We start from the raw sequence: 144,179 nt of genomic DNA, 5'->3' as shown, positions 1-144,179 counted from the left end.
CTCAGCTCGCTCCTCAATGAATGTACACAAACAACAACAAAATTATCACGTTAAATTTGGTTCTGCGCTCAGTGCGGCTGAATTCCATGCCTCAGAAATGTTATCTCTCAGTGGCGAATGTGATTTGTAACTTTGATCCCTACCTGCACAGCTCATTTTCAGAAGCGACCTGGCCACAAATGATAGCTCAACGAAGTGGCTCATCATAACGTGGAAATTCGCAGCAGCCAAACACTCTAAACGCACGATTCTAAATGTGGAGGGGAAAAACCGAAGGACCCAGGGAAAAGTCCACGCGACCACGGAGAGAACACCGCAAACTCCAAATATACAGCAGGCGTTTGGATCGAACCCACGACATCCTGTGTACGAAGCGAGGGAGTTAACATCTCACCATCGTGGCACTTGAAGGGATGTGAGATGTATGTGGGACAATTATCCAACAATGCTCTGCACTGCTCTCTGCGAGAGGTCCCGAGAGAATAACTTCGACTCGTGACGTGAGACCGACACAGCGTAATCCGGAATTAATTGGTAAAGGGGGGGGGGGGGAAAGGGGAAAAAAAATAATGAAAAGATACAGTTATCACTCGACAGCCGAGCTGGTGTCTCTCCCCGTTGAATGAGAAGGAACAGATGGCAAATAGACGAATCCCAGTGTGGCATTCGCCTAACAGAATAAGATTAAAGCACAATTACATGATCACTTTGAAAAAGTAAAGGAACCGGACTCAACAGTATGCGATCAAACACACCGGCCAGGCTCAACACGTTCCCTCGCTTCCACGCATCTTTAATACACGATCATTGTTTCTTTGTTTACGATTGCTGCACGTTCGCCACCACCCGCCATGATCGATTCACCGCTGGATAAAAGCCTCCTCTCCAAAGCAGTGGCTGGCCCGCAAATTTCTCTGCGGTGGCCACATCACTTAAGAAACGAATCAGTGAAACGATGTCCCTTCACTGACCGCACGAAACAATCAATGTAATAATCTGCCCAGCAACCGGCGTACGCCTACGTGTTAAATTGAGTTGATTTAATCGCTCCACCTCCATTGCGGACGTCCTCTCCGGCAGGGTTGGCCTCCTCCTCTGGCTGCCGCTCCGGCACTATTCTTGGTCTCTCGGTCATCGGCTCCTTCTCTCGACGCGTTTTCACCGAAACCCACTTAGCGCTTTCTGAACAGTCAGTAAGACGTATATATGTACAGTAGAACCCCTCCTGCCAACCATCCCTGTTGACGACTACCGTAATCGTTTAACGACCGGCCTCCATTGAGCCCAATGTGTCGTGTATAGTAGTGGTGTACAGTAGTGTATAGTGTAGTGTAGAGTAGAACCCTTTTTAACGACCACCCCTGGTAATGATTCATTGTTTAACGACAGGCCTCCAGAGCCCAGTGTATAGTGTAGTGTAGTAGTGTAGTGTATAGTAGTGTAGTGTATAGTAGTGTAGTGCCTCCAGAGCCCAATGTGTTCGCTTACCGACCATTCCCCTGTTAACACTGGGCTGTTGTAGGTACAGTAAGTAGTACTTCATGCATTGATTAAATATCATTAAGTAAGTTTTTCGAGCGAAAATGGGTAACGTTTGATGCTATCCGAATGAATTAAGCCTTTAACATGTCTTTCCAATACTCGCTGAAGGACCAAATCCCTTAACGACCGGTTTCGTGGAACCAATTGCCATCGTTAAAGAGGGCTTCTACTACTGTTTGTGGAACTTCTTTCGCACCGTACGTAGCCAACCGAGCCAATCGAGGTCTCTGACCTGCGTGCGTCCTCTCATCCACGCATTTCTGTCAGTCTCTCCACGCAGTGCCAGGCGTCCACTTCTCCACGCTTCATGGCGCACGTTTGAGCGTTCGTACAAATGTCTCGTTAGCGTCCGTGTACGCGATGCGCGACGTTTACGCATCAGTGGCGATGGGAAAAATGGGCGAGATTCCGGGCGAGCTCGGCCCCAATGCCGAAGCTGATCTTTCGCGCGAGCGAAAGCAAGGCAGCTTGGTTATGCAACACAATTTACCCCGTCTTCATGCGAGCGGAATTTCCGCAGTTGCTATTAATACTGCAGTGCACACAGCGTCGCTATGCTGCATGTAGTCACGCACGGCACATCCCTCACCCGTCACACACAGACATACCACACCCGTCACAACCAATAACAACACTCAAAACAAAGATTTCCCCCCCATAGCCACAGCAGAATGTTAGGGCAAGTGCCGTTAGTGAAAGGGGCAGTACAACACAAGGCACAGGGGGTGGGTGGCCAACGCCACACCCGGCCGTCTTTGTCTTCCTAGTGGGCAATGTTTACACACCACACCGGGTAATACTTTGAGGCTGAGTCGACCTAGGGGAGGCCCAGGACCGGTTAAGATAATCGTCATCGATGTTGGCCGAGAGCGGGAATCGAACTCGGGTCGCCGAGTCCGTAGCGCAGTGCGCTAACCGCTACGTTGCCTCACATCACGTACAAAGCGCAAGAAATACACGGCACACATCACAACAAAAACAAAGATCCCCCGCATAGCCTTAACAGACTGTAGGGGCAAGTGCTGTTAGCGAGTAGCACCTATGAAGGCTGGAACGCTACACGAGGGGGTGGGTGGCCAGCACCACGCCCGACTGCCTTTGTCTCCCCAGTGGCGATGTTTACACACCGCACCAGGTACTCATTTGGGGCTGAGTCGACCTAGGGGAGGCCCAGGACCAGTTCAGATAATCGCCACCGGTGTTGGCCGTGAGCGGGAATCGAACCCGGGTCGCCGGGTTCATAGCGCGGCACGCTAACGTCTACACTACCGCTCCCCACAACACATCACAACACACCACATTGCACACCCATAACACACACACACAGAGCACACTGCAACGACCACGCGAGTCCACACCCATCCCCGCATACAAATCACCACCTGTAAACTCGCGCGCGCGCACACTTTTACCACAGTGGTGGCTAATAGGTGGTGATGGCGGTGGTGATGTGCAATATGCATTCCCTCGTTGTGCAACAAGTTTATGTGCGTGTACGGGAGCGACGCGGCGGGCACTTTTGCGATTGTGAAAGAGAAGCTCCATCACAAGAGGAGAATACACCTTGCAGGCTGCATACAAATAGCATCAACGACACGCCACAAACAGCACAAAACTGCAACTCCCATCATGCCTGGCATGCATGTCATGCGATCGCCGCATTGCACGTATAATGCTCTAAGCCTTATCCAGCTCTGGATCGGGCTGCTGTTTTTAAGCACGCCGAATGTGTGATCTTAAATATACTTTTCATAATTGTATTGTTTTGTACGAACGTTACGTTACATCAGACCAACACAAGGCAAATGGGGTAAGGAAATCTGTGCGAGTCAAAAAACGGTGATGCAAACTTAGCCAAACTAAAAAAAATTAGATCCATAAAGCTAAGAATCGCCCAAGATTGTACAAATGCACTGAATAGCAGGGGGTGGTGAACGGTTAAATGCCAAGATATTAATAATCTTGGGCTCCAACATAAAAGGCCTGGGGCTCGTAGAGACGAACCAATGGACTTCAAAAGTCAGCTGCAGGCAACACGCAGCATCGTGTGCGGTGGTGTGTGTAAAACACACACGCCCGATGGTGTGTGTAAAACACACACGCCCGATGGTAGAACGTGGATGGCATGGGCCCTGATGCAAGAAATTAAACGCGACCCCCCCCCCCCCCCTGTTAAATTCCGTCCCCTCCATCTTCGTAACCCATTGCCCGGGCCCCTCCCAGTGCCTGGGCTTGTGGGTCCCAGTGGAGTTACTCAGTCTGCCTGCACACCGATAGCTACGCCAATGACTGAACCCTTTGGTCGCCTGAAGTCTCACTCTATGAACATCTTGAATTAACACCAATCCCTTTGGTAGCCCTGAGTTTAGCTCCGAGCCACTTGAATCACTCAACCCTTGAGGAGCGTAGTCTGGCTCGATGAAACTCTTGAATTCACACAGAACCCTTTGGTAGCCGTAGTCTCTCTTCTTCCTGTTCTTCCTCCACGCGTTTGTCCCACTCACGAGGGCTCCGCTATCCTTGCCAACCGTCTCCATGCTGCCCTGTCCTGCGCCATCTCTCTTTCCGATCCTCGGCCCACCATGTCCGATCGCACCACATCGCTCCCCCCCCACTCCCATCTCTTCTTCTGCCTTCCTCTTCATAATTTTCCTTCCACTTGCACCACTTGCACCTTCTGACCCACATGTCCCTGTTGTCTCTCCACATGACTGAACCACACCAGAGCCTTTTCTCTCTCTCATCTTCTCTGTGCTTTCTATCACCTTGAGTCTTTCTCTCACTTCTTCATTTCTCACCCTGTCCTTCCTTATTAAACCCAACATCGACCACAACATCCTCATCTCTGTGACTGACGTAGCTTGGTCCTCGCTCTTTCTTGTGCCCCAGAACACGGCCCCATACAACAGCGCCGGCCTCACCACCGTCTTGGACACTAATCCCTTCAACCAAACTGGGACCTTCTTATCGTGCACCACACCAGTCATCTCTCGCCATTTCAGCCATCCAGCCCTTCTTCTTGTTCTCATCTCCTTCTAGTGATCCATCAGCACCACATCGTTGCACCCAGGTACTACAACTCGTCCGTCTTCATTAACAGGTCACTTCCAATTTGCAATCCTCCTTCTGCACTATTTCCACTGAAATTTGCCACCATGTACTCCATCTTTGTCCGTAGTCTCACTCTTTGACCCACATTAATTAACACCAAACCGTTTGGCAGCTGTAGTCCGTCCGGCCCTACAAGCCTCTTGATTTCACACGAAACCCTTTGGTAGCACCAGTCGGGCTCAACGACCTAGGACGACGATTCACAATGCACCTGGCGGCATTGCATGTTGTGGTGTCGAAGTCCGGCACAAGGAAAGAAATGGGGCCCCAGCCATCGCTCGAACGTCCTCCTCTTTAGGAACCTGGTACTTGGTCCCCCATATGGCCCACGGGACTCCGGTGCAGCTGCAATGCCAACACATTTGACAGCGATACCACTGCCCACACCACGACACGCATCACAATGGCGGGGGAGGGGGGGGAGCCAATTGATACAACAGTGCACGTGGCCGTAACAGATATTCCACTGCCCTCTGCCACCACCTGACACGGCCTAGCAGTCACACGTTCGCAGCTTATTGCACAGTTTCACGGTTCGAATCGAGCGGCCGCGCTGGTTAATACTGCGGCGGGTGGAACAACCGTGACGATACGCGCCGTCCGCCTTAACGGTGGACGATGAAGATCCCCCGACGTCATTCGCAAGCGTAGGCCATCGTGGTGCCGGTGTCAGGGTCCACGTTTGTCAGATTCGAAAATGACACTGCAAATTACACAACTGGGATTATACGCAAGGCAAACATCGCCCCCCCCACCCCCCATTTATGGAGACCTATACCACATTTTGCAAATTAGACTATCCCAGTCTCTTGAGTTATGAGACTAGGGTTCAACAAAAATAACCTTGCAACCTCAGTATTGCAAAAGCTGTAAAAGCATGTAGACTATCTGGATGCAAAAACCACGTAAAAGGTTGTTAAGAACAACAACAACTTACAGACACTTTCCAAATCCATGCCTGGACGCACGCCGTGTCGGTCACAGAAGTTCCTCAACCATACGTCACCCAGCCAGTGCAGTGCGGGTTGGTGAAGTGGGGGGGGGGGTGACCAGCACACATTTAGTTATCACTCGCCACTGTTAGCCGTGGCTAGGAATGTAACTCAGATACCTGGGTTCATAGCGGAGTTTCGCTAATCACTGCACCACCGCTCCGACTTAAGGCTAGGTAAAGGTACAGTTGCTGCCCTGACAATTCTTGTCCACGCAACTGCTGGAACAAGTGCCTCCACTAGAATGTGTTTGGCCTACTCTTCCACGCTGGTCAGACATCACGGAAGCGACTGGAGTACCCACACTTTACCCCACCACACGAGATCTGTCTGCCGATTGAATAACTGTGATTCGATCATCATCACGATTCATGGGCAAGATAGTCTGTGTAGGTTTCCACTGCACAATTTGTTGCCAGCACTGTGATTAACCCATGCATATAGCTAGCTGGGTGTAAAAAGGCAGGTGGAATGAAGACATTTGCTCCATTGTTTCCAATGGCGCGCCATAAGATGGTGGTGTAATGGTTCAGTAACATTACACCAGGGCAGCTTCTAAACCTTAGGTCAGCACATTAATTCACTTTCATTGAGCACGTAAAATAGGTGGCACCGCGAGTCAAGTGGGTTGGTCGGTACAACTTGGGGTGACAAATGCTATTAGTATCTACCACGAGAAGACTTCAACATGGGCAGAAAGATTGGTGTACTTACCATCTGTTTTTATAGACACACTCAATATTGATTTACACATTCTGCAGATGTTTCATATCACATTAGTTTGTTTTACCTTCCAAAACGATATCATACCTATAAAATACATTTTTGTCTGTTTCTTTCTCTGTCTGCGCACGCTTTACAACGCGTTTAACTGACGAACTGTTGGGTTTACGTTTCAACAAAGTACATACAACGCAATAAGCCCCCGGCGAAAACGCGCTATTCGTTTTTCCCCTCGGTCAAATGTAAACTAATAAAATCACACTTCATAACAATTTATTATTTTACCACGCTGATCGTGGCGCCATAGCACGCATCTGCGCATGCGCGGTTGCCCCGAGCCGAGCGGCGACGGGAGGATCTCCTTCCCGTAAAAAAGGTGAAAAAAACACCACACAGAAGCACAACACTGAGATACATCGTGAACAGCGTGATGTGTGTAGTTACTACTGTAGAGTCAGTAGTTACTACTACAGTCAATAGATACTACTGTGGAGTCGGTAGTTACTACTGTAGTGTCGGTCGTTACTACAGAAGAGTCGGTAGTTACTACTGTAGAGTCAGTAGATACTACTGTAGAGTCAGTAGTTACTACTGTAGAGTCAGTAGTTACTACTGTAGAGTCAGTAGTTACTACTGTAGAGTCAGTAGATACTACTGTAGAGTCAGTAGTTACTACTGTAGAGTCAGTAGTTACTACTGTAGAGTCAGTAGATACTACTGTAGAGTCAGTAGTTACTACTGTAGAGTCAGTAGATACTACTGTAGAGTCAGTAGTTACTACTGTAGAGTCAGTAGTTACTACTGTAGAGTCAGTAGATACTACTGTAGAGTCAGTAGTTACTACTGTAGAGTCAGTAGATACTACTGTAGAGTCAGTAGATACTACTGTAGAGTCAGTAGATACTACTGTAGAGTCAGTAGTTACTACTGTAGAGTCAGTAGATACTACTGTAGAGTCAGTAGTTACTACTGTAGAGTCAGTAGATACTACTGTAGAGTCAGTAGTTACTACTGTAGAGTCAGTAGATACTACTGTAGAGTCAGTAGTTACTACTGTAGAGTCAGTAGTTACTACTGTAGAGTCAGTAGATACTACTGTAGAGTCAGTAGTTACTACTGTAGAGTCAGTAGATACTACTGTAGAGTCAGTAGATACTACTGTAGAGTCAGTAGATACTACTGTAGAGTCAGTAGATACTACTGTAGTCAGTAGTTACTACTGTAGAGTCAGTAGTTACTACTGTAGAGTCAGTAGATACTACTGTAGAGTCAGTAGTTACTACTGTAGAGTCAGTAGTTACTACTGTAGAGTCAGTAGATACTACTGTAGAGTCAGTAGTTACTACTGTAGAGTCAGTAGATACTACTGTAGAGTCAGTAGTTACTACTGTAGAGTCAGTAGTTACTACTGTAGAGTCAGTAGTTACTACTGTAGAGTCAGTAGTTACTACTGTAGAGTCAGTAGATACTACTGTAGAGTCAGTAGTTACTACTGTAGAGTCAGTAGTTACTACTGTAGAGTCAGTAGATACTACTGTAGAGTCAGTAGTTACTACTGTAGAGTCAGTAGATACTACTGTAGAGTCAGTAGTTACTACTGTAGAGTCAGTAGTTACTACTGTAGAGTCAGTAGATACTACTGTAGAGTCAGTAGTTACTACTGTAGAGTCAGTAGATACTACTGTAGAGTCAGTAGATACTACTGTAGAGTCAGTAGATACTACTGTAGAGTCAGTAGTTACTACTGTAGAGTCAGTAGATACTACTGTAGAGTCAGTAGTTACTACTGTAGAGTCAGTAGATACTACTGTAGAGTCAGTAGTTACTACTGTAGAGTCAGTAGATACTACTGTAGAGTCAGTAGTTACTACTGTAGAGTCAGTAGTTACTACTGTAGAGTCAGTAGATACTACTGTAGAGTCAGTAGTTACTACTGTAGAGTCAGTAGATACTACTGTAGAGTCAGTAGATACTACTGTAGAGTCAGTAGATACTACTGTAGAGTCAGTAGATACTACTGTAGTCAGTAGTTACTACTGTAGAGTCAGTAGTTACTACTGTAGAGTCAGTAGATACTACTGTAGAGTCAGTAGTTACTACTGTAGAGTCGGTAGATACTACTGTAGAGTCGGTAGATACTACTGTAGAGTCAGTAGTTACTACTGTAGAGTCAGTAGATACTACTGTAGAGTCAGTAGTTACTACTGTAGAGTCAGTAGTTACTACTGTAGAGTCAGTAGATACTACTGTAGAGTCAGTAGTTACTACTGTAGAGTCAGTAGATACTACTGTAGAGTCAGTAGATACTACTGTAGAGTCAGTAGATACTACTGTAGAGTCAGTAGTTACTACTGTAGAGTCAGTAGATACTACTGTAGAGTCAGTAGATACTACTGTAGAGTCAGTAGTTACTACTGTAGAGTCAGTAGATACTACTGTAGAGTCAGTAGATACTACTATAGAGTCAGTAGATACTACTGTAGAGTCAGTAGTTACTACTGTAGAGTCAGTAGATACTACTGTAGAGTCAGTAGATACTACTGTAGAGTCAGTAAATACTACTGTAGAGTCAGTAGTTACTACTGTAGAGTCAGTAGATACTACTGTAGAGTCAGTAGATACTACTGTAGAGTCAGTAGTTACTACTGTAGAGTCAGTAGATACTACTGTAGAGTCAGTAGTTACTACTGTAGAGTCAGTAGATACTACTGTAGAGTCAGTAGATACTACTGTAGAGTCAGTAGTTACTACTGTAGAGTCAGTAGATACTACTGTAGAGTCAGTAGTTACTACTGTAGAGTCAGTAGATACTACTGTAGAGTCAGTAGATACTACTGTAGAGTCAGTAGTTACTACTGTAGAGTCAGTAGATACTACTGTAGAGTCAGTAGTTACTACTGTAGAGTCAGTAGATACTACTGTAGAGTCAGTAGTTACTACTGTAGAGTCAGTAGTTACTACTGTAGAGTCGGTAGATACTACTGTATAGTCAGTAGTTACTACTATAGAGTCAGTAGATACTACTGTAGTCAGTAGATACCAGAGGTGTGGACTCGAGTCATGTGACTTGGACTCGAGTCAGACTCGAGTCATGAATTTGATGACTTGCGACTCGACTTGGACTTGCATAACAATGACTTTGTCCCACCTATGAGATGTGGACTCGAGTCATGTGACTTGGACTCGAGTCAGACTCGAGTCATGAATTTGATGACTTGCGACTCGACTTGGACTTGCATAACAATGACTTTGTCCCACCTCTGGTAGATACTACTGTAGAGTCGGTAGATACTACTGTAGACTCAGTAGATACTACTGTAGAGTCAGTAGATACTACTGTAGAGTCGGTAGATACTACTGTAGTCAGTAGATACTACTGTAGAGTCAGTAGATACTACTGTAGTCAGTAGATACTACTGTAGAGTCAGTAGATACTACTGTAGAGTCAGTAGTTACTACTGTAGAGTCAGTAGATACTACTGTAGAGTCAGTAGATACTACTGTAGAGTCAGTAGTTACTACTGTAGAGTCAGTAGATACTACTGTAGAGTCAGTAGATACTACTATAGAGTCAGTAGATACTACTGTAGAGTCAGTAGTTACTACTGTAGAGTCAGTAGATACTACTGTAGAGTCAGTAGATACTACTGTAGAGTCAGTAAATACTACTGTAGAGTCAGTAGTTACTACTGTAGAGTCAGTAGATACTACTGTAGAGTCAGTAGATACTACTGTAGAGTCAGTAGTTACTACTGTAGAGTCAGTAGATACTACTGTAGAGTCAGTAGTTACTACTGTAGAGTCAGTAGATACTACTGTAGAGTCAGTAGATACTACTGTAGAGTCAGTAGTTACTACTGTAGAGTCAGTAGATACTACTGTAGAGTCAGTAGTTACTACTGTAGAGTCAGTAGATACTACTGTAGAGTCAGTAGTTACTACTGTAGAGTCAGTAGATACTACTGTAGAGTCAGTAGTTACTACTGTAGAGTCGGTAGATACTACTGTATAGTCAGTAGTTACTACTATAGAGTCAGTAGATACTACTGTAGTCAGTAGATACCAGAGGTGTGGACTCGAGTCATGTGACTTGGACTCGAGTCAGACTCGAGTCATGAATTTGATGACTTGCGACTCGACTTGGACTTGCATAACAATGACTTTGTCCCACCTATGAGATGTGGACTCGAGTCATGTGACTTGGACTCGAGTCAGACTCGAGTCATGAATTTGATGACTTGCGACTCGACTTGGACTTGCATAACAATGACTTTGTCCCACCTCTGGTAGATACTACTGTAGAGTCGGTAGATACTACTGTAGACTCAGTAGATACTACTGTAGAGTCAGTAGATACTACTGTAGAGTCGGTAGATACTACTGTAGTCAATAGATACTACTGTAGAGTCAGTAGATACTACTGTAGTCAGTAGATACTACTGTAGAGTCAGTAGATACTACTGTAGAGTCGGTAGATACTACTGTAGTCAGTAGATACTACTGTAGTCAGTAGATACTACTGTAGAGTCAGTAGATACTACTGTAGAGTCGGTAGATACTACTGTAGTCAGTAGATACTACTGTAGAGTCAGTAGATACTACTGTAGAGTCAGTAGATACTACTGTAGTCAGTAGATACTACTGTAGAGTCAGTAGATACTACTGTAGAGTCAGTAGATACTACTGTAGTCAGTAGATACTACTGTAGTCAGTAGATACTACTGTAGAGTCAGTAGATACTACTGTAGTCAGTAGATACTACTGTAGTCAGTAGATACTACTGTAGAGTCAGTAGATACTACTGTAGTCAGTAGATACTACTGTAGAGTCAGTAGATACTACTGTAGAGTCAGTAGATACTACTGTAGTCAGTAGATACTACTGTAGAGTCAGTAGATACTACTGTAGTCAGTAGATACTACTGTAGAGTCAGTAGATACTACTATAGAGTCAGTAGATACTACTGTAGAGTCAGTAGATACTACTGTAGAGTCAGTAGATACTACTGTAGTCAGTAGATACTACTATAGAGTCAGTAGATACTACTGTAGAGTCAGTAGTTACTACTGTATAGTCAGTAGATACTACTGTATAGTCAGTAGATACTACTGTATAGTCAGTAGTATCTACTGTAGTCAGTAGATACTACTGTAGTCAGTAGATACTACTGTAGTCAGTAGATACTACTATAGAGTCAGTAGATACTACTATAGAGTCAGTAGATACTACTGTAGAGTCAGTAGTTACTACTGTATAGTCAGTAGATACTACTGTAGAGTCGGTAGTTACTACTGTAGAGTCAGTAGATACTACTACAGTCAATAGATACTACTGTAGAGTCGGTAGATACTACTGTAGAGTCAGTAGTTACTACTGTATAGTCAGTAGATACTACTGTAGAGTCGGTAGTTACTACTATAGAGTCAGTAGATACTACTACAGTCAATAGATACTACTGTAGAGTCGGTAGATACTACTGTAGAGTCGGTAGTTACTACTATAGTCAGTAGTTACTACTATAGAGTCAGTAGATACTACTACAGTCAATAGATACTACTGTATAGTCAGTAGATACTACTATAGAGTCAATAGATACTACTGTAGAGTCGGTAGATACTACTGTAGACGGACAAATGGACTGACAAGCGGAATGCCGGGCTTTCACAATAGCTTAGTCTTTGTGTATGTATATGTTATGTTTTTAAGAGAAGACAAGTTTTGAATTATATGTTTCCCCCGGGCAAAGCCGGGAACTTGCTGCTAGTTTTCTACTATAAAACAAATTCACAGCACCTTTACATTCACAGAAAAAATTCTACGAAAAAGAACTACAACCCTGACCTTGCTATCACGTATATTTGTGATCTAGAAATAAGGAGCTTTAGGAAACACATTGTTAGCAGCTGCCACCCTTTGCAGTACAAATAAGCCATTTTTTGGCCAGTTGCTCAAAAAACATTTTTTTTTACGAACACCCACCGGCCTTGACAACAGCAGCGTGTCTGTGCGATCGAAACGTGATAATCTGGAAGAGGATGGGATTATACATTCTAAACGCAATCTAGAAACACGTGGTTCCACACCAACAGTTACTTAATGGGGGGAAAACTCCAGCCCTGCCCTTTAAAGATTCAACAGACACACAAAGCACAGGACACGTGTTCGAGTGCGATAAGGCACTGGTTTTAAACGAGTAACGTAAATGATTAAGCAAAGTAATCGTTAAGCGTCACTGCTGCGAAATGTCATAGTAAAAAAAAAGTTGTTTTTGACACATCCCATCAGCTGATGCACACACAGCCTTCTGCTGATAATCAGATGGACTTCCTACAGCTGGCCGCGCGGCGAGCGGTTTGTATAAACTTTCCATACATAATTTATGTGGAGACACAAATAAAGGTGGAGTTATTACTAAATAGATGTAAAGGAGTTGCAATATATATATATTTTTACAGTCCGTCATGGGGGTTCTTTGACCATACTTCACCACATTGGTCAATGCAGATTGGTGAAGTTGGGTGGGGGCCAGAACTCGTTTATATATAAACTACTATTAAAACTATAAAACTAATTTTATTTGACCAGGTAAGGCTCACCGAGCTGTATCGCTCGATTTCAGCGCAACGAATCGGCTTATCACGTAGCAATGTATTGCAGGGAAATACTCTAAAAGTACATTGATTCTAAATGAGGGGGGAAAAAACGGGGACCCGGAGAAAAATCCGCACGACCATGGGGAGGGAGAACATGCAAACTACAAACATACAGGGGTGTCAGGGTCGGGCTATATCACTCGCCACTGATGTTAGCCGTGACCAGGAACCACACTCGGGTAGCCAGGTTCATTTTGCTGTGAGTCAACGACTGCGTCACCACTCCAAGACTCGGCAGAAATGCAACTCACGACACGAAGAGGAGGCACGTATGAAAGTGAGAAGGGGGCACACAAATGTACCGCCGGCAAACAAGTGACCCACTCTTGTGAACCAACGTCACGGCCTCGTTAACAGCCACCTTATACAAGTTTCTTGATGTGGTTGTCCCACCTGATGACGGACGCTTGTGTTGCACCCGAAACGTCGTGATTTAATTTAATTTATTAATTGTTTTTTTACCCTTCTATCTGGCAACAAAACTGACACCTTTTTACAAGGTGTCATGTTTGCATAGACCGCAATACCTGCAGTCATAATAAAAAAACATAACTCTGATAATGTGCACTGTCAGAGTTATGTTTTTTGTTTGTATTATGACTGCAGGTATTGCGGTCTATGCAAACATGACTCCTTGTAAAAAGGTGTCAGTTTTGTTGCCAGATAGAAGGGTAAAAAACCAATTATCATATTTTTACAAGCAAATGAGGTTCCCATAGTGTAGTTAATTTATTGTTTTATATCTACGTGACTTTACCGAAAAAACCAAAGCATATGGATCCCTGCAGTCACGAAAACTTCACAGCCACCTTATAGCAGAGGGCATACATGCAGTTAATATGTCCATACCACACACACAGGTAAATGTGCAGCCCTGAAATGCATTTCTCATGCCACTACCACCATAGGAAGAGCCTCCACTAGTGGGAGCTCTGGAGAGCCCTTCAAGAGGGTATATTAGCCTCCTCTTCCACACCGACTAAAACGCCTTGGGGGATTACCCAAACTTCAATCCACCATATGCTGATCAATACTCTATCAATGCAGTTATACATCTCAATAATTACAATGATATAACAACTTTGCAGCGGGAATTATCCTGTGGCTATATGGACTCGACCTGGATGGAAGAAGTATGCTCTCAGTCAAGGAAATAGATTAAGACAGGACCCAAAGCCCCAGGACTCGACCCTAAACTGGTTTAACGTGAAACGTTCCAATGTTGTGTTGGCAGCTTGTCTTGAGAGCAATTAAACATACAGACCGAGCATTGGTTACCACCATCTCCAACATTGCATTATAGAGTTATACATGATATAATAAGTTTAACACGTAGGCTTTCGCGCCCAATATTATTCATAATAAAGATTTTTTGGGTTAGATCGCGTTATTTGTATAAATGTGTCGTAACCCTCCACCACCCAACACAGCCAAACAGTGTGTTGAAGAGTGAATCAACATAACTTAAAAAAATAATTTAGTACGACAGAACCATTCTGACAAATTGCCCGATGATGCTGGATGTAATTACCAGCGAAACGTCATACTCAAAATTTTAAATGATGTTGATTCACTTTTCAACACACAGGTGGGCTAAAGTAGTGAACTATTTGTCTTTGTAAACGTGACACATTTTTTTACTGTTTGGCCGTGTCGGTGTTTCAGACAAACAGACCTTATTCAGAGCATGCTAAGGAGATGGTAGGCACAAAAATATGTATAGTGTCACCTGGCATATCTGTGCATGCAAACAGCTCCTTTGTCAAGCTCCCGCTGGGCGAGAGTTTCCACACACAGGTCAGAGTTATTTTTACTCTTAGGTTTTTTCGGTAAAGTCACGTAGGTAAAAATTAATAAAGTAAAATAAATGAAAATAACTCAATTAAATCACGACGTTTCGGAGGCAACACAAGTCTCCGTCTTCAGGTGGGACCGTCACAGCCAAATTTACTGTATCAAGTGAAGTTATTTTTGACCATACTTCACCACACTGGTGACTGTAGGGAGCATAGACGTTGGAGCATAGTTGGGAGCGTGCGTTTCTCAACGAGGGTGAATTTGGAAGACACAACACTTGGTATTATAACTTTCCATCGACATTGTCAACGTGGTAGCTGCACATTTTAAGCGGGGGGAACTCTGTATGCGTGCGCACACGTAAGGCTCGCACGAACATAACGAGTTTGAACTGAATCCTATATACAGGTAGTCCCCGACTTACGATATTTCGATCTTACGATGGCGATAGCGATATGACAAAATTGTTAAATATTTTACATTTCGCGCGGCAGGCAAACGCAGCAGCGTACGAGGTACGATACTGTACGTTGCGACGCTGCCGGGATGTACTGAACGCATCTCCCCCCTTGTGTGGTGATGCCTCTCACTCTCACCAGCGGTCGACGGAGTTAAGTGGTCACGGTGTTAGCGCGTGTATTTTTTTCTGTGTTTTTGTGTTTCAGAATCTACGTGAGTACAGTACAATATGATACGTTACGATACGTCCAATGCATGTATGATACGTAGCTTTAGCGATTTCATTTTAGGGTTACCACGATACGATACGTTCAATGCATGTTAAAAGTTTTTATAGCAGATAGGATTGTTTCCTGAAAATACTTTCTATGAAATTGCAGTTCATATAGGTAGGCTAAGAATTTACCTTGTTTTTTTTACTTTACATTTTACTGTGCAATACAGTATTGTAATTAATAAATACATACAGTATATAGTTTATACAGTACGGTACTGTAAATTGTTCTGTTTTGCTAAATTATCACCATTCTTTAAGACTCCTGGGCAGGCGAGGCCATCTTCGACTTACGGTATTTTCGACTTACGATGGGGTCGTCGTAACGCATCTCCATCGTAAGTCGGGGATTACCTGTATTCGATTAAGGCATCGCTTTGCTGAAAGTCACGTGACATACTGCAGCATCGAGGCGGTGCTCAACTCGTGTCAAAAGCCCCTGATGCAGTGGTGGAAATTCCACATTCCTATGGCGGGGGGAGGGGGGTGTCCATAGGACAACCACTGTTGGCGTTACTCATTTTATCAGCCCTGGAGAGTTGATGAGCCAAGTCGACCAGAGTTTTAACTCGCAACCTTCTCATTGCGAGCAGCGCCCTCTCTCTCTCTCTCCCACTGAGCCACCTCGCTCAAGACATTCCCTGTGAAGCGTCACACTTTGGGTTAACCATCTCGTCGTAGCCCCGGCTCCCTTTTTAAACTGCGCAGTTTGCGCGGGGACACTGCCAATGATGATAAACATTACACAATCTCAGCCTTCTGTTGTCAATCCACTGCTCGATTCGACTACGATTGATGCTGGGCAGTACGGGTACGGAATGCTCGCGGGGGGGGGGGGGTGTGAATAGACGTTGTAGCATCGTACAGTACAACGGATTTGACTGCGTTGCCCCACAACAATTTCGGCGAGTCGCCCATCCAAGCACTGTCCACACTCAACCCTGCTTAGCGTCAGAGATGGCTCGAGATCGGACGCAATTCGGGGTGATTTGTCCAGTCAAAGCGAGGCAAATAAAAAAAAACTTAAACGGTTGGTGGATCACGACAAGACGGGAGACGCCGTTGGACGCATTACCCCCCCCCTCTCTCTCCCCCACTACGTGCGTAGTAGGGGCATTCTGTGGCATTCATTGCAGGAAGCACAGCAAGTAGATTTTTTAAAGACGGCAACACGATCATATGACGGGTGGTCAAACATCATAGTGGCCATCCATTTAGTACGTACGCATGGAGGGGGGATTAACCCAAATGCGTACGCGTGCGCATGGGATGGGGGGGGGTCTACTGACAATGTACGCATAGGAAACGGGGGGGGGGGGCGGGGCAGTGAAGCCTCCATAATAATTTGTCTACATTGTCCTTCAAATTAGTTTGATTGTCCGGCGATGGACTGTTTGCTTAAACACGTTAATATTATTAATCGTTTGTGCGTGGATTCAATATCGGCCGTTCTATAGGATTGGGGGTGGAGGTGTCAATCGTACGTACGAAGGTGGGGGGGGGGTATAAAAAGTCCGCGTGCGTACAGGGAGGGGGGGGGCTCAAGTTGACAGATTTGTTGCGTACCTACTAAATGGATGGCCCCGTAACGCAATCCTCCTCCTGCAATGGACACGCCCGACGCAGCAAACCGATTGCACGTTTATGGCATTCGCTTCGGCTGTCACTTCACTCTTGATGAGAGGGGTCGTGGACGCGTACCACGGGTTAAGAGAGCCCCCCCCTTCCTCTCCAGAAGGGCCTACTCTTCAACGTTGGCCACACGTCTTCGAAGCGATGAAAGTACCCACACGTTAACCCTCATCACACGCACCACCTGCCGACGATCTGCAGAGCGGTGTGTGTCCATTTGCATAGCCGGGTGGACAGATCCTGGGCGGGATGTGGGATTCACGAAATTGCACCATTTGCTTTAACTTGCGTAATGGGGAACCCGAATTGACGACTTTTTGATTTCAAGGCCAGTGCTGCACGAGCCGTTTGACAACATTGTTACATTCCACTGTTACTCTAGTTTCAGTACAGCACGTAGGTTTTCGCGACCAATGTCATCCACAAATCGAGTTTGTTTTGGGGGTTCTATCGCGTAAATGTGTCGTTGGACCCGCCACCACCCGCCACATTTAACTAGTACGGCTTGTCACGTAAACAAAACATGCTAATTAGTTACTGCTTCAGCACACCGGTGTGTTGGAAAGTAAACACGCAACATTTTCGCGTGTGATTTTTTTAACCACAAATCTCACTTTCTCCCGAAGGCGACGAGACCAGGATGATAGAGGCATGACACACAACACACACATCTCGTACCGGATTGTAAGGCGCACCAGCCCAACTTGTAACTTATTACAGAACTCAGACCGTATTGGTCACCCCGTGCCCTTATCAATCTCAACGTTCATCCTATATTTGAAGCTTTCGTGACTGCAAGGATTCATATTCTTAGGTTTTTTCGGTAAAGTCACGTGACTTTACCGAAAAAACCTAACAATATGTTCATCCTATACACAACACTATACACCTCTATACACTACACATTGCACTACACTATACACCACACTATACATTACTATACACCACACTATACATTACTATACACTGCTATACACTACACTATACATTACTATACACTGCTATACACTACACTATCCGTGCCCTACCTAATTACATACCAATTCGTACATTAGTGGTCACCCCGTGCCCTTATCAATCTCAAAGTTCATCCTATAGAGTCCCATCACAAGGCAGTAAACACAAATAAGACACATTTTTTTGCCCGTATTGAAACGGCTGTACGCCGTATGGACCTGAAAACTCAATTTCCCTATGAGTTGAGAACTATGGGTTTTAAAACGCTGGGGGAATAGTTCCTTTTACAATCCAGGATAGAATACGGGAAGTAGTAATGCAGTACACGTACGTGACAACGTGGTTTACGTGCATTTTTCACACAACGCATACAAAGTGGTTATACACAACACCGTTGTATACTCAAACTGAAACAACCCCAATAATGTTGTTGATAAGTAAACGTGTGGTAAACATTACCGTATAACTTACTACGACTCGTGCGCTATAAACCGCATATCCGTACGGTATAATCCAATCAGCGACAGCACACAACTACCGCAACTTAACATAAATCACCCCCCCCGCCAGCCTTTCGACTCGCAAAGGTTTGACACCGACGTGCAACAAATACATGTTTACATTTATCGCGATAAGAACGTTCGCCTAAACGTCGGCAACGAAGGGGTGTCAACGCCACAACACAACCAGGGGCCTACTAGAGGCCTCGCCTAGGGCACGCAAAGCCAACGGAGTTTAGCGCAGCACTCAAACTCGCCTTTCGCACTTCTCTTCCGTCAGCGTCGACCGCCTCAACTTTTTATCTCGCCTCCGAAGTGCTCCTCCTCGTCGTTTATTTTGGTTGTGGACGCTCAAAGTCACCGATAAAATCCCTCGGCACGTCAATCTCCTCACAACCAACGCCACTAACTCTGCGCCTCGGCCACCAACACCGAGAAGCGGCCGCCTCGCGCGTTACAAAACCCTCGCGCGGATAGACACGCCCCCCCGCACGCCTCGACCAATCGCGTCGCGTTGCGTGCGCCCCCCCGCCCCGCACCCCCCCGCCCCGCGCACGCCTCGACCAATCGCATCGCGTTGCGCGCGCTACCCCCCCCCGCCCCGCGCCCCCGAATGGGCAAGGAGCCCGCGCGCTGACGGCGGAGGCTGCGTACGCGGGCTACGAAATGTGACGCTGAAGTGGCGGTGACGTCATTGTGGGGGCGGCGTGGGGGGGAGCGGTGGGGGAGCGGTTAGCGCTGTTAAGGGCACCGGACCTGGCCACCCGAGTTCGATTCCAGCTCAGGGCTAACAACACCGGCGACGATTATCCGAACCGGTCCTGAGCCTCCCCTAGGTCGACTCCGTCTCAAATGAGTACCTGGTTGCGGTGTGTTAAAGTCTTCACTGGGGAGACAAAGGCGGCCGGGCGTGGTGCTGGTCACCCACCTCCTCGTGTGCCGTGCCGGCCTTTACAGATGCTCGCGAACAGCACTTGCCCCTACAGTCTGTGAAGGCTACACGGGGATCTTTGTCTTTGTGTGGGGGAGTGGGGAGCGGTAGTGGAGCGGTTAGCGCGCTGCGTAACGAACCTGGTGGCCCGAGTTTGATTCCCGCTCACGGCTAACACCGGCGACTATTATCTGGGCCTCCCCTAGGTCGACTCGGCCTCAAATGAGTACCCGGTGCGGAGTGGGAGGAGGAAGAGAGGGGGGGGGGTAACCGGCTCCGGTTTGAACAGCAGAGGTCTCACTCCGAATGAGTCGGGCGGTTTTAGCTTTTCACCGGCTGCGCTAATTTTTGAGCTATAAAACTTTTTCTTGTTGCCACCGCTGTCCGCTAGCTGATGCCACGACATTTGGTGCACGAGCACGCGTAGCAAAACAAACCGAACACGTCCCGTGGCCTTCACAGTCAAACAAAGAAGAGGATGTAATAACAGGCGACGTTTCGGGCAATGCTTCTTCTTCAAAGCACATGCGTAGAGTTGCCAGGGAGGTGGAGTGGACAGGAGTTGCGTTTGAAGGAGGGACATTAGCCGGAACGTTGCCGAATTGTATTTCAACATTTGTTTTAAGGCCACGCTTTAGCTACTCTTGACGCGTGTGTTGAGTTCTGAGTAGGGGGCCGTCCATAAATGACGTCACGCGATTTTGGACGATTTTTGACCCCCCCCCCCTTCGTCACACGGCGTCACAAAAAGTCAGACCCCCCCTCAAATATGACGTCACAAAGCTCTGTCCCCCCCCCCAAATAAAACATGATTGTCATTGTAGTGCGTATTTAATGTGGCGCTGCACTCTGATGTTGTAGGAGAAAACATTTTTTAAAAAGTATATTTAATTAAGTAGAACGTGTTGTCTATATTTATTTAAAGTTGCGCATTTTGATGTGACGTCACATTTCTCAAAGCCCCATCCAAACACAACGCAGGGTCAACTTCACTTAGCTTCTGAGCCCCGATGAGGTCGGCCGAATTCCAGGTGATCACCAAAATGCCCTGGAAAAAAAGATATAATAAAGGTTATTTAATATTTATGATATTTTTTATTTATTTAAATTTTTATATCTACGTGACTTTACCGAAAGAACCCTAATTAATGTGACTTGACCCTCTAGAGCTCCCTGCATTGGAGTCCGCTTCCGTCAGCGGTGGCGTGAGCGAGAAATTGCGGGGCTGCGCCTGGAACGTTGATTTTTTTAAAAATTTAATTTAGTAAAAAAAAATTTAAGTGAGCTTTCTGAGAGCGAGGTGGAAGCCAGTGTCCGTGTATGCTCACAAAGACGCCGCATCTCATCGGGCGGACTCAATGCTCGTTGTTTCGATTGGTGCCCTTTAAAATGCGCTTCCTTCTGACTCCACGTGACACCCGAATGTCAACCGTCAACTCAACTGAGTCCGGAGGCAGCCTTTAAATAAGTTCCCGTCGTTGTGTTAAAAACAAGGTGTCACATTTTCCACTTCAGTCGTGCACTCTGCAGGCTACGGTCTCACGCGTGAATTTATTTTTCTTTATTTTGACCCCAAACAAGATGTCCCCCCCCCCCTCCACCGTTTTTGAATCTCAAAAGTCAAATTTCATTCGCGTTTCCATCGCTCTCTCGCGCCAGAGCGCGTGACGTTGGCACTCACGACGCGGGTCTCCGAAGCCGCGTTTCCCCCTTGGCGCACGTGTCATTGATTCGTCATCATCGTCATCGTCAGCAGCATCGTCAGCAGCAGACACAATCAATCCACTGCTGGATGGAGGCCTCCCCGAGCCGTCGTCTCGCGATGCGACGATCCGTCTCGCAGCCGCACGTGAGCCAATGAATGTCGTCGCTCCGTCTCCCAGCGGCGGTCGTGGCACGAGCCACACGTCCCTTCATTGGGACGCCGCTCTGCCCATTATCATCGCCCATCGTCATCATCGTAATTTCAGTCCCGCACCTCCGATGAGCACGGTTGGCTACGTACACACGTACTTTTTTTTGTTCTATAATTCCCCCCCCCCCATAAAACACATTCCTGCGGAGGGAGCTGGTAGGAACGTTGGGTTGCTCGGTCAATGGCCAGGGTCAACGGCGGCGTGGTGTATTCCGCAAATATGGCCGACTGTGAGGGCGGGCACAAGCCGGCGTGAGTAGATTAAACGTTGAGATTTATAAGGGCACCACGGGGTGACCAGCCCCTCCCCACCCAGCCCCACCCCTCCCACCCCCCACCCAGCCCCACCCTCCCCACCCAGCCCCTCCCCACCCTCCCCTCTCCACCCAGCCCCACCCCACCCATTTTTGGATGCACGACGGACGGACACAATAATTCCCTGTGGGCTGGTGTAACCAGGTGGTTCCTACCAGTAGAACTAAAGTATATTTTCTGCAGGCGCTCGCTGAACGGCTACGTCGCACGATGATAACGGCGACGACGATGATGAACCAGTCGTCCGCTGCAGTTGTAACAAATGCGTAGCGGTGGCCGGGTGGCCGAGCGGTTTACAACGACTGGACTTTCATGGGAGCCTTTGCACCCAGCCGCGAATTGATCATTTTTATTCTTACGTCATATTCAAAATTTGTTACAGGCGCCTCTCTATAACAAAGTTTAAAAAAGCGGTAACAACAGCGGAGTGATTTAGACGGCAGGGGCGGTGCAAGGGCCGAGGAATGAGTGGCCGGAAAGAGAGGGCACCTCGTCGTCGGTGTCGCCGTTGTCATCGTCGTCATCATCGTCGTCGTCATCATCGTCTTCGTCGCCATCGTCATCGGCAGTCCCTCGGGGTTCGAGGATTGACGCCCGTCAGGTTTGCTGGTTGTCTCTTGAGGTGGCCGAGGAGTCCAATTCTGGGTCCGCAGATCTTTGGGCGTGGAGGTTGCCACGCGGTCCCAAGTGGAAGTGGCATCGGCTGTCAGTGCCGGGATCGGCTTCTCTTTTGCTTTTTGTGGTGTGTGTGTGTGTGGCGGCGATCCAAACTTCGAGATGTTGGGGTCTCGAAGTGGATCGCCCGCGGCCCGGTGGATACGGCTGAGTCACCCCAGGCGGTCGGCAGGCTGCTGCTGCTGCTGCTCCTCCCGGTCTCGAAGTCCGACGTTTCCGACGTTACCACGTCTCGGGGAGGACTTGTGGGTGTCCTTGAGCCACCGCGCGCCTTATACTGCTAGGAACCTCCTGGTTACACCAGCCCACAGGGGATTATTGTGTCCGTCGTGCAGGGAGGGGCTGGGTGGGGAGGGTGGGGCTGGGTGGGAAGGGGAGGGTGGGGAGGGGCTGGGTGGGGAGGGTGGGGCTGGGAGGGTGGGGCTGGGAGGGTGGGGCTGGGTGGGGAGGGTGGGGAGGGGCTGCGTGGAGAGGGGCTGGGTGGGGAGAGTGGGGAGGGGCTGGGTGGGGAGGGTGGGCTGGGTGGGGGGTGGGAGGAGTGGGGCTGGGTGGGGAGGGGCTGGTCACCCCGTGGTGCCCTTATAAAACTCAACGTTTAAGGAGGTCGCGACTCGCGCAGAGGGTTGCACGATGCGTCTGCGTCGCACGCGAGGGCAACGGTGACGCCAATTAATGATTCATCTCCGCGGCCTCCTTCTTTCACTTTTGCTTTCTGTCAACCTCCGTAGAGCGTGCGGGGGGGGGCGAGAACTCAACCCGACAGATGCATGCTGGGCACTCGGCAGCCGCTCACGTGGGGGGCGACTGAATATTACATGGAGGCAAATGCATCGCTGCGGGATTATTTATACGGGGAGGGAAAGGCGGTCAGGGTTATTATTACGCTTCACAATTTTTGTTCGTGAATATTTTTTCCAGAGGGTTCTGTAAAGTAAAGTTTTCGCAGTCGGTGGGCCAGGATGGTGGGGGGGGGGACGGGGTGGTTTGAGTCGATGATTGTTATCATGGAGATTTCAACCGAGTAGTTTGCGGTGTCGTTTTTCACATTTTGACAAATTTGGACCATGATGCCGGTACACACAGTGGCCTACCCTTGCGAATGACGTCACGGGATCTGTAACATCCACCGTGAAGCAGACGGCGGCGTGTCGTAGTGGTATTTCATGGTTAATACGCCCACCGTGGTATTAAACAGGGGTGGCAGCTGGATTCGAACGGTGAAAAAACAAAAAAATGTTTTTACCAGATAATGCAACCTGGCCAGAAATCGTAGCTCAACCAAGTGGCTTGCCACGTGGAAATGTACAGCAGCCAAATACTCTAAACGCGTGATGTTGATACTAAATGTGGAGGGGAAAACCGGAATACCCGTGCAAAAATCCACGCGGTCACGCAAACTCTCAACTATACAGGCATCGGGGTCGGGTTGAACCAATGATCTCCTGTAAACCGGGCGAGGTAGTTAACACATTTGCCACCGCGGCGAGCATGCTGCCGCTGGGGCCACGTCACCGTCCGTTCTTTATTTTGGTGATTTTTGAAAAGTTTTTCGGTTTGGCCATGTTTATAATCAACGTTTTTGGGTTTAGATCGCGTTATTTATAAATGTGTCGTAACCCTCCACCGCCCGACACGGCCAATCAGTAAAAAAGTGTCACGTTGACAAAAGACAAATAGTTCACTGCTTTAGCCCACCGGTGTGTTGAAGCGTGAAACCACAACATTTACAATTTGAGTAGTACGACGTTTCGCTGGTAATTGCATCCAGCATCATCGTGGTTTCACGCTTCAACACACCGGTGGGCTAAAGCAGTGAACTATTTGTCTTTTGTCAACGTGACACTTTTTTACTGATTGGCCGTGTCGGGTGGTGGAGGGTTACGACACATTTATAAATAACGCGATCTAAACCCAAAAACGTTGATTATGAATAATATTGGTCGCGAAAGCCTACGTGTTAAGTTGGCCATGTTTGTTTGTTGTAGTACAGAGTTAGACTGATGGCCTTAATCTAAGTTGTCTTGTGGTTGTTGTTCTTTGACTTGCATCCCACTGGGATTTTTGCACACAGTGTTGATGTACGGTGCTTTTTCTGCAATATTTTGCTGTCTTTTCTTGGATTTTCTGTTTGCACAGTCACTTTAAGATGTTTTCTTGTTCATGTTTTTGTTTTTTTGTTTGTTGCGGTTGCACCCGATTCAAGAGCCGAATGGCTCACAGGGCTATACCTAATAAATGAAACTTGAAACTTGAAATCGGTGCAAACTGGAGTTGACTTCGCGCAACGTTAGTACCCGCGGAGAGATGTAACAATGCAAGGATGGCAAAAAGCACGATTCAAGTTTTTATTTAATACATGATATGTTACTAAATGTAGAGTATGAAAAAATAATTGGCTCGGATTTTTTTTCTTCTGAAATATGAAGGCTTGTACAAAAAAGAAAAGCATCGTAAATAAATTAAAAATATATGTACATCCACTTATAAATACACGACCATCGTAGCGAGTGCTTATACGGGTGAGCCTCAAGACTCTTTGTTTACAGGAGGGCCCTGCTACACTGGGATGTTTCCAAACCGAGGTTGGACGCGTGTATGTGTCAGCTCTGTCCATCTGCAACACGGGGGATGGGTGGGGGGGTCACGATAAACGCTCTTCAACGACGCTCCGTTACGAACGAAACTTCGGTGCCAAGTTGAGTCGCCGTTTGGGGCTGGCTCTGGAGAAAAACCGGCCACGCTGTTCGGAGCACTATCTCACAGAGCCTGCAGACGCAACACACGCGCTGAGAGGACATTTGGCAAAACTATGCAAACTCGTTTTTGGCCGGACAGTGCCCCGTCAGCTTCCGTACTGATGATACTGAACACTTTGACGGAAAGCGGCACAGAATTGGTGCCCCGGGCATGATTTCTCTTCCTCGTTCCAGGAAACCGTAGTGCTAGTAAAAAAAAGACAACCGAGCGCATTCAAGGGGAAGAAAACTCAAATTCTGCCTCGCAGGTGGACTCTCAGTAGCCTACTTGCTGTACTGCCTTCTGCAAGCAACCACCTCTTTGTCATGCAGCTGAGCGTCCAAGAGACATAATGGGTCCATCTCTTTGCGGTCCACCAACTTAGGGCTGCCCAGAGGAGAGGGGGGGGAGGCGCAAATTTTCCCAGGGACATCACACAAATGAGGGCCTCACAACGGGGCCTGTGAATGGTGGAACAAGAGGGCCACCACGTGGCACCCTGTCTCAGGTCTCCAGAAACAAAGGGGCCACCACGTGGCATACTGTCCCAGGCCTTCAGGAACAAGATGGCCACCACGTGGCACCCTGTCCCAGGCCTACAGGAACAAGGGGGACACCACGTGGCATCCTGTCCCAGGCCTCCAGGAACAAGAGGGCCCCCCACGTGGCATCCTGTCCCAGGCCTTCAGGAACAAGATGGCCACCACGTGACACCCTGTCCCAGGCCTACAGGAACAAGAGGGCCACCACGTGGCACCCTGTCCCAGGCCTACAGGAACAAGAGGGCCACCACGTGGCACCCTGTCACAGGCCTCCAGGAACAAGGGGGACACCACGTGGGATCCTGTCCCAGGCCTCCAGGAACAAGAGGGGAACCACGTGGCATCCTGTCCTAGGGCCTTCAGAAACCTCTGGGCAGCCCTGTTACCCAACCTTCCCTGCGTGTCATGACCACCTATTTACTCGTGACCTTAAGCAGTAGAATTTACCATCAAGTTATGGTTATTCAGAAAGCCCGTATTCATGTTTTCACGTTGTAAGTCACATGCTCATCAACAACACAGTAACCCGAGTGGGCGAGTGGCTCAGGTCAAAGACGCCGAGCCTACATCGCCGAGAACCTAGGTTCGAATCCGGGTATTTGGCCACCCAAAGTCGACCAGTCAAAAGTGCTTTTCTGCTCAAATGAGTATTGGGGCAATACTCATCTCTTGTTTCCAGCCCTGAGCCAGTGGTGGAAATTCCACATTGCTATGGAATGGGGGGGGGGGCGAGTCTCTCTCTAGTAAAACCGCTGTTAACTTTCCCCGCAAAGTGGTTCTCACTTTATTGGGCTGAGTCAACCCCACCCAAACCAGGATTTGAACTCGCAACCTTCCTATTGCGATCTGCTTGGTTAAACCGGGGTCTACAGTGCAGCTAATTGATGGTCTCAGCCCAGTCACTGATGACTGACTATGCACGCATCATCACATTTGATTTTTAAGTAATTTGGCATCAGCAAAACAATTCAACAATCGAAACTTTCAGTTTGACTGCAATGCACTCAACTTATCTGCATGGCAGAGCACGCGGGAGTGAGTCCAGCGTCTCCGCTCATGGGAACTCAGGAATGGCTTTGTGATATCTGCTTCCACGGGCAGTTCGGCGAAGACGTGACACCGATAAGCACATGGGACGAAGACAAAAACAAACTTTTGTTGTTGTTAAGACAAATTAAGCCACGAGCGGCTTAATCTTAAGCGTATGCGAGGCTGCAATTCGATCCCACTGCCATGATCTTCGCACGTGTGCATGTTCACAGAGAATGTAAAAGGGTAAAGGTGCAGCCCTGCAATTTCTTGCCCACGCCACTGCTGGCGTTAGCGGCCGCCACAAGAAAAAGCCCTACAGGGCCCCTTCCCGAGTGTGATTTCGCCTACTTTACCCCACCACACGGAGACCTGGCAGAGGTCGCAAACGGGTTTTGATTCCTTACCCGTACCCGTACCCGGCCGCACCAGGGTCGCAAATGGGTACCCTACCCGTACCCGTACCCTACCCGAAATGAGTGACAAACGGTTACTCACCAGTGACTCACGGCCTACCCGTACCCAGGGTCGCAAACGGCTACCCGTACCCGTACCCGGCCGGGTACGGGTACGGGTAGCCGTACCCGTACCCGGCCGGGTACGGGTAGCCGGGTAGGGTACGGGTATCGGGTACCCGGTTGCGACCTCTGAGACCTGGCGATCGACTGGCTTGCGTTGAATCCATTCGCACCGCAGGGTCGGCAGAAGTGGCGGCGGTGGATTTGAGAAACGTGCCCCATTGCCGAGCCGGCGACTTGTGGATCGCAAGCCCAACGTGCACCAACCACCAGGCTACGGCCGCATTCCCAGTGCGTAAGCTTGTGCATATATATTTATACGTCCACGTAATTATATTCTTGGTTCTTTCACGTAGAAGGGAAATAATAAAATAATACAAATATAAAACAATATAAATTCTCACGACGTTTCGACTGCAACACAAGCAATCATCATCAGCTGATGATCATCATCACCTGTTTTTATATTTGTATTATTTTATTGTTTCCCTTCTACGTGACTTTACCGAAAGAACCAAGAATATGAATCCCTGCAGTCACGAAAGCTTTAAATCAAAAGTTCACGTAATTGTTTTTTTTTACGAGTTTCAGTGTTTCCATACGCAAGTGAACGTTGGACGGTGCTTAATTTCCATCCGAGGTCTTGAGCCAGCGATGTTAGGTCATTCCTCATTCCTATGGCGGGGACGAGTCTATCCACAGGACGACCGCGATACAATATACGCAGAACGTCTCCGTATATTTTCACGACGACGTGGGGAAAAAAGGCAGCACAGTTTGATGGCGGCACCGAAGAAAGCGAGAGATAAGAGTGGGGGTAGCACGGTTTTTCGGGGTAAAATTCACGTAAAAAAAGTGAGGGATGCATTGAACCCGCGGCTTCCATCTCGTCGCGTACACCCACCCCCACCCCCCTCATGTAAACATTCAAAACACGAAAGTACGGCACTCTCAGCGTGAACGGACACGTGACATCACGTCAAGGCGCTCATCTTAGTTTCACTTCCTCGGCAACTTTAACCTCTTCTTGGTTCTGTCGGTAAAGTCACGTAGAAGGGAAATAATAAAATATAAAACATAATAAAATAATTCTCACGACGTTTCGGCCAGAATTATTTGATTATGTTTGATTTTTATTATTTTATTATTTCCCTTCTACGTGACTTTACCGAAAGAACCGAGAAGATGAATCCCTGCAGTCACGAAAGCTTTAAATCGAAACTTTAACCTCACCGTCTTTTTTCCTCCCCCCCCCTCATATAAAACGAACGTCTCTCCTCCACGAGCTGCCTGAGGTTGCTGTTCTTGTTTTTTCTAGATTTGAAGCTTTCGTGACTGCAAGGATTCATACTCTTAGGTTTTTTCGGTAAAGTCACGTAGGTAAAAAATTAATTAAAATTAATAAAAGTAAAATAAAAATAAAATAAAAATCACGACGTTTCGGAACCGTCACAGCACGATTGCTGTATCAAGTCAGACTTGAAACAGCTATCGTGCTGTGACGGTTCCACCTGAAGACGGAAGCTTGTGTTGCCTCCGAAACGTCGTGATTTTTATTTAATTTTACTTTTATTAATTTTTATTTTGTACCTAAGTACTTGATACAGCAATCGTGCTGTGACGGTTCCACCTGAAGACGGAAGCTTGTGTTGCCTCCAAAACGTCGTGATTTTTATTTAATTTTACTTTTATTAATTTTTATTTTGTACCTAAGTACTTGATACAGCAATCGTGCTGTGACGGTTCCACCTGAAGACGGAAGCTTGTGTTGCCTCCGAAACGTCGTGATTTTTATTTAATTTTACTTTTATTAATTTTTATTTTGTACCTAAGTACTTGATACAGCAATCGTGCTGTGACGGTTCCACCTGAAGACGGAAGCTTGTGTTGCCTCCAAAACGTCGTGATTTTTATTTTATTTTACTTTTATTAATTTTTATTTTTTACCTACGTGACTTTACCGAAAACAACCCCCAAGAATACGAGTTCTTGTTCTTGTTGCTGGGGTTGCGCTGACGGTCTCGCCCCGTGCCGCCGGTAACTTCTTAACGATAGCGACGCCGGAGAAGCTCCCGGCAAGGCGGGGTGGCCGAAACGTCGGACGTCGCGCGGAACGACGCACGGCACGAACCCTGACCAGCGTGCACTGGCAAACGCCCGCACCGAGGCGAACGCGCCGGCTGCAGCGAACACGCCGGCTGTTCTTCTCCAGAGCGGTGTTTCGCAAACTTTGCTGGCCTGTGGACCGCTGAGCCGATGTGAACATTTCCACGGACCAACCAGTCCAGCCCCCCCTCCCACCACCCCTGGTAACAAAACGCATTCACTTCTCTCTAAATGCCAGAAATATATAAAATATTTCCAATTACTGGAACATTTTTTTTTTACGCAGCCGTAAGGTTTTTTTATTTTTGGGGGGGGGGGGGGGGGGCATTTAGATCTCAGAGTTGGGGTAGTTTACCTGACCCAAAATTTTAATGAAAAATATAAATGTCTGGAATAAAAGCTATAAACGCTGTCGTTATTGTCCAGGTCAACCTGAATGTGCATCACAGCCACGCGGGCCGCCCGGAGCATCGTCATGGACCGGCGGCCGTAGCGGGGACCTCACTGTGACAACTGCTGAGAACCGCCACTCTACAGCAGCGGTTCCCAATCTGTGGTCCGCAGACCCCTGGTGCCTCGCGAGGCTGCTACATGGAGGGGGGTAGGAGGTCTGCGTAAAAGAAAAATAATCACAAACCTCACCACTAAAATGTACAATTTCAAATAACTAGTCGTAGCATGTGGTAGTGGTGGTGGTGGTTCGCGAAATGTTTGGGGTCCGCACCCTCGAGGCTGCGGTGGGGTGTGCACGCCGCATCGGTCCGCACTGCGTCGCGCGATACTTTGTTGTGTTCTGTGCTTCGGCGCGGACTTTTTGTTCAAATCTATTCTGCAACAGACTTACAGGAACAAATGAATACTTTCGGTTTCCCACGACCAAGTGCAAAAGGGTCATTCCTCCAACAGCACTCAGCGTTTCCGCTCACACGGGGGGGGGGGGGGTAAAAGGGGCCCCGCGGTGAGCTTGCTGATTGTGGAATTAGGGCCGCCCCACGTGGCATCCTGCCCCGGGCCCCCAGGAACCTGTGGGGGGGGGGGGGCGGCCCTGGTCACGGTCCTGCGATGTTCCACGCTCCTGGCGTGGACGGTGCGCGCGTGTCAGACACTAAACGTCAAACATCAAAGGTCAGGGGTTTCAGGGCAGTGAATACAGAGGCCGAATGAGCTGTCAGAGAGCAGCAAGGGGCAGCAATTTTCAGCGGCCAGGCACGAATGCACGCACGCAGGCTCATGCACTCAGGCTCACGGCACGCAGGCTCACGGCGCTCATGCTCACGCACGCGCGCACGGGAGGGGTAGCGGAACTTGGCCCTGAAGCCCTCAATGCCGTGGGGACTTCTCACTGCGTTGGCTGTCACAGCACGACAGGCAAATCACTCGGCCGCTTCACTGCCACGTGGTCGTCGGGTTCATTCCGCCTTCCAGCTCCCACCATGGGGGAAGGGCCAGGCACCCTCCTCGCCACCGCTGCCGCCGCTGCCGCCACCGCCACCACCTCTCACGATCCCGTGGCGTTGCAATCCACCTAGCGCCTGCACACGGGCGGATTTCACCGCTCCGTCTCCGCGGTGGATGTGCTCTCGGGCGCGTGCGTGCGCCCTCCTTCGGCTGCCACTCCTGCCGTTGGTCTCCACCGCCGGCCGTCGTCTTCCCCGTCCAGCGGCGCGTCCTGCCCAAGCCGCGCCAACTTTTCTGAACAGTCGATGTTGCAGCGTTTTGCTGTGTTACGTTCTTCTAATTCGAGTGCTCCTTTTCCTGTCATCCCAGCCCGAGTCCACACGTGCATCCCTCCACGCTTCCCCGTGCACTCTCAAGCTTCACAGCAATCGCAGGAACAAGAAGAAGAATTTGCCATTCACCCAGGGAAGCCTCGCCGAGTCTCAAGACCCATTCAGAGGAGGGTCTGGCTCTTTGCTGATGCTGAGATAAAAATAAAGAAATTAATCGGTAGATATGTACAGCTTTCTTTTTTTGCTGCACGTGGGCAGAAACCAGAGTTCCCGGAAAAAAAAAACCCCACACACGCAACGAGGCGAACCACTCGAACTCCTGCGATTCGAAGAAGTTGACAACCTTCTTGCTGTACTGTCCCCCCCCAACTCCACCGCGCCCCCCCCCCCCCATCCCACCGTCACGTTGTCCCTGAGCCACCAGTGGAGTCAGCCGCACGTCCCACGACGCGTTCCATTTCCCAGACGGAACCTTCAGCCCTCGCTCGTCATAAGCGATGCCGGGAATTACATTTCTCGCTGGATGTCTTCCAGGTCGATGGTATACTGGATGCAGTGTGCCGGGTGTTGAAATATTTCACGGCTCGCTGGTAGAATGCAGAAGAGTAGCCCCAGCCATAGCACGAGTTATACTGGACGTGGCATGCTGGGTCGCTGAGACGGACAGGCCTGGTTGAGACGCCACGGAAAGTGCCTCTCATCAGCGTCGCGTGCTAGGATCCCGTTAATGCTCAACACTACGATCCAATCAGTGTCGCCCGCTGCTATCCAATCAGCGTCGCCCGTTACGATCCAATCAGTGTCGCCCGTTACGATCCAATCAGCGTCGCCCGCTACGATCCAATCAGCGTCGCCCGTTACAATCCAATCAGCGTCGCCTGCTACGATCCAATCAGCGTCGCCCGTTATGATCCAATCAGCGTCGCCCGCTGCTATCCAATCAGCGTCGCCCGCTACGATCCAATCAGCGTCGCCCGTTACGATCCAATCAGCGTCGCCCGTTACGATCCAATCAGCGTCGCCCGCTACGATCCAATCAGCGTCGCCCGCTGCTATCCAATCAGCGTCGCCCGCTACGATCCAATCAGCGTCGCCCGTTACGATCCAATCAGCGTCGCCCGTTACGATCCAATCAGCGTCGCCCGCTACGATCCAATCAGCATCGCCCGTTACGATCCAATCAGCGTCGCCCGTTACGATCCAATCAGCGTCGCCCGCTACGATCCAATCAGCGTCGCCCGCTACGATCCAATCAGCGTCGCCCGCTACGATCCAATCAGCGTCGCCCGTTACGATCCAATCAGCGTCGCCCGTTACGATCCAATCAGCGTCGCCCGCTACGATCCAATCAGCGTCGCCCGTTACGATCCAATCAGCGTCGCCCGTTACGATCCAATCAGCGTCGCCCGTTACGATCCAATCAGCGTCGCCCGCTACGATCCAATCAGCATCGCCCGCTACGATCCAATCAGCGTCGCCCGCTACGATCCAATCAGCGTCGCCCGCTACGATCCAATTAGCGTCGCCCGTTACGATCCAATCAGCGTCGCCCGCTATGATCCAATCAGTGTCGCCCGTTACGATCCAATCAGCGTCGCCCGTTACGATCCAATCAGCGTCGCCCGTTACGATCCAATCAGCGTCGCCTGCTACGATCCAATCAGCGTCGCCCGCTACGATCCAATCAGCGTCGCCCGCTACGATCCAATCAGCGTCGCCTGCTACGATCCAATCAGCGTCGCCCGTTACGATCCAATCAGCGTCGCCTGCTACGATCCAATCAGCGTCGCCCGCTACGATCCAATCAGCGTCGCCCGTTACGATCCAATCAGCGTCGCCCGTTATGATCCAATCAGCGTCGCCTGCTACGATCCAATCAGCGTCGCCCGCTACGATCCAATCAGCGTCGCCCGTTACGATCCAATCAGCGTCGCCCGTTACGATCCAATCAGCGTCGCCTGCTACGATCCAATCAGCGTCGCCCGTTACGATCCAATCAGCGTCGCCCGCTACGATCCAATCAGCGTCGCCCGCTACGATCCAATCAGCGTCGCCTGCTACGATCCAATCAGCGTCGCCCGCTACGATCCAATCAGCGTCGCCCGTTACGATCCAATCAGCGTTGCCCGTTATGATACAATCAGCGTCGCCCGCTACGATCCAATCAGCGTCGCCCGCTACGATCCAATCAGCGTCGCCTGCTACGATCCAATCAGCGTCGCCCGCTACGATCCAATCAGCGTCGCCCGTTACGATCCAATCAGCGTCGCCCGTTACGATCCAATCAGCGTCGCCCGTTACGATCCAATCAGCGTCGCCCGCTACGATCCAATCAGCGTCGCCCGTTATGATCCAATCAGCGTCGCCCGCTACGATCCAATCAGCGTCGCCCGTTACGATCCAATCAGCATCGCCCAGTGCGATCCAATCAGCGTCGCTCGACACAGCCATCGCGAATGGGCGCTCGCTACGATTCCACCCAACGTCCTCCGGCCCGTGACCTCATTGACCTCGCGTGTCCTTACGAACGGGCAGCAGAGTTGGGGGGGAAGGGTGGGAGGGGGACGACATCACAACGCCCACCCGCCCGCCCGCGTGGTGCCGCTACGACGCGGCACTGTCGGAGCCCGGGGACTGGAGGAACTCGCGCAGCTCCCGGTCGATCTCGTCGTCTTCCACCTCGTTGGCGCTCAGCTGCGACGGCGACCCTGCCGGGCAGACGCGGCAGTCGCACCGTTACGGGGTTTTTAAATTGTACGTATTGGCTTCTGATTTTATGACCGCGATGTTCGTCTGTTAGTCTTCCTCGCCAATTGCATTCAACATTGTCCCGATCGTGGCGATCGCGCCATGAAAACACGAGGAGAACAGCGCAATTGCGGGAAAAGTTGAAACGATTACGAGGCGCGGGAAACCACAGACAAGCGGGAAGGTGGCCAGAACCGGGGCTAACAATTGCCCAAGCTTTGCAGTCCTATATTATGTGGGTGGAAACCCGAGTACACGGAGGACACCCAGGTGCGTGAGGGAGTGGGGGGGTAACCGCCAATCCCCGCACAGGTGGAGTGCACTTTGGTTCTTTCGATAAAGTCACGTAGAAATAAAAAACAAATTAAATAATAGCACACGACGTTTCGATTGCAACACAAGCAATCGTCATCAGGTACAAATGAAAGAGAAAACAAACCTAGTCACATATAATGCGATACAACACGGAGATGATTGCTTGTGTTGCAATCGAAACGTCGTATGCTATTATTTTAAAAAAAAATATTCCTACGTCACTTTGCCGAAAGAACCCAAAGAGTAATTCCTGCAGTCACGAAAGCTCCCAATCAAGCTGGAGTGCAATCCGCTTGCTGTGCTGCCGTATCGCTGCAGGCCAGGAGGTGGCAACCACGAAGCTCCGTGGGTGGTGAGCCGCAGATTCGTGTGGTCCACCAACCCCCGCACTTTGGAGGCGAAGGTTGGCGATCCCTATCCACCCTTGGCTTATGGCCAGGGCACGGCACGTTGATCAATACGTTTATCTGTACGGGAATTTAGTGTTACAGCCTTCACACTCATACCCATCCACCCACCCACCCATACCATACCCACCCACTCACCCAAACATACTCACCCATACCCATAGCCACCCACCCACACCCATACTCACCCATACCCATAGCCACCCATACCCACCCACACCCACACCCATACCCACCCACACCCACCCACACCCATACCCACCCACTACCCATACCCACCGATCCACCCAAACTCAGAGGTCAGGGGTTTCAAGGCAGTGGAGCAGGCAGAATGAGCTGTCAGAGAGCAGCAAGGGGCAGCGATTCAGCGGCCAGGCACGAATGCTCACGCACTCAGGCTCACGCGCTCGGGCTCACGCGCTCGGGCTCACGCGCTCGGGCTCACGCGCTCGGGCTCACGCGCTCGGGCTCACGCGCTCGGGCTCACGCGCTCGGGCTCACGCGCTCGGGCTCACGCGCTCGGGCTCACGCGCTCGGGCTCACGCGCTCAGGCTCACGCACGGGAGGGGTAGCGGAACTTGGCCCTGAAGCCCTCAACGTCGTGAGGGCTTCCCCTTGCGTTGGCTGTCACAGCGCGACAGGCAAATCACTCGGCCGCTTCACTGCCACGTCGTCGTTGCAGTCACTGACTTCAATCCATACATGCCCAACCATACCCACCTACTCCCATATGCACCCACCTATACCCACCCACACCCACCCACCGAGCGAGGGAGTGAGAGGTGGCGGCGGCGGCGGCGGTGGTGGTGGTTGGGGCACGAGGCTCGGGGGTGGCACCTCCTCGGGGCACGGCCGGGCCCCGGTGCCGGCAGCCGACATGGCGACCATCATCATCGTCGTCGTCGTCGTCGTCTTGGGAGCCACGTCGCCCGCGGCCACCGCGGCGGGGGCGGCGGCGAGGCCCGCGGCCGGGCCGTCGCCTGGCGGGCGGGCGAGGGGAGGCCACCGCTAACCCGGTCAAATCGAGCGAGCGAAACGCTCGGTGAAATGATGAACGCGACGAATGAAGCGATCGACCGCTTCCGAGAGAAAACGATCGGTAAAGAAATAAAGGCAACAACCGGCGGAACAAGGAAGGAACGTTATGCGGCCGCGTTCCAACGTGCGTTTGCCGCTGAATGAGCGACAATGACGTCACGTTTGAAGCTGCACGACGGGATGGCATCACGCGTAACGATGTCACGGCCTCGGACGCGAAGGTGTTTTGGGTTTCCTTTTCGGGCGAGTCCCGAATAGCAACTGCCAACTTCACACCAAAATTGGGTTCACATCGGGTCGTATTTCCAAAAGATATCACGACTCCATGTTGCAGGCAGATATTAGGAATAAAACACTATGTTTAACGAGCACATATTTTAAGAATCGGATGGACAGAGAGATGGACAAAGATTCTGCATTCTCCAGACACTCTGGGTGGCTTCCCACAGTCATGAATTAAAAAATGTTTAGTTGGCAAAGGAGGGAATTTACACGAGAGGTGCACGCTTTGAAATTACACCAACAGACAGAAAGAGAGGAACACAATGGTTCGCAGGACGTACGCATCAAACTGACCGCTACGAGACAACATACGAGCCGTTAGAAAAGTAAGCGGACTTGGACTGGGACACGTGGCAAGGAGGGATGATTTGCCGGTGGTGAAGACTGGCGATAGAGTGGCAGCCAAAGAAGGGAGGATTTCTCGAGAGCGTGTCCGCCGTGGAGATGGAGCGATTAAATCAGCTCGTTCGCAGGTGCTGGACGGATTGAATATGATATCGTGCGACTGTGAGAGACGGCGACGGCTTGAACAGTCCTTCATCCAGCAGTGGATTGATCATGGCCGATGATAAATGTGGTGACAAGGCCTCACCGTGGTTGGCCCCAGGCACCTGCGCCTCCTGCAAGATGGCGGACGTTGGCCTGGCCTGTTGGCTCCCTTCAGCCTTCTCCTTGCCTGAAGAAAGAAGTGTCAAAATGCGCGGTGACATAGCGGGGCTCCAACGCACGCAATCGTGAACATAATCACGCGGCCCAGCAAACACACACACACACACACGTCTAACATACCAAAGATTTCCCATATAGCCTTAACAGACTTTTAGGGAAAGTGCTGTTTGCGAGCACATATGAAGCAAGGCTGCCCTGGCACACGAGGGGGTGGGTGGTCAGCGCCATGCCCGGCAGCCTTTATTGTCCCAGTGGCGATGTTTGTACACCACACCAGGTACTCATTTGAGGCTGAGTCGACCTAGGGGAGGCCCAGGACCTGTTTCAGATGATCGTCACTGGTGTTGGCCATGAATGGAAATCAAACTCGGGTGGCCGTGTTCCTAGTGCAGCACAATAATCGCTACACTACCGCTCCCCACTACAAAGACAAAGATCCCCCGTGTAGCCTTAACAGACTGGAGGGTAAAGTGCTGTTAGCGAGCACCTATGAAGGCCGGAACGGTACACGAGGGGGTGGGTGGCCAGCACCACGCCCGACCGCCTTTGTCTCCCCAATGGCGATGTTTACACACCGCACCAGGTACTCATTTGAGGCTGAGTCGACCTAGGAGAGGCCTAGGACCGGTTCAGATAATCGTCACTGGTGTTGGCCGTGAGCGGGAATTGAACCCGGGTCATCGGGTTCATAGCGCAGCGTGTTCATCGCTACACTACCGCTCCCCACTACACACACGCTCACACACACGGATGTGCTAAATGCTCACAAGAAGAAATTCGAAAATCCGCCAAATAGGACGTTCAAAGCGGAGATGGAGCAATGAAATCAGCCCGCGTTGCAGGCAGGTAGGTGGACCGTTACATGACACACGGTGGCGGCGATTTGTAGGAGGCCTTCTTCAGGCAGCAGTGGATAGATCATGGCTGACGATGAAGATGACGAAGATTGCGAGGAGGGCGGCCGCCCCTCCGCCGCGGTCGGAGCTGGAATGCGGAATTCAAATCTGGGTTGGACCCGACGGTGGCCACGTGGCGGTGAAGTGACCCAGTGATTTGTTTTTTTCGCTGTGATGGCCAATATCCTGAAACCTTCATCCGAAATCTCAACTATTTTATATTTTGCCAAGGCCCACTGAGCTATATCGCTCTTTCTCAGAAGCGACCTGGCCACGAATGATAGCTCAACGAAGTGGCTTTACCACTTGGAAATGTACAGCTTATCATCGCGTGGAAATGTATAGCAGCCAAATACTCGAAACGCACTTTTCGAAATGCGGAGGGAAAGGACGGAGGACTCAGAGAAAAATCCACGCGACCACGGGGAGAGAGACATGCAAACTCCAAATATACATTCTAGATTTGATTCTAGATTTTAAGCTTTCGTGACTGCAAGGATTCATACTCTAAGGTTAATATACAGCAGGCGTCAGGGTTGGGATCGAACCCACGACCTCCTGTATACCAGGCAAGGTAGTTAACATCTCACCACTGTGACATCTAGCCAGCAGTAGATTTATCATGGCTGATTATGAAACAAAATTGTTACGTTCTGCCACTCTGACACCTGCCGTGGATGCGATTCCACTATGTACGCGTGTTGAACTTCTTTCGCACCGTACATAGCCAGCGGTGCTAATCGGAAGCGTGACAGTGCGCGCAACGTCCTCTTACCAAACGGCTCAAGCAGCGAGAGTTCAAACGACGCAAAATCAATGGCGCTCGGCTGGCAGACTTTCCTGACGCCCGGGTCGGCCTTTATCTGCACGAAAGTAGTCAGAGCAAATAACCCGGGGTTAGTGCAGCGCCCCGCTCCTGTACCCAAGCCGGCAGGCCCACCATCCGATGAAAGGAAAAAAAGAGCAGCCCCGGGCAATTGCTCGCTCGTGCCACCGCTGACGGAAGGGGCCCTTGCCCACCACAGCGGAGCTCTACAGATTGTTTTCGGTGCTACTCTCCCACGGCGACGCGGTGCATTCTGCCAGCCAGCCGGTGGGCGTGGCCGCACTTGACCCCCACCACACGGGACCTGACTGTGGTGGTAGTGGCGGTGACCCCATTCGTGCTGCTGCTGCTGCTGGGTGGACAGAGTTCCGTTGCTGGGGGGATTTTAAGAAACGTTGCCCGTCCTACTTTGTTTCACCCAGCAGGCACCGGGAGATCGTGTCGAGCCGGGCGACACCTCCGGATCGCAGGTCCAGTAAGCCGACCGTTGCCCCAGGGCAGCTCCCCCGAGTCGATTAACAGGGAGCCTCAACTGACCCCGGGTTAGATTCCCGGCCATGGCTGGCATCAACATCTGAAGCAATCCCCTCCTGGTTTGACGGGGACTCAACTTAGTAGCTGGTGCGGTGTGTAAACATCACCACTGGGGAGACAAAGGCGGCCGGGTGTGGTGCCAGCCACCCAACCCCTCGTGTGCCGTGCTGGCCTTCATAGGTGCTGCTCGCTAACAGCACTTGCCCCAGCAGTCTGTGTGGGCCATACGGGGGGGGGGGGGGGAGGGGGGGTATGCGTGTTTTTGTCTTTGGTGGTGACAGCGGTGGCGTCTTACCTGCGTTTCTTCTGCCAGGGCAGCGACGATGACCTGTTCCACTTTCTCCTTCTGCTGCTGCTGCTTCTGTAACGGCAGCGTGGGAATCTGCGGGTGAAGGTGTCACTGGAGTAACCCAGCACGTGATTTTCTCTCGCTCTGGGAGGGAATGAAACCTGTGCTCATTCTAGATTTGAAGCTTTCGTGACTGCAAGGAATCATATTCTTAGGTTTTTTCGGTAAAGTCACGTAGGTAAAACATCAAAATTAATGAAAATAAAATAAAATAAAAACAAAAATCACGACGTTTCGGAGGCAACACAAGTCTCCGTCATCAGGTGGGACCGTCACAGCCGAATTAGCTGCATCAAGTGATGACGGAGACTTGTGTTGCCTCCGAAATGTCGTGATTTTTGTTTTTATTTTATTTTATTTTCATTAATTTTGATGTTTTACCTACGTGACTTTACCGAAAAAACCTAAGAATATGAAACCTGTGCTCGTTACAAATTCTAATTTTCCTGGTTCTTTCGGTAAAGTCACGTAGAATGGAAATAATAAAGTAATTCTCACGACGTTTCGGCCACAACGCAAGCAGCCATCCTCAGGTGAAGAACAAGTTTGTCGGGAAGACAGAAGATAAATCCCTGCAGTCACGAAAGCTTTAAATCGAAATCTAAAATTCGAATTTGTTCGGGAATTATTTACATGCCAATGCAGCTTGACGGCTCAGCGTTCTGTTGACTGCGCCAGCCAATGGGGCGTCATTTAATAGGTGTCTTTATTTGACTGTTTCAACTGTTAAAATAATTTTTGTTAGTTGTAAACATTCACATTTTAATATTTTCTCAAATTTCTTATCACGATCCCGCCATCCGCGTTATGTCATGGGCCGGGAAAAAAAATCCATCAGCTTTTGTTACAGAGCAGCAAAACCCACGGTGCCAGAGAACAGCCCGTGGAAGTGGACACTGCAGAGCTACCTCTGAAACCCCTTCAAGTGACCTCTCCACTCGGCGAAGGGCAGCACTTTCCCACCGAGGGTAACTTTCGTCGCGTGACAAAGAATCCGATTTTTTCTTTACTCACGGAGCAGAAATTTTGCCAAACTATGGGAAGAACTTCATTTAATTAAAGTGTTTGTTGTTGTTGCTGCGCAGTAATCGGCTGAGACCATCAACTCGTCGCACTTGAGATCCCATGCCTACATATTACATCACGGACGGGTGACTGAAGCCCGGATTCCAACTCCGGGCCTTAGCGGTGCTGACCTCTGACCTCACCCAAGTGACCCCTTTCACAGCTGTTTTGACAACCGCAGCCTGCAGCGGTGGTGAGGGGGAGGGTGACCGGTTCGGTTGTCAAACGTTGGCCGGACGTTGCAGCGTTAACCGAGCCGGGTGTCGGGAATTTCCCACGTGTGTGCCGCGATGACTTCCTGCTGTGAACATTTTTCAAATGGGCGCTACGTGAGCGTTTCATTCATATAAAGCACCGTTCTTCATCGCAAGGCCCTGGCGGCCCCTGGTGGCCTTTACTGCGGGCCTCTGATCTGCGGCCTCCGACGATACACAAAATATAAAACACCCCCCATCATTATCATCATCGTGTTGCCAAACCCCAGCGGTTTCAAATGTGTGGCGGCCTTCACACTTATGATGTCCTTATCGGCAAAAGTGACCCCCCCCCCCCCGCCTCTGAAAATGGGCGAAGAATACCGACCCAAACAGTGAGCGAACGTGAAACCACAGCCACGTATCGCTCCCTCCCTCTCTGCGGAGAAATCACCCAACCGAGTTTGTTCAGAAATGATCATTGCGGTGTAAAACTTTACTGCACGCGGTGCCTTTTGTTTTTAATTATCTCTTAACCAAAAAAAATTTGCATTCATTTTCGTTCCCATCGTAGCCGGCACTGGCGCTTAAGTCGTCAGCTGTGCGTGGCTGCCTTGACAGACGACAGACGACGCTAGGGGGGGGGGGGTGGCGGGCAGATGAGCGAGGAGGCATCGTCTGCTGTCAAAAAGAAGTTCAACAAATAATAACATATTTGTAAATATTTGTAAAAAAAAAAAAATCCAACAAATATTTACATATTTGTAAATATTTGTAAAAAAAAGAAGTTCAACAAATATTTACAAATATGTAAATATTTGTTGAACTTCTTTTGTAACAAATATTTACATATTTCTTGAACTTCTTTCGCACCGTGCGTAGCCAACTGTGCTAATCGGAGATGCAGGGTAAGAGACACCAAATCAAACACACAAAGCAGCTCTAAAGAAATCAGTTTTCTATCTAAAAACATGCCACATGTTTTAAATGGGACGCGCCACCATCATCATCATCAGCCATGCTCAATCCACTGCTGGATGAAGGCCTCCCCACGATTCTGCGATGTGGCAAGCCGTCCAGCGCCGGCTGAACTTAGCGAGCTGATTTCAATTGCTCCATCTCCTCCGCCGGACGGCCCCCCCCCCCTTCGGCCACATTCCATTCCCTTGGCTGCCACTTGACTTTTCGTCACGGTTTGAACTCTGTCCGTGTCAACCTGCGCAAGTTCTCTCACGCATGCGCTGCTCCCCCCACCCCCCCTGCCCCCGTCTGTCCGCCAACGTAACTCCAAACACGAGCGAGCATCGCGTGCCGTATCGAAACATTCCGAAGGGAACGCTTTGTCAAGGGGGCGGACAAATTGAGAGTGCCACCTTCTCAGTCAACATACCCACAGCTGACAATTAGGCGCGGTTTTACGTTCCGAAACAACTGAAGGGCACTTACGCGGTTAATTAGAACGTCCCCGACAGCGAGCGGATGACGAACGACGGCCAATGTGTGCCGTCGCCCCATTAGGTGATGAGGGTTGAACTAAACTGAGGTCATTCTTGCAATTACGTCTAATTCAGATTAACGGGGCGGTGGTGACGCGGGCCGAGTCGGGCGGTCACGGGGTTTGCCACGGTGGCTAGGAGATGTTAACTACCTCGCCTGGTACGCAGAAAGTCGTGGGTTCGATCCTGACCCTGACACCTGCTGCTGTATATTCGGAGTTTGCGTGTCTCTCTCTCATCATCATCACGGTGGCTAGATGTTAACTACCTCGCCTGGTATGCAGGAAGTCGTGGGTTCGATCCTGACCCTGACGCCTGCTGCTGTATATTCGGAGTTTGCGTGTCTCTCTCTCATCATCATCACGGTGGCTAGGAGATGTTAACTACCTTGCCTGGTACGCAGGAAGTCGTGGGTTCGATCCTGACCCTGACGCCTGCTGTAAATTTTGAGTTTGTGTGTCTCTCTCTCATCATCATCACGGTGGCTAGGAGATGTTAACTACCTTGCCTGGTACGCAGAAAGTCGTGGGTTCAATCCTGACCCTGACGCCTGCTGCTGTATCTTCGGAGTTTGCGTGTCTCTCTCTCCCCGTGGTCGTTGGATTTTTGCACGCGGGACCCTCCAGTTTTTCCCTCCACATTTAAAACCAACGTCACGCGTCTCGAGTATTTGGCTGCTATAAATTTCCACGTGATGACAAGCCACTTCGTTCAGCTATCATTTGTGACGGCCAGTTCGCTTCTGAAAAAAGAGCTATATTGCTCACTGGGCCTCACCTGGTAAAATAAAGACACCTGAGTTTACATTATGGGATCGCCTTTGCCAGCATCAAAATATAAGAATAGGTTTTCCCCTCTCTGGCAATGAAACAGTTGTGTGAAGATGTTAAAACACCAAACTGAAACCTTTTGCAAGGAATCATGTCATTACACACACAGCACACACACAGTACACACACACAGTACACACACACAGTACACACACACAGTACACACACAGCACACACACAGTACAAACAGTACACACACGGTACACACATTACACACACACAGCACACACACAGTACAAACAGTACACACACGGTACACACATTACACACACAGCACACACTAAGTACAAACAGTACACACACGGTACACACATTACACACACAGCACACATACAGTACAAACAGTACACACACGGTACACACATTACACACACAGCACACACACAGTACAAACAGTACACACACGGTACACACATTACACACAGCACACACACAGTACAAACAGTACACACACGGTACACACATTACACACACAGCACACATACAGTACAAACAGTACACACACGGTACACACATTACACACACAGCACACATACAGTACAAACAGTACACACACGGTACACACATTACACACACACAGCACACACACAGTACAAACAGTACACACACGGTACACACATTACACACACAGCACACACACAGTACAAACAGTACACACACGGTACACACATTACACACACAGCACACATACAGTACAAACAGTACACACACGGTACACACATTACACACACAGCACACACACAGTACAAACAGTACACACACGGTACACACATTACACACACAGCACACATACAGTACAAACAGTACACACACGGTACACACATTACACACACACAGCACACACACACAGTACACACAGTACACACACAGTACACAAACAGTACACACACGGTACACACATTACACACACAGCACACATACAGTACACACACAGTACACACAGACACAGTACACACATTACACACACAGTACACACAGTACACGCACACAGTACACACACAGTACAAACAGTATGCACACGGTACACACATTAAATACACACAGCACACACAGTAACAGTACGCACACAGTACACGCAGAGCTCACAGAGTACACACACAGTACAAACAGCATGCACACAGTACACACAGTACACCCACACACAGTACACAGTATGTGCACGGTACACAAGGTACACACATTACACACACAGCACACACACAGTACACACAGCACACACAGTACGCGCACAGCTCACAGAGTACACACACAGTGCACACAGTACACACACAGTACACACACAGCACACACACAGTACACAGTACGCGCACAGCTCACAGAGTACACACACAGTGCACACAGTACGCACACAGTACACCCACACACAGTACACACACAGCACCCAACGCTGTCCCCACGTCCGACCATGCAGCCGCATGTGAAGTGAATTCAAGGCGCGTAACATGGTGGATTTTGCACAGAAATAAGTTAGCCACACACAAACACACACAAACACACATCGTCCCCGAGTGATGGTCCGACTTACGATATTTCGATCTTACGATGGCGATAGACAAAATTGTAAGATATTTTACATTTCGCGCGGCAGGCAAACGCAGCAGCGTACGAGGTACGATGCTGCACGTTCGGACGCTGCCGGGATGTACTGAACGCATCTCCCGCCTTGTGTGATGCAGATAGGATTGTTTCCTGAAAAAACTTTCAATGAAATTGCAGTTCATATAGGTAGGCTAAGAATTTACCTTGTTTTTTTTACTTTACATTTTACTGTGCAATACAGTATTGTAATTAATAAATACATACAGCATATAGTTTATACAGTACGGTACTGTAAATTGCTCTGTTTTGCTCAATTATCACCATTCTTTAAGACTCCTGGGTAGGCGATGCCATCTTCGACTTACGATATTTTTGACTTACGATCGGGGTCGTCGTAACGCATCTCCATCATAAGTAGAGGACTACCTGTTATACGTGAAATCGCACAAACCGAACCCGCGTAGAGCGAGGGAAACCTGTGCCAGGGACATGGGAAAGCGCAGTGCCTCTAGCATGGGAGCTCAGAAGTAGTTCTGGGATCTCTCGTTCTGTGAGCCATTCGCGAAGACACGGGGTGGGTGCACTGCCCTGCGAGGGATCCGATTGGACGCACAATCGGAATGTGCTTGAAGAGACGGACAAAATGAAACTACAAGGGTCAAAATAAAATCGTGTAAGTCTCACCGACACTTACTGCCTACGGCCAATCCCATACTCGATACATCTCGGAAGCAAAGCAGGTTTTGAGCGCTTGGACTGGCGAAGGCCATGCATACACAGGTGTGGTAGGTTACTGTGGGGCTACATTGTCAGCAGAGGGCATCAGTGCTGACCAGTACATGGAGTGGGAGCGCCCATATCAGACAGGGAGGGTCCTTGCCTATAACTATAAACTATTTTATTTTATTTTACCAGGTAAGGCCCACTGAGCTGTATATTTATTCTTCTTGGTTCTTTCGGTAAAGTCACGTAGAAGGGAAATAACAAAATAATAAAAGTAAAACATAATAAAATACAATTCTCACGACGTTTCGGCCACAACGCAAGCAGCCGTCCTCAGGTGAAGAACAGGTCTGTCGGGAAGACAGTCACGAAAGCTTGAAATCGAAATGTATATTTATTCTTCAGAAGCGACCTGGCTATCACGAGTGATAGCTCAACGAAGTGGCTTATCACGTGGACATTTATAGCAACCAAATACTCTAAACCAATAAACTGGCAGTTCAGCGGCATTGCTTCAAAGGAGCCTGAGCCTGCTGACAAGGCAGTGGACGTCAAAGCCGGTCCTCAGTTTTCTTGTGCCGATTTAATGCTCCTAGAATTCATCTTCTTGGTTCTTTCGGTAAAGTGACGTAGAAGGAAAATAATAAAATAATAAAATAAAACATAATAAAATAATTCTCACGACGTTTCGTTGTGGCCGAAACGTCGTGAGAATTATTTTATTATGTTTTATTTTTATTATTTTATTATTTTCCTTCTACGTGACTTTACCGAAAGAACCAAGAAGATCAATCCCTGCAGTCACGAAAGCTTTAAATCGAAATTTAAGCTCCTAGAATTATTCGCTCCCAGGAGGCCGTGGGACTGATGAGATGTGTAGAGAGAGAGAGAGATGCTGTGAAGGAGCTATATTATCCGCTTGTTGATTTGACGACGGTAAAGTTCTTCACAGGTTTTGTCAAGAATACTTTACGTCATGTTTCCGTATGCGGAGTGGACTGGCGAAATGACCGCGCGTGTTCATTTAAAAAAACAAATTTGCTACTCCCCGTTGTCCCACAATCCCTTGGGGCGGGGTCGTGACCTCGTGTAGCAGGCGCAGCGTGCGCGAGTGCTCCCCGCTGGTGAGGGCGTCGAGAAGATCATCCACCACACGCGCCGCGCACTCCCCGCAGCCCTTGGCGAACTCCTGCAGACTGCACAAAGACAAAGATCCACCGTATAGCCTTGGACAGACTGTTGGGGCAAGTGCAGCTACTGCACCTAATGGGCCAGCACCACGCCTGGCCACATTCGTCTCCCCGATGCTGATGTTTACACACATCGCACCGGGTAATCATTTTAAGGCTGAGTCGACCCAGAAGCGGCCCCAGCACCGGTGCAGACATCCGTCACCGATCTCGGCAGTGACCGGGATTCGGCTTGCCCGGTTCGCGGTTCGTAGCGCAGTGCGCTAACCACCACGCTGCCGCTCCCCACTCTACACCCGTAGGTTGTACACAGGTGCACGCACGCACACACGCACACGTGCCACACATTCATTAGTTGATTGCGCACAGTCAGCGAAGGACCGTCACGTCAAACCGCGTGACCTCTTGCGACAGCGTTCGCGTTGATTGCTCTTCGTGGCCGTACACCGACGTCTCGAGCGATTTGTTTGATCCACGGATCACCGGGGGGGGGGCGACTATGTGGGCGACTATGTGGGCGACTATGTGGGCGACTATGTGGGCGACTATGTGGGCGACTATGGGGGCGACTATGGGGGCGGCACCATTCCTTTGACGGTCGCAGTCCACCTGGAACGTCAACCGTCGACTGGCACGCGGGCGTGCTCATCCGACCACGAACCCGGCTCACCTTTAACTGCGCGGTACTCCAACGCGGGACCCCGGCGGCCGCCGGCCTGGGAGAGGCCTCACCTGAGCGCGTACTGCACGGCGGCGTCGTCCCCCCCGTAGGTGGAGCAGAGCAGCTGGGAGGAGGAGGCGGCGCCGTCGAGCAGGCCGGCGAGGGGGCCTTCGTAGGGCGGCGGCGGTGGCGGCGGCGGCACCGGCGGCTGCCCGCTGTAGGGGCCGTAGTTCAGGTACGTCACTGTCGCGGCGGGCACGGGGGGGGGGGGGCGCGGGGGAACGGAGAGGAAGGGGGTTGAGTGGCTCCCGCCGGGTAGGCGAGTTAGGTGGACACAGAGGGGGGGGGGGGAGTTAGGCGAATAAAAAAAGGTCGAGGTAAAGGCACGGCCCTGCAATTGCTCGCTCGCGCCACCGCTGGGGTTGGCAAGTGCCTCCCCGCCGGATAGATGACAGCTATTTTAAACCGCCGAGGCAGCCGTGTGCATGGGGGGACCTTAGCGTGAGAGAGACGGCGGTGGCTTGTGGAAGGCCTTCGTCAGGCAGCAGTGGATGGATCACGGCTGGCGATGAAGGCGACGATGATCGCGAGGAGTGCGGAATTCAAATCTGGGTTGAACCTGGCGGCGGCGACGTGGCGGTGAAGCGGCCGGGCGATTTGCCCATCACGCTGCGATAGCCAACATCCCTAAAACTAAACTCTTTGGTTCTTTCGGTAAAGTCACGCAGGTGGAAAACAATAGATCGCGACGTTTCGATCGCAACGCGAGCAATCGTCATCAGGTGGGACAACCACGGCAAGAAACAGCTGCTGAAGTAGGCGAGAGATCTGCCGTGGCACGAGGTTATATAGTGTATAGTGTAGTGTATAGTGTAGTGTATAGTGTAGTGTATAGTGCAGTGTATAGTGCAGTGTATAGTGTAGTGTATATGTATAGTGTAGTGTATAGTGTAGTGTATAGTGTAGTGTATAGTGTAGTGTATAGTGTAGTGTATAATGTAGTGTATAGTGTAGTGTATATGTATAGTGTAGTGTATAGTGTAGTGTATAGTGTAGTGTATAGTGTATAGTGTAGTGTATAGTGTAGTGTAGTGTATAGTGTAGTGTATAGTAGTGTAGTGTATAGTAGTGTAGTGTATAGTAGTGTAGTGTATAGTAGTGTAGTGTATAGTAGTGTAGTGTAGTGTATAGTGTAGTGTATGGTGTAGTGTATAGTGTAGTGTATAGTGCAGTGTGTAGCATAGTGTGTAGTGTATAGTGTAGTGTATGGTGTAGTGTAGTGTATAGTGTAGTGTGTAGTGTATAGTGTAGTGTATAGTAGTGTATAGTGTGTAGTGTAGTGTATAGTGTAGTGTATGGTGTAGTGTATAGTAGTGTATAGTGTAGTGTATAGTGTAGTGTATAGTGTAGTGTACTAGTACAGCACTAGTGTGTAGTGTCTAGTGTAGTGTATAGTAGTGTAGTGTATAGTGTAGTGTATAGTAGTGTAGTGTATAGTGTAGTGTATTATGTTGTGTATAGTGTAGTGTACTAGTACAGCACGCCGGTGTGTTGCAGAGCAAAGACACAACATTTACAATCTGAGTAGCGACGTTTCGCCAGTAATTACAACCAGCTTCATCAGGCGACAGCCAGATTTGTGGAGAAGTGCACCTGCTTCGTTCCTGATATAGAGGCGTAGATGTGTTGAGCACCCTTCTGCGCTCTTGCACAATGATGGGGGGGGGGGGGGGGGTTACTGAGGCAGCGTACATTATGCAACTACAATTCCTTATAGAGGAAACGCATAGTAATTAACTGCTTACTAACATATTATATAATTATAATACCCCCCCCCCCCTCCTCCGCCTCTGATTTCTGCAACTGATTGGGTTCCGTGATGGCGTCGTCTTGCTGCTGCTCGATTTAAGACCAGAAGCAGATGGATGGCTTCACTAATCTGGCAAATCGCCCGATGATGCTGGATGTGTAATTACTAGCGAAACGCCGTATTCAACTTGTCAAGCAAACAAAAAGAAGCTTATTTTTGTTTGCTTTTTTGACTACTTGTGTTGTGGTGATTGCAAACATGATGCCTTGAATAAAGGTGTCAGTTTTGTACCAGTTTAAAAGGGTAAAAACCTACTACTATAATTGGCGTATTGTTTACGTTGCAAACCCTATTGGCTGTGGCGGGCGGTGGAGGGTTACGACACATTTAATCTTGCGCGATCTAACCCAATAACCTGTATTATGAGCATCATCATTGTTGGCCAAACATTCCAACATAGGACAGCAGAACTTGGGCAATTGGTGGCGCCTTTCTGCTTGTCTGTGGTTTTCCACGCCTCTGGTTCATTCTCTGTTAGGGGCTCAACGAAAACTGTCCACTTTACAAGTTCTACATTCGAAAGTTGTTACCACCGCCACCGCCACCATCATCATCATCATCGCAGAGTCATGTTCCACACCTGGCCTCAACTTTCCCCGTCGGTCGTCCCTGAAGCCGGGAGGCACCGGGATTCCGGGATGAATCTTTCCAACGAGGACGCCCATGTTCACCGGATACATCTCCTCCTCTTCACAGCCAAACACGCACGCACACACGTACACACACACGTACACACGCACACGTACACACACACACGCACACACACGTACGCACGCACACGTACACACACACGCACACACACACGCACACGTACACACACGCACACACGCACACACGTACACACACGTACACACACACGTACACACGCACACGTACACACACACGTACACACACACGTATACACGCACGTACACACACACGTATACACGCACGTACACACACACGTACACACACACACACACACGTACACACACACACGTACGCACACACACACGTACACACGCACGTACACACGCACATACACACGCACGTACACACACACACACGGACACACACACGTACACACGCACACGTACACACGCACACGTACACACGTACACACACGTACACACGCACGTACACACGCACGTACACACACACATACACACACACGTACACACACACGTACACACGCACGTACACACGCACGTACACACACACACACATGTACACACACACATGGAAACACACGCACGTACACACGCACGTACACACGCACGTACACACACACGTACACACGCACGTACACACGCACACACACACGTACACACACGTACACACGCACACACACACACGCACGCACACACGTACACACACGTACACACACACACGTACACACGCACGCACACACGCACACGTACACACGCACGTACACACGTACACACACGCACGTACACACACACGTACACACGCACGTACACACACACACACGTACACACACGCACACACACGCACACACACACACGTACATACGCACGTACACACACACGCACGGCAAATTACAACACGGGACAGGCCGCCACTGCTACTACAACCACCATAACCATCACTATAACCAACACCACTTCTACCACAACCACCATGACCATCACTATAACCAACACCACTTCTACCACAACCACCATAACCATCACTATAACCAACACCACTTCTACCACAACCACCATGACCATCACCGTGACCACCACCACTGCTACTACAACCACCACCATTACTACAACACCCACGGCAACTACCACCAGCACCACCACCACTGCCGCCAACACCACTCCAACCACCAGGACCACCGCTGGCTTCACGACCATCACCGCCTGGGCTAGGGGGTGTAGACAGACGCGAGCCCATTGTACGTCCGTATGTATGTTGAACTTCTTTCGCACCGTAGGCAGCCAACCGCGCCAATTGAAAGGTGCATCGTTTGGCACCGGCGCTCCGGGAGACGGAATCGGACCGGCCACCACTGGTTTGGAAGCCCGTGCGATAACCACTTCACGGCACGGTGGCGGTAGCGCTGTGGCCTGGCCGCGAGGCTCGGTGGGGGGGGGGGGGACAAGGGCCCCCCACGAGGTCTCCGGGCGATGACGTTACCCTCGGTGTCCGGGTCCGAAGGGTTGACGACCGCCAGCGACGTGGAGCCACCGCAGTCCCGCCGGAGGAACCCGATCTGGCACCCGCAGACCCCGGGCGCAGATCCGGGCAGGTTCGGGCAAACCCGGGCAGATCGGGAGAGATCGGGATAGATTCCGGGCCACAGGGAGGAGTGGGAACAGAGCGAGAAAAGGGAGAGTGAGCAGGAGGGGATGGTGCAGAGAGTGGAGTGGGATAGGACGCCGCCGATGACGCTGACGCTGACACTATCTGTGTCTGGGAAGAGAGGAGAGACGTAAGGGGAGAAGGGGAGAGTGGAGGGAAAGGAGAGAGAGAGAGCAGAGGGGAGAATGTAGAATGGAGAGGAGATTGGGGTGTGGATGGGAGAGAGTGTCGAGAGAGGAGGCAGAGATTGATGTCTTGGGGTGGCACAGGGGGCATTGAAGAGCAACTGCATGGAAGGTCCGAGTGGGCTGGGTGGACACACAGGGATGAGCGGGCTGGGTGGGACGAGCGGGCTGGGTGGGTGGACACACAGGGACGAGCGGGCTGGGTGGGACGAGCGGGCTGAGTGGGACGAGCGGGCTGGGTGGGACGAGCGGGCTGGGTGGCCACCCAGGGACGAGCGGGCTGGGTGGACGCACCTTGCTGCGGGGGCGGCCGTGCTGCAGGCGCTCGCGCGCCTCGTCGGCCGCGTGCTCGGCCAGCGCGGTGACGTCCTCCTCGCCCGTGCTGCTGCCCCCCGTGCTGCCCCCCGTGCTGCTGCCCGCGAGGCTGCACGCACTCGACTCCGGCGTGTAGGCCGCCGCCGCCGCCGCGGGGAAGCTGGGACGTGCGGGGCGGGGGGAGGAGTGGTGGGGGGTGGGGGGGCGGCGGGCGGCGGAGGGCACGACAACACAAACGGCGCGATACGCTCGCGCGACACACGCACGCGCCGTGATACGCGCGCGTGCTCTCAAATGAGATTGTGCGGGTCAGTGGCGGTGGTGGAGGGAGCACCATCATTGCCACCACCCCACTGCCAAAGGTACAGACAAAGTTCCCCTGTGTAGCCTTAATAGATTGTTGGGGCAAGTGCTGTGAGCGAGCAGCTATGAAGGCCGGCACGGCACACGAGGGGGTGGTAGGCTAGCACCACGCCCAGCTGCCTTTGTCTCCCTAGTGCTACTCGTACGAGTCGACGCAGGGGAGGCCCAGGACCAGTTCAAATAACCGTGAGCGGGAGTTGAACCCGGGTTGCCGGGTTCGTAGCGCAACGTGCTAACCGCTACACTACCGCTCCCGACCACCACCATTAACCACCATTGCTACCACCACTAACACCACCATTGCCACCAACACTAACACCACCATTGCCACCAACACTAACACCACCATTGCCATCACCAGCACCGCTGCCACCATTGCCATCACCGCCACCACCGTTATCATCACCATCACGACCATTGCCATCACAATTACCACCACCACCACCGCCACCACCGCCACCACCACCACCATCATAACCAGCACCGCCTCCCTGCCCCCGGCACCTCAGTGCGTCCCTGCCGGACTTGCGTGCTCGCCGGCCGGCCTCGGTGCGCTCGGCAGGCGAGAGGGAGCCGTGGTCGCTGTTAGCACCGCCGGGCAGCAGCAACAGCAGCGGAGAGGATGAGGAGCAGCAGCCACCCTCGCCGTAGATGGCGGCCTCCTGCGAGCGGTCCATGCTGTGCATGAACACCATGCTCCGCTTGAGCAGCAGCAGCTTCTCCTGTGGTGCCCACAGATGGGGTTAGGGGTTAGGGGCGACGTGCTAGGAGTGGTGATAGGGAGAGGTTTGGGTTAGATGTTAGAGGTTAGGGGTTAGGAGTGGAGATAGGTTTGGGTTAGAGGTTAGGGGTTAGGAGTGGAGATAGGTTTGGGTTAGAGGTTAGAGGTTAGGGGTTAGGAGTGGAGATAGGTTTGGGTTAGAGGTTAGGGGTTAGGAGTGGAGATAGGTTTGGGTTAGAGGTTAGGGGTTAGGGGTTAGGAGTGGAGATAAGTTTGGGTTAGAGGTTAGGGGTTAGGAGTGGAGATAGGTTTGGGTTAGAGGTTAGAGGTTAGGGGTTAGGAGTGGAGATAGGTTTGGGTTAGAGGTTAGGGGTTAGGAGTGGAGATAGGTTTGGGTTAGAGGTTAGGGGTTAGGAGTGGAGATAGGTTTGGGTTAGAGGTTAGAGGTTAGGAGTGGAGATAGAGTTTGGTTAGAGGTTAGGGGTTAGGAGTGGAGATAGGTTTGGGTTAGAGGTTAGAGGTTAGGAGTGGAGATAGAGTTTGGTTAGAGGTTAGGGGTTAGGAGTGGAGATAGGTTTGGGTTAGAGGTTAGAGGTTAGGAGTGGAGATAGAGTTTGGTTAGAGGTTAGGGGTTAGAGGTTAGGAGTGGAGATAGAGTTTGGTTAGAGGTTAAGGGTTAGCAGTAGAGATAGGTTAGAGGTTAGAGGTTAGGGGTTAGGAGTGGAGATAGGTTTGGGTTAGAGGTTAGGTGTTAGGAGTGGAGATTGGTTTGGGTTAGAGGTTAGGGGTTAGGAGTGGAGATAGAGTTTGGTTAGAGGTTAGAGGTTAGGGGTTAGGAGTGGAGATAGGTTTGGGTTAGATGTTAAAGGTTAGGGGTTAGGAGTGGAGATAGGTTTGGGTTAGAGGTTAGGGGTTAGGGGTTAGGAGTGGAGATAGGTTTGGGTTAGAGGTTAGAGGTTAGGGGTTAAGAGTGGAGATATGTTTGGGTTAGATGTTAAAGGTTAGGGGTTAGGAGTGGAGATAGGTTTGGGTTAGAGGTTATGGGTTAGGAGTGGAGATAGGTTTGGGTTAGAGGTTAGGGGTTAGGAGTGGAGATAAAGTTGGGTTAGAGGTTAGGGGTTAGGAGTGGAGATAGATTTGGGTTAGAGGTTAGGGGTTAGGAGTGGAGATAGGTTTGGGTTAGAGGTTAGGGGTTAGGAGTGGAGATAGGTTTGGATTAGAGGTTAGAGGTTAGGAGTGGAGATAGGTTTGGGTTAGAGGTTAGGAGTGGAGATAGGTTTGGGTTAGAGGTTAGAGGCTAGGGGTTAGGAGTGGAGATAGGGTTGGGTTAGAGGTTAGGGGTTAGGAGTGGAGATAGAGTTGGGTTAGAGGTTAGGGGTTAGGAGTGGAGATAGAGTTGGGTTAGAGGTTAGGGGTTAGGAGTGGAGATAGATTTGGGTTAGAGGTTATTAGAGGTTAGGAGTGGAGATAGATTTGGGTTAGAGGTTAGGGGTTAGGAGTGGAGATAGAGTTGGGTTAGAGGTTAGAGGTTAGGGGTTAGGAGTGTAGATTGGTTTGGGTTAGAGGTTAGGGGTTAGGAGTGGAGATAGGTTTCGGTTAGAGGTTAGGGGTTAGGAGAGGAGATAGGTTTGGGTTAGAGGTTAGGGGTTAGGAGTGGAGATAGGTTAGAGGTTAGAGGTTAGGGGTTAGAAGTGGAGATAGGTTTGGGTTAGAGGTTAGGTGTTAGGGGTTAGGAGTGGAGATAGGTTTGGGTTAGAGGTTAGAGGCTAGGGGTTAGGAGTGGAGATAGATTTGGGTTAGAGGTTATAGGTTAGAGGTTAGGAGTGGAGATAGATTTGGGTTAGAGGTTAGGGGTTAGGAGTGGAGATAGAGTTGGGTTAGAGGTTAGAGGTTAGGGGTTAGGAGTATAGATTGGTTTGGGTTAGAGGTTAGGGGTTAGGAGTGGAGATAGGTTTGGGTTAGAGGTTAGGGGTTAGGAGTGGAGATAGAGTTGGGTTAGAGATTAGAGGTTAGGGGTTAGGAGTGGAGATAGATTTGGGTTAGAGGTTATAGGTTAGGAGTGGAGATAGATTTGGGTTAGAGGTTAGGGGTTAGGAGTGGAGATATAGTTGGGTTAGAGGTTAGAGGTTAGGGGTTAGGAGTGTAGATTGGTTTGGGTTAGAGGTTAGGGGTTAGGAGTGGAGATAGGTTTCGGTTAGAGGTTAGGGGTTAGGAGAGGAGATAGGTTTGGGTTATAGGTTAGGGGTTAGGAGTGGAGATAGGTTTGGGTTAGAGGTTAGGGGTTAGGGGTTAGGAGCGGAAATAGAGTTGGGTTAGAGGTTAGAGGTTAGGAGTGGAGATAGGTTTGGGTTAGAGGTTAGATGTTAGGGGTTAGGAGTGGAGATAGATTTGGGTTAGAGGTTAGGAGTTAGGAGTGGAGATAGAGTTGGGTTAGAGGTTAAAGGTTAGGGGTTACAAGTGGAGATAGAGTTGGGTTAGAGGTTAGAGGTTAGGGGTTAGGAGTGGAGATAGGTTTGGGTTAGAGGTTAGAGGTGATGGTTAGGAGTGGAGATGTGGATAGAGTTGGGCTAGAAGTTAGGGTTCAGAATGGAGACAAGGAGATAAGGCTGGGTTAGGATTCGGGATGGACACAGGGAGCGAGGGATAGTCTTGGGGTTATAGATGGAGATCAAGTTGGGAAAATGGTTGGGGTTGGCGATGGGTTTATAGCAGAGGCTGTGTGTTTAAATGGCACCTGAAGGTATCTAAGAGGCAACTCTGTGATATCCACTTCTGTGGACCGTTCTCTAACACAGGGCAACGTCACATGACACCGATTTATAATTGGGGAAAAACAAGGCGAACATTTATTTTAATAAATATTTTTTTACAAACCTTGCACATCATCTTGAATCCCGTGTGCAGGAGCTTTCTGGCTGCCTTGTAGTACACGGTCTCCGGGCGGTTGTAGGTCATCGCATTGTCACACATCAGCTTGAAGTCCCCCTGTGGTGTAAAAGAGCTGCGGTGAAGCACGGCGGGTGGTAGGGACGGACGTGTGTTTACGACTTTCGGATTATCCGGAGCAAAAGTCGAAGAAAAAAAAGATCGGACCGAGATGCGACGGTTGGGGCGATCCAGAAATGAAATTTGCTTTGGATCGACCGCGGGAGTGCGACGTCACGAGAAACGGTGACGTAACTTGCATCGCTCCACTTCCGCGCTTCCTCCACCGAAGCTGAAGTCACTTTTGTCCGCACGCAGACGTTACATTTAGTAACGTAAATGATGTGAAGATATTTTTTCGACTTAAAGCTTTCGTGACTGCAGGGATTCATCCTATTGGTTCTTTCGGTAAAGTCACGTAGAAGGGAAATAATAAAATAATAAAAATAAAACATAATAAAATTCTCACGACGTTTCGGCCACAACGCAAGCAGCCGTCCTCAGGTGAAGAAACGGAGCTGTCCCTTCTACGTGACTTTACCGAAAGAACCAAGCAGATCTGAAGACCCAAAACATTTGTCTTCAACGTCAGGGCATCTCATCTCAGCACATTTTTTATTTTTATTTTCAAGAGCACCCCCAGCGGCAGCTGTCCCTGTGGGCACAACGTGACGGTGGCACGGACCTTAAACTCGGTGAGCGACTGGTAGGCGTTGCGTTCGATCTTGTCCTTCATGCTGCTGAAGTCCATCGGGTGCTTGATGATCATGGAGTAGCCCGGAGCGATCATGTCCGTCACAGGCAGCGCAAAAAATCCGTGCGGGTCCCTCCTGGGGAAGGAAGGCAAACCACGAGAACGTCGCACTCCCATTTGGAGAATGGCTCCCAGCACGCGTGTAGCGCCGTAGATGGGCCACACTTACCGGCAGTGGTGGACGGGGTCCATCTGCAGGTACCTCGGACCCCCAGGGGAGGGGCCACTGTGCAAGCCCAAGAGGGGGGGGGGCTGCTGGGGGCTCAGGATCCCAGACAGCGGAGCCCCTTGGCGCCACCAACGGGGGGTTGCGAGGGATCTATGATCCCACGCAACCCCACCCCTCGATGGGCAAGGGGGATGAAAGGGCACCTCCCCAGCTGATCGGGGCCAGTCGCAGCTGAAGACCCAAGACCGGCCAGCTTAGGACCCTGGACCCCTTCGTCCCGCTTGTCCTTGTAAGGGCCGGGACGCTGTGCGGGCCAGTGGTGGGACTCTGGGACTCCCGGCTCTACGTCCTTGTAAGGGCGAGGTCCGAGGAAGCCAGAGTCTAGACCCGCACCTTGGCTGGGTCTGGTCAGGTAGCCTCCCCTAGGGTAATCGTAGCCGGAGGACCCGAGAGCGTAGCCAGTGTCAGGCACGCTAGGAGTAGGTTGTGTCCCTTGGCTGTGTCAGTACTGAGTGGTGTGTTGTAATAAAGAAGTTACCTCTGAAAAGTGTCTCCGGAACCCATTACACGTGGAATCACGCGCCGCTCATCCTTAACGTTTATAATTTTCAAGGTCCACGCCTGTGTTGTATTTGTCTGCCTGTGAGATTGAAGCACTGCACGTGCTAATCAGAGGTGCAGGGGAAGGACAACAAACTATGGGTCTCTGTGTGAGCCTATGGGTCTCTGTGTGAGTCTATGTGTCTCTGTGTGAGTCTATGGTTCTGTGTGAATCTATGGGTCTCTGTGTGAGTCTATGGTTCTGTGTGAATCTATGGGTCTCTGTGTGAGTCTATGTGTCTCTGTGTGAGTCTATGGGTCTCTGTGTGAATCTATGGGTCTCTGTGTGAGCCTATGGGTCTCTGTGTGAGTCTATGGGTCTCTGTGTGAGTCTATGGGTCTCTGTGTGAGTCTATGGGTCTCTGTGTGAGTCTATTTGTCTCTGTGTGAGTCTATGTGTCTCTGTGTGAGTCTATGGGTCTCTGTGTGAGCCTATGGGTCTCTATGTGAGTCTATGGGTCTCTGCGTGAGTCTATGGGTCTCTGCGTGAGTCTATGTGTCTCTGTGTGAGTCTATGGGTCTCTGTGTGAGTCTATGGGTCTCTGTGTGAGCCTATGGGTCTCTGTGTGAGTCTATGTGTCTCTGTGTGAGTCTATGGGTCTCTGTGTGAGTCTATGTGTCTCTGTGTGAGTCTATGGGTCTCTGTGTGAGTCTATGTGTCTCTGTGTGAGTCTATGTGTCTCTGTGTGAGTCTATGGGTCTCTGTGTGAGTCTATGGGTCTCTGTGTGAGTCTATGGGTCTCTGTGTGAGTCTATGTGTCTCTGTGTGAGTCTATGGGTCTCTGTGTGAGCCTATGGGTCTCTGTGTGAGTGTATGGGTCTCTGTGTGAGTCTATGGGTCTCTGTGTGAGTCTATGGGTCTCTGTGTGAGTCTATGGGTCTCTGTGTGAGTGTATGGGTCTCTGTGTGAGTCTATGTGTCTCTGTGTGAGTCTATGGGTCTCTGTGTGAGTCTATGTGTCTCTGTGTGAGTCTATGTGTCTCTGTGTGAGTCTATGGGTCTCTGTGTGAGTGTATGGGTCTCTGTGTGAGTCTATGTGTCTCTGTGTGAGTCTATGGGTCTCTGTGTGAGTCTATGGGTCTCTGTGTGAGTCTATGTGTCTCTGTGTGAGTCTCTGGATGTTGAACTTATTTCGCACTGTACGCAGCCAGCGCTGCTAATCGGCGTTGCGGGGGATAGACAACTAAACATAAAAAAAATCTGTTCTAAAGGAATGATTTTGTCAATCTGGACGATTTAAAAGTGCATAGCTCCAGTGGCTTCCTAATATCGGAAGGGAAGAGCGTTCCAGACGGCCGCAGAAGCGCATCTGAAAGCTCGCGATGCAGTGACCCTCTCCGTTCGGTGGCTCGTAACAAAGGATCTTTCGACATTTACCGGTGGCTCAACGGAGTCGTGAAAATGTATTCCAGTCGATACCAATCAGAGTCATATCGTAGACGGACAGGCGTGGAGAAGATGAGGGGGGGTGGGGGATCCTGAGCAGCCTGTAACTTGAACGAGATTCTCAGCTGCAATCCCAGAAAACTGACAGTTCACTCTTCCATACGCACATTGAGTGGCACCCTAACATGGCGCGGAACGTCAGACATCGTGCTGGAAGCTTCTTCGGGTTTATAAATTCACTTTCTGAATAAGTTTCCAGCAGGGCGGCCCACTTTGAGCCGACTTAAGGATGCCATTCACAATCAACGTTGTTGGGTTTAGATCGCGTTATTTATAAATGTGTCGTAACCCTCCACCACCCGACACGGCCAATCAGAAAAAAAAGTGTCACGTTGACAAAAGACAAATAGTTCACTGCTTTATCCCACCGGTGTGTTGAAGCGTGAAACCACAACATTTACAATTTTTGAGTAGCACGACGTTTCGCTGGTAATTGCATCCAGCATCATCGGGCAATTCGCCAGAATGGTGAGGCTCTGCTCTGTCTCCCGTTCTTATATAGAGCAGCAGCATCAGGGTGACATCATCATTAACTCATCAGGTGCAACGATTTGAGGCGGGGGGGGGGGGATTATTGTAATTGTATACTAGATTAGTAATTATTGTAATTGTATACTAGATTAGTAATTATTGTAAATGTATACTAGATTAGTAATTATTGTAATTGTATACTAGATTAGATTAAATATGCCACTTTGTACCCACAGGGACAGCTGCCACTGGGGGTGCCCTTTCAAAGGTGTTTGATATGAAATGTAATGCGAGCCGCTCTGAGACGCCCCAGCGTATAGGTGCGCCATACCAAAAACAAGTAATGATTAAATTTCGATTTAAAGCTTTCGTGACTGCAGGGATTCATCTTCTTGGTTCTTTCGGTAAAGTCACGTAGAAAGGAAATAATAAAATAATAAAAATAAAACATAAATATGCAAAATTCCTCTTAATATGCAAATTATTTTGTCAAGGCGCCCTTCCCCCCTCCATCTCAGCGTAAATAGTCGCTCCAAGCCTGGAGTGTGTCATTCAGACTCTGTCTACTCGACAGACCTGCTCTCCACCTGAGGACGGCTGCTTGCGTTGTGGCCGAAACGTCGTGAGAATTATTTTATGATGTTTTATTTTTTTTATTTTATTATTTCCATTCTACGTGACTTTACCGAAAGAACCAAGAAGAAGTAACGATTATTGTGACCGCGCTGACAACGATGACGGCGATGAAGTCACCTTTGAAGCTGTTGCAGAAGGTGCTCAAGTAACAGCTGCAGCGGCGTGAGCTCCTGGCCTGGGGGAGGCATTGAGAGCGGAATGATAACGTAGAGCTGCCTGCCAGCAATTCAAATCCAATAGATTCATAAAAAGAAACAATACTTCTAAATTCAGGCCGGAGGAAATTTGTTTGGACGGCCCAAATCGTTTGGTTGTTTCTGATTGGTCCGAAAAAGAAAGTGACGTCACTTCCCTCCTCCCAACCCCCCCCCCCGGCCCCCCTCACAAAGTAGTGTCCACGTGGTATCGGGTGAGGCGACGATTGTCAGCACGGAGACATTTCGCACCACACGAGCACACTATGGAAACGTTCAGGAAGTCTCCCGCCAGAAAAAGTTCCGAAGTTGTCCTTAAAATATTCAACGATAGGAAATATGGAAGTGGTCTCTAATCCACAACCGCAACGCAAAACAAAAAAATAAATCACAACCCAATAAAAAAATGGCAATAATTTTGACACGAAATAATAACATCCCCTCACTGTACTTGAGGTTAAGTCCGGTGCATCAGGTTAACTGAGAAAACAAAGTCACTTTCTTAAGAGGTGAGGTGAGGCTATTTTTTACGACTCTTTTCATGTTATTAAGTGATGGAACTGATAATCGGTTTTACCGAGTAATCAAACCGACAGTGGGCTAATCAAACCGATAATCGGGATAATCGCTTCAATAATCATCGGACATCCCAGCTGTGGCCCCCTTGTCCGACTCGTCGAGCATTCAAGTTGATAATCGAGTAATTGAAGCGATAATTATCCGCAATCGATTTTTTAAAATTATGGGCGCCACGGTGGCGGGTGAGCGAGTGGGCGAGTGGGCGAGCGGGTGGACGCGGCGGTGCCTTGGTCCTTGTTGCGGCAGGCTCGCAGGGGTCGCTCCGGCACCGGCGGAGCCTTCACCTCCACCTTCTTGGGCGGAGAGAACTCCTCGTCCGCGTCGCTGCCACTCTGCTCCTTCTCGCGATGCTTCTTCTTCTCCACCTAGACGACGCGGCGGGGTCACGCGGCGGGGTCGCGCGCGGCGGGGTCGTGCGTGGGGTCACAGGCGGGGTCACAGGCGGGGTCACAGACGGGGTCACAGGCGGGGTCACAGGCAGGGTCACACGCGGGGTCACAGGCAGGGTCACAGGCGGGGTCAAAGGCGGGGTCACAGACGGGGTCACACGCGGGGTCACACGTGGAGTCACATGCAGGGTCACAGGTGGGGTCACAGACGGGGTCACAGGCAGGGGTCACAGGCGGGGTCACAGGCGGGGTCACAGGTGGGGTCACAGGCGGGGTCACAGACGGGGTCACATGCGGGGTCACAGACGGGGTCACACGCGGGGTCACAGGCGGGGTCACAGACGGGGTCACAGGCAGGGTCACACGCGGGGTCACATGCAGGGTCACAGGTGGGGTCACAAGTCGGTTTCAAAAGACAAAGATCCCCCATGTGTAGCCTCACCAGGCTGTTGGGGCAAGTGCTGTTAGTGAGCAACTACGAAGGCCGGCACGGCACACGAAGGGATGGGTGGCCAGCACCACGCTTCGTCTCCCTAGTGGTTATGTTGACACACTGCACCAGGTATTCATTTGAGGCTTTTTGTGTTTAGTTTGTTGTCCTTAGCCCATACCTCCAATTAGCGTGGTTGGCTACGTACGGTGAGAAAGAAGTTCAACATACATACATATACTTAAGTGTTAAAGGCTCCTATAGACTTCTAGATTGAGGCTGAGTCGACCTAGGGGAGGCTCAGGACCAATGCAGCTAATCGTCACTGGTGTTGGGCGTAAGCGGGAATCAAACTTGGGTTGCTGAGTATGTAGCACAGCGCACTAACCGCTACACTACCGCTCACACGCGGGGTCACACGCGGGGTCACACGCGGGGTCACAGACGGGGCCATGTGAGGTCACACTCGTGGGCACACGGGGTCAGAGGAGGGGTCAAGTGGGGGGTACATGGTCGGCGATCGTGCTTGCTTGGTGATTGTAAAAGTAATCAGTCTCCAATGTCTTTGTTTTAGATGTTAAAACCCTCTCTAAATCCGCTGCCAGGTGAAGGCCCTGCAGCATTAACCGGGGCGGCCGACTGGGCTGCTACCGCGCGGCCGTTCCACCGTCACGGCTTGCGCCCCCCCCACACCTTCCTGCGCCGGCGCTCCTCATCGCCGGGCCGGCGCTCCCTCTCCTTCTCCGATTTCTTCTTCTTTTTTTTCCGGCGCTCGCGGTGCCGCTCCGAGTCTGCGTTCCGATCCGGCTCGGCGTCCGGCTCCGGTTGCGGCCCGTCAGTCGAGCCAAGCGAAGGCGAGGGCCCGGTCTTGGCGACGGCTGCGACGGTTACGGCGGCGGAGACTGGGGGCGGGCGCACCGGCGGCTCGTGCGCCGTGGCGGCGGTGGCGGTTGTGTTGGCGGCGTCGGTGTTCGCGGCGGTGGTCACGCTCGAGGCTGTTGTGGTTGTGGCGGTGGTGGAGGCGGTGGCGGGTGCGGCCGGCGAGCTGGTGGTCAGAGATGCCACCGTGGCGCCCACCACCTTGAGCACGAGGCGGAGCGGTTTGTCCGTCCGCTCTGCGGCCTCACACAGACCGGCTGGCGACAGAAACACGGCGCTCGCTCTCAATGGGGTCGTCATCATCGGCCGTCCCGCTAAATACGTCAGGGTTGCCCAACGTCGGTTGCCGTTGGCCCAACGTGAAGCCCAACGGCCCGTCCTGATTCGGGGAAGATAGATGCTATTCTGCGTTGTGTTCTGGTAACCCGATCGCATCACGAGGCCGGTCGAGATGACTGGGCAACATCGCAGAGAGGGAACGCGACTGGTTCACGCGACGGCAACAATTTATTCGAATAATGTTTGTTTTGTTTTTGGGTTAGATCACGGAAATATAAATGTGTCCTTAAATCCGCCACCACCGGGCACAACCAATTAGTAATGTTTGTCACGTTCTTTGGGTCTTTCGGTAAAGTCACGTAGATAGGTTCAAATAAAATAACAAAAAAGAAAATAAAAATTTTAACCTATCTACGCGACTTTACCGAAAGACCCAAAGAATATGAATTCCTGCAGTCACGAAAGCTTTAAGTCAACATTTAATGTTAGCCACGTAAACAAAACGTGTCAATTAGTGACTACAGCACTTCAGCACACCGGTGTGTTGGAGAGTAAACCCACAACATTCACAATTTTTACTCAAATTGTAATTGTGAATATAATGGTCGCGAAAGCCTACGTGTCAAACTGGCTTGATTCAAAAGTGGTACTTCTGGGTAGAGGTTGTACCTCTACAACATTGACCATCAGCCCACACCAGCAGCCCACACCACCCTGTTCAATGCCCCTATAGATGGAATCGAACAAACAAAAGTATATTATTCCTCTAAACTAAAACAACTAAAATCTTGATTTGAAGCTTTCGTGACTGCAGGAATCCATACTCTTTGGTTCTTTAGGTAAAGTCACGTGGGTATAAAATAAAAATAAATCACGACGTTTCGATCGCAACACAAGCGACATAGTCAGCAGGAGAACTTTGACATAGTCAGCAGTTCACTCCTGCTGTATCTGTTCCACCTGATGACGGCCGCTTGTGTTGCGATCGAAACGTCGTGATTTATTTTATGTTATACCCACGTGACTTTACCGAAAGAACCAACGAGTATAAAACAACTAAACTATTTTGATTTGACCAGGTATAAGGCCCATTGAGCTATGTAGCTATTTTACAGAAGCGACCTGGCTATCAACAAGTTACAGCTCAACTAAGTGGCTTATCAGGTGGACATGTATAGCAGCAGCCGAATACTCTTAACGCACGTTTCTAATTGTGGAGGGAAAAAACTGGAGGACCTGGAGAAAAATCCACGTAACCACGGAGATAAAATGCAAACTCCAAATATACAGCAGCAGGCGTCAGGGTCGAGGATCGAACCGACGACCTCCTACATACCAGGCGAGATATTTAACATCTCGCCAGCTTAAGACTTCAATCCCCGGTTCACTGTTGAATGACGTGGTGGGCCCCATAGCTCCACTCCACCTTGGAAATTTTCACCGCAACATTTCGGCAGTTACGCACACGGCAAGATACGGTACAAGACTTCTACAGTACTGGGATTCTCTGGACTGCAAACCGGTGGGGCTTGCACAATCATGGGTGCGACTCTGAGTCTGAGTCTTTACATATACTGGATGAGGAATCCGATGAGCTATGAAGCTCTTTTCCCACGGGTTTCTAGTAGACGCACGGGGTCAGAACGTTCCAACAACAAATAATTAAAACAAATTCTAGATTTGAAGCTTTCGTGACTGCAAGGATTCATACTCTTAGTTCTTTCGGTAAAGTCACATAGGTAAAAAATGAAATTAAAATTAATGAAAATAAAACAATAAAATCACGACGTTTCGGAGGCAACACAAGTCTCCGTCATCAGGTGGGACCGTCACAGCCAGATGCAGCAAATCTGGCTGTGACGGTCCCACCTGATGACGGAGACTTGTGTTGCCTCCGAAACGTCGTGATTTTATTGTTTTATTTTTATTAATTTTAAATAATAATAAAAAAACACAATAGGAGTGGAAAGTATAGGAAAGGTTAAAGAAATAACTTTACATAACAAAAATATACAAATAAAACTAAACTATTGCTTTTAAATCTTACCAGGTAAAGGCCCCCACTGAGCTTACTAGCTTCTTTTTCAGAAGCGACCTCGCCACAAACGATAGCTCAACGAAGTGGGAATTCACGCCAGGTGAGCCGACACTGGCTACACGTGTCTCATGGGAAGATCAATCGACAGCTGTCCCGTGGTGCTGTGATGTAACAATCCATGTAACACCAGCGGCACGCCAGCTGAATTCATTGCTTCATGTCCACGGCGGGTTTTCTCTTCCATTCCGCGTTATTATAGACTGTATATGGATATGCAAAGGATTGCTTGCAGTACAATGTAATTCAGTAGAGAGCTGTGTTTTAAAATGCCCACTATAATGGCGAGTATCATCATCATCATCATGCCAGTTCCAATCACAAATAATTGTCATCATTATGAAAACCATCACCATGATTTCATTCATCACATATTGATAACTTTGATAACTCTGTTGACAAATCATGCCATCACCAGCATTGTCATCATCATCATCACAACATCCACTATGATCAAAATCGCAATAATCATTCCGCTGACAACCATCCATATACGATGACCATCATTCCCTATGCTTGACGATGTCGTGCTGATGATGGATCGTAATAACCTTTCGAATCAAAATCATCTCAAACACTTATCTCCATCACAATGATTCATCACCACCGTCATGTTGACAATAACCCACGTGATGGTGATGCTTAGAACCTCATCGCGCTGATGATCAGATAAGAAATATTACAACAATCACCACCTCAATCCCAATGATTATTGATTACCCTCATCACCGCTGTCATGTTGACAATCATCCACGTGATCGTGCTACTACTGATGGCATGCTGTTGATGATGATGACACCATCACATCATCATCACCACCACCACCACCACCAAACACGTGAACCCACAAAGAGATGAAATCATCACAATCCATACCTTTGTAGTCGCGTTTTTCCGATTTGTGCTTCTTGTGTTTTTTACCCATAACTGCCGATGCTGCTGCTGCTATTGTCAATGTCTTCGCTTTGCTGCTGCTACTGCTGCTATTATTGTCATCATCACCACCGCCACCACCACCGCACTCACTGCCATTAAAATTCACATCTCCTCCCGCTCGAAAACCCCGCTCCGAATTGCCTCCGGGCTCCGGTGAACGGGGCAAAGGTTTTCTCCGGCGCGTCGGGTGACTATCGAGACGGAGGGGGAGCCGCGTGGGCCTTGAGGGAAGGAGCTCTCCTCCTCTCTCATCCCACCCGCGGCATTGTTTGACAATAACACTCGGCGATGTGTGTGCCGTGTATGCGATGCGCGGCGTGCCTGCGAAGCGAATTCTTTTGCGGCGCGCCAATTGTGCATGGGCCATCGTGCGCCCCGCGAAGGCAGAGTCGGGTCTCTCCGCCAGAGGGCAGCAGTAGGCGACAGCAATGGGGGGGGGGGGGGGCAGAAGGCAATAGCAATAGGGGGGGGGGGAAGGGCAGTAAGAAATAATAGGGGGGGCAGCAGTAGGCAACAGCAATGGGGGGGGGGGGGGGAAGGGCAGTAAGCAATAATAGGGGGGGGGGCAGCAGTAGGCAATAGCAATGGGGGGGGGGGGAAGGGCAGTAAGCAATAATAGGGGGGGGGGCAGAAGGCAATAGCAATGGGGGGGGGGGAAAGGGCAGTAAGCAATAATAGGGGGGGGGGCAGCAGTAGGCAATAGAAATGGGGGGGGGGCAGCAGTAGGCAATAGCAATGGGGGGGGGAAGGGCAGTTAGCAATAATCGGGGGGGGGGGCAGCAGTAGGCAATAGCAATGGGGGGGGGGGGGCAGTTAGCAATAATAGGGGGGGGGGCAGCAGTAGGCAATAGCAATGGGGGGGGGGAAGGGCAGTAAGCAATAATAGGGGGGGGGGGGCAGCAGTAGGCAATAGAAATGGGGGGGGGCAGCAGTAGGCAATAGCAATGGGGGGGGGAAGGGCAGTTAGCAATACTCGGGGGGGGGCAGCAGTAGGCAATAGCAATGGGGGGGGGGGGAAGGGCAGTAAGAAATAATAGGGGGGGCAGCAGTAGGCAACAGCAATGGGGGGGGGGAAGGGCAGTAAGCAATAATAGGGGGGGGCAGCAGTAGGCAATAGCAATGGGAGGGGGGGGGAAGGGCAGTAAGCAATAATAGGGGGGGGAGGCAGAAGGCAATAGCAATGGGGGGGGGGGGGGGAAAGGGCAGTAAGCAATAATAGGGGGGGGGGCAGCAGTAGGCAATAGAAATGGGGGGGGGGCAGCAGTAGGCAATAGCAATGGGGGGGGGGCAGCAGTAGGCAATAGCAATGGGGGGGGGGAAGGGCAGTTAGCAATAATAGGGGGGGGGCAGCAGTAGGCAATAGCAATGGGGGGGGGGGGAAGGGCAGTAAGCAATAATAGGGGGGGGCAGCAGTAGGCAATAGAAATGGGGGGGGGGCAGCAGTAGGCAATAGCAATGGGGGGGGGGAAGGGCAGTTAGCAATAATCGGGGGGGGGGCAGCAGTAGGCAATAGCAATGGGGGGGGGCAGCAGTAGGCAATAGCAATGGGGGGGGGCAGCAGTAGGCAATGGCAATGGGGGGGGCAGCAGTAGGCAATGGCAATGGGGGGGGGCAGCAGTAGGCAATAGCAATGGGGGGGGGCAGCAGTAGGCAATGGCAATGGGGGGGGGGCAGCAGTAGGCAATAGCAATGGGGGGGGGCAGCAGTAGGCAATGGCAATGGGGGGGGGGCAGCAGTAGGCAATAGCAATGGGGGGGGGGCAGCAGTAGGCAATAGCAATGGGGGGGGGGGGGCAGCAGTAGGCAATGGCAATGGGGGGGGGGCAGCAGTAGGCAATAGCAATGGGGGGGGGCAGCAGTAGGCAATAGCAATGGGGGGGGGGCAGCAGTAGGCAATGGCAATGGGGGGGGGCAGCAGTAGGCAATAGCAATGGGGGGGGGCAGCAGTAGGCAATGGCAATGGGGGGGGGGCAGCAGTAGGCAATAGCAATGGGGGGGGCAGCAGTAGGCAATGGCAATGGGGGGGGGCAGCAGTAGGCAATAGCAATGGGGGGGGGCAGCAGTAGGCAATAGCAATGGGGGGGGGGCAGCAGTAGGCAATAGCAATGGGGGGGGGGCAGCAGTAGGCAATACCAATGTGGGGGGGCAGCAGTGGGCAATAGCAATGGGGGGGGGGCAGCAGTAGGCAATAGCAATGGGGGGGGGGGCAGCAGTAGGCTATAGCAATGGGGGGGGGGCAGTAGGCAATAGGGGGGACAGCAATAGACAAAGCAACAGGGGGGGCAGCAATAGGCAATAACAATAGGGGCGGCAGGAGTAGGCATTGCAATAGGGGCGGGGGGGGGGGCAGCAGTAGGGGGGGGCCAGCAGTCGACAATAACAATGGGGGGGAGGGGCAGCAGGGGGCAATTGTCCGACAAGGGGCAGCGCGGGTGACGTCATAACCCGAGTCTTTTTTTAAAGGGGGGAGAAATGACGCAATCAGCTGCAACAACAACAAACTGCAAAAGTGATTTGAGAAGTTTAAAAACGAACTTGGGTGATTGCGTCACGCGCTGCGTTGTTGGCGGTGCATGCACAAGCACAATTGACAATTAGCAAAACGAGTTACTCAACACACGCGTCAATAATAGCGCTGCGTTTTAAACAACGTTTTAAACAATGTCCCTTCAAATTTCGATTTAAAGCTTTCGTGACTGCAGGGATTCATCTTATTGGTTCTTTCGGTAAATTCACGTAGAAGGGAAATAATAAAATAATAAAAATAAACCATAATAAAATAATTCTCACGACGTTTCGGCCACAACGCAAGCAGCCGTCCTCAGGTGAAGAACAGGTATGTTGGAAAGACAGCGTCTGAATGAACACCACCAATGTCCCTTCAAACTCGCGCCACATTAAGAAGTCCTTTGAAGATGGGACACTGCCCGAAACGTCGATTATTGTTTCCCCCCCCCTCCCCCTTTTAAGGTTGCAGTGTTATTGCTGTGACGTCATGCGTGCGCGTGTTCTGTGACTGTTACGTCATCGTACGTTTCTCGTTTGATTACGTCATTAATTTAACAGATTAATGTAACTGAGATGTGACGTCGTGCGAACACACGCGTATCTAAGGAGACGTCATCAGTTTCAAAGAAAAGTGAGATGGTGATGTCATGTCAGCAACATTGTCTGGTCCCATTGTTTACATATAATCTGTACTTGAGATGTGACGTCATGCAAGAACACGTGTGCAAACCGATCTGTTTACAAATGCAATCTTGCACATTAGATATGACGTCATTCTTTAGCGCACAAGTAGTGCAATGAAGTCATAAATGTATTTTGGATGAGGAGCGAGCACGCGCATGGAGCACATGACGTTGATCCGCGTAGAAATAACCGGCCAAATATCAGAATATGTTCTAGATCTCAAGCTTTCGTGACTGCAATAATTCATGCTCTTAGTTTGTTTCGGTAAAGTCACGTAGGTAAAAATAAAAAATAAAAATAATATATATAATGATAGAAATAAAAGAATAAATCACGACGTTTCGGAGGCAACACAAGCTTCCTTCATCAGGTGTAAAAAGGCACAGCAAAATACCTACAGTTATTTAGCTCTATTATTATTTCGATTATTTTTAATATTTATTTTTAGTTTCACCTACGTGACTTTTACCGAAAAAAATCTAAGAGTATCAGAATATGTATTTTAATACTCGAGTAATCCGATGAGCTATAAAGCGCTGTTAATTGTGCTTGTACACCACTGCCAACGCAGCAGTAAAGATGAGCATCACCAAACATGTGTTTGTGAATGTCAAAGGGGCCGTCCATAAATGACGTCACGCACCCAGGGGGGGTCAGACATTTGTGACGAGGGGGGGGGTGAGAAATCTGACGTCACATCAAAATGCGCAACTTTTAATAAATATAGACAACACGTTCCACTTAATTAAATAGACTTTTTGATAAATGTTTTCTCCTACAACATCAGAGTGCAGCGCCACATTAAATACGCGCTACAATGACAATAGTTTCAAGCGATTTGAAGCATGTTTTATTTTGGGGGGGCAGAGCTTTGTGACGTCATATTTGAGGGGGGCTCTGACTTTTTGTGACGTCGTGTGACGAAGGGGGGGGGGGTCAAAATTCGTCCAAAATCGCGTGACGTCATTTATAGACGGCCCCAAACGTGCGAGCGATTCGAACGCGTCACGTGCATCGCAACTTTCGTTGTCTCCGCAAGACACGCGTCTGCACGAAGCCACGCCGTGTGTGCAGGGTATGTATTTAGGGGCCGCCTGGTTACACCAGCCCACAGGGGATTATTGTGTCCGTCCGTCGTGCAGGGAGGGGCTGGGTGGGGAGGGTGGGGAGGGGCTGGGTGGGGGGTGGGAGGGGTGGGGCTGGGTGGGGAGGGGCTGGTCACCCCGTGGTGCCCTTATAAAACTCAACGTTTAACCTACTCACGCCGGTTTGTGCCCGCCCTCAGTCGGCCATATTTGCGGAATACACCACGCCGCCGTTGACCCTGGCCAATGACCGAGCAACCCAACGTTCCTACCAGCTCCCTCCGCAGGAATGTGTTTCAGGTCATGATTATTAATGAGAGGGGTTGCACCATGTTGAGTGACGTCACACCCGCTAATGGTTATTGGAGAGGGGTGCGGCATGTGGAGTGCGCGACCTTCTTGTACGTTCGTGTAAATTTCCACGCGGGCATGAATATTAATGAAGGGGGCGGGCTCTTTTAGAGTGACGTCACGCACGGATGTAGCACTTCTGCGTAGATGTATTTATTAATTACCGTCACTTTCTTAAAAGAAACGTCATTTGAAGCGACTTTTCGTGTAAAAATCCACCCACTCATGAATATTAATGAGGGGGGTGGGGTGCCTCATGCGGAGGACGTCAGGCGGGGGGGACTCATGGAGTGACGTCACGTGGGGGGTGGGACTCATGTGGAGTGACGTCACGCGGGGAGGACTCATGTGGAGTGACGTCACGCGGGGGGGACTCATGTGGAGTGACGTCACGTGGGGGGGACTCATGTGGAGTGACGTCACGTGGGGGGGTTCATGTGGAGTGACGTTACGCGGTGGGGGACTCATGTGGAGTGACGTCACGTGGAGGGACTCATGTGGAGTGACGTCATGCGGGGAGGACTCATGTGGAGTGACGTCACGTGGGGAGGACCCATGTGGAGTGACGTCACGCGGGGGGACTCATGTGGAGTGACGTCACGCGGGAGGGGACTCATGTGGAGTGACGTCACGTGGGGGGGCCTCATGTGGAGTGACGTCACGCGGGGGGGCCTCATGTGGAATGACGTCACGCGGGGAGTACTTGTGTGGAGTGACGTCACGCAGGGGTGGGCCTCATGTGGAGTGACGTCCCGTGGGGGTGGGCCCTCATGTGGAGTGACGTCACGCGCGGGACACATTCTTGGCTCATTGTTTTTTCGGTAAAGTCACGTATGTAGAAATAAAATAAAATTTCAATAAATTTAAATAAATCACGACGTTTCTTATTATAGTAGTTAAATAGCGGCTGCACCTGTGACTATTCAACTTCTGAAGGGGATTGTTTTTGCAGGTGAATTATTTTAATGCGTAAAGTTAACTAAAGTTTCCCATTAAACAAGTTAAATAGTTAATATTAATGAACGTATGAAACATTGTATTAATATTATGACGTAAATAGCGACTGGAACGGTGACCAATCACAGAGTTTCCCGTCGGTAACTCGCGCGCCGCAGTTGCCATGGTAACGGTCGAATTTGGCGGCAAAGTTGAAAAGTAAAATAAAGTTAAAAGTGAAAAGTTTCAACGGAGACAAAACGCACAAACGCTGGGAACTCGGTGAGAATCAAGCGCTCAATTATAACAACAACATTGCTAGAGGTATTTTATTCGCTGCGTTGATTAAGTGCGGTGTGTAAACTTGTAATGCGTTCTGATCGCTGGTCAAGTAAAAACAACGCCGCCCTAGGCCTTGGTTTGGGCCTAGCGAAGGCACCGCTGATTACAGCGTAAACACTCTTTAAACGTGTTCATTGCTTACATGTTGTCGTTGTTTATTGTACGTATGCAGACCAGTCGATGCCACAGCAGCTTGTGTTAAAACTAATGAATGCGTCCGCGTTGATAAACGTTAGTTTTTAGTATGTCGGGCGATAGCGAGGGCTTTTAAACGGGATAGCAGAGTTGCGGCAATAACGTTTAATAAATGTATGAACATACACACAGCAGCTGGTGTTTATACCGCTAACGCGATGTGTGTTGCTTCAGTGTTTAAGTACTGTTTAGTCTTTAAGTACCGTACAGGGTTATAGCCAAGTGGCTGATTGAAGCAAGCGGTTTAAGTTATTTTCTTCAACGCGACTTGTGTTTGTCACCATTCGATTTATTTCATAAAGCGATGTTCTTTACACGACACAAATAATTTATTATGCCACTTAATTTACAATCCATCGTTGGACGAAGGCCTCTCCGCGTCGTGTCGGTCGTTGGGGGCTATTTGGCCATACTTCACCACGCTGGTAAGTGCGGGTTGGTGAACGACATCACCCCCCCCCACAACCCCAGCTAAACTTTGTGTTGTAATGTGTCAATTCTAGATTTGAAGCTTTCGTGACTGCAAGGATTCATACTCTTAGGTTTTTTCGGTAAAGTCACGTGGGTAAAAATAAAGAATAAAAATAATAGAAATAATAATAGAAATACAAATAAAATAATAAATCACGACGTTTCGGAGGCAACACAAGTCTCCGTCATCAGGTGGGACCGTCACAGCGAAAAAACCTAAGAGTAATGTGTCAATTGTATAGATTAAAATCGGCAGCATATGTAGATAATTCGCTTGGAGCGATTTGACCGCCGCGGATTTGGAGCAACGAGGGATTCGTTGATGTGCACGAACGAGTGGGTTACGGCATGGCAGGGCTGAGCAATGGCAAACAGCGTGGAGATGTCTTCATCCAGCAGTAGATAAAATTCAGACTCGTGATGATGATGCTTCGTATAGGCGGCGTGTGTGAGGAGCGGTGGTGTAGTGGTTAGCGCGTTGCGTTACGAACCCGGCCACCCGAGTTCGATTTCCGCTCACGGACAACACCGGTGACGATTATCTGAACCGGTCCTGGGCATCCCCCAGGTCGACTCGGCCTCAATTGAGTACCCGGTGCGGTGTGTACACATCGCCACTGGGGAGACAAAGGCGGCATGGCGTGGTGCTGGCTACCCACCCCCTCGTGTGCCGTGCCGGCCTTCATAGGTGCTCGCTAACAGCGTTTGCTCCAACAGTCTGTTCAGGCTATACGGGGGAATTGTATATGTCAAAGGGCACCTAGCCTGGCACAAGAGGCCCTGGTGTGACGTCTCCGCCATATACAGCGGTTGTATTGTATAGTGTGGAGTAATGAGATGCGGACATATGCCGGAGTGAGACGTTTACTGACTGATCATGAAGGAAGGACGACATTGGGAGACCTGTTTCATGCTGTACTTTTAGTAATGGGACCCTTTTGCTAAACAAGTAATCAAACGCAGACGTTATCAAAGCATATTTGCGTTTTTTTACCACAAGTATGTGCGGTAGCACAGATATGATACCTTGTAATTGGTGTCTACTTGGTATTTGAATATCTTAACAGCTGACTTGAAACTTTCGTGACTGCAGGAATTCATTTCGGTAAAGTCACGTAGATGGGAAAAACAATAATCAAATAATAAAAATGAAAATAAAGTGAATACAACATAATAAAAACATCACGACGTTTTGATCGCAAAACAAGCAACCAATGACGACGGCTTGTGTTGCGATAGAAACGTGATTTTTTGTTCACTTTATTTTAATTATTTTGTTGTGATTATTTTTCTACCTATGTGACTTTATCTAAAGAACCATATAAAGTCTTAACAGCTGTACAGCGTTTACAGCAGATCGTGGTAAATCCTTGCTTTGTCATGAAATGCTGCCCCTTTTATTTATTCTACTTTTGTGATGACCCACGTCACTCGTGCAAATTGAGACTATCCCTGGTCTCTTGCGTTCTTAACTGGTTAAACAAATACACTTAACTTCAACTTCATTAAGCAGTGGATAAAAGACCGTGGTTGATGAGAATGATTGTTCATAATATAGGTTTTTGGGTCAGATCGCGTTATTTATAAATGTGTCGTAACCCTCCACCACCCGACACGGCCAAACAGTAAAAAAATGCGTCACGTTTTCAAAGAACAAAATAATTCACTTCTTTAGATTAAAATCGACACATTTATAAATAACGCGATCTGACCCAAAAACCTATATTATGCATAACATTGGTCGCGAAAGCCTATGTGTTATATTGATAATGATTGTATTTTGATCACGGTTGTAATTGCAGCAAAAGGGAGTTGAGCCATCCTGCGTTTTTCTGGAACTGTCGACCCTCAAATCGCGGCAATGGAGGTGGGAACCAAGGACTTGAAGGATGCTCTTCCAAGACACCATCCCATTGTGCACGTGGAGGTCATCCAGAAATCTGACAGGTACAAAAACAAAGACCCACTCCCCGTATAGCCATAACAGACTGTTGGGCAAGTAATTTTAGCCAGCACCTATAACGGCCGGCACAGCAACGAAGGGGGTGGCTTTCCAACACCAGTGTTGATGTTTACACACAGCACCAGGTACTCATTTGAGGTTGAGTTGACCTAGGGGAGGCCCGTGACCGGTTCAGATGTCCATCACTGGTGTTGGCCATGAGCGGTAATCGAACTCGGGTGGCCGGGTTCGTAGCGCAGCGCGCTAAACTGCTACACCACACGCACACACGTACATAAAGCACTCGACGTGAGGTTTTGGGTCTTGGTATCTCCGCTGATGTTTACGCCTCGATTATATCGACAGCACGGCAAAGATGGAGGTCGTGGTGTTGCACGTGATGGAGCTGCTGAAGAGGCACCCGGTGGTGCTGTCTGACATGTCTTGGGACTCGTTTGAAGACAGCTTCCTCCAAACCCACGTCCGGTCGGTGTCCATCACGGACTTGGACCTGGAGTTCAATGACCAACAGGTCACACTTTTTCCCTTCTGTCTTCTTTCTTGTTGTGTTTTTTTATTCTTATCTTTTGTCATATACGATCCAGTCATGGTTCGGGATGGGGACAAGGTGACGCACGGGGGTCAGGTCAGGGCCACTGTTTTCACATCACTCCGAGTATTTTTTTGTTTGTTTCAAGTCGGAGCGATTTTCTGCTCAAGTGAACTTTGAGGCATTGGTGCGCGCAACCATTTACGGGCCTGAGCCCCTGTGTGGAAATTTCACATTCTTGTGACAAGGGGGGCAAATCGCCCAGAATGCAGCTGATAATTGTTTGTTAACCAAATTACTGGATACACTTAACTTGGGTTATCTGTGTGCAGATTATCTGGGTTATGGATAAACCGGGCTTGTTACAAAAGGAAGATAAATACAAAAGTGTGTACGACGTTCATTTGTGTATTTTATGTACGTGCTGCTTCTATCACTTGCTGCTTCTAACTCGTGACTCGTTGACCGATGATTTTAAGAAACAAAAATAACAGACAACACTTTCTACGTCTTCTCCACCATCATACGTACATAATACGATTTTAAAACCTAATTCACATTCATTATGTACGTTTTTGCATCCACTTTGCAATCCAAATGCGCTTTCCTGGGTTGGACATTTCTCCTCTCAAGCTTTCGCCACACACTACCGTGGGCATCTTCAGGAGTTGTCTTGGCTCCTGAAGATGTTCTGCTTCATCAATGTTTTTGTTTTACCTAGGTCATCCTATCTCCGCCTCCCCCAGATCATATAGAGTCCACTGTGTGTTTACCCGCCTCCTCCCCCCCCCCCGTGTGCGCGCTATGCAGATGGTGGAGCTACTGCAAACACCTGTGGAGGTGCACGTGATCCAGCTGAATGACGAGGGGCCATCCATGGAGGAGCTGAACCAGGGTGACGAGAATCTCCCTGCAGCCCACCACTGGATCCTGCCTTCAAGTACACAGCCCTGACCCTAACACAGTGACACTAGCCCAGGCACTAACCTTTACACTGTAAGGTTAACACCCACACCGCAACACTAGCCATGTGATTATTGCACTAACATGTAAACGGACGATAATCCAACATTGATCAGCAGTGGATTTTGCCAAGAAGGATGTGCTTACTTTTTGGTTCTTTCAGTAAAGTCACATAGAAAGAACCAAAAAGCAATTCCTGCAGTCACGAAAGCTCCAAATCAAGGGTGTGCTTGTACATGTGTAGAGGAGTAGAAGAGAGTAGTGGCGTCGTGTGCGCTGTCCGGTGCGATGGCGTCACGGGACGTGGAGTCACGCGCGCTGGACAGCGCACATGACGTCACAGCTCCTCGAGGTTAAAAGGGGGTGACCCCGTGACGTAAGCGGGGTCATAGCTGGAGTCAAGGGTCGAGAGAGGGTGAGACGGGGAGCCAGGGTCAAGAGGGTAGGGATAGTGGAGATAGCACAGCGCCAGGGCTGGACGTGGCTGTGCTCCTCGGTCGGCCGTTTTGGCTGATCCCACGGCCGGCGCAGAGGAGACGGCACAGGGCAGCCGGCTGTGTCGGGACTGAGTGGGACCTGGCCCGGGACCCCCAACCCCTGGGAAGTGGTTCACCCCTCCCGTGTCTTGTGTAGCCCTTTAATAAACGGCGAAAGCCTTTAACCTCGCCTCCGTCTCTGAGTGAGTCGTCGCCAGCTCCTCAACACATGTACGAGGCAGGTGGGTTCATACTCTTAGTTCTTTCGGTAAAGTCACATAGGTAAGAAATGAAATTAAAATTAATAAAAATAAAATAAAAATCACGACGTTTCGGAGGCAACACAAGTCTCCGTCATCAGGTGGGACCGTCACAGCCAGATTTGCTGCATAAAGTGAGGCAGGGATTCAAGATGCAAGCTCTTAAATACAAGTTAAGGTCACGTGTTTTTGTTGTTGTGTAGCCGAATTCCATGGACTTTGGGAAAGTCTGGTCTACGATTCCGAGATCAAACTGCAGGTGAGCGAACGTCGCACTCTCGACACAAAATTGCAGAGAGTCTTTTTTTTTTTTAAACAGTTACGAAAAAAGTGATTGTTAAACCACAACTTGCCCTTTCGTCACAGCTGCTCAATTACGTGATGACGACACTGCTGTTCTCGGACAAGAACGTGAACAGCAACGTCATCTCCTGGAATCGCGTGGTCCTTCTGCACGGTTCGTTTTTGGCATTCGTTTTTTTTCTAACCAACGTTGAAAGCGTTAATTCATTAGCTCTGTCCGTCTGTCTGTAATGGGGGGAGGGTCAGCATAGCTTTCGTAACGATCCAATATAAACAACATTTGATTATAAAGTTACGTTGCTATTGCTAATTACCTATGACGTCGGTTTGTAATGTAACGTTATAACCGATTAAATACTTCCTGGGACAGACAGATTATGGAAAGCATTACAGAATTCAAGCCTTGTCTTTTTAAAATCAGGATCGGGCATGGAATTGTGTGCCCCCGATGCAGGAAAGCGGTGTGATGCCCCAATATTATTACTAGAGCATTCTCGGCCGTACCTTTAAATGTTTACATTTGAAACTGATTAAAGCTAAGAATGTTAATGCTGAGATCTGATAGGTCACACATCTTGTTTTCTTGTCTGTCCGCTATTTACCTTTAGGATGCGTCCCTGAAAAATCCGATTTTAGGCGAAACAACCTAAATCGAAACCTATTTTACCACTGACTTAATTAAGTAACTACACTATGGGAACCTCATTTGCCAGTAAAAATATGATAATTGCTTTTTTACCCTTCTATCTGGCAACAAAACTGACACCTTTTTACAAGGCGTCATGTTTGCATAGACCGCATCATCTGGTCCAACCCATGTGAGACTAGGCTCTAAGGAAAGCTGTCTCGGGTGTGGACCAATCAACTTCAAGGACAGTGCACATTATCAGAGTTATGTTCTTTTGTTTGTATTATGACTGCAGGTATTGCGGTCTATGCAAACATGACTCCTTGTAAAAAGGTGTCAGTTTTGTTGCCAGATAGAAGGGTAAAAAAACAATTATCTTAATTAAGTAAGTTGAGGATTCGTTCCTGGGGGTTATCTTTTTTGGTCAAAATTTCAGAAAAATTTGCAAAAACATAACCAAAGAGATACCCCAAATGTTTTAATTAATAATATACGTTAATACAGAGTACTCACCAGAGATGGTGGCTGAGATTGCATTTAGAGGCGTGGCGTAGACTGAAGGGGAGTTTAGTTACAGTGCCAAGCAGTTGTAGACACTGAGACGTGAGCACCCGCCCGGGGGCGCCATGGCGTCGCGCGTCGTAACGTATACAGCCCAAACTATTGCGTTCTTTCCTTTCAAATTTTCAAGACAGCTTTGTGGTAAATGGGGGCATTTTAAATCAAATTGCGTGCCATAATTCGTTGGCGATGTGATAGTGAAAAATAGTAAATAGGAGCGAGGACTTGATGCAAAATGATTTGCCCCGTCTTGTGCTGTTACAGGACCTCCGGGCACGGGAAAGACGTCCCTGTGTAAAGCCCTGGCACAGAAGCTCTGTATAAGGCTGTCGAAAAGGTAAGATTCTCCCATAAGGCCGTGCCCTTAATCTCACCTGAGCATCTGTTTTATGTCATCCTTATTCCGCACCTCCGCTTAGCACGGGTGGCTATGTACCGTGCGTGAGAAGTTCAACCATACCTTCGTTCATAGATGAACAGTGATTCACTTCCACCCCCTACACTTCGATGTATTCCACAATTAAGGGTCACTGTAATGTTTTACCAACACGTACTGACGAGCGTGGTCACGTCTGGTGACGCTACTACGAGCAACATGGCGGGCACAAGTGGCCTTCGTTTAGCAGTGGATTGAAAAGAGCTGTAAATAGTTTTAGATGCAACTTTATCCAATTATCGCATTGTTTTTTTTTGTCTCATTTGTACTGTCTCGTCTGCAATTTGTATTTGTTACTGTCTCCTTCGTTACATCTCATTCTACCGAGCTCGCCTGTCGTGTTTTGATTTGTCTCGTTGTTACTACACATTCTGCCTCGCTCACTACATGTCATTGCGTCTTATTTATTGTCTAATTTGTTCTGAACGTTAGCGAGCTTTGTTGCATGTGTTGCGAGTGTATGAATCCGTTTTCATTCTCTGCTTTGTCCTCCAGGTATCGATACGGGCAGCTGATTGAGATTAACAGCCACAGCCTCTTCTCTAAATGGTTCTCGGAGGTGAGCATTTCATCGCCTGTTGCACGATGCATTGTTTTTTGGGACGTCTCTCCTCGTCCCTGTATTCTTTTTCTAGTAAAATGCTGCGAGGTGGCATCACATGTAGTAATGTCATTGGCAGAAGAGGGCAGACCCTCGCTTCCCTTTAGTGTTGGGTTAGCAAATCCTTTTAACGCTGTTTCTTTGTCTCCAAAGTTTTGAACCGTACAATCCATTTGGCCAGTTTTATCTTGGGTACGTCCCTTGTAGCGATGCAATTTATTCATATTGGATCACCTTTACAAGAGTTGGTGCCCCACTGTCACAGACAACTTCGGTTGAAAATGTAAACACCTGTGTGTGTCTTTAACCGTTAGCGGGCGAGTAATTGTGTGTTACTGCTGCGTTGCCGTTTCGCAGAGTGGCAAGTTGGTGATGAAGATGTTTCAGAAGATCCAGGAGAGCATCGACGACCAGGAGGCCCTTGTCTGCGTGCTCATTGATGAGGTTTGTTGGCAGTAAAGGATACATTTATGCTGCAGTAGCAACTTGCTTATGTCTTCTTGGTTCTTTCGGTAAAGTCACATAGAAGGGAAATAATAAAATAATAAAAATAAAACATAATAAAATAATTCTCACGACGTTTAGCTCAACATCGGATTCCTTCAGCGTCTGACGCTGTCTTTCCGACAGACCTGTTCTTCAGCGTCATTGAGACGCTGTCTTTCCGACAGACCTGTTCTTCACCTGAGGACGGCTGCTTGCGTTGTGGCCGAAACGTGAGAATTATTTTATTATGTTTTATTTTTATTATTTTATTATTTCCCTTCTACGTGAATTTACCGAAAGAACTAAGAAGATGAATCCCTGCAGTCATGAAAGCTTTAAATCGATATTTAACTTGCTTATGGACAAGATCACGTCACCCCGATCCCCAGATCTCTCTGTTGGCTCCCAATTCAATTGCACATCAACTGCAATAGGGTTCTTCAACTCGTGGCCTGCTGGCCACCAGTTGTGGGCCCCAAAGGCTCCTTTGAGTGGCCCACTAGGCTATGGCACACCAAAAGGTATGGTTTATAGAAATAAACAATTTGCGTGCGGTCAGATTAGTTTGCTGCTATAAATGTCCACGTGATAAGCCACTTGGTTGAGCCGTCATTTTTTGGCCAGGTCGCTTCTGAAAAATAAGTTAATACTTCAGTGGGCTTTAGCTGGTAAGGTACGAAATAGTTTCGTTTTATTTGTATTTCTTTAAGTGATTTTTTACCTTTTCTGTACTCGACACTCCTATCGTGTTCTTGTATTGTTTGTTGTTTGAACGTTCTGACTTTGCCCCTACTGGACATGTGTGAAAAAAAAGCTTCATAGCTCATCGGATTCCTTCAGTATAATATTCTGATTCTGACACGTATAATGAAACGTCGACAAAGCACAAGTAAAAAGGGTGGAACGGGAGGGACCGAGCAAGGGAAGGAAAGAAAGGAAGCCACGAAGGGGTTTCGAAGGCACAAGGTTGAAATGGGAGGTTTTTACAGGAGACTTGAAAGCGGAGAGAGAAGACCAGGCAGAGTTGCCCAGGGAAAGGAGTTCCAGAGAGAGTGGGGGCTTCGTAGCGAAAAGAGATACAGTGTCACGAGAAGGATAAACATGGGAGATGGAGATGAGAGAGCTGTTGACGAGGATTGCAGATTCACGAGATGAAGCAAACTCCGGCCATCTCGATTACTGCCCCTCTTAACATCACGAATAGCTCCTGGCAGAATTGATATAAACATTTTTTTTTTTAAATGTGCTATGCCTAATGGGTTCGTGTCAACCCCACAGCCATTCGAGCAGGGGTTGGCAACCAAAGTAACAAGGAGAGCAATTTCTTTCGAATTTTGTAATAAACTCAATACAGTAAAACCTTGGATTGCGAGCATAATTCGTTCCGGAAACGTGCTTGTAATCCAAAGCACTCGTATATCAAAGCGAATTTCCCCATAGGAAATAATGGAAACTCAGATGATTCGTTCCACAACCCAAAAATACTGTATTCATATAAAAATGATTAATACAAAATACCTTTTTATATTTTTATTATTTAAATGTAACATAAAGTAATCAAATAAATTAATTAAATGTAACCGTGGCTGGTGTGAGGGAGACGAGAGAGAGGAGAGGAGGGTTATCGTGTAGGACGACTTTCACTTGCAGTACAGTTACTAAAGAACAGTCACTACACTTGGACACAGAATAAAAAAATGCTTTACGCACACACACACGTGGTCACAACACTATAGTAAACAGTGTACGCTCGCACGGATGTTGACTATACGAGTGAGGCACGCCGACTGAGACCGAGCATGGGAGACGATTACCCACAATCCCGCAGCGAGAGAGAGAATAACCATCGGCTCAGTTGTGATCACGTGACGCTGGGCAGACAAAGCGTATACGTACAACTCGTATTGCAAGACCTCGCTCGTTTATCAAGTTAAAACTAACCAAAAAATTTTGCTCGTCTTGCAAAACACTCGCAGACCAAGTTACTCGTCTCGTGGACACGAGACGGTGGTCCTTGATAACTAACGCCACGAAGCAGTTCTTAAGGAGCCGCGTGTTGCCGAACCCCTGTGCCGGAGGCACTCTCAGTCCCCTAAACGAACTTTCCCGCTGTGTTTGCGCTGAAGGTGGAGAGCTTGACGGCGTCGCGCTCCGCGTCGCACTCGGGAACGGAGCCGTCGGACGCAATCCGCGTGGTGAACGCGCTCCTCACCCAGATCGACCAGATCAAACGGTGAGACAGGGTCAAGCGGAACACACACTGCGAACAGTCAACGGTGAAAATGGCTTCTTTAGAATCGTAATCATCAGCAACAGCAGCATCATTATTAGTGCAATTAGCAACATCAACATCACCAATATTATCGGCAACAATAGCAGCAGCAGCATAATTTTCACGATGAACTGCAGCAGCATAAGTGCGTCTTTGGATATGCCTGTCTCGGTGTGTGTCTAAGTGCGTGCACTTGACCCAACAGCCTGTGTAGGCTATACGGGGGATTTTTGTCTTGGTTGTATTTTATCGTCTAAGTTTGTGTGTATGCCAAAGTGTGCCGTGCCAGCCTTAATAGGTGCGCGCTCACTGTACTTGCCCCAAAGAATTCTGTGTAGGCTACACGAGGGATCTTTTGCGTTTTGTGTGCGGCTAGGTACTCCAATGTGATCATCCTGACGACGTCAAACATCACGGGGAAAATCGACGCAGCCTTCGTCGATCGTGCCGACATCAAGCAGTACATCGGGCCCCCCTCGGTCTTGGCCATCTACCAGATCTTCCTGTCTTGCCTCGTGGAGCTCATGAAGGTACGAGCAGCCAGCATCGTGCACCCGAGTGCAATCGTCACCCTAAATCTGCTTAATGCTTCCGCAACTGAATTGTCCGATCGAAAGCTTTTTTTGAAAGTTGTCTGATAAAAAAACTTCCGTTACAGGAGATGCATTTTCTTTAACGTCGGTTGATATTCACGCGGGTTTGTGTTCTGATTTTTCTTTGCTTGGTGGTTCTACTTAACATTTACATATTGCTATTGTTGGTCAGCCTAGCAAGAAAGCACGACTCCCATCATGCCATGCATACATGTCATGCATACATGTCATGTGACCATCACATTGCACGTACAATGCTCTTGGCCTTGTCGAGACCACCAACTGAAAAGATGGCTGAGAACGTGGTTATTATTTAGACCACTAACACAGAAAGAGTTGAAAGTGTGGCCGTCTCAAGCAGCAGTGATACAGAACTGAAAATTGGTTTTGCACCCATTAGGACTCATCAGTGCAGTAGAGTAATTTAAGTTCAATGCCGTTACCTTGCACGCCCGCAAGCATCATCAGCAAGTTGCTCAGATGAAACTGCGATTAGCGTAGACTCTTCCATCGGGGTCAGAAGGACTACGGGAAATTTGGCGATGCCTGAACCGCTTCCGTGCGGGTGTCGGCTGCTACAAAGCACACCTCGGTAACGTGGCAGCCATCTCGACCAAGCCCAGAACACGACCTGCATCTGTGCTAAAGAGCAGACGATGCAGACGATGCTTCGCCCATCTGCTGCAGTGTCGTCTGCTAGAGGAGCCACGGTTGATGATTCAAGCCCCATTGCTCACCTTGCGTGGACCTGTGCCGCCACCCACACGCAGTTGTCGGCGACATAACTTGGGTGTGATGGACACAAAATGAGCGGATGTCTGATGTTGCCTAGAATAATCGAGAGTTGACTGTCGATGAATAAGCTGACCGGATCGAGGCTTGATCGCCGTGCATGTGTGCGAGTGCAGAAGGGCATCATCCGTACACACCAACTGCTGAGCTTCCGGCAGCTGGAGATGATGAAATTTGCCGAAACAGACATGTCGCAGCCCAGCCTGCACCTCCACACCATCGCTAAGTGAGTTCACCTCGCACCTCCTCCCAAGTCCTCAATTTGGGGGTGGCTAAGCATGCATAGGACATACTCTTAGTTCTTTCGGTAAAGTCACGTAGGTAAAAAATGAAATTTAAATTAATAAAAAATAAAAACAATAAAATCACGACGTTTCGGAGGCAACACAAGCTTCCGTCTTCAGGTGAAACTGACGGAAGCTTGTGTTGCCTCCGAAACGTCGTGATTTTTTTGTTTTTGCTTTTTTATTAATTTAATTTTTTACCTACGTGACTTTACCGAAAGAACTAACAGTATGAATCCTTGCAGTCACGAAAGCTTCAAATCTAGAATGCATAGGACACACAAATACCTCAAAGCATCCAGGATCACATCTCATCAATTCCACTACCCGCCTGCAGTGTAAGCAAGGCCCCACCCCGCAGTGACAGCTGGCCCTGTGTAGCACAACATGTGCGCAGGACTGGCCTGTAAATACACTTTAGTCTTTCAGTAGGAAGCAGTTTTATTTTGCGGTTCCTAATTCGGCGTTTGGCGAAATAAGGTCAAATTTCGCACATTTGGAGCATTACCTAGGTATACATGGCCTATTCTTTTTAAAAATGACATCACGCGATGTCTAACATCGGTTGTGAAAGACAGCTACGTATCTTTTGCTAATAGACGGGCAGTAATGAGCAGAACGGCTGCTGGGCTCAAAACACGATCCTCTGCAGTACGCGTTAAACACGCTACCACCACCACACAGCCGTGAGGTTCATTTAGATGAACTGAAGTCCGTTGATTAGGCATGTAACGATGCGTCGATTAATCAGTTCTGATGATCGTGATAGGGGGAGGGTGTCTCGATACGGAAAGAGACATGTAATGAAAAGTCCATGTCGCTGTGATAAAACTGTTTGCGTTTTTATTTTCCTTCGTTAAACGACAAAATGAAGAAAGAGCCAGGGCCTGAGTGGAAGGGTCCTGCGGAAACTCCCCTTCATCGCCCACGCGCTCTACGTCAAGGTTCGGAGCTGGATCGCACACATCTTCTTCTGCGCTAATTTCACACACAGAGACATCACACGCCTTTGGCTATAGCTCGCGCCAACGGGCACGCTTCATACGGCGTGTCCTCAGAATAACGCGGGCAGATGCACCGTCTCGTGCACAATAGGTTTCGTGGGACATATTCGGGAGATGAAAGTCGTAATTGCGAAGCTCAGTTTGGTACTGGACAGGATTGCGCGTTCAAGTTTTCGCTTGTGAATTTCAGTAATTTTTGTGTGTTTTACCTTCATCGCATTTTATACGAAAAATAATCTAAAAACGCGACAAGCAGTGTAATTGGGGTGAATGACACTTTCTAGGGATGTGGTCGTCCTATGATGGATAGACTTGTATCCCACCCCTCCCCCCCGCGAGAGGAATATCCGCCACTGCCTCAGGTGATGAGCACCACCTCAATGCTCATCTAAGCAATAATTCGGTGACTTTGGTTTGTAAGTAGTGTCAATGTAAAGTGTCAATTTTGTTCAGAAAAATACAACTTTTTATTTATTTAACCAGGTAAAGCCCACCGAGCTCTTCGGCTCTTTTTTCAGGAGCGACCTGACCACAAACGGTAGCCCAACCAAGTGGCTCGTCATCACGTGGAAATTTGACGGCAGGCGAATACTCTAAGCGCGTGTTTCTAAATGTGGAGGTTATTAAAACCGGTGGACCCGGAGAAAAATCCACGTAGAAAAGGGGGCAACCCACCATGCGAACTGGCCTGGTACTTTGAGGGTGCACTGCAGTTTGAAGGGGGTTAAAACGCTGAAACACTTGACATGTCTTGACAACAACTCGATTGTCCCTGCAGGAATCCACGACGACACTGTCATGCTTCCTGGACGCGTTGTCGCAGGCCGTCGATCGTCAGTTCACCGAGCGCGCCAATCTCGCCTAGCGGATTCGGAATTCCGGCCACAAATTAGGGGAACCGTGAAGGACACTTGCCGCATTTGGGAGGTAGCTGCGGGGGGTGTCCAGTTACCACGTGGCCGACCGTGACGAAGTCGTCTTGTTTTTTTCTCGTGTTGTCATTTAAAATCTGTAACAATGTTATTAATTTAATCTTTTTTTTCTTCAAGGGTTTGTCCAGTGCAATAATGGACATTTGTTTAAATGCTTTTATAAAATGCAATTAAAACTTGTGCACCAAAGTTTAGGTGTCCGATTGCTTAAGTTTACTACCTTCAGTCTTGATTTGAAGCCTTCGTGAACGGAGGAATCCATACTCTTTGGTTCTTTCGGTAAAGTCACGTAGGTATAAAATAAATCACGACGTTTCGGGTGCAACACAAGCGTCCATCATGCCGAGGCAGCAGGCCACGCTTTCCCACCTGATGATGGATGCTTGTGTTGCGCCCGAAACGTGATTTATTTTATTTTATACCTATGTGACTTTACCGAAAGAACCAAAGAGTATGTGTTTACCTTCAGTGTTCACGATGATGGCTTGTGTAATGGACAAGCTTCGCGATGTTGGTTGCACAACTTTATACTTGAGATGTCCTTTATTGGTATCATTCACGTCAATCCACCGCGAGATGAAGGCCTCCCCACATCAACATCCCTTGTGGTGTTAAGATTTCATAAATCATCGTGCTCCTGCACGCGAGCTAAACTTACTCCAATTCTGTGGTCTCCCTTCTTTGAGTGCGTCAACTCCTCTTGCTGCCATTGGCACCAGTTGTCCACTAACCAACATCCCCCCTTATGATGACGTCTTCAACCCAAATAAGTCTTTAATTTGCAACTGTCTTACCCACGTGTTCCTCTGTTTCTTGGTGTAATTCCCAACATGTTGCACAATTTTGTTTTGCTTTGTACAATTTTCAGTTTGTTACATTTTCCTTGTTGTCATAGCAAATAACACATATCAAGATGCAACTATTACTGGTAGGAACCTCCTGGTTACACCAGCCCACAGGGGATTATTGTGTCCGTCCGTCGTGCATCCAAAAATGGGAGGGGTCGGGCTGGTGTCTTTTCCTTATTTCGCTTTCATCCCACTCGTCTGTATGTGAGCCACATCTCTCGAAAGGCCATGGGGCTCGACGGGCCAGACGTGGCCCATGGGTCTCCTGTGCGCTATGCAGCAGCAGGTAACATGTACCCCGATGCTCACAGCACATTGGGATAACCACTGCACCTGTATGGTCATTCTAGATTTGAAGCTTTCGTGACTGCAAGGATTCATACTCTTAGGTTTTTTCGGTAAAGTCACGTAGGTAAAAAATAATAGAAATAATAGCCCCCCTCCACCGTGCCATTCCCTGGCTACCACATTCAGATAAGCCTCTTGTATTTAAGAGCTTGTCTCTTGGATTTTTCCTCACTTGATACAGTAAATCTAGCTGTGACGGTCCCACCTGATGACGGAGACTTGTGTTGCCTCCGAAACGTCGTGATTTATTATTTTATTAATTCAATAAATGCTTATTTATTTAGTTATTCCCTACGTGACTTTACCGAAAAAACCTAAGAGTACCAGTATGATCACTTACCACCTTCCATTGATGGGTACAACGAACAAAAAAAACCTTCCAAATTTCACGTTTGCTCACATACAACACGTGGACACTATCTGGTAAACGAACCCTTATTGGACTGGACACATAACTGAAAGATAACTTGACTCGGTGAAGAAGTGAGGAGAAAAGACGATAATCGTACATGCGAATGTAAAACATTTTAATTGAAGCGTTAAAGCATCTTTGCACGGCCTCGCGATTATTTACAAGCAGGCTGCCGTACAGCGATCACGGATCACGGGCGCGGCGGCGGCGGTGTTAAGACTCGGGCAGTGGCTCCGTCACCACTTGCGCTGCTTGTGACGCGGGTGCGTCTTGCAGATGACGCACTTGTGTCCGCGCCGCCGCACGAAGTAGCAGTCTTTGCAGCGCAGGCGGAGCACGCAGCGCATCTTGAAGCCGGCGACCGGCTGCATGAACGCGGGCGAGGAGCATGCCAGGGGCGCCAGCAGCGGCGGAGGAAATCGAGCCCAAGGAGCCCACGGCGCTGGCGAGCGGAGCGCGGCGCTGGCGGCCATGCCGAGGGAGGGCACGAAGCTCCGGAGGGAACGGAAGATCCCCACGTATGCCATGTGGCTGTGGTCTGCGGAAACAAAACAACGTTTTCATGAAATCTCTAAAAGCTACACAGGCTCACCCTTCCCCCCGCAACCTCCGACTAAGCACGGTTTGGCTACGTACGTTGCGCGAAAGAAGTTCAACAAACGTACAAAAGTACTCGGGAGTGGAAGTTCGCCTTTTGTGGTCAGGAGCAGACAAAACACCGTTACTGTCTGTTGATTGCGGAATCTAGGCAAAGTTGAGATTGGCTCGTACTGTACTTGTAGTTATGTTGAACTTTTTTCACACCGTACGTGGACACAACCGTGCTAATCGGAGGTGCCGACATTGGCAGTCGTTGGGCACGGAAAATCCACACCTACGCCGCCTGGCGTCCGCGATTACAACCCACAATGTCACACCTTAGAATGAAAGCAGGATTTTGAAACCGATTCTCAGCTGGAAGCTGATCCCCCCCTCCCCCCCCAGAAACACCAACAGCGATCTGCGATCACAACCCACTGCAGCCAAAGCTGACAGCACCTGGCACACCAGGGAAGTCTACCATCGAAGTATCTGATTTAGAATATTTATGTTGGAGGAATCCGATGAGCTGTAAAGCTCCTCGTCACATGTCTAGTACAATAGGAGTGCGAAGAGCGTAAAGTATAGGAAAGGTAAACAATGAACTACATTTTTTATATTTTACCAAGGCCCGCTGAGCTATTGGCTTGTTTTTCAGAAGCGGCCTGGCCACAAATGATAGCTCAACGAAGTGGCTTATCACGTGGAAATGTATGGCAGTCAAATAAACTCAAGGAATGTTTCTAAATGTGGAGGGAAAAACCGGAGGACCCGATGAAAAAAAAACGCAACCACGGGGATAGACACGCAAACTCCAAATATACAGCAGCAGGCGTCAGGGTTGGGATCGAACCCACGACCTCCTGTACACCAGGCGAGGTAGTTAACATCTCATAGCCACCGTGATGATGAGAGAGAGAGACACGCAAACTACAAATATACAGCAGCAGGCGTCAGGGTCGGGATCGAACCGCAGACCTCCTGTATACCAGGCGAGGTAGTCAACATCTCTTCGCCACCGTGATGATGATGAGAGAGAGACGCGCAAACTCCAAATATACAGCAGGCGTCAGGGTCGGGATCGAACCCACGGCCTCTTGCAAACCAGGCGAGGTAGTTAACATCTCATAGCCATCGTGATGATGATGAGAGAGAGACGCGCAAACTCCAAATATACAGCAGGCGTCAGGGTCGGGATCGAACCCATGGCCTCTTGCAAACCAGGCGAGGTAGTTAACATCTCATAACCACCGTGATGATGATGAGAGACACAAACTCCAAATATACAGCAGCAGGCGTCAGGGTCGGGATCGAACTGCAGACTTCCTGTACACCAGGCGAGGTAGTTAACATTTCATAGACACCAGGCACCGGACCTGCTTAGCTTCCCAGATCTGAGGAGACCGAGCGGCTGGTAGCTCAGCGGTGGAGCGATCAGGAAGCAATCGGAACGTCTCAGGTTCATATACTGGTCGGGAGGTTGACTCAGCCCATCATCATTTCGGGGGTGAATAAAATTAGTACCGCTTTGTGGCGAAGTCAACGTTGGGTTTTTGTTTCTACGGACACGCTCGCCCCCGTCATAGGAATGTGGATGTTTTTACTTCCTACCACTTCCAAGCCTCTGGGGGGCTGTAAACGCGGGGGGGGGGGGGGACCCCATAAGAGTCGGTGAGTCGCAACACCGAAGAAACAGAAGAAATTCAGTTCAATCGATTCAAGGCCAGAGGTCGCAACCGGGTAGCCGATACCTGTACCCTACCCGATACCCGGCTATCCGTACCCGGCCAGGTACGGGTAGCCGTTTGCGACCCTGGTGCGGCCGGGTACGGGTAGGCCGTGAGTCACTGGTGAGTCACCGTTTGTCACTCATTTCCCAATGTCTTGTCTCTTCTCACAATTCAAGTTCCTAGAATCAACCCACCCGCGCCTGCAACATGGCTTCATCCCAGAGGTCGCAATCAGGTACCCGATACCCGTACCCTATCCGTACCTGGCAGGGTACGGGTAGGATATGGCCGGGTACGGGATCAAAACCCGTTTGCGACCTCTGTTCAAGGCCCCAACTTCAAATCGCAACTCGAATCACCGAGAGGCATCGCCAGCAAGTGGGGCTCAGGACCCTTCCTCACTGCGTGAACAATATCAGCCTTTGTATTCTTGGTTCTTTCGGTAAAGTCACGTAGAAGGCAAATGTTCTTGCTGTGGATTTCACACCTGATGATGATTGCTGCTTGTGTTGCAGTCGAAACGTCGTGAGAATTGTTAGTTTAATATTTTTATTATTTCCATTCTAAGTGACTTTACCGAAAGAACCAAGAATATGAATCCCTGCAGTCACGAAAGCTTTAAATCGAAACTTAATCTCAACCTTTGTTTAAGACTGCGGGGCGAATCCGACGCGCTAAGGAAGCTCTCCTCCATCACAGATGTCCACGTCGGGTGGGCAGAGCCGGCCCTAGACCTTTGGGGGCCCTAAGCAAAATTTGGTTGGAGGCCCCTTTGATGTATGATTTTTTTTCACCCACTAGCTAGCAGTGACTCTAGGGGGGCCCTCTGCTGGCCACGGGGCCCTTTGCAATTGCAAGGGTCGCTTAGTGGCTGGGCCGGCTCTGCGGGTGGGTAAGGACCAAAGCCGTGATTTTAATAAATATTAGGGGGGGGGACACATCCCCTCCTAATATTCAAATATGCTCAAAATGCCCCCCCCCCCCCAATAAATTGCTATAAAATAGATATCTGTTTATATGATTGTGGTTATGGTTGTACTTTATTAATCCCTAATCTCTGCCATTACATACAATGAAACAAGCAAAGGTAAAAAAGTAAAAACAGAGCAATGTAATACAATACACTATTAGACATTATTGTTAAAAATGAATAAAAAGTCCATCCCATGTGTTAGGCACGAAATTTGTTTTCAAATTTACATTTTTTTCTGGGGGGGGGGACCCCAGGAAGATTTGCCCCCCCCCCCCCCCCAATGTTGACTCCATGGCTCCGGCCTTGGTGGTAAGAACGTTCACAACGGCAAAGACGACCAACACACGATGGTCGTGCGACATCCACGGTAAACGAATCACCCAAACACACACAGAGAGAGGGAAACAAGTCATCCCCGTCCCACCAGGCAAGGCCACACCGAGGCACGAACTTATTGTTCAAAAGCGGCCTTCGCCACAAACAATAGAGTGGCGTTCACATCATTAGGGACGTTAATCTCACAGCATTCAATCAACGACTCGAATAATGCCAATTATAGTAATAATTGTTGTTATTGTGACACATGGCGCCGCAACCCACCCGGCAATGACCTCGACAAACCTGCACGGGTCCTGCTCGTTGCAACCGCGTGCGCAGATGACGTCATGTCCCCCCCATTGCAGATGACGTCATGTCCGCTCGTCGATGACTTCGCCGCTTACTCGACGGCCATCTTGGTAGGGGGGTTAATAGTACTCAATCGGAACTGAGGGGGGGGGGGAGAGGTGATGGACGAAACCAACTCCACGAAACGTTACGGGGGCGTCACTCGCCGGGACCTCCTCGTCTTCGGTGGACGAAACCAACTCCGCGAAACGTTGCGGGGGAGTCACTCGCTGGGACCACCTCGTCTTCGGTGGACGAAACCAACTCCGCGAAACGTTGCGGGGGAGTCACTCGCTGGGACCACCTCGTCTTCGGTGGACGAAACCAACTCCGCGAAACGTTACGGGGGCGTCACTCGCTGGGACCTCCTCGCCTTGAGGTGGACGAAACCAACTCCGCGAAACGTTACGGGGGCGTCACTCGCCGGGACCACCTCGTCTTCGGTGGACGAAACCAACTCCGCGAAACGTTGCGGGGGAGTCACTCGCTGGGACCTCCTCGCCTTGAGGTGGACGAAACCAACTCCGCGAAACGTCGCGGTGACGTCACTCGCCGGGACACGCGTGGAGACCCCCCCCCGCCCCCATGTAAGATGGCCGACGTTTCGGCTTCAGGAAGTTGAGTCAAGCCCGGCGTCGTGTCGTGTGTGTGTTGGTGTGTGTCTGTCTGTGTGTGTGTCTGTCTGTGTCTGTGTGTGTGTGACCTTCATTGGTGCTGCTACTCTCCCATCGCAGCACTTGCCCCAACCAAGCCACCGTTGAACAGCTGCGACACGTGGGGTGAAGGTGGGTGGGGAGAATCTTCGTGCTTTGTAACCGAAGCAAAAGTCCACGGACCTCTTCTTGAAGGAAGACGTCAACGATGGCCTCCTCCGCGCTCTCCCGCGCGAGCTGCTTCGCTCTCGCCGCTTCGAGGGCCGCGGCCTCGGCCTCGAGACCCGGGGGGGTCGGGCCCCTGCTCGGAGCGGGGGCTCTGAGAGGCCTTGTGGCGGGGCCCGGGGTTCAGGATGGGGAGAAGGTGACCCACACGGGGCAGGTGAGATTGTTGTTTTTGTAAAGTCACGTATAAGGGAAATAATAAAATAATAAAAATAAAATAATTCTCACGACGTTTCGGCCACAACGCAAGCAGCCTTCCTCAGGTGAAGAATCTGTCTTCTCGACAGACCTGTTCTTCACCTGAGGACGGCTGCTTGCGTTGTGGCCGAAACGTCGTGAGAATTGTATTTTATTATGTTTTATTTTTATTATTTCCCTTCTACGTGACTTTACCGAAAGAACCAAGAAGATGAATCCCTGCAGTCACGAAAGCTTTAAATCGAAATTGTTGTTTTTGTTGTTGTTGTCGTTTCAAGTCGGAAACATCGAGGCATTGGTGTCGCGCGCAACGGGTTTACAGCCCTGAGCCAGTGTGTGGAAATTCCACATTCCTATGACAAGCCCATATATATAAAACACTTACAACCAACTGTAGGCATCCCCACAAAGCGGTACTCGCTTTATCGACCCCCCCCACTCCCCCCCGGACCGATGATGGATCGAGTCATCCAGCAAACCCACGATTTTAACTCCGCAGCCTTAAGATCAGTTTTCAGTTTCATTAATTAGGTACGGCCCTGTGAGCCATTGGGCTCTTGAATCAGGTGCAACCGCAACAAAGAAAACATCTCAAAGTGACCACGCAAACAGAAAAATCCATGAAAAGACCGCCTCAGGTTTGACAATCTCCACTGTTGTGGCCGTGTACTGATATCTTCACTGCAAGGCCCTTGGTGGGCCCCCTGGCAATGCACACAATGGTGAAGCCACCACACCACTTCTAGATTTGAAGCTTTCGTGACTGCAAGGATTCATATTCTTAGGTTTTTTCGGTAAAGCCACGTAGGTAAAACAAATTAAATTAATAAAAATGAAATAAAAATCACGACGTTTCCACCACACCACCACCCCATCATCATCGTGCTGCTGTTGATGTCAAATCCCCCAATGTGTTCGTCCTCTCGTCTGACACTGGTGGTGAGACTTTGGGCCGTCAACAAGGCTGTCATCTCTGGTGGAAGATTTTTTTTTTTGCAGTTTTTTCATGGATTTTTCTGTTTGCGCATAGTCACTTTAAGATGTTTTCTTGTTCATGTTTTAGTTTTTTTTTTCGATTTAAAGCTTTCGTGACTGCAGGGATTCATCTTCTTGGTTCTTTCGGTAAAGTCACGTAGAAGGGAAGTAATAAAATAATACGTTTCGGCCACAACGCAAGCAGCCGTCTTCAGGTGAAGAGGACGGCTGCTTGCGTTGTGGCCGAAACGTCGTGAGAATTATTTTATTTTTGTTTGTTGCGTTTGCAGCCGATTCAAGAGCCGAATGGCTCACAGGGCTATACCAAATACGGTAAAACCTTGGATTGCGAGCATAAGTCGTTCCGGAAACGTGCTCGTAATCCAAAGCACTCGTATATCAAAGCGAATTTCCCCATAAGAAATCATGGAAACTCAGATGATTCGTTCCACAACCCAAAAATACTGTATTCATATAAAAATGATCAATACAAAGTACCTCTTTATATTTAATTATTTCAATTTAACATAAAGTAATAAAATAAATTAATGAAATGTAATCGTGGCTGGTGTGAGGGAGACGAGAGAGAGGAGGAGGAGGGTTATTGTGTAGGACGACTTTCACTTGCAGTACAGTTACTAAAGAACAGTCACTACACTTGGACACAGAATAAAAACATTTTTACGCACACACACGTGGTCACAACACTATAGTAAACAGTCTACGCTCGCACGGATGTTGACTATACGAGTGAGGCACGCCGACTGAGACCGAGCATGGGAGACGATTACCCACAATCCCGCAGCGAGAGAGAGAAGAACCATCGGCTCAGTTGTGATCACGTGACGCTGGGCAGACGAAGCATATACTGTACTACTCGTTTATCAAGTTAAAATTAATGAAAATGTTTTGCTCGTCTTGCAAAACACTCGTAGACCAAGTTACTCGCAATCCAAAGTTTTGCTGTAAATGAAATGAAAACTGAACTGACACAGTTGTGATTGCCCTAGGCCGCCAGAAATACACGTATGGGTTTGGTCTGCAACGCTACATTGGGAGAGGTGGCAACCCTCGTCGTGTGTTCAATGGGGTCGTGTAAAACATACACATGCTTCGATATTAATTTTTGAAGAGACAAATATGCACGGGCGTTATTTAATGTGGCATTCACAATGACGCTTAAGGATCATTTGGCGAGAGTAAAAATTAACCCGTAAAAACTAAGTTTTTCACTATAAATCCTTTATATGTGTGGCGGCTAGAGTCCTCTCGTCCTCTGGCTTGAGATGGCTGCCACCTATGGGTCAGATGATTGCCTGCCACCATTAAGCAATTGGTAATGAAATATAATTGTTTTTTTCCTAAAAAGTGTAACATTTTGGAAATGTTTTTTTCACGAAAATTAATTGTCACGCACAACGAGTCTGTGTGCAAAATGTCAGCTCGATTGGATCACGGGAAGTGGGTTAAAAAACGACCGAAAGATTTGCACGGTCGTAAGCGCGCAAGCAAGCAAGTGAACTTAATATAAAGGATTTAAAAAAGACATGTAGGGGTGTCGATGTTTGAATGTTGAATGTCTTTCCGCGCCGTACGTAGCCGACCGTGCTAAGTGGAGGTGCGGGGGGACTGGTGTCTCCATGAAGCCCCCCAGTGATGTGACACGCTGATGTTGCTCCCCTTGTCGGCAGGTGTACGATGAGAAGGATTATCGTCGCGTGCGCTTCGTGGGGCGACAGAAGGAGGTGAGCTGATGCCCCCCCCCCCGCGCTAGCTTGAAACGATAACCCAACCTGGTCGTAATAATAATAATAAACATCCATAATAGAGGTGTTATGGGTTAGATCGCGTAAATGTATAAATGTGTCGTTTAAACTCGCCACTACCCGACACGGCCAACTAGTGAGGGTTGTCACGTAAAACAGAACGTGGCCAATTCGTCACTAGTATAGCACTAGTGTGTAGTTTGTAGTGTAGTGTATAGTAGTGTAGTGTATTTTGTAGTGTAGTGTATTGTGTAGTTTAGTGTATAGTGTAGTGTATAATGTGTATAGTAGCTGTGTTGTATAGTAGTGTAGTGTATAGTATAGTGTATAATAGTGTAGTGTGTAGTGTATAGTGTAGTGTACTAGTACAGCATCACCGGTGTGTTGTAGAGCCAAGCCACATTTACAAACTGAGTACGCGTTAAACCAAAATAATAATAAAAATGTTACAATTGTGTAATCATTCACTCGCAGAGGTAGAGAATGATTCACGGTTGTGGGAAACCACAGAGAAGCCGGGAAGGCAGCCAGGACCGGCGCCAGCAATTTCCCAAGTTCTGTGGTCCTATATTTGGATGTTTGGTCAACTGCGTTCACGAGCATTTGGGAAACAGCGGTGCCCATGGACGCCCCACGGATGTTAAGGTGGCGAGTTCCAATCAATCCCCCAACAGATGAAAATTAAATTTTGATTCAAAGCTTTCGTGACGGCAGGGATTCATATTCTTGGTTCTTTCGGTAAAGTCACGTAGAAGGGAAACAATAAAATAATAATATAAATATAAATTTTTTGTTTCATATTTATATTATTTTATTATTTCCCTTCTGCGTGACTTTACCGAAAGAACCAAGAACACAGATGAAAATTAATCCACTCGCCGTACCGCCATCATACCCCGGCAAGCCAGGAGATGGCGACCTCGACTCCTATGGCGAGGGAGTGTCACGAGTCTTCTCGGTTCTTTCGGTAAAGTCACGTAGAAGGAAAATAATAAAAAATAAAACATAATAAAATAATTCTCACGACGCTTCGGCCACAACGCAAGCAGCCGTCTTCAGGTGGAGAACAGGTCTGCCTTCTCGACAGACCTGTTCTCCACCTTCTCGACAGACCTGTTCTCCACCTGAAGACGGCTGCTTGCGTTGTGGCCGAAGCGTCGTGAGAATTATTTGATTATGTTTTTAAAAATTTTATTTTATTTCATTATTTTCCTTCTACGTGACTTTACCGGAAGAACCAAGAAGATGAATCCCTGCAGTCACGAAAGCTTTAAATCGAGTTTCACGAGCTTCTGTTCTCCGCCAGCTCCGATTCATCTCCACTGCCGCGTTGGCCCACTGAGTGACGCGGCCGGATGTGGTCAACGAGTTGACGGTGACTGCGGGTGGCGTGGGCGATCCGGACAAGGCTGGGAATCGCCAACAGAATTTTGAATGAAAGCTCACGGGATTTGGTGGATTGCCACAAGCAACACGTGCAGCACACAGCATTGCACAACAGGAGGCGGATAGGCGAAGCGGACAACGTTGTTTTTTCAGAATTAAGCGATTTTGATTTCACCAGGTAATTCCCACTGAGTCTATGTAGCTGCCTCGAGCGGAGGGCAGTCCTCCAGCAGTGGCAAGAGAGCGAGTAGTTTCAGGGTTGCGCCTTTACACGTCGGTCAAGTGTTACCCCTGTTAAGAGTAATCCTGGCGAGTTGTAACATGTTAAGTGTTACCCCTGTTAAGCGTAATCCTGGCGAGTTGTAACGTGTTAAGTGTTACCCCTGTTAAGCGTAATCCTGGCGAGTTGTAACATGTTAAGTGTGACCCCTGTTAAGAGTAATCCTGGCGAGTTGTAACATGTTAAGTGTGACCCCTGTTAAGAGTAATCCTGGCGAGTTGTAACATGTTAAGTGTGACCCCTGTTAAGCGTAATCCTGGCGAGTTGTAACATGTTAAGTGTTACCCCTGTTAAGCGTAATCCTGGCGAGTTGTAACATGTTAAGTGTGACCCCTGTTAAGCGTAATCCTGGCGAGTTGTAACATGTTAAGTGTGACCCCTGTTAAGCGTAATCCTGGCGAGTTGTAACATGTTAAGTGTGACCCCTGTTAAGCGTAATCCTGGCGAGTTGTAACGTGTTAAATGTTACCCCTGTTAAGCGTACTGCTGGTTAAGGGTTACCTGGATTAGTGTGACCTTGGTTGAGCGATACCCCCCCACCCCCCGCTAAGTGTACGCGGCGTGACCCCCCCCTGACCCCTCCCTGACCCCTCCCTGACCCCGCGGCGCGGGCAGATAAACGAGCAGTTTGCCGTGGACATGATCGCTGCGGAGCCGGTGCGGGAGGTGGCGACGCGCGTCACGCACTGTGACGGTGGCGGCGGCGCCCTCGGCCACCCGCGTGTCTACATCAACCTGGTGCCCACTCGCAGCCGCTCACTCGGCCCGCTCACTCGCCCCGCTCACTCGTCCCGCTCACTCGCCCCGCTCACTCGGCCCGCTCACTTGCCCCGCTCACTCGTCCCGCTCACTCGCCCCGCTCACTCGCCCCGCTCACTCGCCCCGCCACTCGCCCCGCTCACTCGACCCGCTAACTCGGCCCGCTCACTCGCCCCTCCACTCGCCCCGCTCACTCGCTCCGCTCACTCACCCCACCACTCGCCCCGCTCACTCGCCCCGCTCACTCGCCCCACCACTCACCCCGCCACTCGCCCCACCACTCGCCCCACCACTCGCCCCGCTCACTCGCCCCACCACTCACCCCACCACTTGCTCCACCACTCGCCCCACCACTCACCCTGCCACTCGCCCCACCACTCGCCCCACCACTCGCCCCACCACTCGCCCCGCTCACTCGCCCCACCACTCACCCCACCACTCGCCCCGCTCACTGTTTTATTTACGGCACTTTTTTATCTTAATACTGTAAAGTATAAATATACTAAGATTTTCAAGACAAAATTTTCGTTGTTTACAATATGAATAATAAGTTATAAGGTGTTTGTAGTATGAAATGGTAAGTTACGCAGGCTGGGAACGCATCCTCATAGAACCGATGTTATAAGTTGTTCAATGTACGAAGTTTCAATATACGAACAAAGCTCCAGGAACACATGGGTTGGACCAGATGACGCCAAAAGGCGCACAACTCAAAGACAATGCACCATCAGAGTATGTGAGACTAGGCTCTTAAGGAAAGCTGTCTCGGGTGTGGACCAATCAACTTCAAGGACAGTGCATACATTATCAGAGTTATGTTTTTTGTTTGCATTATGGCTGCAGGTATTGTGGTCTATGCAAACATGACTCCTTGTAAAAAAAGGTGTCGCTTTTGTTGCCAGATAGAAGGGTAAAAAAACAATTATCATATTTTTTACTGGCAAATGAGGTTCCAAAGGAATAATGCACTTTGTTTATCCGGGAGTCTCCACACACCAGCTGTGGAATGACATGGCCAAGCGGTAGCGCCTTGAGTGCTTCCGTTGCAGGCGGTCAGTGGATGGATCCCCACGGCGGCCCAGGTTTAATACCGCGGATGCGTTGACCGTAAATACGACGCGGCGCCTGCTGAACAGCCGACGTGAAAGTTCCCGTGACGTTGTTGGGGAAAAATGAACAGTCCGTGTATGTCTCAATTCTTACCCACACGTTCCTGAATTGGGAAAACGCACAGCAATCGTCACCACCCCCCCCCCACTACTGCAGACAAACGTCGCTAAAACGTCGCGCCTTCGGGAATAGCCTTGCGCCGTCAGAATGGCAGCTGCCATTGTGACACGTCTTGAACCGTGTCTCTATCTGGTTCCGTGCTCTCTCTGACGTTGCTTTTGTTGCATCGTTTTGTCCTTTGACGCTCGTGGTTTTGGCGCCATCTCCCCGCCCGCCCGCAGGACAACGACGACGAGGAGGGCGTCTGCGGATACTGCGGCCTCCGTTTCCGGCAGGCTCACCACCACCACCACTGACCCCCCCCCCTCCTCCCGGCGGCGCTCGCGAGCCTCCGTGGTGTCCGCCGGCGTCCCCTCCCCCGTCCCCTGAAGCAGCTCGGCCTCGTTGGCGATTTTTCGGCGGAGCGAGTTTCGCCAAAAGTGTCGCCCGGCTGGGCGCGGCACGGCCATCCCCTTGAGTTGTCGTCCCAGCACGAGTTGAGGATGTAGTGGCAGGCTTCCGCGACAGAGTGTCGTCCACGAAAGAGGTTTTTTGTTGGGATATAAATGTGTCGTTAAACCCGCCACCACCCAACACGGCTAATTAACTCCGCACCTCCGATTGGCGCTGTTGGCTGCATACGGTGCGAAAGAAGTTCAACATACATGCGTAAACACATTGGAGATGGCTCGTGGTCGGAGATGGTGTCGGTTGTGTCAGCCGTGAGCGCCTCTTGACTTTTACCCGAATGGTTGGAACGGGCAAAACGGAACAGGGGAGTGCGGGCAGTACAAATGTGACGGGCAGTACAGACAACAACAGTACAGACGAGACAAATCCGAACACAAACAATACATCCTAAAACCGAATCGCGATCCTGACAATTCTTGAGCGTGCCGCGCAGCGTGATGCGACTTCCTGTGACGTCACTTCCTTGTTTCACAATTTTCTTAAGAAGTGTGGGGGGGCGTATTGTCGGACAGGATGTGACTTCACAGTCTCATTGGCCCCATTCGACAAGGCCGCTCCTGTATCACGAACTCGCCGGTGGGATTTTTTTGTCGCTCGTGGCGGTGACGTCAGCAGTCCCGTTACCCGGTCCGCGCTGTCGAACCTCCGTAGACATCGCCAAACGTGGACGGAGCTCCGCCAGGGACGGGTGGTGGGAAACACGCGTCGTTAGAACGCGCCTCCTTTATCGCATGGAATACGAACCGCCGCGGTCTGTACAATTCCCAATAAATATTTCCGCGTTTCCCCCGGACGGATGGAAACAAAACAGAACTGCTCCTCGGGGGATCTCCGTTTTTTTAATTCCGCGGTTTTAATCGTATTTGCGACGGAAAGCGCGCGCGGGGTAATGTGCGCGTGAGCGCGCCCCGCTTCCCCCGGCTTCTCTTTTTATTTACGCCGCCGTTGCTCAAGCGAGCGTGAAAATGTGATTTTGAGCTGTCAAGTGTAATGGCAGCTGTCAGCCCTCGCCGAGATTGGCGCGCCATTGTTTTGCAAAAGCGACTGCGATGGGCTTCCCGGAGTAATCAGTCTTCCCCACCCCCACCACCCCCCCCACCACTCCCCCACCACCCCCCCCCCCACCACTCCCCCCCCACCACCCCCCACCACCCACCCCACCACCCCCCCCACCACCACCCCCCCCCCACCACCCCACCACCCCCCCCACCCCCCCCCCACCACCACCCCCCCCCCACCACCCACCCCACCACCCCCACCACCACCCACCCCACCACTTCCCCACCACCCCCCACCACCCCCCCCCCACCACCACCCCCCCCCACCACCCCCCACCACCACCCACACCACCCCACCACCCCCCCCACCACCCACCCCACCACCACCCCCCCCCCCACCACCACCCCCACCACCACCCCCCCACCACCCCCCCCACCACTCCACCACCCCCCCCACCACCCCCCCCCACCACCCCCCCCACCACCTCACCACCCCCCCCACCACCCCCCCCCCCACCACCCCCCCCCCACCACCACCCCCCCCCCCCCACCACCCACCCCACCACCCCCCCCACCACCCCCCCCCCCACCACCACCCCCCCCCCACCACCCACCCCACCACCCCCACCACCACCCACCCCACCACTTCCCCACCACCACCCCCCCACCACCACCCCCACCATCACCCCCACCACCCCCCACCACCACCCACCCCACCACCACCCACCCCACCACCCCCCCCACCACCACCCCCACCACCACCCACACCACCCCACCCACCCCACCACCCCCCCACTACCACCCCCCACCACCACCCACCCCCCCACACCCCCCACCACCACCCACCCCACCACCCCCCCCACCACCACCCCCCCACTACCACCCCCCACCACCACCCACCCCCCCACACCCCCCACCACCCCCCCACCACCCACCCCACCACCCCCACCACCACCCACCACCACCCCCCCACCACCACCATCACCCCACCACCCCCCACCACCACCCACCCCACCACCACCCACCTTACCACCCCCCCCACCACCCCCCCCCCCACCACCACCCCCCCCCACCACCCACCCCACCACCCCCACCACCACCCACCCCACCACTTCCCCACCACCACCCCCCCACCACCACCCCCACCATCACCCCCACCACCCCCCACCACCACCCACCCCACCACCACCCACCCCACCACCCCCCCCACCACCACCCCCACCACCACCCACACCACCCCACCCACCCCACCACCCCCCCACTACCACCCCCCACCACCACCCACCCCCCCACACCCCCCACCACCACCCACCCCACCACCCCCCCCACCACCACCCCCCCACTACCACCCCCCACCACCACCCACCCCCCCACACCCCCCACCACCCCCCCACCACCCACCCCACCACCCCCACCACCACCCACCACCACCCCCCCACCACCACCATCACCCCACCACCCCCCACCACCACCCACCCCACCACCACCCACCTTACCACCCCCCCCACCACCCCACCACCCCACCACCACCCACCCCACCACCACCCCACCACCCCCCCCACCACCCCCCCCACCACCACCCCCCCCACCACTCCCACCCCACCACCCCACCCCCCCCCACCACCCCCGCCTCGCAGCCGCTTCCTCGCCCCTCCCGAGCGCGCATTCACTCCCCGCCAACTCATTACATTACACAAATGCGCGGTGAAGTCACCCGCCAACCCGCCACCCCGACCCATCCCCATCCTCTGGCTCGCTCTCTCCAGAAATTATATCGTCCTGGCCAAATGCCTTTAGACGTGGGGCGGCGTGTGGGGGGGGGGGGGGCAAGCTGGGTGGGTGGGGGGGGGGGTGCGGGACGGGGGAGAAATGGGCGATGAGAGATGAGAAGAGGAATTTGAAGCAATCACGGTCAATCACGAGGTGGACGCGCGCGCGCACCTGTAACCCGGACACGCTCCGGGTGCGATTGTCGGCGCCCGCCCCCCTGGTGCCTCGCTCACCTCCGCGGCTCGAGCACAAAGGGCTCGAGTTGTTCGTGAATTATATTTTACACTCCGCACACAACGGCTGCGTGTGTGCGTGTGTGTGTGCGTGTGTGCGTGCGTGTGTGCGTGCGTGCGTGTGTGTGCGTGCGTGTGTGTGCGTGTGTGTGCGTGTGCGTGCGTATGAGTGAGCGTGGGGAGCTGCGGTGCGGTGGTTGGCGCGCTTTGGTGCCAACCCGGCGAGCCGAGTTCAATTCTCGCTCTCGGCTAACATTGGTGACTGTTGTCCGAACCGGTTGCTCGTTCTCCGCTCGGTCGGCTAAGCTCTGAAACGAGCACCTGGTGCGGTGTGCAACCGTCGGTGCTGTGGAGGCAGAGGCGGCCGGGCGTGGTTCTGCTCACACCACCACCCACCTTCGGCCATGCAGTTGGCCTTAATAGGCGCTCGCTAACAGCACTTGCTCCAACGGTCCGAACCGCTATAGGGCGATCTTTGTCTCGCCAACCTCCAGCCGTGCGTGGGCGCTGCGTTTTCGAGTGGGTGCCCGACACAAGTCGAGAGAGGGGCGTGAGTTTCAACTGTGGTTGGCAGTCACCTCGGGTGCCATCATCCTCTTGGGTCAATAAAATAGGTACCACTCTGCGGAGAGTCGGCAGTCTGGCAATTCCTCCAAGGCAGGGCAGAATGCACGATTGGCAATTGCGGGTAATTGGTCATTGTTATGATTCCGCTTGTTTATCCAGGTCACTGAGTCTCGTGACTTATTCAGGAGGGTCCTGCCGCGTGTTTTTTTTTTGGCCGTTAGGGGGTGGATGGGGCGGTCATTGCGATGTGTGATCCCAATTGAGCAATTTTGAGGTATCGTGAGAGTAGCAGGGCTCATCTTGTGAATGACGTCCCGCTGTGAGTGACGCCGACGGCGCCCCGGTGGTGTTGATACAGTTCGTACTCGCACTGCAGTATTCACCAGGGCGGCCTGCTAGAACCGCACTGCACACCTCTGCAACAAGAGGCCAGATTCGAACCGCGAACCTAGGTAACAAACGGCAAACGCGCTATTGTTGGGTGGTATTTTTACGGTTCATACACCGCAGTATTAACCAGGGCGGCCTGATAGAATCGAACTGCGAACCTCAGTAACAAGCGGCAAGTGCGCTATCGCTGGTACGGTTAATACTCACACCGCAGTATTAACCAGGGCGGCCTGCTAGATTTGAACTGTGAACCTCTGCAACAATAGGCAAGCGCGCTGTAGTTTAGCTTTTTAAGTTTGTTTAAAGTTGACGATGTCATTCCCCCTCCCCCCGGGTTTTGTATGGCCCCCCACACTTCATGCCAAGCCTTTTAAATCGAGACTGAAAACGAATTTCTCTAGAACTGATGTTTGCGGGTGTTAGTTTGTTGTCCTTCCCCCCCCACCCCGCACCTCCGATGAGCACGGTTTGGCTACGTACGGCGCGAAAGAAGTTCAGCGCACAAGATCTGACCGTGCCCATCCCGTGCTCGCTGAGCTGCATTGGCTCCCGGTTGCGGAACGAACACATCGTTACGAGGTCGCCCTCGTCACGCACAAAAGTGCTCGCCACAAATGAACCACAGGACCTCGCTGACCTCGTCAAGGAGCGGAAAGCATCGCGCGAACTCCCAACATCCTCGCAGCGGCCATCGAACAAAGACGGTTCACTGCTGCATCGCGCGCTTTCGGATGCGCTCCTGCGGCCGTCTGGAACGCTCTTCCGACATTAGGAAGCTGTGCATTTAAACAATCTGGATAGATAATTCATTTCTTTAAAATGCGCTGCTTGTGTTCCGTTTGCTGTCCTTCCCACCCGCCAGAGGTCGCAACCGGGTACCCGATACCCGTACCCTACCCGATACCCGGCTACCCATACCCGGCCGGGTACGGGTACGGGTACCCGTTTGCGACTGGTGCGGCCAGGTACGGTTAGACCGTGAGTCACTGGTGAGTAACTGTCACTCATTTCCCAACGTCTTGTCTCTTCTCACACTTCAAGTTCCTAGAATCAACCCACCCGCGCCCGCAACGTGGCTTCATCCCAGAGGTCACAATCAGGTACCCGATACCCGTACCCTACCCGTACCCGGCCGGGTACAGGTAGGGTACGGGTACGGCCGGGTACGGGTACCCGTTTGCGACCCTGGTGCGGCCGGGTACGGGTAAGAAATCAAAACCCGCACCTCCCGATTAGCGTTGTTCGGCGACGTACGGCGCGAAAGAGAAGTCGGCGTGCATGCGTGCAGGCCAAGCCGAACAGGGTCGCGGCACAAGAGGTGTTCTACCCATTGACACGCCCCCCCCCCCCCGTACAGGCAAACAGGAGATCATCGTTACAGATGCACACCCAGACGCGGCGGACAGACGGCAGCCACCGCGTGGCCCGCTCGCATGTCGGAGGGAGGACGCGTGTCGGCTCAGGCGAGATAGAATCGCACCGCATATGGAGATGCCGACGTCGGGGGGTGTTACGGATGCAGGGAGATAGGGAGATGTTGAGGTGGCGGCGGGCGGGGGGAGGGGAGGTGGCGGTTACCCCCCCCCCCACATTAGGGTCGCGCGCGTGTGGAGGAAGGGATATAGGGAGGTAGGGGAGGGGATGGAGGGTGGGAGGCGTCGCTGGGAAGGAGGGAGACACGGCGATTATGCGTCATTATGCAGGCGCTGACATTTCGCTCTTATGAATACGCGCGAATAGTCTAATACCACGGGGGCGCCCGCCTCCCCGTCACACAATGATGGATGATGCACACAAGCGCACCGTTCCAAACACCAACACCCCCCCTCCCCTCCCCCCCCAACGTCAAATCCCAACAACCACCGGAGCTCACTAACCAGACCCTAACGACATCATCACATCCACCGGCCGCTGTCAGCCGCGTGGGCGACACCGATAACGGATTCGGTGTCACCGGACAAGGCCGACGGCACTGATCACAGATACACCACAAAACCGGAGTCCTACCACCACCATCATCATTATCAGTCCCACCAACACCACCACTACCACCACGATCGTCAGATCCACCACCACCACCACCATCATCATTATCAGTCCCACTAACACCACCACTACCACCACGATCGTCAGATCAACCACCATCTGCCCCACCACCATCATCAGACCACCCACTGCCCCACCACCATCATCAGTCCCACTAACACCACCACCACGATCGTCAGATCCACCACCACCTGCCCCACCACCACCACCATCAGTCCCACCAACACCACCACCATCATCATCATCAGTCCCACCAACACCACCACCATCATCATCAGTCCCACCACCACCTACCCCACCACCACCATCATCAGACCACCACCCACTGACCCACCACCACCATCATCAGAACCACCACTACCTGCTCCACTGCCACCATCATCAGACCCACCACCAACTGCCCCACCACCACCATCATCATCATCAGACCACCACCTGCCCCACTGCCATCATCAGATCCACAGCCATCAGTAAGACACATAACCACCATCACCAGACTCGCTCCCGCTGTCACGAATTCCACCAGCCCCACCACCACAAGTTCCACCACTGCTCCCACCACCATCCCCATCTCGAACATCCACCAATTGCCATGCCACCGCTAGTATCCATACCACGATCTTGGTAGTGGTCGACCATCGGCACCACAGCCACCTGCAACGTTCGACCACCACCATTACCACCGCCCGATCCACCACCATTCACACGAACGCCAGCACCACGATCACCGCCAGTATCACCACAGCCTGCCCTGCACTCACAAGTTTCAAGTTAATTTATTAGGTATAGCCCTGGGAGCCATTCGGCTCTTGAATCGGGTGCAACCGCAACAAACAAAAAAACATGAACAAGAAAACATCTTAAAGTGACTATGTGCAAATAGAAAATCCAAGAAAAGACAGCAAAATATTGCAGAAAAAGCACCGTACACCAACACAGTGCAAAAATCCCAGTGGGATGCAAGTCAAACAACAACAACCACAAGACAACTTAGATTAAGGCCATCAGTCTAACTCTGTACTACAACAAACAAACATGGCCAAACCAAAGCACTTTAAAAAAAATCACCAAAATAAAGCCATAAAAGCAATGAAACATCAACTACCACGATAAGCGTGAGACCACCACCAGTACTACCACGTGAGCGTGTAATTCCCACCACTGGCTGTTGTTCAGTGTTCAGGGCTGCGAGCAAGAGATGAACACCGATGCCTCGAAATTCTGATACGAGCCAGGAAATCACTTCTTTTGACTTATTACGACGAGACCAGATCCACCACCACCACCACCATTACCGCCGCCGCCGGCTCGCATCCCACTTTCTCCCATGCCTTATTGTCCTCACCCCCCCCCCCAAATCCACCAGCTCCCCCCCCCGCTCCTGTCCCACGGAAGAGGAGGGAAACAGCGCGAGACCCCAGCAGAGGACTCAAACAATAGGCAGGGCCCGATTAGGAAAATGTCAACAGATAGCTAATGTCGCCACGGCTCACCGTCTCCTCCTCCTCCTCCTTTTATGCGCCTTGACGCGCGCGTCAGTAAATACAATAAGCACAATGCCATATTTAAACTAGCGGATCTCTCCCTGGGACTTCCCAGCCCCACAGTTGCATATACATATAGGTATATATATAGAGAGAGAGACTGCACACACACGTCACTGACGGACACACACGTGGGCACACGTGGGCACGCGTGTGTGTCCACGTGGGCGGGTGACACGTGGCCCTCGCCGCTTGGTGCACAGGGGCACGGTTCGATTCACCCCGGGACGGCCGCCCTGGTTAATGCCGCGGCGTCGTTTCGCCACTGGACGTTAAAGATGCCCCCTACTTCAGGGTCTGCATTTGCCAAATTCGAGAATTGCACCGCAAATTATTCGATTTGGATTGTGCAAAGACAAAGATCCCCCGTTTAGCCTTAACAGACTGTTGGGGCAAGTGCTGTTAGCGAGCACCTTTAAAGGCCAGCACGCCACACGAGGGGGTGGGCTGCCAACACCACGCCCGGCTGCCTTTGTCTCCCCAGTGGCGATGTTTACACATCGCACCAGGTACTCATTTGAGGCTGAGTAGACCTAGGGGAGGCCCAGGACCAATTCAGATAATCGTCACCGGTGATGGCTGTGAGCGGGAATCGAACTCGGGCCGCCGGGTTCGTCGTGCAGCGTAGCGCTAACCACTACACCACCGCTCCCCACATTGGGATTATACGCACACACAGACAGACACAGACAGACAGACACACAGACAGACAGACACACACAGACACACAGACAGACACACACTGACAGACACACACAGACACACACAGACAGACACACACAGACAGACACACACAGACAGACACACACAGACAGACACACAGACACACACAGACAGACACACACAGACACACACAGACACACAGACAGACACACAGACAGACACACAGACACACAGACACACACACAGACACACACACAGACACACACAGGCAGACACACAGACAGCAGCAGCAACAACAGCAATAAACTGCGATCACTCCGCAGGGCCCTCCTGAAGGACGAGCCCTGGGACTCAGCGAGGCTCTCCTCTGGGTACACCAGCAGAATCATCTCCATATATATAAAAGGCAAAGTTGTGATTATGTGCGTCTGTTCGAAATGTTTCGCGTACTTCCCGACATGCAACAAACTTGAAATTTGCCATGTGGGTACTTTCCAGACTGTACACCATGCAAACATTATAAAAATACACTTTTGTGTTTTTTTTGGGGGGGGGGGGGGGAGCTCAATAACGCATATATTTTATGCACGGCAAGTGAGTTGTGACGTCACATCTGTCACGTGACCCGCGCACGTGGAAACGCAACGCATTGTAGTGTCGTGGTTAGCGCTACGCCGCGCTACGAACCCGGCGACCCGAGTTCGATTCCCGCTCACGGCCACCACCGGTGACGATTATTTGAACCGCTCCTGGGCCTCTCCTAGGTCGACTCAGCCTCACGCGAGTAACTGGTGCGGTGTGCGAACATCGCCACTGGGGAGACAAAGGCGGCCGGGCGTCGTGAATCCAAGTCCCGGGGGAGTCAGACATGTGTGACGATGTGTGACGAGGGGGGTTTGAGAAATGTGACGTCACATCAAAATGCGCAACTTTAAATAAATATAGACAACACGTTCTACTTAATTAAATAGACTTTTTAATAAATGTTTTCTCCTACAACATCAGAGCGCAGCGCCACATTAAATACGCACTACAATGACAATAGTTTAAAGCGATTTGAAGCATGTTTTACATTTTTGTGGAGGGGGGGGGGCAGAGCTTTGTGACGTCATATTTGAGTGGGGGTGTCTGACGTTTTGTGACGCCGTGTGACGAAGGGGGAGGTGGTCAAAAATCGTCCAAAATCGCGTGACGTCATTTATGAACGGCCCCTTATCGGCCAAAGTGCCTTCCACCCCCCCTCTGAAAATGAGTGAATGACGCTGCCGTAGAGATACTGTAGGAAGATCTTTATCAAGGGCGCATGGGCCGGAAGACATCAACCTCATTCCACAATTATAGATAAAAAAAAACAACAAAATGGAGCTACCATAAAACACATTCCTGCGGAGGGAGCTGGTAGGAACGTTGGGTTGCTCGGTCAATGGCCAGGGTCAACGGCGGCGTGGTGTATTCCGCAAATATGCCCGACTGTGAGGGCGGGCACAAGCCGGCGTGAGTAGGTTAAACGTTGAGTTTTATAAGGGCACCACGGGGTGACCAGCCCCTCCCCACCCAGCCTCACCCCTCCCACCCAGCCCCTCCCCACCCTCCCCTCCCCACCCTCCCCACCCAGCCCCTCCCCACCCTCCCCTCCCCACCCAGCCCCTCCCTGCACGACGGACGGACACAATAATCCCCTGTGGGCTGGTGTAACCAGGACATTCCTACAAGTATAATAATCTAGATCTTAAGTTTTCGTGACTGCAATGATCGAAACTCATTGGTTCTTTCGGTAAGGTCACGTGGGTATAAAATAATAACAATGAAGGAATATGATCAGAGGCATGTTTGTTGACATGTTCACAACAACGCGCACTGCGTGTGGTCAATGCACAATGGATCTAGTTGGTCTTCTTGGTTCTTTCGGTAAAGTCACGTGGAAGGGAAATAATAAAATAATAATAAGAACAGGTCTGAATGACGCTGTCCGACAGACCTGTTCTGAATGACGCTGTCTGACAGACCTGTTCTTCACCTGAGGACGGCTGCTTGCGTTGTGGCCGAAACGTCGTGAGAATAATTTTATAATGTTTTATTTTTATTATTTTATTATTTCCCTTCTACGTGACTTTACCGACAGAACCAAGAAGATGAATCCCTGCAGTCACGAAAGCTTTAAATCGAGATATATTTGGCGTTTGGACATCTTTAACACAACCCCTGATTCATGGCCACGAAGGGGCAAAACCCCAGTTCTTATTTTCGTCAACCTACGCTCACACTTTCACTTTGGAGTGATTTTAATCGCCTTTAGACGAGGACCACGAGATGGCAGTTGGGTGACGCCGAGAGACGCGACATGGGCAGATCCAAACACGTCTTGGGGTGGCCACATTTATCCAAGCCTTTAGGTCGCTCCCCCCGACACTGCGTGCGAGGTCCGCGGTGAACATGTGTGTCTCATTCAGCAGCGACGTTTCGAGCAGTGGCCCTATGTATGTACGTACACGTTGAACTTCTTTCGCACCGTACCTAGCTAGCCGTGCTAATAGGCGCGACCCTGTTACTAATTCTCGACGAGACTCGGGCTTAATTGGGTTAACGAGCGCAAGAATATTGATGCTGCGATAAAAGGAAATCCAAGCACTATGCCAGGTTCAACACTGCTTAGCTTCCCAAAGGCTTCGGGAGGGTTGATCTTCGGCTACACAATAAATAAATAAGCTCGTCTCATCATTCCCTTGTCTCTCCCTCCACGTACAGGACATGCTGTGCACACATCCCATCAGCCGCGGCACGGCCTTGTTTAGAAGTGCGCGTTAAGAGTCTTTGGCTCCCAATAATGTAGGGTTTTGTGGGTTTGATCGCGTAAATGTATGAATGTGTCGTTAAACCCGCCACCACCCGACACAGCCAACTAGTAAGGGTTGGCACGTAAACAGAACGTGGCCAATTCGTCACTATGATAATAGTTTTACCCTTTTATCTGGCAACAAAACTGACACCTTTTTTACAAGGAGTCATGTTTGCATTGACCACAATACCTGCGGTCGGAATGCAAACAAAAAACACACAACTCTGATAATGAATGCACTGTCCTTGAAGTTGATTGGTCCACACCCGAGACAGCTTTTCTTAGAGCCTAGTCTCACATGGTGTTGGACCAGATGACGCCAAAAGGCGCACAACTCAAAGACAATGCACCATCTATATATATAAAATCGCAAATCTGTCTGTCTGTCTGTGTGTGTGTCTGTGTGTCGCCGGACCATACGCAGTTTCGTTGGACGAAATGTGAGGGATTTGCGAGACACGATTGGTCCGTTTGGTTTTCCACGGCGGTTGCCCCTGGCAACGGGTAGCGACGCATTCGCTGCGGGCTGGACGCCATTTTTAATTCCCGTTAAAAATATGCGCACGCATTAACACGCGACTCTGAGTTAAATTCATCAAAGTTTCACGTCCTCTTCACTCCCCCCCCACCCCAATGTGTGCAATTACTATTATAGGGTCGGTAGATAATAAAATTATAGCGATTAGACAGTATTATTGTAGCGCGGGGGGGGGGGGGGGACGGCCCCAGTACCCAGCCTCAGCCGGATGGGCAATTTAGGCGAGGCGGAGGCTCTGCACGGTACTAGGCCTCGACACCCCACCACACTATAGGCCGTACATATTACTGCACAGCGGCCGAGGAGATCGTGGCTGGGGGGGGCAGGGGTAGCAGCCCATCTGTGTATATATGTAAGGTTATAAAGAAATATATTTTTCACCCGGGCAACGCCGGGTACTTCTGCTAGTCAGAGTATGAGAGCGTGGGGTAAGGAGATTCCAATGGCCAATTCGTTATTAGTACAGCACGCCGGTGTGTTGGAGAGCCAAGCCACAACATTTACAATCCGAGTACGACGTTTCGCTAGTAATTGCAACCAGCTTCATCAGGCGACAGCCAGATTTGTGGAGAAGTCCACCTGTTTCGTTCCTTATGTAGAGGCATAGATGTGGTGACGCCACTTGTGAGCCCTTCTTGAGCGAAGTGTGTGGGGGGGGGGGGGGTTAATTAATTCATATAAATGACCATGGATATCCATTGCCGGTTTGGTTATTTATATGGTAACCATTTATTTGGTATGAATTTATGTGGTATTAATTTATTTGTTATGCATTTATTTGCTATGAATTGATTTGTTATGAATTTATTTGGTATCCATTTATTCGGTATGAATTTATTTGGTATGAATGTACTTGTTACGCATTTATTTGGTATCCATTTATTTGGTATCCATTTATTCGGTATTCATTTATTTGGTATGAATTGATTTGTTATGCATTCATTTGGTATCCATTTATTCGGTATTAATTTATTTGGTATTAATTCATTTGCTATGCATTTATTTGGTATGAATTTATTTGTTATCCATTTATTAGGTATCCATTTATTTGGTATGAATTTATTTGGTATGCATTTATTTGTTATGCATTTATTTGATATACATTTATTTGTTATGCATTTATTTGATATCCATTTATTTGGTATTAATTTATTTGGCATGAATTTATTTGTTATCCATTTATTTGGTATGAATTTATTTGGTATGCATTTATTTGTTATGCATTTATTTGATATCCATTTATTTGGTATGCATTTATTTGGTATCCATTTATTTGTTATGCATTTATTTGGTATCCATTTATTTGTTATGCATTTATTTGGTGTCCATTTATTTGTTATGCATTTATTTGGTATCCATTTATTTGTTATGCATTTATTTGGTATCCATTTATTTGGTTTCCATTTGCACGCGACGAGCCACTCCTGCGGAGCGATCACCTGTGATGACGAGGTCGCTTCTGAAAAAAGAGAGCGGCGCTCGCTGATCGCTTCGACACCACCAGCACCAACAACAAACAACAACAACAAACAACAACAAACAAAACAATAAAACTTCCGGTGCGGTTTCGACATCCCAAACCCTCATCAGCAAAGTCGGCCCAGCGCCGAATCAATGGGGGGGGGGGGGGGAGCTGTGAAACCTCCCAGATGGTTATCGCCCCTCGTGGCCAGGAATCTTCCAGCGCTTCTCCAAAGCGTTGGAGGCTCTTCATCATTGGCCCCTGTGGGTCGGTATCACTCAAAGGGCCTCTCAATTCCCTCCACCACCACCACCCCCCACCACCTCCACCACCACCACCACCCCAACGTTGTGGGGGTCAAGAGGGGATTTTCGATGGGGGATGCGACCCATGCGCACACACGGGTCGCCGTCTAATTGTTCAATTAGCAGACTTCGTTAGGGCCCCGTTTCGTGTGGGACTGAGTGTTTAGTGTCACAACACGCGGTGCCTGTCCCCGTTGCCAAGGCGACGGCGCCCCCCCCCATCCCCCCCCGCACGCACGGCACGCGCCAGGCTCGCTCCACTGCTCTCTATCACTCCATCACCCCCCCCCCCACCACACACACACACACAGACAGCACACACACACAGACACCACACACACACACAGACACCACACACACACCACACACAGACACCCACACACAGACACCCACACACAGACACCACACACACAGACACCACACACACACAGACACCACACACACACACACACAGACACCCACACACACAGACACACACACACAGATACACATACACACCCCCCTTACACACACAGACACCACACACACACCACACACACACAGAACCCACCCCCCATCACATTCGCTTCGGAGCTGAGAGACAGATTTGATTGGGGTCATGAACGAGTTTGTGTGTACGTGTGTGTGTGTACGTGTGTGTACATGTGTGTGTACGTGTGTGTGTACATGTGTGTGTGTATGTGTGTACGTGTGTGTGTACGTGTGTGTGTACATGTGTGTGTGTACGTGTGTGTGTACATGTGTGTGTACGTGTGTGTGTACATGTGTGTGTGTACGTGTGTGTGTGTACGTGTGTGTGTACGTGTGTGTGTACGTGTGTGTGTGTACGTGTGTGTGTACGTGTGTGTGTGTACGTGTGTGTGTACGTGTGTGTGTACATGTGTGTGTGTACGTGTGTGTGTACGTGTGTGTGTACATGTGTGTGTGTACATGTGTGTGTGTACGTGTGTGTGTGTACGTGTGTGTGTACATGTGTGTGTGTACGTGTGTGTGTGTACGTGTGTGTGTACGTGTGTGTGTGTACGTGTGTGTGTACGTGTGTGTGTGTACATGTGTGTGTGTACATGTGTGTGTACGTGTGTGTGTACATGTGTGTGTGTACGTGTGTGTGTACGTGTGTGTGTGTACGTGTGTGTGTGTACGTGTGTGTGTGTACGTGTGTGTGTGTACGTGTGTGTGTACATGTGTGTGTGTACGTGTGTGTGTACATGTGTGTGTGTACATGTGTGTGTGTACGTGTGTGTGTGTACGTGTGTGTGTACATGTGTGTGTGTACGTGTGTGTGTACATGTGTGTGTGTACATGTGTGTGTACGTGTGTGTGTACATGTGTGTGTGTACGTGTGTGTGTACGTGTGTGTGTCCGTGTGTCTGTAGGGGAGCGGTGGCGTAGCGGTTAGCGCTACGCTGCGCTACGAACCCGGCCACCCGAGTTCGATTCCCGCTCACGGCCACCAACACCCAGTGACGCTTATCTGGACCGGTCCTGGGCTTCCCCTAGGTCGGCTCAGCCTCAAACGAGTACCTGGTGCGATGTTTAAAGTAAAAAAAACATCGCCACTGGGGAGACAAAGGCGGCCGGGCGTGGTTGCTGACCACCCACCCCCTCGTGTGCCGTGCCGGCCTTCAATAGGCGCTCGCAAACAGCACTTGCCCCAACAGTGCGTTGAAGGCTATACGGGGGATCTTTGTCTTTGTGTTGGATGGAGACAAATTCGACGGAATGAGTGATACGAACGAATGAGAGAGAGAGAGAGAATGGGAAACCAAGAAATATGGGAGGGGGTGGGGGGAAGGTGGAGAGAGATGGGGAGAGCGAGCGAGCGAGCGAGAGAGTCCTTAAGATAATCTCTAAAGTGAAGGAGCGATTCGGAGGAGGGAGGGAGGGAGGGGAATTCTAACCCCATTCGTGACACCCCCCCCCACTCCCCCCCAACGTATTATTACCTGCGCGTCTTCCTCTCCGTGAGCCGGGGAGAGCCACTGCGCAATCTCCCTCCTCTCTCTCTCTCCTCGTGTCAACACCAGCAAGTGACGCCTGTTAAAGCGCCATGCGTCTTCATTTAGCACGGGGGGGCGGGGCGGGGGAGGGGAGGGGGTGGTGGGGCGGGGGGCAATTAGTGGACCCGTTTCATTTATTGACTGAGTGGGACGTGGTGGGGAGGGTGGGGGGGTCAAATTCAGGCTGAGTTGAGGAAGTGGGTGGGGGGGGTCAGAGAGGTCGTGACCTCGCAGTTGGGAGCTCGTGGGTTCGAGTCCCCGACTCGCTGTGCTCGACCCGACCGGTCGTAGCCAGCAATGACGTCACGAGCATCGTCGTCGTCGTCAAAAACATCGTCAACATCGTCATGGACATCGTCGTCGTCAGCATCGTCGTCAACATCAACATCAACGTCGTCAACATCAAACCCATTCTCTGCTCTGCTTGGCGATTCCCTCCATTCTGCCGTGCAGTTTGTTGCTGTCCGGTGGGGCAGGTGTGTGTGTGACGACACAGGAGTGTGTGACAGGTGTGTGACGACACAGGTGTGTGTGTGTGTGACGACACAGGTGTGTGAGACGACACAGGTGTGTGTGTGACAGGTGTGTGACGACACAGGTGTGTGACGACACAGAAGTGTGTGACAGGTGTGTGACGACACAGGTGTGTGTGTGTGTGACGACACAGGTGTGTGTGTGTGTGACGACACAGGTGTGTGAGACGACACAGGTGTGTGTGTGACAGGTGTGTGACGACACAGGTGTGTGACGACACAGGAGTGTGTGACAGGTGTGTGACGACACAGGTGTGAGTGTGACGACACAGGTGTGTGTGATGACACAGGTGTGTGTGTGTGACGACACAGGTGTGTGTGTGTGTGTGACGACACAGGTGTGTGTGTGTGTGATGACACAGGTGTGTGAGACGACACAGGTGTGTGTGTGACAGGTGTGTGACGACACAGGTGTGTGACGACACAGGAGTGTGTGACAGGTGTGTGACGACACAGGTGTGTGTGTGACGACACAGGTGTGTGTGTGACGACACAGGTGTGTGTGACAGGTGTGTGTGTGATGACACAGGTGTGTGACAGGTGTGTGTGTGACAGGTGAGTGTGTGACAGGTGAGTGTGTGTGGGGGGGGGCTACCCTCTGTGTCGGGACCACCCCGGTGACCCTGTGACCTGCGCCCCGTGTCGGCACCCGTCGCGTTTCCACCACCAGCAGCAGCAGCAGCGCGACCACAACAAACACCGCGCGCCGGCAGATAATAAATCGCGTTTGAGAGCGGAATTCTGACAGAGAGGGGAGGGGGTGGGAAGGTGGGGGGGAGGGGGGGGAGACAGGGTGGTGGTCTCCGTGTATCTACTCGTATGTGTCTGTCTGTATGTGTCTGTCTGTATGTGTCTGTCTGTGCGTCTTTGTATGTGGGGAGCGGTGGGGTTCGATTCGCGCTCACGGGCCAACACCGGTGGCGATTATCTGAACCGGTCCTGGGCCTCCCCTAGGTCGACTCAGCCTCGAAGGAGTGCCTGGTGCGGTGTGTAGTAAACATCGCCACTGAGGGAGACAAAGGCGGTCGGGCGTGGCGCTGGCTACCCCACCCCCTCGTGTGCCGTGCCGTCCTCAATAGGTGCTCGCAAACAGCACTTGCCCCACCAGTATGTCAAGGCTATTCGGGGGATCTTTGTCTTTGTGTGTTATCCCAGTCGGGAGCGGTGGTGCAGTGGTTAGCGCGCCGCCCTCCGAACCTGGAGACCCGATTTATATAACCCGCTCACGGCCCAACACCGGCGACGATTCTCTGAACCGGCGCTGAGCCTCCCCTAGGTCGGCTCAGCCCGAAAACGAGTAGCCTCGATGCGGTGTGTCCAATTGGAGCAGTGCTCGCTGAGTAGCACTTGCCCCAACAGCACCGCGTGAGCTATACCGGGGGGAGGTCACCTTTGTCTGTACCCGCGGCGTCTCGCTCCATCAATCCCCTCCCCGCGTGTGTGCCGCCTGTCACTTGGGCAGGGGACACGACCCTTGACCTCCGCTCCAACACAAACACGGACAACCCCACCACCCCCCCACACACACAGACACAACCCCCCACACACACACCCCCAACACACACACCCCCAACACACCCCCACCCCCACACACCCCACACACACACACCCCACACACACACCCCACACATACCCCCCACACACACATCCCCCACACACACTCCACCCCTCACACACCCCCCACACACACCCCCACACACACACCCGCACCCCACACACACACCCCCCACACACCCCCCACACACCCCCCCACCCCCCCACACCCCCCCCACCCCCCCACACCCCCCCCACACACCCCCCACACACCCCCCCCCACACACCCCCCACACACCCCCCCCCCACACCCACCCCCCAAACACAACCCCCCCCACACCAGCGCTGGGCAAGACGAACCCGCGTTTTTCACTTCCACAACTCTCTCGCTCGCACACACTCATGGGTACATTCTGATCGGTCACTGCAAAGAATTTGAGCCCCCTCCACCCCCTCCTCATCCTCTCCCCTCGCTCTCTCCCCCGTCTCTCTCTCTCGCACGAATCGGGAACTAGAGGGGCGATATCTGGAGCACGCAGTCAACACTGGCGGTGGTGTTCATGTTGACGCGGGGGGTGGGGAGGGTGGAGTGGTGGCGCGTGTGCGATTCGTTGAGTGGTGATGTGGATGGGATGGTGAGTGGTGATGTGGATGGGTGAGTGGTGATGTGGATGGTTGAGTGGTGATGTGGATGGTTGAGTGGTGATTTGGATGGGATGGGTGAGTGGTGATGGTGATTGGGGGTGGGATGGTGAGTGGTGATGTGGATGGGATGGGTGAGTGGTCATTGTGGATGGGATGGTGAGTGTTGATGTGGATGGGTGAGTGGTGATGTGGATGGGATGGTGAGTGGTGATGTGGGTGGGATGGGTGAGTGGTGATGTGGATGGGATGGTGAGTGGTGATGTGGATGGGTGAGTGGTGATGTGGATGGGTGAGTGGTGATGTGGATCGGGATGGGTGAGTGGTGATGGTGATGTGGATGGGATGGTGAGTGGTGATGTGGATGGGATGGGTGAGGGGTGATGTGGATGGGTGAGTGGTGATGTGGATGGGTGAGTGGTGATGTGGATGGGATGGTGAGTGGTGATGTGGGTGGGATGGGTGAGTGGTGATGTGGATGGGATGGTGAGTGGTGATGTGGATGGGTGAGTGGTGATGTGGATGGGTGAGTGGTGATGTGGATGGGATGGTGAGTGGTGATGTGGGTGGGATGGGTGAGTGGTGATGTGGATGGGATGGTGAGTGGTGATGTGGATGGGTGAGTGGTGATGTGGATGGGTGAGTGGTGATGTGGATCGGGATGGGTGAGTGGTGATGGTGATGTGGATGGGATGGTGAGTGGTGATGTGGATGGGATGGGTGAGGGGTGATGTGGATGGGTGAGTGGTGATGTGGATGGGTGAGTGGTGATGTGGATGGGATGGTGAGTGGTGATGTGGATGGGTGAGTGGTGATGTGGATGGGATGGTGAGTGGTGATGTGGATGGTTGAGTGGTGATGTGGGTGGGATGGGTGAGTGGTGATGGTGGTTGTGGCTGGGATGGTGAGTGGTGATGTGGGTGGGATGGGTGAGTGGTGATGGTGGTGGTGATTGTGGATAGCGTTGGGTGAATCGTGCTGGTGAGCTGTGATGTGGACGGTGATGGCGAGGTTGATGGGGGGGAGGGGACGAGGTGTTGGTGAGTGAAGGAGGAAGCCGTGAGCGCCACGGGGTGAGTTTAATGTCACCTGAGCGCGTGACCTCACCGTGACCTCGCCGTGACCTCACCGTGACCTCACCGCCCCCACCCTCACGCCGAGCGGGCGCGTGCCTCTGTGTGTGGGGAGCGGCGGCGCAACGGTTAGCGCACTACGACAAGTCGGAGCCCACGTGAGTTGGATTCCTGCTCACGGCCACCGTCAGTGACGAATTTATGAACCTTCGGAGGTTGATGCTCATTGGGTCACCGCGCCAACTCAATAAAGCTGAACCCATACTAGTAGTTTTTTACCCTTTAAACTGGTACAAAACTGACACCTTTATACAAGGCATCATGTTTGCAATAACCACAACACAAGTAGTCAAAATGCAAACAAAAAGAAACAACTCTGATAATGATAATAATATGCACTGTCCTTGAAGTTGATTGGTCAACACCCGAGACGGCTTTCCTTAGAGCCTAGTCTCCATTGGTGTTGGACCAGATGACACCAAAAGGCATACAACTCAAAAACAGTGCACTACCATAGTATTGAGAGCTCGGGGTAAGCATTTACACTATGAGACCTCCTTTACCAGTGGCAAAATATAGTAGTAGGTTTTTACCCTTTAAACTGGTACAAAACTGTTTTGTACCAAAACAGTTTTGTACCAAAACAGTTTTGTACCAGTTTAAAGGGTAAAAACCTATTACTATATTTTGCCACTGGTAAAGGAGATGTCTCATAGTGTAAAAGCTGAACCCTCCAAAGTTACGATTGGCGGTCACGTGAATCGCCAGTTCGGCACACAGCAAGTCACACACCCAGGGAGTCATCCGTGATGCCCGCATTGTCCTTCGAGGCTCGCATTAAAAGGACGACAAGGACATCTCCCGTATCCGGTCCCTTCTCTCTGCCTCCGACGCGGAAACGCTTAACTCCATGGCTTCATCTCGGCTAGACTGCTGTGGGTTTAATAAGAGGGGCTTTCGCGACCAATATCGTCAATAAGAGAGGTTTTATCTTAAATTTGGAGCTTTCGTGACTGCAGGAATTACTCTTTGGTTCTTTCGGTAAAGTCACGTATAAGGATAAAATAATAAATTAAATAATAGCATACGACGTTTCGATTGCAACACAAGCAATCATCATCAGGTATAAATGAAATAGCAACAAAATCTAACCAGAAAACTATAGACAGACATATAAGCAGACAGATATCACCAAGATACATAGAGAGAGAGTAACACATGCACAGAGGGAGATCGTCTCTGTGGCGAGGCCTTAAATAGACAGAGGGGGGGGGGGGCGGAGAGAGGGAGGGGTTAGAGAAAAAAGTAACATGTCAATGAGTATGGCGACGCGTGGTCAAGTACGCAAGGTTTTTAGGGTTCGATCGCATTTATATGAACGCGATCGAACCCAACAACCGATGTTACGGACTATCGCAGACGTCTGTACGACTCCCTGCCGTGGCTAAGCAGGTGCCGATCAATTTGCAGCGTGTTCAGAAATGCCGCTGCCTAGAGTGTTAACCAGACCACCTTCGTCACATCTTATTACAAACTCGTGTTGTCCTCCTTGCGCTGGCTTCCAGTACCACATGGAATACAGTTTTAAAATCCTATTGTTAATCTAGATTTGATTGACTTACAAAGTAGTGAACCGTCTTGCCCCAGCCTTGCCCCAGCCTACATTGTTGACGTACTGCACCACACACACACACATATCCCCTCGAGGTCCCTAAGATCTGGGCGTGATGCAGATCGTCTTCGGTCTATGGGTGACCGAGATTTTTAAATCCTTTATATTAAAAGTTCACTTGCTTGCTTGCTTGCGCGCTTGCGACCGTGCAAATCTTTCGGTCGTTTTTTAACCCACTTCCCGTGATCCAATCGAGCTGACATTTTGCACACAGACTCGTTGTGCGTGACAATTTATTTTCGTGAAATTTTTTTTCCAAAATGTTACACTTTTTAGGAAAAAGAAAATTATATTTAATTACCAATTGCTTAATGGTGGCAGGCAATCATCATCTGACCCATAGGTGGCAGCCATCTCAAGCCAGAGGACGAGAGGACTCTAGCCGCCCGTTTCAAAGACCAATGTGGGCTGGGTTGTGGCCCATTGAACACGCATATAAAGGAGTTATAGTGAAAAACTTTGTTTTTACGGGTTAATTTTTTCTCCGTGAAGCTCCCGGGCTCTGGAACGCACTTTCACGAAGAGCCAGTGACCTCTTTGAGTCTGTTAAAAATGCGTCTTAAAACCTATTTTTAGAAACCTCCGCTTGTTAAACGTTTAGTTAATTTAGTAAACGATTCTTTAAATGTATTTGTGACATGATTATTTGTGCGCTGAGTCGTCTGCTTCTGCTGTGTCCTGCACATGGCTTTGAGATCCTTGATGAAAAAGCGCGATTTAAATGTAATTGTTGTTATTATTGCAAACCAAGGCCGTAGCTATGACGTCAACATTGGGGGGGGGGACCAAATCTTTCGGGGGGTCTGGGGGTCCCAACCCAGAAAAAAAAAATCTAAATTTAAAAACTAATTTCCTGCCTAAAATATTAAAAAGAATTCACTAACACATTGGATGGACTTTTTTTTTTATTTTTTACAATAATGTCTAATAGTGTATTGCATTACATTGCTCTGTTTTTACTTTTTTACCATGTATTGTTTCATTGTATGTAATGGCAGAGATTAGGGATAAATAAAGTCCAGATATTGTGGTCAAGGTTTAGCAAATTGTTGTTTTTATTTACATAGCATCGAGATTATTTTTATAGCAATATATTGGGGGAGGGGGGGGGACATTTTGAGCATATTTGAATATTTGGATGTGTCCCCCCCAATATATATTATAATTATTACGACCTTGTTGCAAACTGCACTTGCCCCAATACGCTTTTCATCAAGGGTCGCTTTGTATGTGTGTCTCTATGTATGTGTGTGTCTGTATGTCCGTATGTGTGTGTCTGTATGTATGTGTATGTACGTATGTATGTGTGTGTCTGTATGTCCGTATGTGTGTGTCTGTATGTATGTGTATGTACGTATGTATGTGTGTGTCTGTATGTCCGTATGTGTGTGTCTGTATGTATGTGTATGTCAATATGTGTGTGTCTGTATGTATGTGTATGTACGTATGTATGTGTGTCTCTGTCCGTGTGCGTGCATGTGTGTCTATGGGGGGAGCGGCGGTGCAGCCTAACGAACCCTCCACCCAAGTTCGATTCCCGCTCACGGTCAACACCAGTGACGATTATCTGTACCGGTCCTGGGCCTCCCCTAGGTCGACTCAGCCTTAACTGTGAGACAACAGCGGCCGGATGGTGTTGTTGTTTACCACCCCACCCCCCACTGCTCCCCCTCCCTCCCCCCGTGTACCACTCGGGCCTGGACGGGCGTTCGCTAAGAGCACAACCGGTAACCCGACGGCGATGTTTGTCAACGTCGTCGTTGTTGTTGTGTTTGCTCCCGTCAGGTCGTAGACCGGGGCGCGAATAGCGATCGGCGAGGTCGTCATCGCGAGTGCCCTCGGGAATCACCCAAAGCGGAGCGATCCCGATTTGAAGCTTTCGTGACTGCAGGGATTCATCTTCTTGGTTCTTTCGGTAAAGTGACGTAGAAGGGAGGTAATAAAATAATAAAAATAAAACATAATAAATAATTCTCACGACGTTTCGGCCACAACGCAAGCAGCCGTCCTCAGGTGGAAAACAGGGCTGTCGAGAAGACAGCGTCTGAATGACAAGCCCCAGGCTCCTCCATCCCAGCTTGAATAGTCGCTCCAAGCCTGGGGCTTGTCATTCAGACTGACTCCACCTGAGGACGGCTGCTTGCGTTGTGGCCGAAACGTCGTGAGAATTATTTTATTATGTTTTATTTTTATTATTTTATTCTTTCCATTCTACGTGACTTTACCGAAAGAACCAAGAAGACGGAGCAATCCCCTTGGGGGGGGGGGGGGCGGCAGTTTTGTCGTTTCATCTTCCACGAAGCTACTTCTAGGGTCCACGCGAAAGCCGCATCCGCTGCACGAATCGTGGCAGCGGCATCAGCATCGTCAGCGCACCTGACGATGCCCGCGTGGGGAATTCAAACAAAATCAACTCCCGATTTAAAGCTTTCGTGACTGCAGGGTTTTCATCTTATTGGTTCTTTCGGTCCTCAGGAGGACGGCTGCTTGCTTCCTCAGGAGGACGGCTGCTTGCGTTGTGGCCGAAACGTCGTGAGAATTATTTTATTGTGTTTAAATTTTATTATTTTATTACTTCCCTTCTACGTGACTTTACCGAAAGAACCAAGAAGAAAAATCAACTCCCTCCGGTAGTGGTGGCGGTGGTGGTGGTGGTGGCGGCTGTGGTGGTCATCTGGAACAGAGCACCGTGCAACGTGTTACGACGCAATGGCCCCGATCCACACATGTGTGTAAGTCGTTGCTCTGCATCAAACATCAAGAAGCGACGAGAAGAAGAGAGACAAAGGCGGCCGGGTCGGCGGTGGTTCTGTCAAGTGTTGTGACGATCTCGATTGGCCCTTTCCCCCCCCCCCCCCGTCTACTCCGCCTGGCTCCACGCGGTTGCACCCGAGTCAAGAGCCGCTTGGCTCACAGGGTTTATCTCCATACAGTATATATAGAAGGAAAAGTTGTGATTGTGTGTGTCTGTTCAAAATGTTTAGCGTACTTCCCGACATGCAACAAACTTGCAATTTGCCATGTGGGTACTTTCCAGACTTTACACCATGCAAACATTATAAAAATACACTTTTGGGGGGGGGGGGGGGGGGGGGAGCGGTGGCGCAATGGTTAGCACGCTGCGTGGAAAATTCCCAAGCCACGGCTCTCATAAGTGGTAATAATTATCAAAACTGGTCACGGTAAGGTGTGTAATTAGCATCAGCATAGGGCGGGCGGTGGGGGGGGGGAGAGACAAAGGCGACCGAGATTGTTGCTGATTGCCCATCCGATGTAATAATCATATCGACTTTAAAGCAAGCACCATTCATCAAAACCAAATGTTCCAATCACAGGACCGCCACGTGGAGAGAGAGGGGAAGGGCAGGAGTGGAACCCAGGCAGGAGTTGAACCCAGGCAGGAGTCGAACCCAGGCAGGAGTCGAACCCAGGCAGGAGTGGAACCCAGGCAGGAGTGGTACCCAGGCAGGAGTTGAACCCAGGCAGGAGTTGAACCCAGGCAGGAGTTGAACCCAGGCAGGAGTTGAACCCAGGCAGGAGTGGAACCCAGGCAGGAATGGAACCCAGGCAGGAATGGAACCCAGACAGGAGTTGAACCCAGGCAGGAGTTGAACCCAGGCAGGAGTTGAACCCAGGCAGGAGTTGAACCCAGGCAGGAGTTGAACCCAGGCAGGAGTGGAACCCAGGCAGGAATGGAACCCAGGCAGGAATGGAACCCAGGCAGGAGTAAAACCCAGACAGGAGTTGAACCCAGGCAGGGGTGGAACCCAGGCAGGAGTTGAACCCAGGCAGGAGTTGAACCCAGGCAGGAGTGGAACCCAGACAGGAGTTGAACCCAGACAGGAATGGAACCCAGGCAGGAGTGGAACCCAGGCAGGAGTGGAACCCAGACAGGAATGGAACCCAGGCAGGAATGGAACCCAGGCAGGAGTGGAACCCAGACAGGAGTTGAACCCAGGCAGGGGTGGAACCCAGGCAGGAGTTGAACCCAGGCAGGAGTTGAACCCAGGCAGGAGTGGAACCCAGACAGGAGTTGAACCCAGGCAGGAATGGAACCCAGGCAGGAGTGGAACCCAGACAGGAATGGAACCCAGGCAGGAGTGGAACCCAGACAGGAGTTGGACCCAGGCAGGGGTGGAACCCAGGCAGGAGTTGAACCCAGGCAGGAGTTGAACCCAGGCAGGAGTGGAACCCAGACAGGAGTTGAACCCAGGCAGGAATGGAACCCAGGCAGGAGTGGAACCCAGACAGGAATGGAACCCAGGCAGGAGTGGAACCCAGACAGGAGTTGAACCCAGGCAGGGGTGGAACCCAGGCAGGAGTTGAACCCAGGCAGGAGTGGAACCCAGGCAGGAGTTGAACCCAGGCAGGAGTGGAACCCAGGCAGGAGTGGAACCCAGGCAGGAGTTGAACCCAGGCAGGAGTGGAACCCAGGCAGGAGTGGAACCCAGGCAGGAGTTGAACCCAGGCAGGAGTAGAACCCAGGCAGGAGTTGAACCCAGGCAGGAGTGGAACCCAGGCAGGAGTTGAACCCAGGCAGGAGTGGAACCCAGGCAGGAGTGGAACCCAGGCAGGAGTTGAACCCAGGCAGGAGTTGAACCCAGGCAGGAGTGGAACCCAGACAGGAGTTGAACCCAGGCAGGAGTGGAACCCAGGCAGGAGTTGAACCCAGGCAGGAGTTGAACCCAGGCAGGAGTGGAACCCAGGCAGGAGTTGAACCCAGGCAGGAGTTGAACCCAGGCAGGAGTGGTACCCAGGCAGGAGTGGAACCCAGGCAGGAGTTGAACCCAGGCAGGAGTTGAACCCAGGCAGGAGTTGAACCCAGGCAGGAGTGGAACCCAGGCAGGAGTTGAACCCAGGCAGGAGTTGAACCCAGGCAGGAGTTGAACCCAGGCAGGAGTTGAACCCAGGCAGGAGTTGAACCCAGGCAGGAGTTGAACCCAGGCAGGAGTTGAACCCAGGCAGGAGTTGAACCCAGGCAGGAGTTGAACCCAGGGAGGAGTTGAACCCAGGCCCCGAGTCGCACGTGTTGTTATTGTGGCCACAGCGACTCGGGATGTGGCACGCAACCATGAGCGCTGCACGTGGTGGTGGTGGTGGCGATGTGGGAGAGAGTTATTAGGGGTGGGGTGGGTGGGTTTTTTTTCCTCTCTTCCCGTCTCTCTCTTGAAACAAAAACGAAAATTTTTGCGGTCGAGATCAGCGATTGTTGACTCGGGAGGGAGAGAAGCGACGGGGAGGGGAGACATCACAGCGGTTCCAGGTTCTTTTAATTTGTTGGTGGTGGGGGGGGGGGTTGGTGGGGGGGGGGTTAGGGTAGGGGGGGCAGATTGAGGGGGGGTGGTGGTGGTTAGGGTGGGGGGGGCAGATTGGGGGGTAGGGTCGGCGTGTTTGTTTAACAACAAAGTCAACTGTTCACAAACGATCGCCTGCTGTGGATTTTTAAATTTCAGCCAGGTCGAGTGGCTCGCGATCGGAGGGGATGCGAGTTCACATCCTGGGTGATTGACTTAGCCCATCATCATCATCACCACTTCCTCGTGGTGGGGTCGATAAAAAAAATAACGCACCACTTAGTGGGGGAAAGAAAAACAGCTGTTGTCCCTTCGAATAGATTCGCCTCCCGCCGTGGCAATGTGGAATTCCCACCGACGCCACTTGCGGGGCTGTTGGACAGCAGATGAGGACCCGAGGCGCGAAGCTCGTTTGAGCCGGAAATCAACGGCGACCTTCTTTCCAAAGGTCGTCTCCATTGTGCCCTGCCTCGGGCTCAAGCGCAGCACTCGCCTTGAGCTTCGCATCGAATCGCAAACGAAATGATACAAAAGAAAACTGGCGGAGAGCGTCCGTCGTGGAGCTCCAAACTGCGGAATGTGAGGATCAATTTTCTTGGTTCTTTCGGTAAAGTCACGTAGAAGGGAAGTAATAAAATAATAAAAATAAAACATGATAAAATAATTCTCACGACGTTTCGGCCACAACGCAAGCAGCCGTCTTCAGGTGGAGTTCTCCACCTGAAGACGGAGTTTTCCACCTGAAGACGGCTGCTTGCGTTGTGGCCGAAACGTCGTGAGAATTATTTTATTATGTTTTATTTTTATTATTTTATTACTTCCCTTCCACGTGACTTTACCGAAAGAACCAAGAAGATGAATCCCTGCAGTCACGAAAGCTTTAAATCGAAATATGAGGATCAATTCTCGAGTTTTCCGCTTGCGGAAATTTGAACCTTTGTTTATGTAGTGGTGATACGCGCTGGGTGTATATGTCGTGTGCCAGCGCGTATGTACGGGTGTGTGTGTGGTGACGCGCGCTGACGGGGAGGAGCAGGCGTCAGTGCGCGGGTGGGGGTAGTGCTGCTGATTGGCTGTGTGCCGGTGACGCGCCCAGAGGGAGTGATCGGGTAGCAGCGCGGTGTGATTGGTCGGGGAGTGGAAACACGCGCTGAGCGGAACCGGATCGTAGGGATAGCGCGTGGGGATTGGGTAACTGAGGAGCGGTGCCGACGTTGAGGTCCGCATCCGCTCCGTCTCCCGGGAAGAAGGGGTATATAAGGTGATGCACAGAGGAGCAGGGGCAGAAGTGGAACCATCTAAGAATGAAGACGAAGGTGCAGAGATAGAGCCCGGAGAGGAGAGTAATGGAGAGTAATGGAGAGTAGAGGAGAGTAAGGTATAAGTGTGTAGCCAGCGAGAGAGAACGGTCTACACGAGCTCAGTAATGTATAGTGTGTAGCCAGCGAGAGAGAACGGTCTACACGAGCTGAGTAATGTATAGTGTGTAGCCAGCGAGAGAGAACGGTCTACACGAGCTGAGTAATGTATAGTGTGTAGCCAGCGAGAGAGAACGGTCTACACGAGCTGAGTAATGTATAGTGTGTAGCCAGCGAGAGAGAACGGTCTACACGAGCCGAGTATGCATACGGTGTAGCCAGAGAGAGAGGAAGGTCTACACGAGCCGAGTATGCATACGGTGTAGCCAGAGAGAGAGATGCAAGGTCTACACGAGGCGAGTGGAGAGTGTAGCAGAGGCGCAGAGTCTACACGAGGCGAGAGAGGAGTGTAGCCGAGGCGCGGAGTCTACACGAGGCACAGAGAGCCGGCAGCACAGAATCCAGAGTCAAGAGAAGCGCATTGTGAAGAAGAGAGGCCACGCGTTGTATTGTTACAAGTCAAGATTTAATAAAAGAAGTGTGTTCCCGTCAAGGAGTTTCCTGCCGTCATTTTCCAATACTTCATCTGGCGTCAGAAGTGAAACGGGCTTCCAAGTATGGAGACGAGGAAGACCCGTAGGACCCACGGGATTGACCGCGAGGAAGACCTGGACGACTCGGGGCCGCTGGTGGCGGGGGGTGAGGAAGAGGACTTGCCCACGCTGCAGGGTCCGTCGACGGCGCCGGCCGAGCGACCGGGGACAGACGCCGGGCTTCGTGAGGCGCACTCCCGACTGGCGGAGCTGCTGCTCGCCGCCGCGTCCATCTTGGCGGAGATCAGCTCGTCGGGAGGAGCGGGGACGGTGGGGGACATTTTACAAGGTCGCCCCGCAGATTCCCGCCAAAACGAATGGGGGATTCCCGCCATTGCGCCTGGGCCTACTTTTGGCGGGAACGGCGAGCGCCACGTGGTGGTGGGTTCCCAAGCGCGCGCATCGACGTCATCAGCGCGCGAGGGGGTCCGCCATCTTACGTCTGCTGCTGGAGCCGCCATCTTAGACACCGACGGACAGGCGGAGAGGAACCACGAGGCGGATGACTTCATTTTTCAGCAGCGCCTGCCCACGTTGTCAGCCTTCAAGGCGGAAGGCGGAGACTGGGGCCAATTTCAGCGAAGGTTTTTGGCGCATCAAGAGATGTCAGCGTGGTCCGATGCTACGGCGCTGCGAGCATTGCCCGCCATGCTGGACGACGATGCGCTCGCGGCCTTCAGGGCTGCACGGAAGTCGGACCGCTCCACGCTGAAGGATGCGCTGGGTTTGTTGGCCAGGGTCTACGGGCCTCCCTCTACGTGCCGCCATCAGTTCTACGCAAGACGGAAAGTGGCCACGGAGACCGCGCTGGCCTATCGCACGGCGTTGCTGGCTCTTGCTGATGCTGCGTTCCCTCGGATGGACGAGGAGGGCCAAGACGCGATGGTTTTGGAGCAGCTGCTCAAGTTGGCGCAGGACCTGGGGGTCCCTATCAACACAGCTGACGAGATTGATATTTCTTCTTTGAGAGTCGCCACGAGTATTCAAGCGCACGAGGCCCTACAACGGAAGCAAGGCGTTGGTTGCAACGCTGCTGTCGTCGCAGCCCCGGGTTTGGTGGTCGCCGAACCCCAAGTCGTCAGCCCACGAGAGGAGGCGTTCGCCACGGGACGACCAGGGGACTGGAGGCCGGGGGCCCGGTCGCCTCTGCGATCGGGCCGAAAGTCGGAGCAACCAAGATCTACTCCGACCCTCGTCACGTGCTATAACTGCGGCCTCCGGGGCCACGTGGCGTCCGGGTGCCGCGCTCCGCGGCAGCGCGCCATGGGAGCTCGGCTGGACGACGACCGAGAGCCCAAGTCATCTCTACAATCCCCGGCAAGTCGCGGCACCTCACACGCTCGGCCTGTTTATTCGGCACACATGGGACGCCGCGTTGCGGCGGAGGAGGGCCGGTTAAGGTTCGGGGATTCGGTTCGGCGAGGGGGGTTCGGCCGGGACCAGGGAGACATTGAATGGGCGGAATTGGGGCATAGAATTGTGGCTGCTTCGGCGGGTTCGTCCGTTGTTACGGGATCTATTGATGGGGTTGAGATTAGGGTGTTAGTGGACACGGGGGCATCGGCAACTATTATATCGGACCTCATTTATAATATTCTTCCGGTCCAATGTCGTCCGCTGCTTCCAGTGGATGTGCCATTTTACGCCGCTAATGGGGGATCGTTGGGCATTATCGGTCAGGTTAGGGCGTCCATTTGCATTGGAGATATCAAATTGTCGGGACCCGTTTTCGTTTCGTCTTCTTTGGCAGTTCCGTGTCTTTTGGGCACTGACTTTTTGGCTAAAATGCCCATTAAAATTCTTATCGATCAACGATGCATTGAACTGCCATCGGGTCGCCGGATTTCATTTTTGACGGGCCCTACTGACATTCGGACGGCGTGCGCTACGATACAAGCGGTGGCGACGCAGACAGTGCAAGTGCCCCCGGGTTCACAGATGTTGATTCCCCTCCGGTTGCGGAAACCATGGGTGAGGGAGGCTTCGGGACAGAGTATGCTTTTGGGTCCTTCTAACAAGGCTGTCGGGGGTCTTGATTTATCGGTGGCTCACACTTTGGTGCGGGCTGACAGGGATCCGTTTGTGATGGTTTTGAACGCGGGGTCGCGACCAGCTGTCATTCCGCAGGGCACCGTGCTGGCTCACGCGGCGCAGGTCCCTGGGGATGATGGGTTGGTTGCGCAGGTGGGCTCGAGCCCCGCGCGGAACGTTGAGCCAAGGGAAGACCTTGAGTGGGTCCATTCGTTATGTGCCGCCTCGGACGATTTGTCGGCGGCGCAGTTGGGTGCGCTGCGCGAGTTGCTCATTGAATTCTCTGATGTATTCAGTAAACATAAGTATGACATTGGGTGCACGGATTTGTTGCACCATCACATTGAAACGGGCGATGCGGCGCCGGTCAGGCTAAATCCCTTCCGACTGAGTCCCGTGGAGAAGGAACATGTTCAGTCGGCTGTTAACGATATGCTAGAAGCCGATATTATTTCGCCCTCCTCTAGCCCGTGGGGAGCGCCTATTGTGCTGGTTAAGAAGCAGGACGGGTCCCTGCGATTCTGCGTTGATTTCCGTCGCCTGAATAAGATCTCTGTGGCTGACGCGTATCCGCTCCCCAGGATGGATGAGTCCCTCGATGCATTGTCTGGTGCGCGATATTTTTCGACTCTTGATTTGTTATCGGGGTTTTGGCAGTTGCCGCTCGACGAAGAGTCGAAACCTAAGACAGCATTTCGGACTCCAGGGGGGCTGTTCCAGTTTAACCGGTTACCCATGGGACTTCACTCCTCTCCAGCGACGTTTCAGCGACTTATGGAGCTGGTTTTGTCGGGCTTGCAGTGGGATACATGCTTGATTTATATGGACGATGTCATTGTTTTCAGTAAAACGTTTGAGGAACACCTCCGGCGATTGAGAGGGGTGTTCTTGCGAATGCGATCGGCTAAGTTGAAATTTAAACCGGCCAAATGTCACCTCCTTCGTAGGTCCGTTAGATACTTGGGTCACATTGTCGATTCTTCGGGGATCTCCACCGATCCCGCGAAGACGGATTGTGTCGGTTCGTGGCCGACACCTACGTCCGTTTCCGACGTGCGTAGTTTCATCGGGTTTGCTTCTTATTATCGGCGGTTCGTTGAGCACTTCGCCACTATTGCAAAACCCTTGCACGCTCTAACGGCGAAGGGAGTGAAGTTCAAATGGGGACCGGAGGAGGAGGCCGCGTTTCGCTCCCTCCGGGACGCCTTGGTGGGTGCCCCACCCTTGTGTTATCCCGATTTTGCCAGTCCCTTTTTGCTGGACACGGATGCTAGCAACACGGGCATTGGGGGGGTGCTATCCCAAGTCGTTGGGGGTGTCGAAAGAGTTGTCGCCTACGGTAGTAGGGTGTTGTCTCCGGCGGAGCAGCGCTACTGTGTCACCCGTCGCGAGCTGCTTGCCATTGTTTTTTTTGTGCAGCAGTTTAGGCCATATCTTTATGGTCGTCACTTTACAGTCCGAACGGACCACGCGGCGCTACAGTATTCATTGAGGGTCGCCCAGCCCTCGGGCCAGTTGTCGCGTTGGTTGGAAGTCCTCCAGGACTATCAGTTTACAACTACGTACCGTAAGGGGTTGCGACACACGAATGCCGATTGCTTGTCGCGGTTGTTGCCTTGTGATGAATGCGCGTGTTTGTCGGGATCGGCGCGCTGTAAACCGACGCTTGCGGGGGAGATGGGGGCACTGGCTGCGACAGCGGGCGCACCGATCGGGGATGATTCCACTGCCTTTCAGGGTCGGGACTCGCTGCTCTCGCTGTCGCTCAGCGAATGGGGCCGCCTCCAGATGGCGGACAGCTCGCTGCTAGCATTGCGCCGCAAGGTTGGGGGTCCCGAGGGGGACCAGGAGCGTACCGGCTCCTATGTACTTGAGCGGGGCGTGTTATTGAAATGGGACAGTTTGTCCCGGCGGAACGCACTCATGGTGCCTTCCGCTGTGAGGGGGAGGGTTGTCTTGGCGGCACACGAACGCCTCTTGCACTTGGGAGTTAACAAGACGCTTGCCCTGCTTCAGCGTGACTATTACTGGCCGGGAATGGGAAGTGATGTGGGGCATATTCTGAAGGGGTGCGTTGAGTGCGCCAGGCGTAAACCACCGGCCGTGGCAGCTAATCCACCGCTGCAATCTATTCAGGTCTCGCGTACCAACGAGCTCGTTGCACTCGATATTTTGGGGCCCTTCCCAGTCACGCCGAGAGGGAATAAATATTTGTTAGTGGGGGTCGAATACTTTACCCGATGGCCTATGGCGTGGCCTCTCGCTAACCAGTCGGCAGCGGCTGTGACGGATGCCTTCGTCCAGGGCTATGTCCTGGACAAGGGGGCTCCCGAACGCCTGCTGACCGACCAAGGTAAAAATTTTTCGAGTAAATTGTTGCAAGAGGTGTGCGATCTGTTGGGTACCAAGAAGGTGCGTACCTCCCCGTACCACCCGCAGACTGACGGGATGGTGGAGAGACTCCACAAAACCTTGACTTCCATGCTGTGCCAGCAGGTGTGCGAGGCACATGTAGATTGGGACCTGCAGGTCCCGGGAGTCCTTGCCGCGTATAGAATGGCCCCCCATGCAGCTACGGGGTTTTCCCCATTCTATTTGATGTACGGTCGGGAAGCTGACCCGCCAATAGAAACGCAACTTGGCCTGTCCGCTCCACGAACTAATTCTAATTTGGCAGAACATATTAAGTTTAATATTCACAAGCTGACAGAGGCGAGGGAGGCCGCGCGGCTTAATTCGCGGGCTCGCCAAATTGCTAATGAACGGTTGCGGGCACGGAAGGTGTCCATGCACGAATGGAAACCAGGTGACAGGGCCTGGCTGCATTGCCCTCAGGCACCCTTGGCTACGTCGCCTAAATTGTTGAGACCGTGGAGGGGACCCGTGGAGGTCGTGCGCGTTGCACGGCCCCAGTGCGTTCAGATAAAGTGGGGAAAGCGCCGGTGGTACGTTCACCCCTCCCGACTGAAACCGTTCTCGCCTCCATATGGCCTCCCCTTGTGTCGTGATGGCCGGGCGGGTGACGTGACCGGCGACCCAGAGGGGGAAATGTCTCTGCCTGATCCACACGTATTTTCGCCTGATCTGCTCCCAGGTGTCTCGGAACTGACAGCTGCCGATCACCGGCGGCCGGATCTCCGCGGCGGGGCCGGCCCTTTCAGGCCCGTTCCGCGCCGTCTGGAGCAGCCGGAACCGCCGGACGGTCGTCAGTGTCCCGCCCCATACGATGGACCAGCCAGACGGACTCGCGCCAGGTCGTGCTACTTTGCATGACCTGCCTCGTGGGGAGTCGGGGCAGTTGGAGCGCCTCGTCACTGCGTGTAGTCGCAGGGACGTGGGGCGCGTTCGTTTCGAATTTGCTCGTATCGTGTTATTGTTGACTTTTCGGGTTCATTGTCAATCTGTACATAGTTATTCTTGTTGTTGTTGTTGTTGTGTTATGTTACGGGGCACACTCGGGGGGTTACGGGGGTTTTTTTTTTTGTTGGTTGTCGTTTTATCGTCGCGGTTGGTTGTTGTTAGCAGCCGGGCCGGCTGCGAGCTATGTGGGAGGGGGTGATGTAGTGGTGATACGCGCTGGGTGTATATGTCGTGTGCCAGCGCGTATGTACGGGTGTGTGTGTGGTGACGCGCGCTGACGGGGAGGAGCAGGCGTCAGTGCGCGGGTGGGGGTAGTGCTGCTGATTGGCTGTGTGCCGGTGACGCGCCCAGAGGGAGTGATCGGGTAGCAGCGCGGTGTGATTGGTCGGGGAGTGGAAACACGCGCTGAGCGGAACCGGATCGTAGGGATAGCGCGTGGGGATTGGGTAACTGAGGAGCGGTGCCGACGTTGAGGTCCGCATCCGCTCCGTCTCCCGGGAAGAAGGGGTATATAAGGTGATGCACAGAGGAGCAGGGGCAGAAGTGGAACCATCTAAGAATGAAGACGAAGGTGCAGAGATAGAGCCCGGAGAGGAGAGTAATGGAGAGTAATGGAGAGTAGAGGAGAGTAAGGTATAAGTGTGTAGCCAGCGAGAGAGAACGGTCTACACGAGCTGAGTAATGTATAGTGTGTAGCCAGCGAGAGAGAACGGTCTACACGAGCTGAGTAATGTATAGTGTGTAGCCAGCGAGAGAGAACGGTCTACACGAGCTGAGTAATGTATAGTGTGTAGCCAGCGAGAGAGAACGGTCTACACGAGCTGAGTAATGTATAGTGTGTAGCCAGCGAGAGAGAACGGTCTACACGAGTCGAGTATGCATACGGTGTAGCCAGAGAGAGAGGAAGGTCTACACGAGCCGAGTATGCATACGGTGTAGCCAGAGAGAGAGATGCAAGGTCTACACGAGGCGAGTGGAGAGTGTAGCAGAGGCGCAGAGTCTACACGAGGCGAGAGAAGAGTGTAGCCGAGGCGCGGAGTCTACACGAGGCACAGAGAGCCGGCAGCACAGAATCCAGAGTCAAGAGAAGCGCATTGTGAAGAAGAGAGGCCACGCGTTGTATTGTTACAAGTCAAGATTTAATAAAAGAAGTGTGTTCCCGTCAAGGAGTTTCCTGCCGTCATTTTCCAATACTTCATTTATCCTGAAGGAGTGCGGGGGGGGGGGAGATGTGAAGGTGGGGCGGAGCGGGTCAGCCAAGTTGGATCTGTGTGTGTGTTGAACTTCTTTCGCGCCGTACGTAGCCAGCCGTGCTAATCGGATGTGCGGATGGGGGGGGTAAGGCCAACGAACTCAACAGGCACACACATGACTTCTAAAGGAATTTTTTTTATTAGAAATGTCGATGACATCAACACTGCAATGAGGGATGGAAGAGTAAGACAGCGAGACAGTGAAGCGAGTCATGAACCACGTGCACTGACAAACAAATAGAGAGGTGAGTGACCTGGGGGGGGGTCATGTATCTGGGGTGGGGGTCATGAACCTGGGGGGGGGGTCATGAACCTGGGGGGGGTCATGTATCTGGGGGGGGGTCATGAACCTGGGGGGGGTCATGAACCTGGGGGGGGGTCATGAACCTGGGGGGGGTCATGTATCTGGGGGGGGTCATGTATCTGGGGGGGTTATTCTTTGGTTCTTTTCGGTTAAGTCACGTCTAAAAGTAAAATAAAATAATAAATTAAAATAACATATTACGACGTTTCGATTGCAACACAAGCAATCATCATCAGGCATAAAAGAAACAGCAACAAAAAATCTAACTAGAAAACTATAGACAGACATACAAGCAGACAGACATCACGACGGCACACAGAGAGAGGACACAAATCGGAAAACTATAGACAGACATACAAGCAGACAGACATCACGACGGCACACAGAGAGAGGACACAAATCGGCACAAAGAGAGGGGTCATTTCTGTGACGGTCCTTAAATATAGAGAGGGGGGGCGGGGACGGAGAGAGGGAGGGGGCAGAGAGAATTAGCACATCAATGAGTGTACGGCAACGTAGTGTACGGCAACATACTGCTGTGGAACGGGCACGCAAGATTGAAAACTAGGAGGCACACGAAAATTAAATAACCTAGCAAAATATCGAAATGTGATGTAATACAACACCGAGAGTCGGTTAACACACAATTAACGCATAGCCTGGTTGATTACGTGTTTCAAAATTTGCTAAGTTAGAATTTTAAGTGTGAAAATTCTAAAGAGAGGACACAGGCAGAGAGAACAAATAGCCAGAAAGAAAAGGATAAGCTTAAAACTTCCCCGTAGAAGTGGTTCAATCTTAATTTAGGAGCTTTCGTGACTGCAGGAATTATTCTTTGGTTCTTTTCGGTTAAGTCACGTCTAAAAGTAAAATAAAATAATAAATTAAAATAACATATTACGACGTTTCGATTGCAACACAAACAATCATCATCAGGCATAAAAGAAACAGCAACAAAAAATCTAACTAGAAAACTATAGACAGACATACAAGCAGACAGCCATCACGTATGTCTGTCTATAGTTTTCTAGTTAGATTTTTTGTTGCTGTTTCTTTTATGCCTGATGATGATTGCTTGTGTTGCAATCGAAACGTCGTAATATGTTATTTTAATTTATTATTTTATTTTACTTTTAGACGTGACTTAACCGAAAAGAACCAAAGAATAATTCCTGCAGTCACGAAAGCTCCTAAATTAAGATATCTGGGGGGGGTCATGTACCTGGGGGGGGTCATGAACCTGGGGGGGGGTCATGAACCTGGGGGGGTCATGTATCTGGGGGGGGTCATGTATCTGGGGGGGGTCATGTACCTGGGGGGGTCATGAACCTGGGGGGGGTCATGTACCTGGGGGGGGTCATGTACCTGGGGGGGGTCATGTACCTGGGGGGGGTCATGAACCTGGGGGGGGTCATGTACCTGGGGGTGGTCATGAACCTGGGGGGGGTCATGTACCTGGGGGGGGTCATGTACCTGGGGGGGGTCATGAACCTGGGGGGGGTCATGAACCTGGGGGGGGTCATGTATCTGGGGGGGGGGTCATGTATCTGGGGGGGTCATGTACCTGGGGGGGTCATGAACCTGGGGGGGGTCATGTACCTGGGGGGGGTCATGTACCTGGGGGGGGTCATGTACCTGGGAAGGGTCATGTACCTGGGGGGGTCATGAACCTGGGGGGGGTCATGTACCTGGGGGGGGTCATGTACCTGGGGGGGTCATGTACCTGGGGGGGGTCATGTACCTGGGGGGGGTCATGAACCTGGGGGGGGTCATGTACCTGGGGGTGGTCATGTACCTGGGGGGGGTCATGTACCTGGGGGGGGTCATGAACCTGGGGGGGGTCATGTACCTGGGGTGGGTCATGAACCTGGGGGGGGTCATGTACCTGGGGGGGGTCATGTACCTGGGGGGGGTCATGTACCTGGGGGGGGTCATGTACCTGGGGGGGGTCATGAACCTGGGGGGGGTCATGTACCTGGGGGGGTCATGAACCTGGGGGGGGGGTCATGTACCTGGGGGGGGTCATGAACCTGGGGGGGGCCATGTACCTGGGGGGGTCATGAACCTGGGGGGGGGTCATGTATCTGGGGGGGGTCATGAACCTGGGGGGGGGTCATGAACCTGGGGGGGGTCATGTATCTGGGGGGGGTCATGAACCTGGGGGGGGGGTCATGAACCTGGGGGGGGGTCATGTAGCTGGGGGTGGGTCATGAACCTGGGGGGGGGTCATGAACCTGGGGGGGGGTCATGAACCTGGGGGGGGGTCATGTACCTGGGGGGGGTCATGAACCTGGGGGGGGTCATGTACCTGGGGGGGGTCATGTACCTGGGGGGGGTCATGAACCTGGGGGGGGTCATGTACCTGGGGGGGGTCATGTACCTGGGGGGGGTCATGTACCTGGGGGGGGTCATGTACCTGGGGGGGGTCATGAACCTGGGGGGGGTCATGTACCTGGGGGGGGGTCATGTATCTGGGGGGGGTCATGTACCTGGGGGGGTCATGAACCTGGGGGGGGGGTCATGTACCTGGGGGGGGTCATGAACCTGGGGGGGGCCATGTACCTGGGGGGGTCATGAACCTGGGGGGGGGTCATGTATCTGGGGGGGGTCATGAACCTGGGGGGGGGTCATGAACCTGGGGGGGGTCATGTATCTGGGGGGGGTCATGAACCTGGGGGGGGGGTCATGAACCTGGGGGGGGGTCATGTAGCTGGGGGTGGGTCATGAACCTGGGGGGGGGTCATGAACCTGGGGGGGGGTCATGAACCTGGAGGGGGGTCATGTACCTGGGAGGGTCATGAACCTGGGGGGGGGGTCATGTACCTGGGGGGGTCATGAACCTGGGGGGGGGTCATGTATCTGGGAGGGGGGTCATGTAGCTGGGGGTGGGTCATGAACCTGGGGGGGGGTCATGAACCTGGGGGGGGGGTCATGAACCTGGGGGGGGGGTCATGTACCTGGGGGGGTCATGAACCTGGGGGTGGGTCATGTATCTGGAGGGGGTCATGAACCTGGGGGGGGGGGTCATGTACCTGGTGGGGTCATGAACCTGGGGGTGGGTCATGTATCTGGAGGGGGTCATGAACCTGGGGGGTGGGTCATGTACCTGGGAGGGGTCATGTACCTGGGGGTGGTCATGAACCTGGGGGGGGGTCATGTACCTGGGGGGGGTCATGAACCTGGGGGGGGGTCATGTACCTGGGGTGGGTCATGTACCTGGGAGGGGTCATGTACCTGGGAGGGGTCATGTACCTGGGGGTGGTCATGAACCTGGGGGGGGTCATGAACCTGGGGGGGGTCATGTACCTGGGGGAGGTCATGTACCTGGGGGGGGTCATGTACCTGGGGGGGGTCATGTACCTGGGGGGGGTCATGTACCTGGGGGGGGTCATGTACCTGGGGGGGGTCATGTACCTGGGGGAGGTCATGTACCTGGGGGGGGTCATGAACCTGGGGGAGGTCATGTACCTGGGGGGGGTCATGTACCTGGGGGGGGTCATGTACCTGGGGGGGGTCATGTACCTGGGGGGGGTCATGAACCTGGGGGGGGTCATGTACCTGGGGGGGGTCATGAACCTGGGGGGGGTCATGTATCTGGGGGGGGTCATGTACCTGGGGGGGGTCATGAACCTGGGGGGGGTCATGTACCTGGGGGGGGTCATGAACCTGGGGGGGGTCATGTATCTGGGGGGGGTCATGTACCTGGGGGGGGTCATGTACCTGGGGGGGGTCATGTATCTGGGGGGGGTCATGTACCTGGGGGGGGTCATGAACCTGGGGGGGGTCATGTACCTGGGGGGGGTCATGAACCTGGGGGGGGCCATGTACCTGGGGGGGTCATGAACCTGGGGGGGTCATGTATCTGGGGGGGGTCATGAACCTGGGGGGGGCCATGTACCTGGGGGGGTCATGAACCTGGGGGGGGGTCATGTATCTGGGGGGGTCATGAACCTGGGGGGGGGTCATGAACCTGGGGGGGGTCATGTAGCTGGGGGTGGGTCATGAACCTGAGGGGGGGGGGCATGAACCTGGGGGGGGTCATGAACCTGGGGGGGGGTCATGTACCTGGGGGGGGTCATGTACCTGGGGGGGGGTCATGTATCTGGGGGGGGTCATGTACCTGGGGGGGGTCATGAACCTGGGGGGGGTCATGTACCTGGGGGGGGTCATGAACCTGGGGGGGGCCATGTACCTGGGGGGGTCATGAACCTGGGGGGGTCATGTATCTGGGGGGGGTCATGAACCTGGGGGGGGCCATGTACCTGGGGGGGTCATGAACCTGGGGGGGGGTCATGTATCTGGGGGGGTCATGAACCTGGGGGGGGGTCATGAACCTGGGGGGGGTCATGTAGCTGGGGGTGGGTCATGAACCTGAGGGGGGGGGCATGAACCTGGGGGGGGTCATGAACCTGGGGGGGGGTCATGTACCTGGGGGGGTCATGAACCTGGGGGGGGGTCATGTACCTGGGAGGGTCATGAACCTGGGGGGGGGTCATGTACCTGGGGGGGTCATGAACCTGCGGGGGGGTCATGTATCTGGGAGGGGGGTCATGTAGCTGGGGGTGGGTCATGAACCTGGGGGGGGGTCATGAACCTGGGGGGGGGTCATGAACCTGGGGGGGGGTCATGTACCTGGGGGGGTCATGAACCTGGGGGTGGGTCATGTATCTGGAGGGGGTCATGAACCTGGGGGGGGTCATGAACCTGGGGGGGTCATGAACCTGGGGGGGGGTCATGAACCTGGGGGGGTCATGAACCTGGGGGTGGGTCATGTATCTGGAGGGGGTCATGAACCTGGGGGGTGGGTCATGTACCTGGGAGGGGTCATGTACCTGGGGGGGGTCATGTACCTGGGGGGGGGGTCATGTACCTGGGGTGGGGGGGGGGTCATCACGTCTGGCTACACAGGTCTCCGCTTGTGCTCTCGAGGTTCTGGGATTTCTCTTCCACGCGAACTCCTCCGTGCAGTTCAAGCCTCCGGTCTTGTTCAAGTGAAGTCTGTTACACGGTGTATGTGTGCGTGTGTACGTGTGCACATGTGTGTGTGCGTGTGTGTGTGCGTGTGTACGTGTGTGCGTGTGTACGTGTGCACATGTGTGTGTGCGTGTGTACGTGTGTACATGTGTGTGTGCGTGTGTGTGTGCGTGTGTACGTGTGTGCGTGTGTACGTGTGCACATGTGTGTGTGCGTGTGTACGTGTGCACATGTGTGTGTGCGTGTGTGTGTGCGTGTGTACGTGTGTGCGTGTGTACGTGTGCACATGTATGTGTGCGTGTGTACGTGTGTACATGTGTGTGCGTGTGTGTGTGCGTGTGTACGTGTGTGCGTGTGTACGTGTGCACATGTGTGTGTGCGTGTGTACGTGTGTACATGTGTGTGTGCGTGTGTGTGTGCGTGTGTACGTGTGTGCGTGTGTACGTGTGCACATGTGTGTGTGCGTGTGTGTGCGTGTGTACGTGTGCACGTGCGTGTGTACGTGTGTGTGCGTGTGTACGCGTGTATGTGAGTGTGTACGTGTGTACGTGCGTGTGTACGTGTGTGTGTGCGTGTGTGCGTGTATACGTGTGTGTGTGCGTGTGTACATGTCTGTGTGCGTGTGTGCGTGTATACGTGTGTGTGTGCGTGTGTACGTGTGTACGTGCGTGTGTACGTGTATGTGCGTGCGTGTGTACGGGTGTATGTGAGTGTGTGTGTGCGTGTGTATGTGCACAAACCCTTAGTGGCATGGTCTCAGCTAGCTGATGAAAGTTGCAAGCGAGAATTTCATCATTGCTTGCGGCTGGGGTTGGCATCGTACCCCACTCCTCCTGATGTCGAGGGTAAATGGGCGAGGTTTAGGACTGTCACTCATGCAGCTGCAATGGCTGCTTTGGGTACGCGGTCCAGACCTCCCCAGAGACCCTGGCTGACAGAGGAGGTGTTCAACTTGGCTGAGAAAAAGCGACAGGCCCACTCTCATCGGCTACAGCATCCCACGTCGGAGAATGAGGAAGCTTACCACAGACTTCGCTCGGATGTTCGGAGAGCGATCACAAATCGCTTTTTAATTCCATCAATAGAGTAACCTATTACCAGAGGTGGGACAAAGTCATTGTTATGCAAGTCCAAGTCGAGTCGCAAGTCATCAAATTCATGACTCGAGTCTGACTCGAGTCCAAGTCACATGACTCGAGTCCACATCTCATAGGTGGGACAAAGTCATTGTTATGCAAGTCCAAGTCGAGTCGCAAGTCATCAAATTGATGACTCGAGTCTGACTCGAGTCCAAGTCACATGACTCGAGTCCACACCTCTGCCTATTACCATGGGGAAGAACGGTGATCCAATCTCCGACCCCCAGGAACAGGTTCGCAGATTTGCTGAGCATTTATGTGAAGTCCTGGGGGAGGGGAAATCTCTCAGCCTGGAAAACAACGTGGGACAAAGTGGGGATGACCCTGCCGAGGCTGCGGTGCCTCAAATATTGGAAGAGGTCACCCCCTGTGAGTGGCTGGCTGAGGTGCCATCTGTTAAGGAAATTCTGAAGGCGATCCAGAGTCTGAGACCAGGAAAAGCAACGGGCAGAGATGATCTCCCAAGCGAAATGCTGAGGGAGGGTGGCGTTTGTGCACAGACTGCTCTACATGACATCATAACAACATTCTGGACCACTGGATGGGTTCCGCAAGATTGGAAGGATGCCCTGGTGGTCCCCCTCTTTAAGAAGGGAGACCGCACAGACTGTAACAACTACAGGGGCATCTCACTCCTCAGTGTGCCGGGAAAGATCCTGGCAAGGATTATTCAACATCGCCTTGCCAGGCACGCTGAGGAGAGGTTTGTGGAGCCCCAATGCGGTTTCAGGAAAGGGTAGTCCTGCACAGATGCCATATTTTCTGCCCGTCTGTTACAGCAGAGGTGTAGGGAATTCCAACAAGACCTACATCTCTGCGTCTTTGACCTGGTCAAGGCCTATGATACCATCAGTAGTCCTGGGCTCTGGGTTGTTCTTCGTGCTTTCGGAGTCCCTGACCCTCTGCTCACGATCATTAAGAACCTTCATGATGGTGAGCGGGCCCGGGTAAAACTACGTGGCCGGGAGTGAGAGACATTCCTTGTACACCTTGGGGTGCGACAGGGATGTCCTCTGGCTCCCACATTATTTCACATCTATTTTGACCGCATAGTTCGTGAAGCCTTCAATAGCTGTACCAGATGAATTTCCATCTGGTACAGATACAATGGGAGGCTGATCGATGCCTGGGTGCGGTCAAGGGATGGCTCCCTATTGCTCAACGACGTTATGTATGCTGATGATCTGGTAATTGCTGCTCACTCAGAGGAGGAGTTGAAGGCGCTGCTGCTAAACCTGGAGCTTGCCACTAAGAGGTGGGGCCTTACCATCAGCCCCACCAAAACTAAGCACCTGCCTGGGTATTTTATAACATCGGACACTCCACCCCCACAACTCCTAATTGGTGATAGGGCAGTTGTGGAGAGAGTGGAGAGTTTCCCATACCTGGACAGTGTGCTCATGACCGGCTCTGGTTTAACAGCAGAGGTCTCACTCCGAATCAGTCGAGCGGCATTATCTTTAAATCGGTTGCGTAATGCTGTGTGGAAGCTACCTGGTCTGTCGCTCCGTACGAAGCTTCAGGTCTTCTCGGCCACAGTCATTCTCTCCCTTTTCTACGCTTGCGAAACGTGGACCCCCCTAATGGAACATCTTCGCCAGTTAGATACATTTAGGCTGGCCTGCCGACGATCCATCCTGGGTTTAACCAGGCTGGATTGTGTGAGGAGCTCATAAATCCTTGAAAGATCTGGACAAAGTCCCATTGGTGAGCTCCTCTGGCAGGATAGGCTGAGTTGGCTGGGCCATGTAGCCCGCATGCCCAGCCACCGCATGCCTAAACAGCTTTTGTTCGGCCGGATCCAGGGGGCTAAACGGGCGCGGCATGGGCTAGAGAAGAGATTGAGTGATGTGGTATAAGAGGATGTGGAGCTGAGTGGACTTGCCAATGACTGGTACCAGCGGTGTCAAGATCGGCCTCTGTGGAGGAGGCTCGTGAAGGACGCTGCTACTGGGCAGTTGGAGGCAGTCGCCTTCCAACAACAACGGAGGGCGGAGGAGCGACGCTCACAACAACGAGCGGAGCGCCGGGTGACTAAAGCACAACAAGTTGGCACGGTAGGGGGCACAGGTGGTGCATCAGCCAGTCGTCTCAGTCAGTCGACCTGTGGCATCTGGGTCTGCCCCATGACCTCCTGCCAGCGGGCGTTCGACACTTCACGTGCCCTCAAGGTGTACATAGCCTGACACAAGTGTGGTGGTGACGTCACCGCCACTTAGTGGCGAATGGCGGTTGTTGTTGTGGTAGTTTAGTGGTGAGTGTGTGTGGGGAGCGGTAGTGTAGCAATTAGCGCTACGCTGCGCTAGGAACCCGGCGAACCGGGTTCGATTCCCGCTCACGGCAAACACCACTGACGATTATTTGAACCGGTCCTGGGCCTCCCCTAGGTCGACTCAGCCTCAAATGAGTACCACTGGGGAGACAAAGGCGACCGGGCGTGGTGCTGGCCACCCACCCCCTCGTATGCCGTGCCGGCCTTTATAGGTGCTCGCTAACAGCACTTGCACCCAAAAGTATGTTAAGGCTTTACGGGGGATTTTTGTGTTTGTCCGACGGTTCGCAGGCAAAACCCGCCGCTGCTGCGAGGGTCGTGGGGGTGGTTCATGCCCCTTGACGAGATCAGCGAGGGTGCCGCGGTTTAATTTGCGAGCGCGTCCTCATCATGCATTCGTTCGGACACTGGAAGCCAATGCAACTCAGCGACAATATTAAAAAACAATAACCCCATGTGTCCTGACTTTTGGGCCACCCTGTATAAATAAAATAAAATGCGTCGAACGAAGCGAACGCGCGTCAGATGATGATGACGACGCCGGATGGATGAACGCGTTCCGCCGCGAGACAACTTGGGGAGGCCTTCATCCAGCAGTGGATAGAATACTGCTCCTGCTGCTGCTGATGATGATGATGATGCTGCTGCTCCTGCTGCTGTTCCTGCTGCTGCTGATGATGATGCTGCTGCTGATGATGATGCTGCTGCTGCTGCTCCTGCTGCTGATGATGATGATGCTGCTGCTTCTGCTCCTGCTGCTGATGATGATGATGCTGCTGCTGATGATGATGATGCTGCTGCTGATGATGATGATGCTGCTGCTGCTGCTGATGATGATGATTGTGGTGGTGGTTCGTGGTGGTGTGTGTGTGTGTGTGTTTGATAAAAGTGCAAATATTATGCAGATGTAGTTTTACTTATTTTATTTTTCTTACATTCATCACGCGTGTCTGTGTTTAATGAAAGCCCAGCGGTGTTTGTAACCCCGTGAGCCCGCGATGCGCGCGGAGCGGACGCGGCATCTGTGAGCCCGACGTGGTGACCGTGGCCAGAGCCCGCGGGGACTTTGATCCGGGGGACATCTCCAGGCCAGACGCAGCGACCACGAGAAGACTGTCTCAACACCACCCACATCCACCACCATCACCACCACCACATCCACCACCACCACCACCACCACCACCACCACCTCCACCACCACCACCACCACCTCCACCACCACCACATTCACTACGACCACGACATCCACCACCACCTCCACCACCACCACATTCACCACCACTACCACCACCACATCCACCACCACTACCATCACCACAATCACTACGACCACGACATCCACCACCACCACCACCACATTCACTACGACCACGACATCAACCACCACCACCACCACATTCACTACGACTACGACATCCACCACCACATCCACCACCACCTCCACATTCACTACGACCACGACATCCACCACCACATCCACCACCACCACCTCCACATTCACTACGACCACGACATCCACCACCACATCCACCACCACCACCTCCACATTCACTACGACCACGACATCCACCACTACATTCACCATAACTACCACCACCATCTCAAGGCCAGACGCAGCGACCACGAGAAGACTGTGTCAACACCACCCACATCCACCACCACCTCCACCACCACCACATTCACTACGACCACGACATCCACCACCACATCCACCACCACATTCACTACGACCACGACATCCACCACCACCACCACCACATTCACTACGACCACCACATCCACCACATTCACTACGACCACCACCACCACCACGTTCACTACATCCACCACATCCACGACCACCAGACAGACAGAGAGACAGACAGAGAGACAGGCAAAGAGAGACAGAGAGAATCCCCCCCTCCCGACGCGGCTTTGTAAAACGCGTCCCTGGTGGTGACGAGTGCAATAAGCATCGGCACGGGGGGGGGGGGGAGAGCAAGCGAGCGAGACAAAGGCGGTGGGGATTGGTGACTACGTCTCACCATGCTCATCATCACCATCATCACCATCACCATGTTCACCATCACCATCCTCACCATCATCATCACAATGCTCACCATCCTCACCATCATCATCATCACCATGCTCACCATCACCATCATCACCATCACCATGATCACCATCATCATCATCACCATCATCACCACGCTCATCATCATCATCACCATGCCCATCATCACCATCACCATCCTCAC

The 144,179-nt window shown here is 51.2% G+C and overlaps 6 protein-coding genes across 10 annotated transcripts in view; 2 read left to right on the top strand and 4 right to left on the bottom strand.

Annotated features, from left to right (window-relative positions):
- Window positions 1–19,103, bottom strand: part of CYLD (CYLD lysine 63 deubiquitinase) — a 46,272-nt gene extending 27,169 nt beyond the window's left edge. For all 3 annotated transcript variants that reach the window (XM_078879660.1, XM_078879662.1, XM_078879661.1), the window contains exon 1: window positions 18,898–19,103. The gene's annotated coding sequence lies outside the window, so the exon portion shown is untranslated. The remainder of the gene's footprint in view (window positions 1–18,897) is intronic.
- Window positions 19,104–33,741: 14,638 nt separating this feature from the next.
- LOC144949531 (uncharacterized) lies at window positions 33,742–40,328 on the bottom strand. Its single transcript, XM_078879456.1, has 6 exons — window positions 40,317–40,328; window positions 39,148–39,234; window positions 38,268–38,355; window positions 36,520–36,603; window positions 35,372–35,587; window positions 33,742–33,845 (listed from the first exon to the last, which is right to left on the bottom strand). Exons 1-6 carry the CDS (start codon window positions 40,326–40,328, stop codon window positions 33,742–33,744), a joined length of 591 nt encoding a protein of 196 aa, XP_078735582.1.
- A 5,744-nt stretch (window positions 40,329–46,072) lies between these two features.
- On the bottom strand, window positions 46,073–65,542 carry LOC144949530 (bromodomain-containing protein 9-like). Its single transcript, XM_078879455.1, has 13 exons — window positions 65,368–65,542; window positions 61,932–62,374; window positions 60,646–60,784; window positions 59,764–59,821; window positions 56,256–56,400; window positions 55,520–55,630; window positions 52,429–52,646; window positions 51,541–51,721; window positions 51,329–51,347; window positions 50,897–51,172; window positions 49,350–49,457; window positions 46,971–47,142; window positions 46,073–46,244 (listed from the first exon to the last, which is right to left on the bottom strand). The coding sequence occupies exons 1-13, from the start codon at window positions 65,414–65,416 to the stop codon at window positions 46,073–46,075; spliced, it is 2,091 nt and encodes a 696-aa protein (XP_078735581.1). The 5' UTR covers window positions 65,417–65,542.
- A 5,652-nt stretch (window positions 65,543–71,194) lies between these two features.
- TRIP13 (thyroid hormone receptor interactor 13) lies at window positions 71,195–85,297 on the top strand. Of its 2 annotated transcripts, none has more exons than XM_078879655.1 (14): window positions 71,195–71,272; window positions 73,801–73,945; window positions 74,307–74,472; window positions 75,301–75,430; window positions 76,393–76,448; window positions 76,556–76,646; window positions 77,946–78,018; window positions 78,613–78,676; window positions 79,076–79,162; window positions 81,331–81,437; window positions 81,853–82,006; window positions 82,978–83,087; window positions 84,020–84,089; window positions 84,928–85,297. In XM_078879655.1, exons 2-14 carry the CDS (start codon window positions 73,860–73,862, stop codon window positions 85,012–85,014), a joined length of 1,281 nt encoding a protein of 426 aa, XP_078735781.1. In that variant the 5' UTR covers window positions 71,195–71,272; window positions 73,801–73,859; the 3' UTR covers window positions 85,015–85,297. The 2 variants fall into 2 exon arrangements, with proteins under 2 accessions (XP_078735781.1, XP_078735783.1); XM_078879657.1 differs by having other exon boundaries at window positions 71,252–71,314.
- A 1,492-nt stretch (window positions 85,298–86,789) lies between these two features.
- On the bottom strand, window positions 86,790–90,693 carry MRPL36 (mitochondrial ribosomal protein L36). Of its 2 annotated transcripts, none has more exons than XM_078879419.1 (2): window positions 90,593–90,693; window positions 86,790–87,227 (listed from the first exon to the last, which is right to left on the bottom strand). In XM_078879419.1, the coding sequence occupies exons 1-2, from the start codon at window positions 90,636–90,638 to the stop codon at window positions 86,926–86,928; spliced, it is 348 nt and encodes a 115-aa protein (XP_078735545.1). In that variant the 5' UTR covers window positions 90,639–90,693; the 3' UTR covers window positions 86,790–86,925. The 2 variants fall into 2 exon arrangements, with proteins under 2 accessions (XP_078735545.1, XP_078735544.1); XM_078879418.1 differs by having other exon boundaries at window positions 90,572–90,653.
- Window positions 90,694–91,267: 574 nt separating this feature from the next.
- NDUFS6 (NADH:ubiquinone oxidoreductase subunit S6) lies at window positions 91,268–99,372 on the top strand. Its single transcript, XM_078879654.1, has 4 exons — window positions 91,268–91,672; window positions 94,380–94,433; window positions 96,736–96,858; window positions 98,331–99,372. Exons 1-4 carry the CDS (start codon window positions 91,499–91,501, stop codon window positions 98,403–98,405), a joined length of 426 nt encoding a protein of 141 aa, XP_078735780.1. The 5' UTR covers window positions 91,268–91,498; the 3' UTR covers window positions 98,406–99,372.
- The last annotated feature ends 44,807 nt before the right edge of the window (window positions 99,373–144,179 follow it).

Source organism: Lampetra fluviatilis, chromosome 54, assembly GCF_964198595.1.
Source record: "Lampetra fluviatilis chromosome 54, kcLamFluv1.1, whole genome shotgun sequence".
Classification (NCBI taxonomy): domain Eukaryota; kingdom Metazoa; phylum Chordata; class Hyperoartia; order Petromyzontiformes; family Petromyzontidae; genus Lampetra; species Lampetra fluviatilis.
Note: the sequence above shows the minus strand (reverse complement) of the source record. Positions and strands in the feature narration are given on the sequence as shown.

Excerpts from the sequence above, each read along its gene's own strand:
- LOC144949531 (XM_078879456.1), bottom strand. Across the intron at positions 36,604-38,267 it reads CTCGCTGCTTGAGCCGTTTG|GCAAGGAGAAGGCTGAAGGG; the intron begins GTAAGAGGACGT and ends TTCTTTCTTCAG. Across the intron at positions 35,588-36,519 it reads GGTGCCTGGGGCCAACCACG|GCGACGGCCCGGCCGCGGGC; the intron begins GTGAGGCCTTGT and ends CCCGCCCGCCAG.
- LOC144949530 (XM_078879455.1), bottom strand. The coding sequence starts at position 65,416 with ATGGGTAAAAAACACAAGAAGCACAAATCGGAAAAACGCGACTACAAA. Across the intron at positions 59,822-60,645 it reads CTGCCGCAACAAGGACCAAG|GCCAGGAGCTCACGCCGCTG; the intron begins GCACCGCCGCGT and ends TGCCTCCCCCAG. Across the intron at positions 56,401-59,763 it reads CTTCTGCAACAGCTTCAAAG|GAGGGACCCGCACGGATTTT; the intron begins GTGACTTCATCG and ends TTCCTTCCCCAG.
- TRIP13 (XM_078879655.1), top strand. The coding sequence starts at position 73,860 with ATGGAGGTGGGAACCAAGGACTTGAAGGATGCTCTTCCAAGACACCAT. Across the intron at positions 73,946-74,306 it reads GTCATCCAGAAATCTGACAG|CACGGCAAAGATGGAGGTCG; the intron begins GTACAAAAACAA and ends TTATATCGACAG. Across the intron at positions 74,473-75,300 it reads TGGAGTTCAATGACCAACAG|ATGGTGGAGCTACTGCAAAC; the intron begins GTCACACTTTTT and ends CGCGCTATGCAG.
- MRPL36 (XM_078879418.1), bottom strand. The coding sequence starts at position 90,638 with ATGACGTCATCTGCGCACGCGGTTGCAACGAGCAGGACCCGTGCAGGT. Across the intron at positions 87,228-90,571 it reads TTTGTCGAGGTCATTGCCGG|ACCACAGCCACATGGCATAC; the intron begins GTGGGTTGCGGC and ends TTGTTTCCGCAG.
- NDUFS6 (XM_078879654.1), top strand. The coding sequence starts at position 91,499 with ATGGCCTCCTCCGCGCTCTCCCGCGCGAGCTGCTTCGCTCTCGCCGCT. Across the intron at positions 91,673-94,379 it reads AGGTGACCCACACGGGGCAG|GTGTACGATGAGAAGGATTA; the intron begins GTGAGATTGTTG and ends CCTTGTCGGCAG. Across the intron at positions 96,859-98,330 it reads CGCGTGTCTACATCAACCTG|GACAACGACGACGAGGAGGG; the intron begins GTGCCCACTCGC and ends GCCCGCCCGCAG.